This window comes from Ylistrum balloti, unplaced genomic scaffold (assembly GCF_031769215.1).
Source record: "Ylistrum balloti isolate Yb309-2 unplaced genomic scaffold, AGI_CSIRO_Ybal_v1 Utg369802, whole genome shotgun sequence".
In the NCBI taxonomy this organism is placed as follows: domain Eukaryota; kingdom Metazoa; phylum Mollusca; class Bivalvia; order Pectinida; family Pectinidae; genus Ylistrum; species Ylistrum balloti.
Genome location: NW_026781979.1, coordinates 1,976,874 through 2,077,977, shown reverse-complemented (window position 1 = coordinate 2,077,977; position 101,104 = coordinate 1,976,874). Strand labels below are relative to the sequence as shown.

At 34.8% G+C, this 101,104-nt stretch overlaps 2 protein-coding genes across 3 annotated transcripts; one reads left to right on the top strand and one right to left on the bottom strand.

Moving 5' to 3' along the window:
- Window positions 1–10,650: 10,650 nt before the first annotated feature.
- On the top strand, window positions 10,651–65,885 carry LOC132544548 (pro-neuregulin-2, membrane-bound isoform-like). 2 transcript variants are annotated; one of them, XM_060208157.1, is made up of 8 exons: window positions 10,651–10,750; window positions 23,548–23,640; window positions 48,957–49,057; window positions 59,128–59,314; window positions 59,755–59,816; window positions 60,295–60,397; window positions 60,650–60,731; window positions 64,759–65,885. In XM_060208157.1, the coding sequence occupies exons 3-8, from the start codon at window positions 49,000–49,002 to the stop codon at window positions 64,864–64,866; spliced, it is 600 nt and encodes a 199-aa protein (XP_060064140.1). In that variant the 5' UTR covers window positions 10,651–10,750; window positions 23,548–23,640; window positions 48,957–48,999; the 3' UTR covers window positions 64,867–65,885. The 2 variants fall into 2 exon arrangements, with proteins under 2 accessions (XP_060064140.1, XP_060064141.1); XM_060208158.1 differs by lacking the exons at window positions 10,651–10,750; window positions 23,548–23,640 and adding an exon at window positions 31,914–31,979.
- A 6,165-nt stretch (window positions 65,886–72,050) lies between these two features.
- LOC132544599 (transient receptor potential cation channel subfamily A member 1-like) lies at window positions 72,051–97,876 on the bottom strand. The gene is made up of 30 exons (XM_060208215.1): window positions 97,853–97,876; window positions 95,988–96,413; window positions 94,980–95,136; window positions 92,297–92,472; window positions 90,571–90,684; window positions 89,871–89,979; window positions 89,427–89,530; window positions 89,165–89,212; window positions 86,218–86,342; window positions 85,677–85,725; window positions 85,189–85,383; window positions 84,798–84,881; window positions 84,492–84,574; window positions 83,474–83,635; window positions 83,087–83,198; window positions 82,071–82,240; window positions 81,650–81,734; window positions 81,394–81,453; window positions 80,735–80,812; window positions 80,553–80,623; window positions 80,070–80,259; window positions 79,860–79,976; window positions 79,367–79,533; window positions 78,234–78,294; window positions 77,553–77,621; window positions 76,147–76,320; window positions 74,996–75,064; window positions 72,894–73,007; window positions 72,367–72,485; window positions 72,051–72,198 (listed from the first exon to the last, which is right to left on the bottom strand). The coding sequence occupies exons 1-30, from the start codon at window positions 97,874–97,876 to the stop codon at window positions 72,051–72,053; spliced, it is 3,660 nt and encodes a 1,219-aa protein (XP_060064198.1).
- Between the last annotated feature and the right edge of the window lie 3,228 nt (window positions 97,877–101,104).

The following is a 101,104-nucleotide window of genomic DNA, read 5'->3' as shown; positions in this document are numbered from 1 at the left end:
CACAAATGATGTTACAGACCACAGTTTGAACCACTGCTGCTCCACAAATGAAGTTACAGACCACAGTTTGAACCACTGCTGCTCCACAAATGAAGTTACAAACCACAGTTTGAACCACTGCTGCTCCACAAATGATGTTACAAACCACAGTTTGAACCACTGCTGCTCCACAAATGATGTTACAGACCACAGTTTGAACCAGTGATGCCCTATTGTTGACTACCAATGATGATATAGACCACAGTCGGAACCAGTGATGCCCTATCCTTGACTACCAATGATAATATTTACCAGTATTTGAACCAATGATGCTCCAACATTGACAATGTAGACCAATTTTTGAACCAATGATTTTCCACAAATGAATTTGTCCAGACCAGAGTTTATAACTGTGATACTCTTAAAAATATGATCCATACCAGAGTTTGTACCTGTGGTTCCACCATGATGGTCACAGGTCCAAATCAGAGTTTGAACTAATTGATGGTTAAGGGTATTACATATCGGCGTTTTAAGCAATAATAGTTTTAGTTTAGCAATACTTCAGCTTAATGAAGAAAATAATAAATTTTCCAGTGTAATTGAATAGAGGTACATCAGCATTCAACACTATCCACTATTGATGCCCTTGGATCGAAAGATCGGGGGTTATTATTTTTGTGTTTTCTGTTTGTCCGTTGTCAACTTTACCCTTGCCCATAACTATTGCAGCGTAAGAGGTTGGGCTTTCATATTTGGCATGTGTCTTCCTTGTGACAAGATCTTTCTGGTGGTACCAAAAGTATTGACCATGTGACCTTAACCAGACATTTGACCTACATTTGAAAGTAAAAAAGATTATTACCACAATGAAGACAAATGTGTTTCACAAAGTGTGCATGCAATTAGCACATGCGTTACACAGTACAGTTTTAATTTCCCATTTCAGAATTTTGTTGCAGTCGGGAGCATACTGTTTCATAAACACATCTTGTTTCTTTCTTTTATATATTTGTTACAGAGTAGTGCTATATTTCTCTTTACCTCGGCTATTTAAGCAGATATATATATATGATTTTCTATCAAATGACTTGCTATTAGTATTCTAAGAGATAAAGAACTTTACTTCAGTTATTCAATAGTGACTGTATCAGCATGAATACCAGGCATTAATGCTGAATCGACGTTCCCATTGTAGTGTATGCCAGTCACTACACCCATATAGAAACACTAAAGTAAAGCTATTGATACATTCAGGAAGGGCCCTAGCTCTGCTATAAAACAGTTGTGTTTAAGGATGAGCAAAATGAATTCAATAGTGGGGTGTAAGATAACATTTCATTCATGGAAATAGACATCAGGAAACACTTAATGAATTAACACATATTGCTTCAATGATATGCTAGGAGTTTTGTAGAACATGACCAGATCATAAGGTTAGTAATCTGAGTAGAAGCATGAATCACGGACAATTTCATTCATGTTTATAATATATTCCTCACAGAAAAAAATAAGTAGGAACATCCAAATGAAATGAATAGAAAAACCATGACGCATCCCCAGGAACCTGGTGTAAACACGGCAGTATTTCAAGCTCAAATGATCATTCTAGAACCCACTGGTGCAGATATGTAACATTGCTTGTGACTCTGTAGTTTCTCAAGAGGTGGAATTATGACACTAAGTCTTTAGATTTTTCCCATGAATTAAAGTTGGAGTATCTGTTACACTTCAAGGTTGGGATAACCTTTCACTCGTTACCTTCTTACAATTTAAATGTAGGGTGTCCTGTAGTTTCCTTGTTTGATGGCATATTGTTAGAATGGGGTCAGGATCTCAAGCTTCTAACAATGTATGGTCACTTTGACCCTAGTTTCTGACCATCTAATGTGTCTATTGTGTCCTAAAATATTGAGATGGTGACAGGTCAGTCAGTTAGCACATGGATCGGTTATTATGGTAAATTTATGTTTATCTTCATATTATATAAGGTTGAAATACACCAAATGGTAACATTATAGAATGAGCTTACCCCTTGTACTAGCTCCTTCTTACTCCTTCATTATTGCCCTTGCCCAACCCCAACCTCATGCGGACAAGCTCAGATTGTTTAGTCAACAATTTACCCCTTTTGCCCCTTTGATGCCCTCCACCCTCATTGGTTAGTCCACATCTTTCCACTTATTGTCTTCCCTCCCCCCAACCCTTAATGGTCGGTCCACAGCATAACTATTTATTTCTACTCGACTATATCCAAACCTTATTAGTTAGTCCTAAACTTACCCCTTTTTTTCTACCCCTAACCATATTGATTAGTCTACAACTTAACCTGTATTGCCCTTACCCTTCCACCCACCCGTATTGCCTAGTCCACAATTACCACTAATAATATGACCTTTGCTCCAACCTTATAAGTTAGTCCACAACTTACACCTTATTGCCCCTATGTCTACCTAACTGCACCCATTGTAAGCTATACATGTAGCTCCCCTCAGTTAGTATGCCTTACCCTGTTTTGGTTGTGCCCTACCCAACACTACAGACAAGATTGTATTGATTAGAGTGTGCTTACCCCTTATGGCTTCTACTCTACTCCCACAATTTTCTACTAATTCCTGTTGGTTAGTGTGCAACATGCCCCTTACTTAGGCATTCGTCAATACAACCAACCACACTTCCATTGGACAATGAGCTGTCATAATGAATATTAGCAGTCCCAACAGCAGACAACACTGATACATTATGTAACCCACCCCAGTAAACTATCGGTGTTAACAGACATTGTAGTTCCTCTTAGCACCTCCTGTTCAATAGGATCCGTCTAGATGGCCTATAGATCTAATTTGTGGGAGAGAGCTTCTTTTAAAAGTCACATATATTGCGATCCTTAGGGAGGTGGCTATTTACCCCACTGGGGAGATGACTGCTGCACAGAATTTTGAATCATCAATGTAGGTGTTTTAAAATATATGTAAAATAAACGTATAAACAAAGCAATCCTTCTTTTGCCTGATTTTTCCGGAAAGTTGGTCTCGGTGGAGTATAAACAGTTAGACATGCATCAATGTAGGAGTGAATCATCTTGAATAATGTGAAGGGTAGAATTGACTTATCCGTGATTTGATGTTGATGTATGTTGTTCCATACTAATATCTGTCAGAGTTCCATGGATAAAGTCACTAGTGTCCCAGAGATCTCATGAAAGCAGTAACTTTGGTAAGTACTTTTTTACACTATATACTTGTATAACCTGTGTATAATAATGAAAGCAGACCTGTGTAATATGAAGTAATACTGTAAAGAGTAACCTCTATAATCTAGACATGTTTTAGTTATTAAGAAGAAACTCTGTGCAGAGACCTGTTATGAGATTGAAGGAATCAATGGAAACCTATCTATATCCTCAAGATCTGTGTAGTCTAGAAACTTTTGTAAGCAGAATAAAAATTACAAAGAAAAATGTCTTAAGAATCTCTGTCAATCCCCACCTGCCCCCTACTATCTCTTTCTCTCTCTCTCTCTCTCTCTCTCTCTCTCTCTCTCTCTCTCTCTCTCTCTCTCTCTCTCTCTCTCAGTATGACACTTAAATTACCTCTGCATCAAAAAAAATCTCATAGATCCTAAGATAGAGTCAATGCAGTGCTTTTTAAGAAAAGTTCATTCAGTTCCTTATATCCCTTGCTTGGATACCTACCAGTATGCAGGGTGATTAGTGTAAAGGGGCCAGCTAAGAAATAAAGAGCAATCGCAACAAGCCTGGGATATGTGTTTCATCTTATTCATTCATCGACCGCTTTCACACGAACTTTGGGCTTCATCAGGACAACAAAATAGTGAAAGTTTAGACCTAAAGTACTAAAATTCTGGGCACCTATTAATTGTTGATACTTATAATAGACAGTATGGTCACGTGATCAATTTATCATGTGATTTCACTATTAGTCGTTCCCATAACGGTTTCTGAATTTCATAGCAAATTCCATCTCCGTTATGTTATCAACTTTAATTAAATGACTGTTCTTTGGTAATATTATCCTAATTTCTCTTACATACTAAAACTTACTGCTTAACAATGTTCCTTCTCATCGAGGCATATTGTGGATGTAGATTTGAGTAGATAACCCAGTGCTCTGTAGTCGACATTCCCTCTCTCTGAGTTAGATGCTGAGGTAGTGTCATCACTATCGGATAAAACTAGGTCTACTTGTAGAGTTTCCAATGCCAGATCCAATACTGGCTTGAGTTTCAAACTAGGAAATCCCATTGTGTTGATCTTCTCTGATGGTTTTATTCTAAATTTCGCCCGTTCTAACTCCTTGAAGGTAAGTGCTATAAAAGGCCTGCAATTCCCTGGTTTTTTCGCTTGTGCCCTTGTCTGGTCTTCAATAATTTCTGGTTTGACCTGGTATCCTGGATGTTTCTCTCTTAGATGACTAGTGTACGTTGCTTTTCTGCCATACCAGCATTTGCAAATTTTGCACTTGTACCATGTTTTAGTACATCCATGTATGGTATCCACATGTCTTCGTAGATTTCTGATATGGCCAAGAGTTTTACCACATAAAATTCATGGAATTCTCATTTACTCGCTGGTGATTGTCGTGGCTTATCCCTCACTTTGTGATCTCCTAGTACCTTGTGTGGTGTTTTCTCATCAACATAAGAAACCACTGTGCAGACTGGTAAGGTTTCTCAAATGTTTCTAATTACATTAAACTGGTTTGATAATGGAAAAGTTTATTATGATGAAAAATAATCGTTAACTTTTGGCTTGTTTTCTTCATAGACTTTTGGCTTTTTCAAAAACAAAATGCAACCATAACCTGTGATATATATTATATAGTCAATGTTCAATTCCAAAAGTGATGGTAAAATCTTGTTTTTAATTTTCAATTACAATTCTTTTTCTTCTGAGTATATGACTAGTTTAAAGCTATGCTAGATAAAAAATATGCATTTTACACAGGTAAATATTTAAGGTAAGAAAAAAATTTGAATTTAATGTAATTTAGAAAGAAGATATTAATGGTGCTTAGAGTTTTATTTGAAGAACTTTTCTTTCAGTTATTAAGTCCCCCAAAATAAAACAATTCACACATGATATAGTTTCTTAGTAGACATAGAGTCTATGAGAACAGATGCGGCATGTCACCCCTTAAGTGATCAGCCTTATTTTACAGAGTACAGAGCTGAAGCTTGGGTGAGATCTTTGGTGCAGAGACAAAAGCATTCTGTAGTGCCAAAGCAATTCAAACACAATGAGGACCAAAGCCAGTTACTTTTCAAAACAAGGGCTTACAGGAATTGAAACTTACAAGAAAGATGTTTTGATTTTATCACATCTAATAGTGAACCAGAAACTTCAATAGGAATCCATTGATTTAATGTATAAGCAATACTGAAACCTTTGAAGTTAAAAGGAAACCAATTGTTTGACTGCTTGTTACAGTACCATAACTTTTTCACAAGATGCAAGGTTAGATAATTATACTTTGTTGAATCACAACAGGATAGAAAACCATTATATTATATAGAATATAAAACAGCAAGAAGATACCAACACGTCAACTTAATTATTATCCAAACTCAAATTCAATAAAACAAGGACAAAATAGGAACAAAAGAGGGATTTACATGGAGACTTCTGAAAAAATATATGGTATTCCAGAAGAATAAGTGTTTTCTGCTTCATCAACAACACCTGCCATGTAAATCTTGGTCAATCCCATAAGTAATGTCACATTCTCAAATAAGAACAAGGCATACAACAATGGAACAGACAGATAAGGTAACTGACATCAAACACATCGCACAAAGAAATAGAGTATTTCTCAATTAAATCACTTTAACAACCCAAAACTTCCCATAATTATTATAGATCAAATGTCGAAGCACATCAACAACTTGGTACTGAACCACAATACATTAATATTCTTATGTCTGAACCTGGTCTTTGATCTAATGATGATCATGTTGATGACGATGATGATGATGATGATGATGATGATGATGATGATGATGATGATGATGATGATGATGATGATGATGATGATGATGATGATGATGATGATGATGATGATGATGATGATGATGATGATGATGATGATGATGACGATGATGATGATGATGATGGACATTATATAGTTGTTGTAGTTTATCATCTACATTACACCTGATTTGGGAAAGTGTTTAAGATTTTATTGACACTGATGCACTGTTGTAAAGGTTTTTTGTACTTGAGCTACAGTCGTTAAGTCAGAGCTTAGAGCCCTCAAATTGAAGTTTTTAGATGTCTGACTTGAGGTTTAGGTACCAGGTAATTGGCACGCAACTCTTGAAATCTACACTGATATTGATGGCTTGGTACTAGATCGTAGGCTGTGCAGTTAAGGTGTTTGGGAAGGTTGGCTGATTCTATAATGGCCAATGATTTAAGAGTCTGTCTTATAATGAATAAGATTAAAACCAATCATGTCTGACTTGACCAGGCTCACTTTTACATCTATTACTGGAGTTTGATAAAGATTCTAGGAGCTTCATGTTATAGTTATGTGCCTTGGCTATTCTAAAGCATTAGTAATATGTTTTACAACCTTTCTTGAAATGTGTACTGGTACCAGCACATATCAAATTCAGTAGGACACCAACACACAACTTCATTTCATTTAGGGTTAAGTGCATGTCACACCAATTTTCCAGGGCAAGTTTGAGGTTTATACAAAAAGCAATGGTAATTATAAGATAAAATGTAATACAGTGTAAAAAGTTTTTATAAACAAGATTAAGGAATTTAATTAGCTAGGAACCAACCATACTGGTCAACTTTCAAATTTGAAATAGGAGAGAAAATGTGTGGAAAAGATTATATATATATATATATAAGGGTGTATTTACATAACAAAATCATGATTATTGGAGAGAATAGGCTTAAGAATTGTACAATACATGAATTTATCAATTTGAATTAAAAATACATTGAACCATCATTGACAGTAAAAAAAAATTCTGAAGTCATAACCTAAGTTCAAAGGTTAGATTCCATGTTACACTGAAATATCAGTTGCAAGCAATTTGCAGTAGAAATCTATATCTGACTTTAAATACAGTGTGTTCTCTTCCAGATTTTGCTTTAATTACAGCAAACACTGCCACAAGAATTGGCAACTGATCTCATATTCATTAGGGAACATGATACAGAATATAAGCCAAGTATGATTCCTAATCTTAACATTTTCTTATTTGTTTGGTATTTGACTGTGTAGAGTTAATTTGGTTACCGAGCATAAAATGATGGTGTTATAATGCAATTCCCTTTCTACAACAAGAATATGCTTATAACTTATGGACAAAGATATGTCTTAACGAAGTGCATGGAGATACATACACATTTTTAAATATGTAATGAATGGTTAAAAAAACAGTCATGAATTTATATTTGATAATGAACAGAGTTTGTGTGATTGGCTTAAGTTACAATTGAAAATCAAGGACATAATTTATTTGGTGACAGATGAGATGGAACAAGGTAACAATGGTACTTTTTGTTCATGGTGTCCTGACAACAGTCAGACAACTGTTAGGGAAAACATCAAACACAAATATTTACTAGTATCAGAATTGAAAAATATAAAAAACAAAATAAACTATCTGTTGTAAAATCTTAAATATGTAGTTTATGTAGGACTGTTGAAAGCCCTTTTTCAACTTTAAAAGTATCTGTTCCATCTACAGACTTTTTCTGTCAGATGTTAAGAGCATTTTGATCGTTATGTTGGTGAATGATTTTGGCATGTCTGAGAATTCCTCCATGTAATGCTTCGATATGTCAACCTGGACTTCAAACGAAAAATTACGTAAAATCAATGAGGGCTTGTCAGTGTTTAGATGGACGGGAGGTAGATTAACCTGGCCGGTGTCATATCTAGGGGTATCCAGATCAAGTAGATATGTCAGTGACGCTGTTTCCTGACATCACCATAGATGTTCCGCACTGTACTTTCAGTCTCCAATGATGCAGAGCATGACCTGAGTAAGGGTACAAGTTTAAAAGGTTTATACAGACTCCATGATACAGTGTCTATTCTAACTAAGGAGATATCATGTATGTCCAGTGTCCAGTTATAGAGGACATGGCTAAGGGTTCATGTCTACATATTATGTCCAGCCTTTAATGACACATGCTCTAGCTAAGTGTACAAGTCTACCATGTATGTCCAATCTTCAGTGATATAGATCCTAGCTAAGTGTACAGTGTATATGTCCAGTCTCCAATGATACAGGCCCTTAGACTACATGTACAAGCCTACAGTGTATATGTTCAATCTCCAGTGATACATGCCCTTAGACTACGGGTACAAGCCTACAGTGTATATGTCCAGTCTCCAATAATATAGGCCCTTAGACTACATTTACAAGCCTACAGTGTATATCTCCAATGATACAGGCCCTTAGACTAAGGGTACAAGCCTACAGTGTATATGTCCAATGATACAGGCCCTTAGACTAAAGGTACAAGCCTACAGTGTGTTATCCAGTCTCCAATAATACAGGCCCTTAGACTAAGGGTACAAGCCTACAGTGTGTATGTCTAGTCTCCAATGATACAGGCCCTTAGACTAAGGGTACAAGCCTACAGTGTATATCTCCAATGATACAGACCCTTAGACTAAGGGTACAAGCCTACAGTGTATATCTCCAATGATACAGACCCTTAGACTAAGGGTACAAGCCTACAGTGTATATCTCCAATGATACAGGCCCTTAGACTAAGGGCACAAGCCTACAGTGTGTATGGCCAGTCTCCAATGATACAGGCCCTTAGACTAAGGGTACAAGTCTACAGTGTGTATGTCCAGTCTCCAGTGATACAGACCCTTAGACTAAGGGTACAAGCCTACGTTGTATATATCCTGTCTCCAATGATACAGGCCCTTAGACTAAGGGTACAAGCCTACAGTTTGTATGTCCAGTCTCCAGTGATACAGACCCTTAGACTAAGGGCACAAGCCTACAGTGTGTATGTCCAGTCTCCAATGATACAGGCCCTTAGACTAAGGGTACAAGCCTACAGTGTGTATGTCCAGTCTCCAATGGTACAGACCCATAGACTAAGGGTACAAGCCTACAGTGTGTATGGCCAATCTCCAATGATACAGGCCCTTAGACTAAGGGTACAAGCCTACAGTGTGTATGTCCAGTCTCCAGTGATACAGACTCTTAGACTAAGGGTACAAGCCTACAGTGTATATGTCCTGTCTCCAATGATACAGGCCCTTAGACTAAGGGTACAAGCCTACAGTTTGTATGTCCAGTCTCCAGTGATACAGACCCTTAGACTAAGGGTACAAGCCTACTTGGTGTATGTCCAGTCTCCAATGATACAGGCCCTTAGAATACGGATACAATATATGATGGCCAGTCTTTTGTGATACAGTGCCTGGTGAAGGGTACAAGCCTACAGGTAGCAGTACACAGTTTCTCGGTGTGGCCATGGGTGATTTTTTTTGCTCATTAGATTACCCCATTACAAAGGTTTTAATTAAAAATGAAAAAAAAAAATCCTTGCTAAAATTTTGTCCTGTCATGTTTAAGTGGACAATGTGGGGTTTCATTTTTTTCAGGATAATATTTTAGCTTTGTGTTGGAGATTACTATTTGGGCAGTCTCTAATCTGTGTCTAGGCACCAAAACTAGCTTTACAGGAAGTGAAATTTTCATAGTGTTTACATGTGGTCATGTTATGAAGAATTTCCGAGTTGGAATTTGCTGAAATGTAAGTACTTTTTTACCATGACAGTGTTGTTGATTGTAAGATAGGTGTTTAGAATTAAATTTCTTCTAGAAAGTTGTAGTGTTAGGGTGGAATAAGCAGTATTTTTGCATTTTTAGCTTTTTTTCAGTAGGTAACCATGACAATCAAATGTCAGAAATCAGAGGAATTTTTTTTTTTACACAAATTTCTTCTCTCTCTTCTGTTAATGTAATTGTTATGTAGTTTATAAATACATATACATGTAATGATGTATTTTTCATAACCAATCTGCTATACCTGTGTCTCTCAAACATGACAAATAATTTCAGGAAAAATGCAAATTAACTGTTTCCTGCTACCTGCAGTGTATGTCCAGTCTCCAGTGATTAACTGAGCCTAAGTAAGTGTACTAGTACACCATGATTGTCCAGTTTCAAATTATACAGGAATTAGACTAAAGCCTGTCATGTATGTTCAGTCTCTTATGATACAGGGGCTGACTAAGGATTAAGTCTACCATGTACATCCTGTCTCTTAGGATACAAAGCCTGACTAAGGGTACAAAACTCTTATGTTTGTAGAAAATTTGATGTAAATTTTCTTTTTTGTACTCATTCAGGTGATATGCAATTAAGAAGAATTACACATTATACCTTTATCTCAGATATTGCAGTTGATCAGAATTTGGGTTGAAAGGTTCGTTTGTATTTTTTTTATAGATGTCATGTGAATAAGGCTCTGTACATTATATATTTCCTCAGGTCACTTACCACTAGAGGGTCAACTAGATTAGGGGAGATAACCGTGATAGATCTTGGGCATAGTATAGGTAGGACTTGGATAGTTGTAGTATAGACACAGCAGCTGAAAGACCTATACACAGGCCAGTCCTGCTCTCTGTTCACTCTTCACAGTCTCCACTAGGTGTTGTGTTCTGAGCTGGAGGTGTTAGCAGCTATGCACACGTAGTGCTTATAATTCTGTGACTTACAAGTGGAAGTATCATACCCCAGTGAACAGGTAAGTAATCAAAGTTTACACCTGTAGGTTTTCCTCACTTATCTTTTTCCCACACACATACATGGGATAGCCAATGGTTGTGACTCGGTGTTTACAGGTAAACTACCACAATATTTCACATTAGATCACTATCATTCATAAATATTCATTTCCGATCATACTCTATCTTGATAATAATTGAGCAAAATTCCACACATTCTTGCAGGTACATGTATTGTGTGGGGGTGTCACCTGTCTGTAGGACAAATTTATGATTTTGAAGTATCTTTTTTAAGTCAGAATGCTGCCTGACAAAACTTTTGTAGGTCGTACTTAACCAATCATAGTGGAAGGGTGTGGGACAGCTAACATTTGGCCTATATTGGTGACAGGCTGACACAAATATTTATACCTAAGATTACCTGGGTAAATACAATAATGAAGATGTGAACATAACTAATGATCAAGTTGAATGTGATGATATAATTTGGATTATTTGAAGAAGACACTACTTGTTGGTGGTGCCATGATAACAGTGGACTGGCACTTGTAACAACATATATACTATATAGTGAGCAAGTCTAAAAGTAGGTCAGCTGTGTTTAGGCCTGACTCACCTGTATAATCACCTGTGATCGCGGTTCTGCAGACAGATTATAGGTTAGTCTTATAAGTACTCTTAAATAGTGGATCAAGAATTACTGTATAGATGGCCAGTATGTTTATTGTAATGTGAAGGTCATTGACATGTGTAAACCACCATGTGTATGGGTCAGACAGATCGTATTTACAAAAACCTACTGTCGTCTTGTTATGGCTGTGATTTAACTATAACATGACAGCCTTAAGTCTGTTACAAAACTTATTCCAGCAAATCTTCAGAATTGACACTGATCACGTTCAAAGATTGGGAAATATATAATGCTACAAACATTCCGGTCATATTTGACCAAAAATAGCATGCCTGAATAAGTATATGTGGAAATTTGACAGTGTAGCAGGCATGTTTTAACTTAAAAAAAAGATTTTTCATTCAACAGTTACTTTCTATTGACTTTGGAGAACACAGTCAACATGAGCAGAAATTTTGAATTTGCTGTGCACAGTTAATGTATGGAGTTAACGAGAATATTTATTAATTGTTGGATAACATGAAATATTAATCATATATTATTTAATAGCACTTAAGTGGTAAGTCTGTCCCTGATTGGTATAAATATCTTTCAGTGTTAGTGTGACCGTGCTTTATTTATGTAATGAATGCCTGTAATATTGTTCCCAAGTGGTAGTGTACTGAAGCACTGTGAATATTCAATAGTACCACACATTTTCTACTTTACATAATTTTACAATGAAAAGATAAAATCATTGTTCATCCTTTTAGACAAAAAGTTGTGAGTTTTTAGTAACATCACATGTATACTTTCTAAAATTGTTCAAAGAAAAATCAAACTCGTGTACAACAATGGCGAAACAAAACAATTTTCTCCAGCCTGTTGGCTTGGATGGAAGTGTGAAAACGTTCTTCCTATGGTAGGAAACCGGAGTAACTGGGGGAAAACCCACCTGGTTGGGCAAGTGACCCCTTACTCTTTTCACAGCCATTGGGAATCAAACTCAGGTCACCAAGATAAAAGGAAAGTGTTTTACCACTGTACTAACCAGCCACGTTAAAAATTATCATGTTTCTTCCTCACTAGATACTGAAAGCATTTTTCATTAGTTCATTTGGTATGAAATTGTTATAGAAAGTGATGGTCAATTTTCAGCATTGTCATTAACTGACCATTTAAACAATCATGATTACACTATCTGTAATAGTATCATTGTTATATTACACTATCTCTGATAGTATCATTGTTATATTACACTATCTCTAATAGTATCATTGGTATATTACACTATCTCTGATCGTATCATTGTTATATTACACTATCTCTGATAGTATCATTGTTATATTACACTATCTCTGATCGTATCATTGGTATATTACACTATCTCTGATAGTATTAATGTTATATTACACTATCTCTGTCGTATATTGTTATATTACACTATCTGTAATAGTATCATTGTTATATTACACTATCTCTGAATCGTATACTAACTCATTGTTATATTACACTATCTCACACTCTCTTTGATCGTATCATTGGTATATTACACTATCTCTGATCGTATCATTGTTATATTACACTATCTCTGATCGTATCATTGTTATATTACACTATCTCTGATCGTATCATTGTTATATTACACTATCTGTAATAGTATCATTGTTATATTACACTATCTCTGATCGTATCATTGTTATATTACACTATCTCTGATCGTATCATTGTTATACTACACTATCTCTGATCGTATCATTGTTATATTACACACTATATTACACTATCTCTGTAATTGTTATATTACACTTGTTATATTATTACACTATCTCTAATAGTATCATTGTTATATCACACTCTCTTTGATCGTATCATTGTTATATTACACTATCTCTGATCGTATCATTGTTATATTACACTGTCTCTGATAGTATCATTGTTCTATTACACTATCTCTGATCGTATCATTATATATTACACTATCTCTAATAGTATCATTGTTATATTACACTATCTCTGATAGTATCATTGTTATATTACACTATCTCTGATCGTATCATTGTTATATTACACTATCTCTAATAGTATCATTGTTATATTACACTATCTCCTGTTATATTACACTATCTCTGTAGTATCATTGTTATATTACACTATTTCTGTCGTATATTGTTATATTACACTATCTCTGATATATTATTACACTGTCTCTGATAGTATCATTGTTCTATTACACTATCTGTTATATCTCTTTGATCGTACACTATCTCTGATTGTATCATTGGTATATTTACACTATCTCTGATAGTATCATTGTTATATTACACTATATGTAATAGTATCATTGTTATATCACACTCTCTTTGATCGTATCATTGTTATATTACACTATCTCATTGTTATATTACACTGTCTCTGATAGTATCATTGTTATATTACACTATCTCTGATCGTATCATTGTTATATTACACTATCTCTGATAGTATCATTGTTATATTACACTATCTCTAATAGTATCATTGTTATATCACACTCTCTTTGATCGTATCATTGTTATATTACACTATCTCTGATCGTATCATTGTTATATTACACTATCTCTAATAGTATCATTGTTATATTACACTATCTCTGATCGTTTCATTGGTATATTACATTTTCTCTGATAGTATCATTGTTATATTACACTATCTCTGATAGTATCATTGTTATATTACACTATCTCTGATCGTATCATTGTTATATTACACTTTCTCTGATAGTATCATTTGTAACACAATAGGCATAAACACACATACTTGTTGGTAATAGCCATGTTTATTACATGTTGAATAATGATAATGTTACATGTACAAAAGCAACATCTCATCAACATACATAGTTCATATACTCATATTAGTACTTCACATTATGTCTCTTATCAGAACTGTCCATAGGGGTCTGAGCTATCTCCCCGTCTGTCCATAGGGCTAGCTATAGGGCTTTATCCATAGGGCTCTGACTGCTCTCCTTCTGCTCTCTCTATAGGGCTCTCCCAAGGCCGTCCCTCTAACCTAAAGATCACCCCATTTTATCTTACTCTGGACCAAGCTTGTCTGGCCATCCCCTGATATGGACTTCACTTATTGCTAGATGATATGATTATTGAAGTATAGCACTTGTACTGGAGGTGCAAGGTTGAGATTCCCTCTGCTAATTTGTTACTTGAAATAGACCCTTATAATTACTCTACTACTAGGTGACCACTGTCCCAACGGAAAATTGCATAAGTTTGATTTTCAAGGAAGTGGGGATAGTCTCAAATTAATTAACTGGCCGAAGCTGTACATCCACTGATAAGATTCTCAGTCCCAGACTACACCAGCCTAAGTGTATATATGAAAGTAATTATCAACACCCATGTGAACTACCTATATGTGTTATATTGATATACTATTGAACATTAAACAAATTATTGTTTAAGCTAACTTATTTCAACCAATCCCATATGAAAATCCAGCTGTGTTACGCTAAACCCTATTTGGTTACACATTGGTGTGATTCTCATCTGATTAACAAGATAATGATGAATTTAAGACTTAAGTGAAAATCACAATTCAGCTCAAAATTTGGAGTTATATAAAATAAAGCCATTTAATTAATGAAACTGATATGTACCATACAGCAGTTAACTTTCAATCCTAGGTTGTTAGGGTATTAGCCATCTGGATTTGTTTCATCAAATGTTGTATATGAAATCATAATGGTTGTTTAATTCTTCTTTATGTAAATGTGAGAAGATCAAATTTATTTACTAGGGGGAGAGGGGTTACTTTCATTTCATTCACTCTTCATTTTTTAGATGTTGATTCAGTGATGGAATTAGAACTTTAGGCCTACCGATGTCTGAATGCAGTCAACACCTGTCCTTTGCATACTGATTGAAAAAGTTAGAATTACATCCTAGTATTAATGAGATTCTGAAATTGAGACACCCCCATGATTGGGTTAAGCATTACCACTTCATGGAACTATTTGTATAAGACATCCTTTTTTGTCATTTCCATTTGTGCATGATTAGCCAAACGAAGTTAGTTTTTGATGAAATCCTACAAAGGCATATACACCCCTTGGTAGCGAACAAATAGAAATTACTTTTCTTTCTTTATAAAGGCAATCATGTTTCACAGCTAAATACACTGACAGAAATATTGTCTGGGTCTATATCTGCTTAATCCTAGTGGCAAGGCGCTTTAGATTATTGGATGTTCATTCAAAGGTAATGACTGAACAAGGCAAATCTGATATCTTACTATACAGAGAACCTATCTTCTAACAGGCAAAACACAGGACAAATCTGATACCTTACAATACAGAGAACCTATCTGCTAACAAGCAAAACACGGGACAAATCTGATTGATACCTTAATATACAGAGAACCTATCTGCTAACAGGCAAAACACAGAACAAATCTGAAACCTTACTATACAGAGAGCGTGTCTGCTAACAGGCAAAACACAGGACAAATCTGATACCTTGAAATACAGGGAACCTGTCTGCTAACAGGCAAAACACAGGACAAATCTGATACCTTAAAATACAGGGAACCTGTCTGCTAACAGGCAAAACACAGGACAAATCTGATACCTTAAAATACAGGGAATCTGTCTGCTAACAGGCAAAACACAGGACAAATCTGATACCTTAATATACAGGGAACCTGTCTGCTAACAGGAAAAACACGGGACAAATCTGATACCTTAATATACAGAGAACCTATCTGCTAACAAGCAAAACACGGGACAAATCTGATACCTTAATATACAGAGAACCTATCTGCTAACAGGCAAAACACAGGACAAATCTGATACCTTACTGTACAGAGAGCGTGTCTGCTAACAGGCAAAACACAGGACAAATCTGATACCTTAAAATACAGGGAACCTGTCTGCTAACAGGCAAAACACGGGACAAATCTGATACCTTAATATACAGAGAACCTATCTGCTAACAGGCAAAACACGGGACAAATCTGATACCTTAATATACAGGGAACCTGTCTGCTAACAGGCAAAACACGGGACAAATCTGATACCTTAATATACAGAGAACCTATCTGCTAACAGGCAAAACACAGGACAAATCTGATACCTTAAAATACAGGGAACCTGTCTGCTAACAGGCAAAACACAGGACAAATCTGATACCTTAATATACAGGGAACCTGTCTGCTAACAGGCAAAACACAGGACAAATCTGATACCTTAATATACAGGGAACCTGTCTGCTAACAGGCAAAACACGGGACAAATCTGATACCTTAATATACAGAGAACCTATCTGCTAACAGGCAAAACACAGGACAAATCTGATACCTTAAAATACAGGGAACCTGTCTGCTAACAGGCAAAACACAGGACAAATCTGATACCTTACTGTACAGAGAACCTATATGCTAACAGGCAAAACACAGGACAAATTTGCTAATGGCTAAACATAGGACAAACTCGCATATGGCCTAAATATAGGATAAACCTAATGGCTAAACTCAAGACAAATCTTCTAGATGGCTAAACACTAGATAGCAGAAACAGAGAGCAACTCATCTAACTGGGTTTACAGAGAACCAAACTGCTTATTGGCAAAACACAGGACAAATCTGTGAATGGCTAAACACAGGATAATCCCCAATAATGGCTAATTGAAGACAATACCACTACCTGATTAAAGTAAGGATAAACCCAATAATGTTTTGTTGAACACTAACTTTAACAAACGTAAACATTGGGAAAATATGCTAACTTGCTGAATTGTCACCTGCTAAATGCCTGAACAACAAGGCAAACCCCTCCAGAGGTATTTTGGTACAAACGATTGCAAGGGTTTTGAATTCTGGATTGACTCACATTTCAATGCCAAAATAAATCCCATATTATGATTTACAATAGCTTAACAAAGGAAAAATTCACTAATTCGCTTCTTGCAGAACTTACCCAATAACTGGATAAACACAAGACAATCCATGAACAAAATTATTAAACACAAGATAAATTCACTTACTCACAAATCTCCGAACAAACCTGTTAACTGGCTAAACATGATGAATACACTAACTTCAAAAGCATAGAATGGTAATTAAAACTGTTAACTAAGTGAACACAAAACAACTCCACATGATAAACAAGCTAGTTGGTCATACTGATTTATATATAAAAATTACATGTACTTAATAAACATTAGACAAATTTGCTTGTTGCACAAACTCCTGCCTTTCAACTAATCAGATGACAAATTATAATTACAAAAGACAAATTGTGCCAAAACTCTTCAAGAAACCTATTTGTCAAACATTGAACAAATAGTTTAGTTTCAAACTCCTGGGATTGGCTTGCATCACCTAAGATAGAAGCACATAGATGTTTTATTGGATAAGTAATGTTAAGTCACATGTCAGTTAAAGAAAACTTGATTGTTTCAAAACAATTGTGAAATAGCAATTTAAAGTAATTTCCTAGCAGGATAGGACATGGCAAAACATTGACTTCTCTAATTTTGTCTCTTCAATGTCAGTAGTTATAGGGACAATAATGGAGATGTGTACAGACACAATTTAGCCTACTATAATTTAACACTTTTGTACATTCATCTGTTCAGAAGACCTTTGGATATCTGGATGATACAAGCCTTTCCAGACTGTGTTCTTTTGTTCATTTGGGTATAATAATGTTGATGTGCTGTTCCCCCTGTTCTGCTATACAATAATTTGGTAATATAAACTTTTCAGTCTCTCTGAATATTTAAGTATAACTACCTTTTCGTACTATTGGGTATTTTAAAAGGATTTAAACTTTTAAAAAGATTTTATGTATTTGAAGTGATCGTGTCAGTTCAGATAACCAAGGTTACTGTGTTAAGATACAATCAAGACTACACTGTAATGATGTTTCATGGTATGGAGAGCTTTGTTAGGGCTGAGATTTGCTGACTTTTACTCATTGTACAAGTTGTGAATTTTGAGGGGATTAATTTCCTTGAAGAAGATCAGGTGATTGTAATAATAAATGAATGTGAAGGAAATAATCATAGCATTGTCAAACCAAGACAGTTTTGTGGTGGAATGGTTTCAATGATTGGTCATCTGTGGTGGACGTCTTTCACTGTTGATCAAAGTTGTTTCAGGAGAAGGGAAACACACCATTATCAGCTTTCTAGTTGGTGTTCCATTATTTCCTTGTTTGTTTGTTGGATTTATCACCTGTAGTCAGCCTTAGGGTCATTTAGAGATAGGGTCTCCTTGCAGTAGCTGGTGGATACTTCACTGAAGGTCATGCATGAGGCTTGTCCATTTCCATCCACAGCGTTATCTACTGGTACATGTCTTCCCCATGGATACATTCAAAGCCTCACAGGATGGCCTCTGATATCATATTTCTGAGAAATATAACCACTCCTGAGGTACAGATGAAACCATGTACATTATGGCTCTTCAGCTGAGGCTGAGAAGTCAGGTGATCTACCTTTCATATGCAGAATCATATTTAAGGAGATTTATATGAACCCTTCACCATTATACAGGCGTCACAAGCAGGAACCACATACACAAATACTTAAATGCATTGGTCAGCACAAAACTGTTCCTTTGTGATTGTTTACCTATCAAATGTTCTGAAAGTTATTAATTTCCTGCTTAATATGTCCTGAATACCTGTGTATGATATCTATACTACAAACAAAATGTGCTTGTCTGGTAACAATGATATCATAGTCTAGTTGGAGAATGATTAGGGAAGATATCCAATATCTTAACAGATAATAACGAAAAGAGAAAAATTTCAATTTACCATACCAAATTTACAACATATTTTGAAGATGTTAAATTTCTAGAAATAAATAACATTTTATTTCCCTGATTTAATTATTTTTTAATTGTGACATTTTTGGTGAAAAATTATAAAAATTAATGTGATTAGATATCACTCCTTTTATAGTAGATGTAACTATAGGTACGTTAAAAATGCAGATACCGTAGTTCACCATGGCAACACTAAATAGAGGTGACATTGAAATAGGAGAACATCTGTACATTGTATATTTTACATAAAATGATACAATTTCACACAGCTGAGTACAAAATAAAATTGCACACATGGTTCATCATTACCAGTCCTGCTAGATGTGTGTTTAAGTGAAGGTAGACATGATATTGAGAATACCCTAGCCTCCACAGAGAAAGAGGGTATTGGACTGTCGGTATTATATACAATAAAGAATTTCAGTACTTTAGGTAGTTCTGTATAGAACACATTCAATCTGGAGGATCCATGGGAAGTATTTTATATGTCTTGGCTAAATATTGAGACATCAGGATGTTTTTTTTTTTCATAAGGAAGATGTTGACATCTTGAAAAATGTTTTGTATGGTAAGTTGTTGCATCCACACCTTGTTGAGGGCAAGATGTTATGTTCATACCTTGATGAGGTTAAGATGTCATGTCCACATCTTGGTGATGATATGATGTTTTATCCTTAGCTTGGTGAAGGAAAGAGAAAGTTTTGGTCAAAGCTTGGTTAGCTGGGTAAATGTTGTGTACAGTCTACATCTAGATGAGGGCAAGATGTTTTATCCACACTTTAAAGGGGACATGATGTTTTACATGTTGTTGAGGGTAAGACCTGGTGTCTACAACATATTGATAGTAAGATGTTGTGTTATGTTCCTACCTCAGTCAAGGGTAAAATGTGTACCCACCTTGATTAGGATAATCAAGCAAAGAATATCAGTCACAAAAGCATCGGAGTATATCTTTATGTCTTCATCAGCGTGATAATCTTAAACTTTTATACCCAAAAGTACATAAAAAGTGGCACCCTATTCTATAAATAATCTACAATAGTATTATGATGTATTGTTACAAGCGTGATAACTCATATATAACCAATTACTCTCGTATCATTATATCTCTGTAACCCATATGTATACTATGGTTCACTATATCTCTCCCTCATGGTTTTAAAGTTCATAATATAGCTAAATTAAATACCATAACATAATGCCAAGCTCCATAATTATTATAGTCAATCAAGACATATTGTGGACATAAATCCTTGATTAAGATAAGATGTTGTGTCTACACCTTGGTAAGGGAAAGATATTGTGTTCACAGTTTTGTACGGGTATAAGATTTCCTTTTCAATTTAAGCCTTGGTGTGGGTAAGTTATTGTGTCCACACCTTGGTGAGGATAAAATGATGTGTCCAGACCTTGGTGAGGGTAAGATGTTGTGTCCACACCTTGGTGAGGGTAAGATGTTGTGTTCACATGTTGGTGTAGGTTGGATGATTTTAATTTTTGGCACACCTGTCTGTCCAGCTTCGACTTTTCATGTTCCCTGAGGGGAGAGCATATAGTCACTGCTTCTTCCATCCATCCATCCATCCGTCCGTCTGACCCTGACCCATATTTAAGGTCTCAGTGGTCAAAACTTGTTAGAACCTCAAAATAACTCACCTTACTTGGTGAGGGTAAGATGTTTTGTCTATGTCTGAAAGAAGAAAGGATATGTCCATCATCAGATGTTCTACTTACATTACACCTTACAGACAGACATATCCTTGCTAGGGACTTGAAACTACATTCCCACATACAGTATTGATGAGATGTTTGTTTGCAGCAATCTGGTTGAGATGTGAAGGACAAATCAATTTCTTATATAATTATTTCTAGAAAATCAGATCTAAGATCTTAGAACATAAGAATATTATTGTCTGTATAACCTGTGTTTGTAATCTATCATCTGACATTTAATACCATGAATACAAAGCAATTATGCTGAGACAGAGAGTAACTTTACATTGTTATGGTTCATTGATCTTCGTTTTGTGATTTTGTTGTGCAATATTTCAGGGACATTTTCAATCTCTTAGCATCTTGTTATCAAGTGGTTTATGGCCTCCAGTGACTACTTTATTGCCTCAGTGTTGTGTAGATTTGATTGGGGCCAATGTTAGCTCACCTAGAAGGCATTGTAACCAATCTCCAGCTGTAAACAATCTTTTCTCAGTAACATATGTTTAGGTCATTCTGTACTAATTATCTGGTCAGTCTGACCACTACACTATCTACATCAGTATACAGGTAATTACTGAGCTAATTGTAGTATTTGTAATATGGCCCTGTCACTGACCAGCTACACTGACCTACAGTAGGTATAATATGTATGTGTGGTACATCTCTATGCTGTCTAGTCAAACTTTAAAAGGCTTTTTATCTTCTTAATCAGAAAATCAATGGAAGAGACATTCTATGATCCCAGGACACATTTATTTCTTACTATTAACACCTTTTCGATCTGTCATGTCTGTAATCCCTGTTATATGCTATCCTAACATATCTTAACTGCCAAGTATCATCACTATAGTTATACCATCTACCCAATATAACTGCCAGTTTTGGCTACAGTTTAAGAGTTAATGGAGTTCTTACATAACTGCCAGGTTTGGCCACAGTAGTAGCTTTAATGTAATGGAATCCTTACCACAATTTAACTGCCAAGTTTGGTCACAGTTTCAGTTTTAATGGAGTCCTTGTGTAATTTAACTATCAGGTTTGGTCACAGTTTCAGTTTTAATTGAGTCTTTGTGTAATTTAACCACCAGGTTTGGTCACAGTTTCAGTTTTGATTGTGTCTTTATGTAATTTAACCGCCAGGTTTGGTCACAGTTTCAGTTTTAATTGAGTCTTTATGTAATTTAACCGCCAGGTTTGGTCACAGTTTCAGTTTTAATTGAGTCTTTATGTAATTTAACCGCCAGGTTTGGTCACGGTTTCAGTTTTAATTGTGTCTTTATGTAATTTAACCGCCAGGTTTGGTCACAGTTTCAGTTTTAATTGAGTCTTTATGTAATTTAACCGCCAGGTTTGGTCACAGTTTCAGTTTTAATTGTGTCTTTATGTAATTTAACCACCAGGTTTGGTCACAGTTTCAGTTTTAATTGAGTCTTTATGTAATTTAACCGCCAGGTTTGGTCACAGTTTCAGTTTTAATTGTAGTCCTTGTGTAATTTAATAGGTTTGGCTACATTTGTTTGTTTTAATGGAGTCTTTACCAAATTTAACTGTCATTAGTGTGGTCACAGCTGTAGCTGTAATGGTGCCCTTACCATATTCAACAGCTAGGAGTTGTTACCCAATTTAGCTGTAGCTTAAATAAAGTCCTTACACAATTTAATTACTGACAATTTTGGTGATTTTTATATTGGAGCCCTTACCCAATTTAACAGTCAAGTTTTGTCTCAGGAGTTATAATGGCACCTGTCAAATTGAGCTGTAGCTTCAATAGACCTTGTACCTATTTCAAATTTTGGTTTTGTGATATGATCCTATTTATATCACCTGCATGTTTTGTCATGTAGTGATACCTGTGATACATAATGCTTGTAATGGTATTGTGTAATGTTGGTGTGATTTTAGGTATGTCAATATCTACAGATAACAACCATGATTATATCTGTATGTCAGTATTATACAGGAATCAGAATTCAAAGTATATCCTACATCATATTAATTCATTACAGTATGGATATAAAAACAGATTTTGTTGCACTTTAATATTGATATAAATTCTAGAATTACAAATCCATATAGAAGCATGTAAATATTGTATACATGTTTATATATAGCATCGACTGTTACAATCATTCATTGTCATGTGATTAGTAACAGCAGTTGTGTATCATTCTATCTTGACATTTTACTAATCACAAGGCATGCCTAAAACTACAATTTCTAATGTTTATGTAATATGTATATCAAAGCACCATGTGATGTCTTCCAGACCTCTATCTGTAGCAGGCATTAAAGTTGTACTGGTGAAACATGCATCAGAGGTCAGAGTTGTCATGCTTTATAGACTTAAAATTATCAAAATGTTTCTTAATATTAAAATAAAAGTTCTATGGATGGGAATCCCCAGCAGTAGAGAAGTTCTTGTGCTTATATATAGATAGGTGTGTAGATTGCCTGTACACAGTGATCAGGTCCATCTTTTACTTTACCTTAATCACTTGGTATAAGTCTGTGCTTACATAGCCACATGAACTTTAATTGCTACCAAGCATGATTTAGTTGTTTTTTGTGGGGTTTTTTTAACGTTTTTTATGTTTTCAGGTCAAGAATTTGTAAGTCTGTTTAGGTGTTTTAGATTTTTTCTACCTTTGCTATTTTCAGATAAAGAATTTACGTGGCTGTTCAGAAGAATAGTGGCCTGTTTTAGTGATGTGGGCTACATAAGACTGCAAAAAAAACCAATAAAAACACCAAGTAAGTAACACTACTTACTTCTGGGTAACCTAGGCCATTTTCTCTAAGATTATTTCTACAACATATATGTGTTACAGTGTTTTACTTATCAGTGCATGCAAGAAAAAAGGTAAACTAAGCAGTGCAGACATACCAAGATGTCAGATATAGATTATCATTTACATGCACCAATGGTTTGAATTCAAACTTGTAAACATATTCACTGACACATGTTTGTTTACAGTAGAATAATTTTTGAGATGATCTACAAATGCTTGGCAGGCAGTGTATATTGAAAGAAACAATTTGTTCACAACAACATGTACAGGTACCAGCATTATCTATTTGGATGATATGGTATTGTCAAGTGTGATTAATGGAAGAAAAACATTTACTGGTGATAAAATTAGATATGACTTTATATGTATGTGTGTATGTATATATAGCTATTGTTGAAGGTCAAGTAAGAGTCCTGGAGTGGATTTAGGTTAGTACCTTGAGGTACTACAGAGTAGTGTATTATAATATACAAGGAGGATGTTCAGTCAGACTGGACATTTAGATAAAAAAAACTTACAGACAACAAAGTGACAGTCTAGACTATTAGCATAACTGAAGTGGAAACATTCACCTCCACACAACAATCTGTACATGTTTATTGAGGAATGACTATTTAGAAATGTTTATTTGTGTATCATGTCCGTGAAGTAGAGAGAGAAGTTATAGGTTTATTTTTAGCTGATCATGTTCAAAAATCATGTTAAGATTTATTAATGTAATTTAATTTCTGAACTCTAAAATCTCCCTATTTGTTGTAAAGTCTTTATGTATTTATCCAAATTAATAAACATGTTTATATGTATTATGTGATAAAAAGATAAAAATGTGTAAATAAAGAAGATTAGATGTCAATATAAAAAGATTGTATTTTTATGTAAGTAGATTAAAACCAGGTGTAGGGTTAGTTGGTTCATCAAACTGTGTAGAGATTTATCACATCTATCTTCTACACAGGAAGTCTTGCACAGCACCACATAAAACTGATCTCAGGAGAATGCAAGGGTCAGACTAAGGTCCTCGTGTATCAGACAGACTTCTATAGCTGGATTCCATACTCTAACATAACAGATGAATTTTTTAGTTTTACCAGGATCCCCAGGAAAATCATTTTTATGAAAATATAGTATCGATAAAAAATATGCCATTCCTTCATTCAAATCATAAACTTTTGTCATATGTCTGAATACCTTGTGGTAATATTGGGAAAAAATACATTGCCAATAAAGCCAGCTTCTGAATATGGAAGACACTTTCCTGTTGTGGTGTTAAATATTGACACACACGGGACATGGCTAGTCTCAGGATTAATACTTTCTGTCTACCAGCTAACCAAATCAGGGATGGCATCGCTGATTTATGAAATATACATCTGAAAAAATGTGAATGTTCCTGGAGATAGTTTACTAAGTCATGGATCTTGTGTTATTAATTCATCACACTTCTATATTGAAAACCAATATATTTCTCTTCAGATATTAGCTAGCGGTCCTCTTAGAGACTGTCCCCATACTGGCCTTTCTAGTAACCAATTACACCCAGAGGCAAACCTGTCACTGTACACATTCAGATTTATTCAAACAATAGGATAATATGAAATGATGGCATATACCAAATTGAAGACTTGACTGACAGAAAATGGTTGCTTGTGTATTTCTTGTAGAAGTGTTACATAAAAATGAAGTTGGTAACAATGTTTTGTTGCTTGGGAATAATTGATAGGATCTCACTGGTAATCATATGCTTTCAGAAGGTAACATTATTTTGTTACCATAGAGTCTTGATTGATAAGATGTTAATGGCAACCATAAAGTTGAAAGCTTTTCCTGGAAAGGTTCTCTTTGGGAACAAAGGTTGGTTACTAATGCAGGGAGATTGCTGTGCAGTGTTCGTAATAATTTTAGAGAAAAGGATATTCAAAAGGAGGTTCATGTGCATCACTTTGTAATCTTTTAAAATGTGCCAAAGACAGTATCTTTGTATCAGTTCTACTGAGTATGTGTTCTTCTGAAATATTATATCACCTTATTCTACTTAATTTTAATTTATTCTACTTGACATTTTTGTCTATACACAAACAAGATAAACGATGCAAAAGATACAAATAAAGTGAGATGTTGTGGATGTGTAATTCCCTGTAGACAAATCTCCATGAATTATTCATCAATATACCAGAGATCAGATCCAATTATTTGTCTGTCCTGCTAATTTTCGTGACCCTTGTCCTTGGTGAGGTCAGACCATTATGAATTCATTCATCATTGTCCTCTGGTATTGCTTTTCAGTTGGGAGGTTCAAAATGAGTAAATAGTTAATGATATTTTACCTTATATATTCTGCCATAAGTACAGGAGGTCATCACATTACTTCTCTAACTTAATGTTAGGGATGGGCTTATTACTGAGCAATGAATTAACAGATCAGTTAGGTAAGAGTTATTGACAGCAAGCTGTTTAGATGATAAGCACATGTTTAGCTTCTAGAGTTGGCATCCACATCTCTGTCCAAGTTGATTTTAATGTTTTTTATTTGCCTTGATAAGAGAGAAAAAGGCTTGGGCACAAGTTCTTATAACTTATTAAGCCAGTCTCCAAACATATATATACATATCTACTGTAAAGTGCTTATATCTACATTATAGATCTTATATCTACTGTCTACTGTATAGTTCTTATATCTACTGTATAGTTCTTACGTCTACTGTATAGTTCTTACGTCTACTGTATAGTTCTTATGTCTACTGTGTAGTTCTTATATCTAATGTATAGTGCTTATATATCCTGTATAGTGCTTATATCTACTGTATAATGCTTATATATCCTGTATAGTGCTTATATCTACTGTATAGTGCTTATATCTACTGTATACTTCTTATATCTACTGTATAGTTCTTATATCTACTGTATAGTGCTATATCTACTGTATAATGCTTATGTCTACTGTATAGTTCTTATATCTACTGTGTATACTTATATATACTCTATAGTGCTATATCTACTGTATAATACTTATATCTACTCCATAGTGCTTATATCTACTGTATAGTTCTTATATCTACTCTATAGTTCTTATATCTACTGTATAGTGCTATATCTACTGTATAGTTCTTATATCTACTCTATAGTGCTATATCTACTGTATAGTTCTTATATCTACTTTATAGTGCTATATCTACTGTATAATGCTTATGTCTACTGTATAGTTCTTATATCTACTGTATAGTTCTTATATCTACTGTATATACTTATATATACTCTATAGTGCTATATCTACTGTATAATACTTATATCTGCTCTATAGTGCTTATATCTACTGTATAGTTCTTATATCTACTGTATATACTTATATATACTCTATAGTGCTATATCTACTGTATAATACTTATATCTGCTCTATAGTGCTTATATCAACTGTATAGTTCTTATATCTACTGTATATACTTATATATACTCTATAGTGCTATATCTACTGTATAATACTTATATCTGCTCTATAGTGCTTATATCTACTCTATAGTTCTTATATCTACTCTATAGTGCTATATCTACTGTATAGTTCTTATATCTACTTTATAGTGCTATATCTACTGTATAGTTCTTATATCTACTGTATATACTTATATATACTCTATAGTGCTATATCTACTGTATAATACTTATATCTGCTCTATATGCTTATATCAACTGTATAGTTCTTATATCTACTGTATATACTTATATATACTCTATAGTGCTATATCTATTGTATAATACTTATATCTGCTCTATAGTGCTTATATCTACTCTATATTCTTATATCTACTCTATAGTGCTATATCTACTGTATAGTTCTTATATCTACTTTATAGTGCTATATCTACTGTATAGTTCTTATATCTACTTTATAGTGCTATATCTACTGTATAGTGCTATATCTACTGTATAATACTTATATCTACTTTATAGTTCTTATATATACTCTATAGTACTATATCTACTGTATAATACTTATATCTACTTTATAGTGCTATATCTACTGTATAGTACTACTATATATATATCTACTTTATAGTGCTATATCTACTGTATAGTGCTATATCAACTGTATAATACTTATATCTACTTTATAGTGCTATATCTACTGTATAATACTTATATCTACTTTATAGTGCTATATCTACTGTATAATGCTTATGTCTACTATATTCTTATATTGTATAGTATATCTACTGTATATACTTATATATACTCTATAGTGCTATATCTACTGTATAATACTTATATCTGCTCTATAGTGCTTATATCTACTGTATAGTTCTTATATCTACTGTATATACTTATATATACTCTATAGTGCTATATCTACTGTATAATACTTATATCTGCTCTATAGTGCTTATATCTACTGTATAGTTCTTATATCTACTGTATATACTTATATATACTCTTTATGCTATATCTACTGTATAGTTCTTATATCTACTGTATATACTTATATATACGCTATAGTGCTATATCTACTGTATAATACTTATATCTACTTTATAGTGCTATATCTACTGTATAATGCTTATGTCTTATATATCTACTGTATAGTTCTTATATCTACTGTATATACTTATATATACTCTATAGTGCTATATCTACTGTATAATACTTATATCTGCTCTATAGTGCTTATATCTACTGTATATACTGTATATACTTATATATACTCTATAGTGCTATATCTACTGTATAATACTTACATCTGCTCTATAGTGCTTATATCTACTGTATAGTTCTTATATCTACTGTATATACTTATATATACTCTATAGTGCTATATCTACTGTATAATACTTATGTCTGCTCTATAGTGCTTATATCTACTCTATAGTTCTTATATGTATAATGCTTATGTCTACTGTATAGTTCTTATATCTACTGTATATACTTATATATACTCTATAGTGCTATATCTACTGTATAATGCTTATATCTACTCGATAGTGCTTATATCTACTGTATAGCTCTTATATCTACTCTATAGTTCTTATATCTACTCTATAGTGCTATATCTACTGTATAATACTTATGTCTACTCTATAGTTCTTATATCTACTGTATAGTTCTTATATCTACTGTATAATGCTTATATCTACTGTATAGTTCTTATATCTACTGTATAGTTCTGATATCTACTGTATAGTTCTTCTATATACTGTATAGTGCTAATATCTTTAGTGTTGTTCTCATATCTATATTACCATTCTTATATCTGTAGTATACTGCTTATATCTCCTGTACAGTGTTTACATCTGCTGTATCATGCTTTATCTTCAGTACAGAACTTGATCTATCATAGAGGACTCAAACGTTATGATGCATTGTAGATTTCTAGAAGATCATGTAGGTTTAAAAGGTCAAAGGTCATATCTGAAAACTTTTGCAAAACCATTTTCTGGTTGGTTTTAAATCTTGTTATATTTCTGGTAGATTCTGTTAGTTCTGTTTGGTATATATCCTGGTACCTATGTCGTCATTAATCTTTGGTATGTTAGATCTCTGTTATTAAGTCATGCCCAATTTTCGGTATGTCATAGAAGAGTTCAGGTAGGTCACTCTGAAATTTTACTAGGTCATATATGATTTCTAATAGTAATTACTGTAATGTTTTAGGGTCAGGCGAAATTTCAAGCACATGGTACCTTCGATTTTATAAGATTTGAGTTATGATGCTAGATCCTGACATGGGAATCTATTACCAGGCGGAACCTGGTGTGAAGGAGATGTGTACTTTGCTATGATGTATGACTGGTATATCTGAGAAGGATCAGTATAAACTGACTTTATCATGGCCAACAATCACACCAATTGTGTAATCAATACATGTGAGGGGATGTTATGGATGTTGTTTCTGATGATAACAACAAATTTACATTGATTTATTGTTTTATGGTCATGTAGTTTGATTGCAGGAAGGATATGTGCCACTCTGTCACGAATGCCTCCCAAACAGTAATATTGTTATGTTTATTCAGATGTCTGTCATAGAAAAAAAAGGTTTGTAAAAGTGGACAGACTCGTATGATAATTTCGCTGGACAGACATTGTATCAAGTTTGTTAAGTGCTTGCAAGCTCATTTACATAGGACAGGATTTGTAAAAGGTTTGGAGCTGTTTGCAGGTGCTAGTTCATTGAAGACATTGGTTAGAGAAACCAAACATTAGGACTGACAAACATTTTACATTTGGATTTGCAGTCCAGACTGGCTAAAACCAGGACAGCAATCTGTGACTACCTTATAGACATTTCAAACATCCATATCATGACTTGCAAACACTTTCAGTCTATACACATGCTGATTACTTCTATTAAGGGAAAACATGTGTTATTGGATTTTTGTGACAATTTTTTATCACTTAAATGACTATGGTTCCATTTAATCACAATAAAGGTGCTGTAGGTAATGGTTCCACAGACATTTGTAACTTAGACATGCGATAGAAACAATAATATAGGCCGTCATAGGTAGTGCTAGGGGGAGAAACAATTAGTAAATGGGACATTAATGGGGAGGGTCATAGGCCAAATGGTTGCTCTGACTTCCTGCCTTTCTGTGAGAGTGTCCTGCTTTCTGGCCTTGTCTTGGCCTTGGTTCAGGGGTAATAATTATCATACAAAAAGCAATTGGACCTAACACCCTGTTACAAGAGTCTGTTATAGGGTGTTTTTATTATTTGATTTAACCTTACTTCCTGTCCCAAGGGGCTATGAGATATTTATAGCCTGGGCTAGCATACCTGTGGAGTATCCCCTATCACTACATCTCACCAACTACACTGACTTGTACACACACTCTGGTTTGCTGGAGGCTGATTGAGCTGGTCAGGAGATGCTATCAAAGCTCGTGATATTGATTCCTAAGATTAACAACTTAGAAAGATTGAGAATCACAGGGAGCATGATAAGTTCAGATCCATCTGTACAATTGGGAGATCTTAAGTTCTTCCTAGTCATGGGCTTTAACTTTATGCTTGATGTTTTATAAATCCTTTGTAATATAGCATCTAAACTTGCTGGATACACAACACTTGAGTTTTCTTTTTATTTTGGAGATCTTCAGTCCTGCAGAATCTTAACATATTCTTGTCACTTTGGAGATCTTCAGTCCTACAGAATCTTAACATATTCTTGTCATTTCGGAGATCTTAGGCTCAACAAATAGATCTGAGGTACAACAGAATCACAATGCCTTCTTGGAGATCTTATTTCCAATTCTGACTTTGTTGTCATTTTAGAGATTTTAGTTCCAACATTCTTAACATGTACTTTTTATTTTGAATCAAATAAGTTCAACAGAGCCTTTAACATACTTTTTTCATTATATGGATCTTTGGTTCAAAACAGTCATCAATGCAGACTTGTCATTTGAAGATCTTAGATTCAACCCTGTCTCAACCCACACTTTTCGTTTTGGAGATCTCAGGTCCACAGAGGTCTAACATGTTCTAATTTATACTAAGTCTAAATTTTTATATGATCTTTGGAGGTCTTAATTGTACTTATTAGAGTCACTGTACCTAGATATCAAGGTTATTTGTATGTTTCAAAAATGCATGTCTGGTTCAAGACTCTCTTTTCAAGAAAATTTGATAGTTTTAGGGTTTAAATGGTGGACGATATTTTCATAGTGTAAGAAGTCGTTGCATTTTGATAACTTTCTGTTTTTGGGAGAGGGTCACGCTCATGCGATTTTCTGGTAGAAAAAGATTCCTGTGGTCAGAATTATTGTGTCTTGACAGCTTCACCAGAACTATAATATTGAAGTTTGGTAATCCTAACTTTACCACATGTCGGTAAGACCTATGGTAACACATATATTCTTGCTCAATTTCTAATATTTATAGATAGAAAACATTTGAATGTATTAACAATTTTATTTATCATGGATGCTAAAAATAGAACAGTAGACCGGAAAGGAGAGAAAATATTGCCATACCATGTTCAAATAGAAAAGTCCCTACTTCTAAGGTCATTGTATGTTGTACATGGATTAGCCCAGGGGATGCTTTATATAAGTACAACTCCACCCTCATCCTGAATGCTTCAATCCCAGAGTGTGTGTCAGTTTCATAGCTGTTTTGTGTGATTTGTTGATATGTTCATTTCTTGGATTATATCCAAATTCTCTGTACATACCTAGACCAATAGTCATTGGAAGTTTTCATTGGTGGTATTAAAGACAGTGGATTGTATTTATTGTATTACAGCACCTTAGCACGGTAAGGAGAACAGTAGGTAAATCATGCACCTATAATAATAACAACGGATTGCCTCAGGTAAGTTGTTGTTCCACTGTTAGCCTAGGATTACCTGTTCGTGGGCTCAGGTGTAAAAATGAATGAAATACCTCAAGTACTATACATAATTCACGTTCTACGTACCAAACCACACATATTTCTCATTGAAGAAACCCAGTAGTACACACCCACCATCTGTTTCCTTCTCCTTATACAACTGCTCATGTTGATGCCATGTGTATTGGGAGTTAGGACCTGTGTACACACAACCTGTAATTGAAATCGGTAAGTAAAAATACATACAACTGTATTCTATGGTAATTTTAATTAATTTTTTTGTTTTAATTTCTTTTATTGGTGTCAGATTGGTGTACATATGTGTAGATTTGATGTCAGTCATTTACTTTTTAAAGGTGAGTTAAAGTACTGCAAATAGCTGTAGCATAATAATTAAGAATTTGAGAGAATGTGAAGATAAAAAAATCATATCTATCAGTCAAATCTAACTTGTAACTTTAGAGAAAAACATTGACACATGCGAGTCTTCCAGTTTTATGGACAAGATAGAGATTTTAGTGAAACAGAAGAAATAGATGTTCTAGGTTAATGTAAGGAATTTAATTTCTGTATAGCAGTTTGAATCACTAAGAATTTTGTAAATAAGAGAAAAAAATTCCCAGAAATAAAGCTCTGTTACAGAATGTTTTCTTATTTCGTATATAAAAAACAAACTGTGATTTTAGCTTGAAGTGAAAAGCAACCTCTTTAACCACGGTAAACAACTGTGCTATGGACATTACTACGTATTTACTTACAATGCAGTGTTTGACATGTGTGGTGAAGTGGAAGACTTAATCATATCGATAAAAATCAAAGGAGATCAAATTTCTATGAAATATCAACTTTCTTTGTCATTGAACAGGAATGTGTTTCAACAGTATTCAAGAACTTATTTAACTATTATTATTGTGAATGACTTGTAATTTTTCAGTATACAATAACAGCACTGTTAGAAAAAAAGGAAAATTTCTGTTTGGCATTCATTTTCTTTGATAAATATGTGGAGACCTTTGATTGACCCAATGATCACAGCTAGCTTTAATATGATGAATAGATATAATGGAAGTGAAACAATGTCCTCTGGGATATATTATACCATGGCCACCTTTATTTTTAACACCTAACTTATTTCAACAACTTTTTTTATATGACCTTGTGAACTATGAATGTGTTTTAGAAAAAAAAATATTGGTGTGCTTCATTCTAGACTAGTTTTCAAACACAAGACCTGAAAATAGATGGAAGGTCTAACCAGCTATTTACCAGTAATCACCTGGTCCTGACTTTATCTTATCTGTTTTCCATGTTAAGGACTACATATATAGATGTTTAGGACAACAGTCACTGATATCTGCATATCTACAGTATATTGTATACAAAATTTTGTTACCTGTTTTGGTAAAATGGAGGCAGGGAATATAGAAGATCACAGTTATTTTCCTGTTTCAATATTCTGTGGAATGTCAAATATTGCACAAGCAGTCATCTCTTCCAATTCTAATCTTTCAAAAGTTGGCAGTACAAATACAAAGGCATGCTGGTGTGAATTGATTTGATTACAACAGACATCTGAAAGAAAAAAAGTTTCCTTTCAAATGTTACATCAGATGAACATTTTGTAAAACAGAATAGAAAACATTGGTTTGACATTTTTCGGTAGATTGATTCAACATAATGTATACTTGTATTTTTTCACTACCATTTAGATAAGGTTTTCAGAATACGAAACAATTTCTCCCATGAACTTGACATACCATATCAAGTTTCATTTCGTAATTGATATTTCATAGTTTCGCAACTGAAAAAAAGAATCTTCAAATATTGAAATATTGATCTGATATTTTGTAAAAAAAGTTTGAACTGTTCAGTTTTCAAAGCAAACAATTCGCATGATGGTCTTAAGTAACTGTAAATGTAACATGGCGCAAACAAATTTTGGTGGAATGTTGGGCTTTTTTTGGTAAATTAATGCTGTGGTGAATCAGCACATCCACAAAAAACTGTTATATAATCAACATATGGAAACTGCCATTTTAGTGCAATACCTTCAGCGAGAAAAGCTCTAAAAACTTAACATTAAGATAAATACTTGAACAGCATCACAGTGTTACAGAACTGCCCCACTTCTTGTATTTGTCGGCTCAGTGCACTTTACATTGATACAATTTCCCTATAACATGATATTCAAGTAATAGAATTGTGGGGATGATAAACACATTTTTCTCCAAGAATAAAGGCCATTTGAAGACAACACTGGCTGTAAAGACTGATAAGAAAACTTTGGTATGTTGGCAAGTGATCTGTGTTGATGGTATGACCTTTTTGGGCTGTAGATGGTGCTTATCTTACCTTACAGAGGCTCAGTTTCAACAATGGATCTTAGAGGCCGGTTAGATTGTAACAAGCCAGGATATAACCACAGTTCTAAAAATGATTTGAAAACTTTATAAAATAGTTAAGATGATTAATTGAGTGAACAGTATAATAAAATATCACATTGATAATCAAGAGGAACAAATAGACAAGAAAAATCTTGTCTTCGGAATGGGGACAGAAAGATTTTAAATATTTTGAGGATTATAAATTTTTTACCTTGTGTTTGTCATAATGGCAACATCACTGAAATTATGACTGCTCAATGTTACCTATGTAGTCTCTTAACCAACTGGGAACGACTCACTAAAACACATATAAGATGCCAGTGTTAATAACCCTGATTTTCAGATATCTATGTATGCCTGAACAAGTCTACAAATGTTTTTTTTAAGTGTTCATTTGATCACATATATATTACCAGCTTGAGAGAGCATTATGGGTATATTTAAAACACCACCAGGTTGGAAGGTGAAACAAAACCTGTCATATAAATATGAAAATGTTTAAATTTTTTATTAAAACATCTGACCTGAAAGGGTCATGATGACCTAATGCCATGGTGCTTCGTCCCTCGTGTGCCATCCACCATGTATAAACTTTTGACATTTTAAACTTCTTCTCAAGTTCCACAAGTGGTATTGAGTTCCAACTTTCACCAAATGATCCTGAGATGGTCCTGACCAAGTGTTGTTATTTTTCAGGTAGGTCTGAAATCCTAGATGGCCACCATGGCTGCCATTTAAAAAAACATATATTAAACTTTTTCTTCAGTTCCACTAGTGTCATTGAGCTAAAACTTGGTGGGAATAAGGAAAGGTAACTGACAAAGTGTTGTTATTTTCCAGCCTTGTCAAATCTTTGCCAGGGAGGCCATTTTGTATGTATATACTTGTTACAGTTACCTACTGTTCACCAAAACTACCATCGGCATCGTGGAAAACAGCTTCTTAGTAAGATTTAATTCAAAGTGGAAACAATAACTGTTCTCCTTCCTAAAAAGTTTTATAGTCAGACGATCTTAAGATCTATATAGATATTGATCATTTGAAAATCTTTCAACATTCCACATTTTATATTCTGGACATTCGATTTAATTCAAATCTAGTTTTTCTTAGGAACTGCTTTTGTATGAATTAGAGCAATATCACCTTTCAGCTAAATTCAGATAATTTTTGTTAACAACACTGACATCAATAGTTAGGGATAGGAACCCTGACCATTTTCATATCAAAAAGTCAGAGGTGAAGGTTATAGTGAATTATTCACAATGCCATGAAATTCTCAATCAAGGAAATTTTGCCGAAGTTCAGGAATCCTTTCCTAAAGAAAAGGTTGTAATCTTAGAAATACTTGGATTTAGTTTAGATCACCAGTGAAGGGACAACATCACTGTAACATGTTTGTAGACGTGTTACAAAAACACATTCCAGACCTTGGTTTGATTGCCTTTTCAGTTATTCATATAATATTGGTGATCAAACTTCAAGGTTAGAAACATTTATATTGGTATTGCAATATACCTACTAGCCTTTTAATTTTCACATTTTTTCTTCTGAAGTTTTCCCAAGTGATATAAATGGCATGGGCTTGGTGAAGATCTATGCATTACCAAATATGTTACAGTTTTATGTTTAAACTCTCACAGAAGATCGACAGTAATATAACTCTTTTGTTAGAACTTTTATGCTAATGTCAGTATACTAAAAGAAACACCTGGGACCTAACATTTAAATTATCTTAAAGTCAACATTTACCTTGTTGTTGTCTTGTTTTTTAATTGGTGCGCCCATCACACATTTTTGTGTAGGAAACCATGTAACATTACCTATTGTGATGTGATTTACAGTGACAATGAAATAATAATCAAGATGGCATGAAGAATAAATTGTGAATTCTTTTTTTCAATAGTTGCTGTACTTTTTTCAGAATATGGTATAAATTTTGTTAAATTTACTGTTATTTTTAGATAAGATTATGAAACTGATCACAATTTTTTAATCTTAGCTTGTCTATCAAAGGCTAAAATGAATAATTCTTTGACACAGCTCATAAATCTGGTATGAAACGGAAACTTTTGTGGTGAGATCTTATAAGTCCCACTACAGGTGTAAAGGATTTAGGGAGAGAGTCTCTAGATTATAGATATCATGGAGTTGTTCCACTTAGATTACAGCAATTCTGTGTTGAATAGAAAATAATGTCTTTTTACCATCATTAGATTGACTATGAAGGCATATTCCAAACAGGCCACCATTGTGATACCTATCTCTATTATGGCCATTCAGTTGTTGGATACTTTTTGTCAGGAAGTCTCTGATACACTGAAATGCTATGTTATGTATCTTATTGGTGTATCAGTGGTGGATCTGTGGACTACCCTATCTGTAGGAGTTATTGGCAGTGTTAATGATCACTGATCAGGCAGATGATAGCATGTCGATCTATCATGGGACATTTGTGTGGGAAACATTCACTTTGAACTTTATTATCGTGTTCCCTGTGATGTGGACATTGTCAAAGCTGGCAAGTGTGGTTTTTAAACTCAAACAACCTCTGCAAGCTCAATGGAAATGAATTGAATCCATTGAAGAAATTAATTTATCACTGCTTTGTTTTATGCTTACGTTTGCAGTCTGGTTAGAGCACTCATAGTAGAGTGGTTGGGATGGTCGAGTAATCCTGTCTGTGGTGATTAAAACGTTTTACAGAGCTGAGGGAATCAGTAGTGTCTTTGATAGTCAGAGTTAATGTAGACCCTGGCTGTGAAATCTGTTGTTTCTGGTGACAATGAATCTTACCCAGTGACGTAGTTGGTTTCTCTGTGATAGTTCATCTTGGTGTATTTCATCCTCCTATGAGCTACCAGTAAATTTAGCCCAAAATCTTTCCTCAATCCTTAATTACATTTTCTAAAACTGCAGCCTTTTTTCTCTCGTTAGTTTTTTTTTATTTTTTTGGTTTTACTGAAATCTTGATCAAAAAGGATGTATTCTTCATGGAATTCATGCAATGGAATATTGTTCTGTATGTTAATATTATGTAAGGAATCTGTTTTTTGCAATTTTTCTGTATAGCCCTACAACAAAGTGTGGGGTATACTTCTTACTCATAACCTTGTCCCTCTGTACCTATGTCCATCCATCTGTCTATCTGTCTATGAGAACAACCTAATTTTAAAAGATAATACAAGAAACAATTTTTTAAGAAGTTATCTAGAATACAATGCATACTGCTAAAGAGATTACTTTTGTATCTAGAATTTGATTTTTAAAGAAGAATTGAGAATTCAGATGCTGGTTTCCTGATTCTTAAAGTTTCAAACTAAGGGAGAATAAGTTGTATTTGCTGAAAAGATAAGTTATATAAATTAAAACCTAAGGAACCGTTACCAGTCTACCTGTAATTGTCAATGAGGGTCTGTGTTGTTGGCGGAGTCTGTTTGTCTGTTGTGTTGCAGATAAATGTAAAGTTATCTGTACGATTGCTATGAAGTCATATGCACAAGGTCAATTGCTGTAAAGTTGTGTAGTAATATTAATGTGCTTCTTGTGACCGGTCATGAGGGTTATTTTTCTACAAGGACTCAAATATTAATGTAGCACTTGATGGCTTGTCTGAAGAAGGGACTTTATCGTAAAATGATTTTTTTTTACCAATTGTTTTTTTATTATTGCATACATATCAAGTGTATCACCTTTGGAAAAATGCCAGTTGGTTTTGCTGAAATATGTACATAAAAAGATTAAGTAATAATTATAAATCATAAATTCTTATATATAGATTGACAGCCTAGATATGTTAATTTTTGCATCAATTGTAATGATGTTTGTGCATAAAACACTGTTGCTTGTAAACAAAGATGGCTTCCCATCTGAATTGGTCAAGACAATGTTGGCGACTAATTTCACTTCATCATTCTAATTAACTTAGAGTTATCAAATAACATTTGCCACACTCACAACAAAAAGAGGTGTTGAAAAACAGGATTTTACTTACTGTGTCACTAATGTCACTGTCATTTCTGCCTGCTATCATGTGTTTGTTTACAAAATGAACTGTCTTGTTTTCCAAACTATTACATAACTTATCAGTGCTAAATTTTGGAGGGGTTTCATGAAACAAAGAAGTGGTCAAGCTGGACATTAGAAATAGATCATGAATATTGGGATAGCATAGACACATAAACGGAAATGTAAAAAAAACATGTGCGATCAATAACAAAAATTAATGTTTTTACTGTAATGTTCTTTTAACTTCCACTGTCACCTTTTTATGTTTGTTTGCAATGTAACAGCGTTTATAATCTAACCAAATGTTGGAAGCATTATGGTCTGTTGTTAACAGAGCACTCCTTATACTATTCTAGGCCAGGACTTCATAGCTTGATAAATGACACAGAAATGGTCCTATGTCATGGAAAAAGATGAACAAAAGTAAAAAGCATGAACACTAAAAATATTATATTTGCTTAAGGTTTATCAGACTTTTCTGATCTTCAACTTCGAAGCTCAAGCACCCACCTCAGCACCATGTGGTCACTAGACAGGTTAGCCTGCCATACAGCTGACTTGTGGGAATTGTCACATGACCAGGAAACCAAGTCTGGACCTTTGTTCATTTGTTTATTTTATTCAGCTAGCTGTAAAATGGTGTGGAAGGAAAGATATTGAATTTTAGTAAATCAATATGCATATCATTATATTCATTATTCACATTCCTAATAGGAAAGGGAATCAGCATATTGCTAACAAGATGTGAAGCAATGGTTAACATGAATTGGCACCGTTATAAAGAGAACAGCTTTATTCAGTGATGGTAACACATCACAGATCACTGGAGTCATATTTTGGGCTTTCGTGGCTGATGAAATTCTTTTTTTTTCTGTTGATATAGAATTTCAAATAATGATACGTGACAGGTCTTTATTAGAGCCCTGCACGAAAGTGTGGGTGCTCTCTAATAATCACAGTATCCTGAATGTCTGTCTGTTCGTTTGTCCGTCAGCACTTTTGCTTCCATGCAGTAACTTGAGTTCCCTCAGGCCAAACAAGCTCGAACTTCGTACAATGCACCCATATTTAAAGTGCTTGTATGGGATTGCTTTTCAGCATCAAAGTTCAAGGTCACTATTACTATATATATAGAAAATCAGTTTCCATGTGAAAACTAGAGTTTGCTTTTGCTAATCAACCTTAACTGAAAGTGTTTACTTAGGATTGCTCTACAGTTTTGATGGTCAAAGGTTAAAATTACTCAAAGCTAATACAATGTTTCTGGATTGCTTTTCAGCTTTGAAAGTCAAAGGTCAAGGTCACTCTTACTATAAATAGAAAAATCAGTTCCTCTACAATAACTCAAGTTTGCATTGGCCAATCAAACTCTAACCTCTTACAATGCTTTCTTACTGAAGTAGCTCCCAGTATCAATGGTACAGATTGCTGTTATTCTAATATAGAAAATTTGTTTCCGTTACATAACTTGGGTTTCCTTGGTCCAATCAAACTCAGACTTGATGCAATGCCTTATTACTGAAATGCTTGCTTGTGATGCCCAGAAGTCAAAGGTTGAGGTTCTTGTTGCTATAATAGAAAACCCATTTTGTGGAAAACACGAGTTTGCTGTAGCCAATCTAACTCAAACTGGACACAATACTTCTTAACCAAAAGTGTTTGTTTGAAATAGATAGCAATTCAGGTTCAAAGTAAAAGGTCAGTGTAAATTTAAGTTAAAATCAGTTTCTGTGTGATGACTTAAGTTTGTTTTACCCATCTAAATCAAACTTCATACAATGCTTCCTTATCTAAAGTGTTTGTTTGGGATATTACTTTTTATATCCCAAGTTCTTTGGTCAAGATCACTGAAATTGTAACTAAATAATCAGATGTTGAATGTATTTGATATTATGTTGTTTTTTCTTTTGTTTGTTTGTTTTTTTTCTCGTAACAGTCTTTCTTGACTTTTGTAGCAGAGTGTACTTCAGGTCTTGCCAATAATCTTTCAGTCTTGGGCATGTGTCTAAGGATGGGTTGATGGTGATGGGGGCCGGGGGGATTTCCAATCACTTAGCAGGCCCTTGCTGACATGTTAGAGTTCTAGTTTACAAATATTATTACACATACAGTTCCATAAACAGTCATATGAACATCTAATCAAAGCAAATTTTAAATCTCCATACAAACTAGTGAGGTCTTCACATATTATGCAATATATTTGGTGTTGTACAGGAATTTTAAAGATAGACTAGAAAGAAGGAAAAGCGGTTAGTGAAATGGCATAGTCAGGCACAGATTCAGAATTTGGTGTCAGAGGGGATACACATTTTTGTGAACTGAATCATAATGATTTAAGTATCAAGTCCAGTAACCCATTTTACTAAATCAATGATAAAATTACACACAGGTAATGTTAAATCTTTTGAGAAGATTTATCGGAGGCATAGCCCTGAAATATTTTGGGAATACTAACAAATGATGCACTCACTTCCAAGTGATTTGTTGTGCTATAGACATATATACATGTGTGATGAAGGAATTCTTGAAAATAATGGCAACTATGCAAATTTTAGAAGGGGCACCTCATCTAGATCTGCCTGCAGTAGCAACCATAAAAGTAAGATAGCAAGTGAAGTGAGAGGTGTTTGTGATATATTGAGGTTTTACTAAAAGATGGAAGACATTGACAGAACTCGCAGTTAATTCCTAATCCTGAATGTGACGTGAAACAGAGGTATAGTGAATAAATAGGCAAGAAAAAGTAAATTAGAGAAATGTGACATTGACCACACTATGAGAAAAAGCTACAACAAAAGTTTTCTAAAAATGCTGCTAAGTATACACTTGGTATTTTCAAACAGCCTTCCGTCTTGTCATCTCAATAAAACTTTTCTGGCTGTGACAGATTAGGCTGGATTACACAATATTTCAGCTTAGAATTGACCTTCGGAAGGTCATAAACTTCTTTCATTAATGAAATCAGTCATAAGGGACTGAAGAGAATCTGATTTTAAAGGAAGACGACTAAAGCAAGGCCTCTAGAGATGATATAAATTTCAACACCTCATTGAATGCATTCGACATTTATTACATTAAATGTTACCTGAGGTATTACTGGGTCGTTGGGTAGATTCGTTCTCCATCCTTTTAGTTTTTATGTAGGTAAGACTTTGTGTTATTATACCCTGAAGTGTATGTAACGGATGTATCTATACAGACAAGCTTATCCTATGGGTAATTGTATTTTTATAAAGTGATGGAGAACATGGAGTGATGTAGAGAGATATATAGAATTCCATGTAAACTTGAGAAAGAACTATCAAATCGACACTGACTATAGCCATTTATGTTATAAAAAAAATGAACATTTTGAAGGCGTACATTGCTCATAGAAATACCAGAATTACTGTTTTGTCGGATGAATTTGTTTTCCATTTTGGACTCCAATAAGATTTTGAAATTAAACTGCATGGGGAAGTCTCAATAAAACTAAATAGATTTAAAACCAATTGACATCTCTAGTCTTTTGATCTGTTTTACACCTGATCTTATTTTTGAAATGTAGAATAGAAAAAGCAACAAAATCGCAGAAATACATTTTTCTAATGTTAAATACCAGTACATGTTTATTATTTCTCACTTGTTAGTGAATGGGTTTATCAGCTGTTTGCCATGACAACTATAGATTAAGAAATATTTTTGATGAATAAAGTTGTAGAATGACCTATCTGAGATCGCTAGCTGTGAGCCATTGAATTACTGCAAAATCAGGTATTTTTTAGGGGCTCAATTTTCATGTTTTTCTGAAGATTGCTGTTTCGTTGGCACATGATTCCGTGGAAAGATATAGCTCCATTAATGTACTCATGCTTATTTTATCAATTAAATGAATTCATGGTATCATCAAAAATAAATCCTCCATAAAACAAATGAATTTACAGTGTACAACCTACCTTGTAGTTTTTATAAAGTAGAAGTAACCTTTGCATGTTAACCAGGACCAAGAAATTAAAACTGCAAGCCTGCTTGTGAACTTTGAGAAATGTCAAGACAGAAGTCATATCTTTTCAACAACTAGACTGGAGAAGTACCATTGTGAGCTTTACCTAGTCCATAAGGACCGGAAAAGCACAGCTGTGAGCCACCGTACTACCTTGGACCAGAAATTATGCCTGTGAGTTGACATCTTGTCCAATAGGACCAGAGGTTTTAGTCAACTAGAACCAAAGATATCAGCTGTGAGCCACCTTGTCAACTAGGACCATAGATTTCAGCTGTGAGCCACCTTGTCAACTAGGACTATAGATTTCAGCTGTGAGCCACCTTGTCAACTAGGACCATAGATGTCAGCTGTGAGCCACCTTGTCAACTAGGACCAGAGATTTCAGCAGTGAGCAGCCCACCTTGTCAACTCTGACTACAGAGTACAGTTGCCACCTTGTATGAACTAAACCAGAACCAGGGTATTATTACCGGATTGTAAACTGAGCATTGATGGAAATAGTTTCCATATACAATTCACACACAATCTCTGGAATATTTGGGTTGGATGGACCCTGTTTAGTATGATAACATGGCCTGCAGTACCCAACAAGTACAGCTATACGCCAGGTAACAACGTGATACAAAGTCGTGACTGAACAGTAGATGTTTAGTAAACAAATATGTCAGAGTCGAGTTCACCTAAGGTTTGTGCAGTCGACATCTGTGGTGGCTTGCCTTTGTACCTACAGCTATTACACAGGGTCCCTCCACCGCTGGACAGCATGCCTGAGGATTTACCCATTGTAGTATTTTTTGTTTACGTTGATACAGGTAAATAATTAATCAGCTGATCGAGAGCTGGCTGGCTCATTGCTCACTGAAGCAAAACTCAATTATAGTAGAAATTACAGCTGTGGTTTAACTACTGGTTTATAAAATATCATGGTAGTGTGTTGATGATATTATCATGTGATGTGAGAATGTGCATTGTGCTGAATAAACTTCCAGAATAGCCTGGTTTTAAGACACATCTATGAGTGGAAGGAAGTAATCTACCTGAAAAACAGGTAAATGATATTTTTATTGGACAACGCTGTGTGCGTGTGATATCTGTGTATATTTAGACATTCCTGGTAAGTTCTGATTATTAAGCTTTACATTGATTCAGAAACACCCATTTTTGAATCGTAAATCATAAAAGCAAATTTCCATCTTCTTGCTTTTGTTTAGATATTGCATATGTTTCTCTGTTATTGACAGTTACCTTCTAGCTTGTTTAAGTATGTTTAAGTATTCCTTTCCCCTATACTGTGGTATGTATGTACCTACCCTGTTTTAATGCTGTCTGTTTCTATAAGTAGTACCTTTACATCAACTACACTTTATAGCATATACATATGATATATATTTAAGATTTCTCATTAATACACTATTCAGTTCCTTGTCTCTTGTCACCATTTTGGGCCTAGTTTGAGAAATAGATAAGTAGAGTATCTAATTGGACAGGTAAGCTCTTTACCTGTCTTGTCTAATGATAACCACGTTCTTTGCCGATTATAACCCTGATTTAATGCCATGATAAACCAAACCTTGTCAACTGTCTGTAACCCTGATTGAATCCAGTGAATAACCTAACCTTGTCCATGATACCAGGTAACCCTATTTCAATACCATGACAAATATATGACTTGTCCATGATAACCCTTATTTAATCCCATCACAAACTTAGCCTTGTCCATGATAACCCTTATTTAATCCCATCATAAACCTAGCCTTGTCCATGATAACCCTTATTTAATCCCATCATAAAGCTAGCCTTGTCCATGATAACCCTTATTTAATCCCGTCATAAAGCTAGCCTTGTCCATGATAACCCTTATTTAATCCCATCATAAACCTAGCCTTGTCCATGATAACCCTTATTTAATCCCATCATAAACCTAGCCTTGTCCATGATAACCCTTATTTAATCCCATCATAAAGCTAGCCTTGTCCATGATAACCCTGATTTGAACCAATTACAAATATGTCCTTGATTTTGTTATGGTAGATTCATGTTAACCCACTCTTTTTGCAATGATTATCTTAACCTGGCTCCACAAAACAAATTATGTCTTATAATTATTGGATATTACCCTGATTGGAGTTGAAGGACAGACATCTCAAAGGCTTTTAATGTTATAAACTTCAGCTGGATCCTTGACAAATGACAGTTTTATGGGAAAGAATCTTCTCTTCACCTTGGCATCATTTAATAGTTTACACACTCTGGTCCTTTGTGAGCTTTTCCGAGACTGAGATACCCTGATCTCACTCAGTTACAGGTAATAGATTTCTTTTATCACACCTACTACTCTGAAAATTATTCAATATTGAATCAGAGTTTGGCATGTCCAGTTGCAGCCTCAAAATACCCACAAAGCCTCTTCACTTTTAAAACATGTTTGGATAGTGCCGCATACACAATATAGGCCGCACATACAAAAAAAACACATTTTACAGTGAAGATCTATTTTCTGTTTCATTTTTAATATGATTAATTAAATAGAATATCATTGAAATTTAACAACGACATAACCTACGTTTTTGATGAAATGCGTGGGTGTAGGTGCCACAAAAACGCACGTAAGGGTACAGGACAGATCGGGCAAGATAGAAAAATCCAGCATGCAGTATTATGTGGATATCCCTGTCTGAGGTGCAAGAAAACTATTTCTTTGTCTCATTTTTTTTTAATTTTTGTATCCCGTAATGACCCTATACCAATATGACCCTATACCAATATGTCCATATTCTTGTCCTGGCCATGGTCATGACAAATGTATCCTTGTTCAAAGACTTTGATTGAAAAATGAAAGCTTTTACAAGATTTTAGTTTTTTTTTTTTTTTGTTTTTTAAATTTCACTTTTTCATTAAATTAAGGACTTGAAAAAAAATTTCTACTGAAACAATTGCATGCACAGAATTTTATGGATCAGAGTTATGGGAACTTGATTATTTGCTATAAAAATTGTTAAATGAAGAAAAGATGGAAGGGATTTGTCTGTGTTGACAGCTTCAAAGAACCTTTAAGTCTAAGTTGTGACTTTCAATATAAAAGGAAATTATTTGCAGAACATTTCCTTGTTGAAATTTTCAATTATATCACAAAATAATACTCAAGTGTCCGTTTTAATAGAGAGAATGGAACTCCATCATTTCAGTCAGTGTACACATAATTGAATTCCGATTTGCACCTATCAACTCAAACTACAAATCAAATTACAAGCTTTATTTTACCGTCACAAAGATCACAGACTTTGTGTAATCACTTATGCTTCCTGTCAGTTGCTTTGCTTTTTTTTTTAAATGTTGATGGATCTTTCTTTGGAGTTTTTTTTTGTTTAACTGCAATGCCTGCTACTCCATACATCCTTCACCCAGTGGTAGCCTTAGAGTGCCACCTATGGGAAGTATGCAGTATTGATGAGTTGGATCACAAATCTCTTCTAAGCTATTCACATCACTCAATTAAAAGGAATAAACACATCACTTGTAAGTGTATAATTCCTTGTAATGATCTTTTCAGCTTATATTGTTTCTGACTTCGTCATGTGGAGAGTTTCAAATTTGTAGGAAATGTTTACACACATTCTGTATTTGATCAGTTGGTAATGGAATGTCTTAAAGTGTCAAAAAATATGATGCCTATCATGTCAGCAAACCAATATCAGATTTTCCCCTTCACTCCAGTACAAAGTACTGTGTATTTAAGGGTATTCTGTAGTCCTTTATATTATATGACAGTAAAACCCATTCTTTAAAGCCAATGGATATTTGCTGTGAGATCATATATTTTCATGAGGCTCTTGTTGTTTATTTGTTTTTTTTTTTTTTTTTACAAATCACTATTTTGTGGAAATTTGATTTTTCAGTTCATGAACATCTGAATTTGAGGATCCAAAGTATCCATGAAATCAACGAAAAGAAATCTGCCACAAAAATGAATGACAACAATTAGTTAATTAGTTGAGATTTTTCTTCCCTAAGTAACAAATTGTGTTCAGCATGTCTCATTGCTTATCATCAATAGCAATCATTTCTCTGAAGTTGAAGAGGGTTATAATACTTAGTTTTTTTCTGAAAATGACAATTATATGTTGGGTTAATGTGCTTCAAGATATGAATGATATGAATTAGTTCACCGATCATATAAAATATCAAAATGTAGAATTAATTTACTTGAAGTGTTTTTGATATAGAGAGAAATATCAGATTGTTGAAATGCACAGGTGTGTACTTGAAGATATATGTGTCTTTTTATATAGAGGTGAAATCAGTGTATTTATAATGTTTGTGTTGAATAACATCCTAGGGGGGAAGGAAGCTATGATTTAAATTGTGACCATGTTTTTGTATTTGAGCTTAGTGCTGTGGGTGTGATAACAGTGGGCGTGGTCAATTGCATGTAGGTGTGGATGTTCATTTGATAGTTATATGGGATTCATTTAAGCACTGGAATGAAAAAGTTTATTTATGTCTATATCAAGATCATATAGTTATTTATAGCTTTTAAAATGGCTTGCTGCGTCATTGAAAATAGGGAATATAGAGGAATGGTGTATTAGATATGTAACAAAGCACTAGGGTCAGTCATGATTGACAGGTTTTCAACAAGGATATAGTCTCCATCCTTATCACATCCAAGTCATGATGGTTATGCACTACAGGGTGTTGGTCCATCACCTCATCCTAGTCTCCCCCAATCTATCAAAGCTCCATCCTTTATGGGAAAGTACATCGCATGCATGATGTTGGTAGGGAAATACTTGTTTACAGATAAATGATATAAGTTTGATGGAAGACGATATATACACCCATGTATCATGTGATCCAGACTTCCACCATATCAGTTCTAGATGTCAGCATTTTCCAAAGGTCATTCAATCATACTTGAAATAAGTCTTGGGTTTAGTATTTTCTTGAAGTGTAACTGTAAACATGAAACAAGTCTTTTGGCTCAGGTTTAGTATTGTCATGAAGTGTATATGTATTGCTTGAAATATACAAGTTTACAGACTGTTTTGAGTTCAGTTTAATGACCACGGTAGTTATAGGCAGTTAAATCACCAAGTCTCTTGTCAACTAGAATATACAGTGAAATAAGACTTGTCCTTACGTTTAAGACCTAACCTATATAAAGAAGAAATGAGACTGAACATTTTTACCTAGTTCTGGAAATTGATGCGATATGTCAGTTTTAAATGAAGGGGAGATAATTTTGACAAACAATGTGAAATTGTGGGTTTTGTGGATAGGCGTTGTGGAAGGTCTTTTTGTGCTTTAGGTAAAACAGGTAGGTGTGGTTTGATAATCATTGTTTGTATCCGTGAATAACCAGGTAATGTAGAAGGCCATTATTTGCTATCCATTTTTTTTAACAAGACATTAATTTATACTTAGAAATGATTTTTGCACATTGCAAAAAATGTAGAAGTTGGTTAAACTGTAATTATCCAGCAGTCACAGCTATCTTACCATATGCTGCCATCTGTATGATACTGAGGCTGAATTGTTACCCTACCCAGGGGCAAATCAAAATTTCTATCAGCAATAGGGAAACATGGTTCACTTTTCTATGCAGAAATGGAATTGTAATTATCTACATCTGGTTTATAATTTTGTAAAAGCACAATTGATTCCTAATATATTACCTACAGTAAATCTGCATTTTTGAAATCATAGATAAATGGCAGCCCTTAAATGATATACCTCTGGCATACAGAGAATGGCTAGCGACAGAATATAAAAGCATTGCTCACTGTCAGATAAATAAGACATTAATGGAGATGGTAAGACTGCCTGACATAGTGGTATTGGAGTAATTGGTAATTGTTTCACAATCTTTCATTTGAATGATTCTGATTATAAAACACATTGTCCTCAAACATTTCTAGATTGATTTCATCCTGTCCTACTGACAATATTTGACATCCAAATTAATTTATCTTTAATTTGCTCTTAAAAAGTCATATTTAAAGGTTTCATATGTTTTTAACATTTTATTTGGAGAAGGGGAGGGCTAAGTAGATCAAACCTGTTTGAGACTGGATTACTTGTCAGCTGGTTTGTAAAATGTCTTTGAATACAAGACTACAACTTTACCTTCTACTTGTCAGGTGGATATAGCAAGGGGATTGCTTCAAGGTCTTACAACTAAGATCTGATATTCTGCTTCAGTGCTTTTGATTGTTTCTAAGATTAATGTGACGCTACTTCAGGTGAATTAGTGCCACGGTAATGATTCCTTGTTCCGGGTACAGATGGTAATTGTGTTCACCAATTACTATCCACGTGAATAAGGTCCTGCTTGATGTAATCATTAAATAAACTAGTTATTTAATGTTTCGATATTATAATTAGTTCTCTTTAATAGAAGCCCACTCCCTACAGGGATGTCTGCTCAGATATTCTGAATCTACATGTGTTTCATTCTATCAATTTCCTGTACGTGTTGCGTGTGTGATATTGTTGCTGAGATGTGCAGTAAAGCATACACTGGGAGTTGTGGGCGTATAACAGAATGATGGTCAATGATTGATGAGACTATTTTTACTGCTTCAGGTAGCCTGACTGAATGTCATCAAAGTGATTAGAGGGACAAAGTATGCTAAGGACTCCTGCCCTGCTTCTGCTGCTGGCACCCCTACTACTTCAGCTTGCAGGTGAGCTTAAAATTTTTGTTTTAAGTGCCCACGCAGGAGACCATGTGATGGTTGTTGGATGGATTTATGATGATAGGAGTAGTAGGTCATGTGGTCCGTTAGGAATTTTTCCGATAATGCTACCATATGCAATTATTATTGTTTGATGGCAGTAATGATTGAATTATGGGTACGAAACATGCAAATGTTTATTGAACTGGATCATCAAGTACTACAAGGATAAACAGCAATATTTTTGTTGCAAGAATGATAGATCACACTTTTGGCTGAACTGTATCATCTGTAGAATTCTTCACAGACAATAATAATTACCAATAATCTTGTTAATTCTGTTTAACATGCATACATGACATGATATTTATGTTCAAGAACATTGTAAATCAGACCTAATACAGATATAACCTGTGTGAAAAAATTAAGTGTGGTCAATTTAAACTATCAATACATTTAGTTGATTTCCACTTAGTATGTGCAGTTCTGTTCGACCATTTTGACACAAAGGTCATAAGCTGCTTCTTCACACTTACAGTTGAACCCTAGCTTAATCACTCTTTGTCAGCCATTTCATCATCACTTGTTACATACATTGGCTTCAACATTGATGCATTACATACTTTTGTTTCAACGTTGGTTGCATACATTGATTGCAAAGCTAGGGTTGGTTAACAATGTTCTATCAACTTTTTCCAGATTAAGATGTACTTGATTTACCTAATGGTAAACATCCTCATCCATGACAGTTTTGTCATGCCATGGCCATGTCATGGTGTCAGTGTACAATTAAAAAAATTCTACCTTCAAAGCATTGCAACAATATTGTATATATAAATCAGCCTACTAACCCTTGATGGAGGATTCCTTAGTTGCTAAATACCGTATTTTACTGCAAATAAGCCCCCACACCCAGTTAAAAAAAGACTGTCAAAAGAGGGGAGGGGGCTTATTTGCAGGCAACCTCCCTGTTCACGAGATGTACGTACGTCCGCCATCTTGGATTTTTCGTCATTAGGAACGATAACTTGGCCTAACTGTCATCAAAAATAACCCAAACACAAAAATAGGATCAATAATTTTATCAACAATATAACAAAATATACTTAATAGCTAATCCTCCGGCCCGAATCCTCCGAATAGGAATTTCTCGTCATCGGACTCGTCTGAATCAAATCAGATGCTGTGGGCCCGTGTCGCATCAAGTTCCTGCTTGGTACTTGGCAAGCTTTATAGATGTCAATGTTGACCGACCCCATAAGGTTGATGTCCCATGTCACTCTCAAGGGGTTATGAAATATTCTGTTAAAGACCACTGTGTTTGTCTTGTGATATTTGAGGAGATCTCAGGATACTGTACCTTTTTTTATGCACCCTGAGCGTATAGTCGCCAATGCGCCCTTCCAACTGTCCATCCTTTCATGTCCGGACCATAACATTGCCCACAGTTAAACAAAGGTCATGGAATTTAGTGTATTCATTGGCCATACTAAGGTGATTGACAGTGTAACAAATTCATGGCCCTCGGCCCTCAGTTGCCAAGTTATTATACCCCCCGCAACGAAGTTAGGGGGGATATACTGGAATCAGGTTGTCCGTCTGTCTAGGCGTCCGTCCGTCTGTAGACACATTTTGTCCGGCAAACTCCTCCTAAACCTGTGAACCGATTTTGATGAAACTTTACAGGAATATTAAGGATCATGTGTAGATATGCATGCCCCTTTCTTTTTTTCGAAAATTTTGGTTGCCATGGTAACTGGTCACTATAAACAAGTTTTCTAATAAATGTCCATAACTCCTCAGTTATTTGACCGAATGTATTCAAACTTACTTAAAAGATGTAATTCAGTAAGGCCAATAATTGGACATATTAGACGTTTCCCAAACTAATACCGCGGAAACACAATCCTGGCCTCTGATTGGTCAAAATTTAGATATTGTCCAATTTTGACTAAATTTGGTATATAGGGTTATTAGTGGATGCCAAACATTATAAAATAGGTTTCGTTGCCATGACAAACATGAGTGTTTAGTGTAAATCAAGAACGTAACGGCAGACATTTTTTTGTCTCTGTGGCCCTTCAGTGGAAAATATTACTTCAATAAAGATGTAAGTATTGCAAGACTCTCTTGATCATGAACAACATGTATTCCACCCCTTCTGATTTCCAGAAATGCAGGCACATGCAGAATATGTCAATTACTCTCAGAATAACACTTTAACTTATCCATTGACTCGTTGTAGTGTGCGGGGGGGTATTGGTCAGCCATCTAGGCGACAATTCTAGTTTCCCCTTGTTCAAACCTCTTGCCAGCAGTATAACTTTGCTTATATTAAAGTGAATATTGAATCATGTTGGATTCATTGATCATACTAAGATGATGAGCAGTGTACAAAATTCAGAGTCTTCAACCCTTAATTACAGAGTTATTGCCATTTGTTAAAATTTTGTGTGAAGAGAACAACTTCAAATTGCTTTCATTTAAACTCATATAACTTGGTGTATATATTGGTCATACTGAGAGGATGTACAATGTATTTAATTTCAGTGCCTGAAACTACTTAATTACAGAGTTCATGCCCTTTGTTAAATTTTTGTTTCCAGTTACTCTGTAAGTCCTTTTCAGGGGGCATTCATCAGTTTCACTGATACTCTTGTTTTTTATGAGGACATTTGACGCACGATGATTGTGCAGTCAAGGTCTTGGTTGATTGGTGATAGACTGGCATTCTGGAATAAAATGATAAAATCAAATCTCTGTACATCAAACCCAAATACTGTGAAATGTCAGTGTGTGTAGTACAGTTGTAACTGTTCAGCTTAGAAACAACAAAAAACTAGGTCACACAATGATGACCCATTATTGTGCAACTACCGTTTTAATCCACTGTTTTGCAAAATATTCAGAATTAACTTCTATTAAAACTTTTACTGTACAAACGTATATTTGAGGAGAACTACTATATCAGGTACCTATATCACTTTCCTAAAACCTCCACGTGTGTGCAAATTCATGCATATTAGTCTTATTGTGCTTCCTGTGTCATTTTTTTATCATGGTTATACTTTGTGTGATACTACAGAGCATAGGACACATACAGCAGGTTCCAGTCAAGACCAACATATATCTTAAAAATCCATTTTACTAAAGCTTTAGGGGTTGAACCGTTAGTGCTTAATGTTAACCACTTGAACTTTGCTTATAAAGAGTAAATTGGATAGCTATATACCATATGCAAGCATTATTTACCAAGTCAGGGAACACTTACACAACAGAAAATTCATGTATAACGTTTTACTGAATGTACATGGACAGCCAGGAACCAGATACAATGAAAATTGTTGCTGTCTTAAGCAATAGGTGATGCAGTCTGTCAAAGTCACTACATTTCATATAGTGATGAGAAATCCTGTGGTGATATGTTGGTTTGATGCTCATGCTGTGTTTTAGCTTCATCTCATCAGCAAAACCACTGTACAAACATGATAAAAAATTGTGTATTTTCTTTCTTTTTTGGAGCTTAACGTCCTTGCTCCGGTTATAGCGGACCCTAGGCAACAAAAACAAAAAAAAAATAGTGAACACACACCTGTCCATTTCATATATCAAGGTAGACAACTCTGTTGTTGTGGAACTTTTGATGTATGTGGTTAACATGTCTTTAATGAAAGACATAACATACCCACCTATTTTGTCATATACTCTCTAATGAGGCGACAATAGATCTAGTACATGTTTGTATGACCATATACATCTTGAATGCCTAGCATAACTGTGGCTTGTCTTTCTTCCCAGCATTGTCTTACCGCCCCTTAGTCAACATTTCATTGTGTTAACATATTGTAGTGTAGAACAATAACAGACAGAAATAAATAGAACCAAATGGCTTAAACATGAAGAAAGCATATACATTTACATGATAGGTATTCTGAAAGTATTAATTGCAGTTTTCATGAGAGGAGTGGTATGTGGGACAAACTGGGTGAGTTACTTGGGGCACAATTTGACACCTAGTATTTCTTCTTGTTGTTTTCACAATGTGATGATCTTGATCCACTTCCTCTGATCTTTACATTCATGACAGTCACCTTTACATCACTGAACTCCCTGATAGTATCATCCTACGTCAGTATCATCCCACGTCATTCAGTGACAGTCAAGTTTTGTACAGGATATCATTGGTTAAGAGGATGGTTTTAACCAGCCCACAAAGTTAACGAGCTACGAAAGCTTTATAGTCTTCTCATAATATTGTGATTATAATTCACATATTGATATCAGGAAACAGTTTTGCCGTAAGCTACTCCATTTCAAAAGCTTGTACATTAAGTAAATATTTTACATTTTTGACAAATTTTGTAAGTCAATTGATAGGTGTATTTCCCCTTATAGCTGGGGCATGATGAATTATACATAAATACAGATAGTTTGACATTCATTACTGAGAGCATACGTGGAAACCTGTGTTGATCATTAGAGGACACCTGCAAAATCATTACCTGAGGCAACTTTACACAACATTTTGGGGATATCAGGATTGATGCTGACAAACAAGTCTCCTGAGCTGAGGTGCCTGGTGGTTGAGTAGTTAAGACATCTGACCATCCTTATTTCACTAGCACCGCTGTGTTTGTGGCCTACCTGGGGCAGTGGCCAAACCTGGCATATCCTTAAATGACCCTGGCTGTTTATAGGGCATTAAGTAACAATAGACTTAACTCCTGAGAAGACTGTGCTGGATGTTCATCCATGTTGGACCATTTTATTATTTATTAGTGGAGTAAACAAAAGAAGTAAATCAATAAAACTTTTAAGTTTAGTGTTTTATGGTCAATGAAAACTTTGGATTATGGATGGACAGAAGATGATGTTCCTTATTACTATGTTAGTTGTCCTGTTTACGGGATGTGAGTTCAGAGGTCTGTCAATAGACTGTGGGATGGACACAGGAAGTAGGTACACTTTACAAGTATATCAGCCTTACTTTCTGTTACTTATTTACATGTCATTTCAATATACATCTGTAAATCTTCATTTCAGTTTCTCACCAGTAGATCAGATGCATCTTTTGTAGTCTTATAGATAAACAGATAGTTGATCCCATGTTAGTTTTATTTTATGAGTTGGAGGTCATTTTGAACTAACTATGTACCATTTGTTGTCAATCTATCAGTCCAAATTCAATACTTTTCAAACTTTTAGGGTTTAATGAAGTATAATAGAAGAGGAACAATTAAACATACTGTAATAAAGGGCAGTACAGCGTAAGTTTGTTCAGATGAATGATCTTGATAAAGCCATTTTCCAAGTCAAGGATAGAATATTTAGTATGTTTCATCCAAATGTCATGAAATTTGGCATTAGGAAAGACAAATTCATAGTATGTGAATATACTTCAAAGACCAACGTCAAAGTCACATTGGTAAAATAAACAAATTTGATTACAACAATCAAAATATTCAGTTTACTTAGGAATGAGATCTCATGACAGATAGTCATATCATACATATGTGTAAATATGATTTACTCAGAATAATGATATTGCTATTTTGATGAATTAGACTCAGTGACCCAGTTTAAAGTTTGCATAACTGAAGTGAATAGATACTGGTCCATAGGGCTTCATATTGGTGTTACCAGAGATAATAACATAGAGAAATAGGCTGTACCGAAAGATTCTCAATGTTGGAATATATTTCAGTATGCTGAGCTCTGATATGAGTTCTAATTTAGCTGTATTGAAGTAATTATAATTGTGTTGTATTTTAGCTTACAGCATAGTTTACATTGTTATCATGGTGCTTACATATTATACCCTCTCTGTCATAATGAGTTTTATTAGCGGGACAATGCTTTGAATAGTTCCTACTCTTAATTACCATGAATGTGATCGTTAACTTGTGTTTTGAAATACAAAACAATATTCTCCATAGATTTGATATATTTCTGTTGACTGCATGGGATGTGTAATAATTATGTTAAGTGAATATGTGGGGTGTGGAGGTTACATCTGTCCTGTAACACCTGGTGATGAGACCTATAGCAACACACTTCCGATATAATGCTGGCACTCAGGTGCTCTTTTGGTGCCCAACATTATTTTTGGGCTGTATCTGCAGCAAGAATCTGGTATTTTAATAAGAAAGTATTGAATTTGTTGCAGCTTGGAATCTAATTACATAATAGGTAGTGAGTGAGTGAGTGAGTGCTTGTTCATGTTTGACAGTGTGTTTGGATCATCCCTTTTGGAGAACAGTACTGGTAAAACACATGTTAATTTAACTGAAAATCACCTGGTATGATGGTACCTTTAGGTACACAGTAAAATTTATTACAGCTTTTGTGGATCTTGAATGAAGACACTTAAATTGTCTCCTATATGGAAAAGTATTTGAGTTCTTCTGAATTGCTTTCTTAATTGGATTTTTTCCCCTTGAAACCAAATTAAAGTAGTCAACTTTGCAGTGTGCATGTACCAAAACTGACTACTACCTTGTAGGTCAGTGCTCATTGTTTCCACCTGCATTTTGTTGCTTTATATGATTTACAATTTACATGGATTAGAACTTAATTGAGTTTCCTATAATTTTTGTACCCACATAAAGTGAATGTTTGATTGAGGTGAGTTTAAATATTTGGTGTGAAGTCCGGCTGAGACCAACAAAATAAAAGACGCCTTTGAGTTATAAATATATGAGTTTGAAATAACAAGATTCACTGTATATATCTATCTGAAAGTTCCTACATATCTGTATATATCTACCAGTACCTGAGAGTTCCAACAAAAGGGCTTTCTACATCCACATTTTGGTTGTACATGAGGCATAGTAGTAATTTATATTCATTTCAGTAATTATTACCAAAACAGTACCTGCACCCATCTTTGTAGCCCAAAAACAAAAGATTAAAAACTCCCACCCTCCCTATAGTCCTATGTTTTATTCTTTTGTGATTATCTGCTACGTTTGGGCACCTGCTCCTTCACAGGGAGGTACTTTCCACTTTTATTTCAGTTTTTGGCTCTATGTTGGGGGTTCCCTGAACCTTTTCCTGCCTACCTAGAGCTGTCTCTAGGTTGTGCCATTCTGTCGTGGGCCGCCTGGCATCAAAGTCTCCACTATGTTAAGACAAATACGTATACTAAAGTTATGGTAGTTATCACTCAAATGAAATTGGAGTTTTTTTCACATAAAACCAATTTTCATGATCTGAACTTACCATAACTTTGTGGAGTCCCACCCTTTCCTCCTCTTTCCTTCTTTGCCAGGCTGCCATTTTTGACAACATAAAGGTATTTGAGGACAGGTGATCACTCTTTGTCTCAGTCATAACAGCTCATGGTACCATAGGGACAGCAAGAATTTTTATTCTTTTGGATACTGTATTTGCATATCGAAGGTATGGAAAATCGTGAAAATTGGTTTTACTTGAAAAAAAAATCAATTTGTACACATTATAACCATTCATAGAAGAAAGAATCTGTGATCAAATTGTTGTAATTGACTGTAGCTGTATTTAGTGACATTGTTTGTAAAGGCAACATTCAGAGACACCAGCATCAACTGTAGTGTCAGTTAAGACACCTGCTTGTAGTCAAATGGTAGCTGTGAATGGCCTGTTTCACCTCCATGCTGGTTAGTACTGCCTCAGACATGTAGCTTGTGATAGGTTCCCTTTCATGTCTGCACACATTAAATGCTTCACTTCACTAATAAATAAAGCATTCAGTACATTCTAGAATGATAGAATGGAGCTTCCTATTGTTAGATCACACAGCCATTATTGCCTGTCCTGACATCCCCACCTCATTGTCCATTTTCTAGTGGTCAATTGGACATGCATAACATTTCAGTCTCTTTCGGTCAGTGAGTGAGACCCGGAATCAAAGACACAATTGTCACTGGTCAGATAAGCCTCTGGTCAACAAGACTTTTCCTGTGGCTGGATAAATTAATTAATTGTTAGAAGGTCAAACCTAGTAACACTTTTTCCTGCATGAAAGGGAGGAGGTTTGGCATGCACACTAAGAGATTGAGATGTAAAGGCTAAGGAATAAATTGATTCATTTGAAGGTCAGATTGGTTGACCCTTTCCTTTATAAAGACCGAGGAGAATGGTGGTTAAGTTAGGCACAAAGAAGCATGACATGCTGATGAAATTATCAAGGTTATTGGAGATTGCTGTCATGTCTGTGGAGGAGAAATAGGGATTTCTTCCCATGGACTGATGGGATATATACTATAATTAACAACACTAAAAAAGAAATTAAAAGAAAATATATATATAAGAAAGTGATTTTAGGAAAGTACCTATTGTATATGATCTGTTTTTAAAGAAAACAAAATATCTACATGAAATATTTACCAGGTATTTAAATGTAAATAGCAACAGAGCCTAAGATTCAGGTTTCATCCAGACTACAGCCATTTCCTAAAACTTATTTGTATAGGTTTTTGGCAGCAGATAGAAGTGTTTGAAGGTTTAGTAAGTAAATTCAGACAAGGACAAGGAGGGCATATTAAGGCAACAGATTCACAGTTGAGTAGGAGGGCAGATTTTGTAAACTGATGAGAGGGCAAAGTTAGTAAAAAATTGAGTAGAAAGACATAATTTGTATACAGATGAGTAGGAGGGCAGATTTTGTAAACTGATGAGAGGGCAAAGTTAGTAAAAACTTTAGTAGAAAGACATAATTTGTATACAGATGAGTAGGAGAGAGATTTTGTAAATTGATGAGGGGGCAAAGTTTGTAAAAATTGGGTAGGAAGACATAATTTGTAGACAGATGAGTAGGTGGGTATAGTTTGTAGATGAGGATTGCAAAATTTGTAGACTGATATGGACAAAGTTTATAAAAGATGAGATAGGCAAAGTTTGTCAACAGATGAGTAGAAAAGCATATTTTGTAGACTGATAAGGAGGACAAAATTTGTAGACTGATACAGGAAAGTTTATAGATAAATTAGGTGGGCAAAGTTTGTAGACAGATCAGTTAAAAGGAGACCATAGTTTGCAGAATGACTGATAAGGAAGACAAAGATTGCACACAGATGAGTTGGCTTAGTTAATAGGCAAATGAGTAGGAGGGCATGAATCATAGACTGTTGTGATGAGGAGGGCAAAATTTGTAGACAAATGAATAGGATGGCAGAGGTTATAGACTGATAAGGAACGCATAGTTTACAAACTGATAAGGAGGGTAACATTTATGTACAGATGAGGAGGGCACAGTTTGTAAACTGATAAGGAGTGTAACATTTATGTACAGATGAGGAGGGCATAGTTTGTAAACTGATAAGGAGGGTAACGTTTATGTACAGATGAGGAGGGCATAGTTTATGTACTGATAAGAAAGACAAAGCTTGTAGAATGAGGGGACATAGGGTATAGTCTTATAATGAGGGCATAGTTTGTAGACAAAATAGAAGGTAGACTGATTACTTTGTGTTTGTAGACTGATAAAGAAACATGAGATGATGAAGTGGACAGATCATTATCTATTTGTCTTGAGTTTATGTAAAATCAGTTAAATTTATGTGAATTTAACATAATTTAGATGAAAGAGTGTGCTGTACTGAAGTGGGGACCTTATTAGATCTCACCATATGCAGAGTTGCTGCCCTTTAATTAAACAGAATTTGGAAACCAAAATAACATGTTGGAGTAACAGCAGACATTTTTTTATGTGAAATCATTTTAAATGAAGTTATTCAGATTCTGATTAAGCATTCCCTCATGCCTTTTGATGCTGTGGGAACAATGTATTTTTATAGGAGATTGCTTGAAAGGTAGGGGCACAAATCTTGATCTTCATCAATTTAGGGGGGATTTACCCTAATTCGAGGGTAATGGAGAACACTTTGATGTCACTTACAATTTCATCCTTTCAGGTGAGAAGTAACATGACTAAGTCAGGTTTACCTCTTTGTCTGACATGATAAGTTCATCTTTTCAACTCTTCTAAAATATAGATAGTCAAGATGACTGATTTTGTTTAATATATATCACAAATGAAACACAGGTATATATATCTCAATAGATCACAATTTTTCATCACTGTACATTTTTGTTTGTAGAGGGGTGTGGCAGAACTCCCGTGACCAAGCCCCAGGGAGAAGAAGACGTGACTGTTGTAACCCCGACAGAGGACACTGAGTTACATAGAGACAACTGTACAGACCAGGAAGTCAACACCCAAGGATGCCTACAAGGGGGAACCTGCTTCGCTGTTGTCATTGATTCTATAAGGGTACTAAATTGCCAGTAAGTTTACACAGCTAAACCAGTTTTTCTTGCATCACATACCTTATTTTCAATTTTGATATCAGAATAACGATGTATACATAGAGATTACCTTTTGTGAATGAAAATGCTATTTTCATTAATAGGGGTGGTAGTGAAAGTTAGTGTCTACTTTTTTCAATATGTATCTATATGTACTACAAATTCAGTATAGTCACTGAATTTTTTTCAATTTAGTTGGTATTTCACATTCATCCTCTATGTTCATATCTCTTTTTTTAAGATTTTACATATTTGCCAAATCAGATTAAGTTGGTGCTGAGTAATCTATTACATTGTCTAAAAGTGAGACTGAGAGAAAAAAAAAAGTGTGAAATTGGCTCACTGACTCTTCCACACGAGAGTGTATGTAAAGGGAGACAACCTCAAAGTAATCCAACATTAATGTTCTTTTGCTAAAGGTGTCCAGACAATTACATTGGGACAAGATGTGAACTATTTGATTTCCATCCTGATTCTCAAGGTAGGAATTAGATAGTTTAGTGATGCATAGAATTATTACTGTTTTGTTTTTTTTTCATTTCCCTCTCTCTTAATAGAATATTTTAAATAATTGTTGCAAAAACCTGTACCATTCTCTAATTCCTTCCATATTGAAAAATTATGAAATGTATTGAATTATGGTGCTTCTGATTTCTTTGGAACTTTTTTGGGTTTCCTCAGTTGCTGTTTCAGTATATGATAAAATGTAATTTTGTTTTTAGCTCTACTATACCTAAATTGTATCAGAGGATGCTAATACATGGCGTGTCTTTTGTTGAACCAAATAATGTATATTGTATATGTCACCAAATCTAAAACTGTATGTCACACACATTCCAAAACCACATGCATTACTTCTGTCCTCTACAATGTCTCCTAAATTGCCTTAAAATTTCGTTAGAATACTAGGTTTGAGTTATGCAGTAATTGTCAGTAATTGAACTCCTGTTGTATTTCAGGAGAGAATAAAGACAGAATAGCTACTGCTGGAGTAGCAGTCTTGACTGTGGCTGGAGTGCTGTTTGTCACAGTTCTCATCTTCATTGGAGTATGGAGGAAAAGGTAAAGTCCATATTTATAGCGTTAGACAATTATTGCCATTTAAAATACAATAACTTGTATATGACAAAGTGTGAAATAAAAAACACAGCTGTGAAGGAATTGTCTGTTGTTATTGTAACCATATACGCATCCTTGAACTGAGAAAGATCTGCAGATTTAAGTACCATTAACATAACAAATATTTCTTGTGATTTGCGTCAGCGAACATTTGAAGTAATGGGAACTCTAATCAATTCATTTTAACATAAACAGGTACCTGAGAAAGAAAAGGAGCGAAAATGAAAAAGACAAAGAAAAATTACAGGACCCACTGAAATCCAATGGATCTCCATCAGTAAGTATACCAGATTAGATATAAGGATTGTGTAGCATTACACTTCATAAAGAGAGTTCTATAAGATTCTGTTCTCAATTTCTGCAAAAAAAAGCAGATGTCATTTACCTGAAATAACCTTTATTAATTACCCTTAGAACTTTCCATATAGAAGTAAATTGACACTTTTAACTAAACAAGACAGGCACACATGTAAGGTAAGGTGTGCAACCATGACAACTAGGATATAACCATTAATGTATCCAAGGTAACTAGGATATGATGGCAGCACCATGAATTTAGTTATTAATGTCGTCATGACAACTAGAATATTACCGTGACAACCAGGTACCATACCACAACTAGCTAAGCAGCTATGTTCCATACTATCAGTATTTTCTCTAGGCACATGGAGAAGGTCGGCCATCAGCGCCTCATCATAGCCAATTGCAAGAGAATATTCCATTAACAACTATGGTGAATGAGAACTCCAGCTGACCAATCTGAAGGTTCTGAATGATTGTTCCTAAAATCTTGGTATATGCAGTTTGGTGTGGGAATATAGCATAGTAACTGATAGCTAAGCCTACCCTCTGACTAAACTAGTATCATTCTCTAACGCTCTATATTAGTCCAATATTATTCTCTAACTCGCTAGTTAGACCAGTATCATTCTTTAACTCGCTAACTAGACCAGCATCATTATCTAACCCTATGACTAGACCAGTATCATTATCTAACCCTATGACTAGACCAGCATCATTATCCTACCCTATGACTAGACCAGCATCATTATCCTACCCTATGACTAGACCAGCATCATTATCTAACCCTATGACTAGACCAGTATCATTATCCTACCCTATGACTAGACCAGCATCATTATCCTACCCTATGACTAGACCAGCATCATTATCCTACCCTATGACTAGACCAGCATCATTATCCTACCCTATGACTAGACCAGCATCATTATCTAACCCTATGACTAGACCAGCATCATTATCCTACCCTATGACTAGACCAGTATCATTATCCTACCCTATGACTAGACCAGCATCATTATCTAACCCTATGACTAGACCAGTATCATTATCTAACCCTATGACTAGACCAGCATCATTATCTAACCCTATGACTAGACCAGCATCATTATCCCCTATGACTAGACCAGCATCATTATCCTACCCTATGACTAGACCAGCATCATTATCTAACCCTATGACTAGACCAGCATCATTATCCTACCCTATGACTAGACCAGCATCATTATCCTACCCTATGACTAGTCCAGTATCATTATCTAACTCTATGGCTAGTCCAGTATCATTATCTAACTCTATGGCTAGTCCAGTATCATTATCTAACTCTATGGCTAGTCCAGTATCATTATCTAACCCTATGACTAGACCAGCATCATTATCTAACTCTATGGCTAGTCCAGTATCATTATCCTACCCTATGACTAGTCCAGTATCATTATCTAACTCTATGGCTAGTCCAGTATCATTATCTAACCCTATGACTAGTCCAGTATCATTATCTAACCCTATGACTAGACCAGCATCATTATCTAACTCTATGACTAGTCCAGTATCATTATCTAACTCTATGGCTAGTCCAGTATCATTATCTAACTCTATGGCTAGTCCAGTATCATTATCCTACCCTATGACTAGTCCAGTATCATTATCTAGCCCTATGACTAGTCCAGTATCATTACCTAACTCTATGGCTAGTCCAGTATCATTATCTAAATCTATGGCTAGTCCAGTATCATTATCTAACTCTATGACTAGACCAGCATCATTATCCTACCCTATGACTAGACCAGCATCATTATCCTACCCTATGACTAGTCCAGTATCATTATCTAACCCTATGGCTAGTCCAGTATCATTATCTAACCCTATGACTAGACCAGCATCATTATCCTACCCTATGACTACACCAGTATCATTATCTAACCCTATGGCTAGTCCAGTATCATTATCTAACCCTTTGGCTAGTCCAGTATCATTATCTAACCCTTTGGCTAGTCCAGTATCATTATCTAACACTATGGCTAGTCCAGTATCATTATCTAACCCTATGGCTAGTCCAGTATCATTATCTAGCCCTATGACTAGTCCAGTATCATTATCTAACACTATGGCTAGTCCAGTATCATTATCTAACCCTATGGCTACTCCAGTATCATTATCTAGCCCTATGACTAGTCCAGTATCATTAACCTTATGGCTAATCCAGTATCATCTGACACTATGGCTACATGTACAGTGCAACTTCCCCAAATACTGAACCGATTTTGTGTCTTAAATGTGAAATATACTGAAAATTACTTCTAAAAACAAGACCAAAGTTCCAGCCAGCAAACCATAAAATCAACACCTGTGGTGACAGTTGTAAGCTTTGCACCTCTGGTGCATACCTGTCACAAGTAGGCTTTGTACATAATACCTTTTATATTATGGGATTGTAATAATATATATATAGTTATCTGTAATGTTGTTTTGGAAAAAGGTAATAGCTTTTACTGATCAACAAAACCACCTACCTGGTACACACAATATATTGTGTGAAAACACTTTCAGTCAAGCTGACCATCCAACATGAGCTAGGTCTGGCTGTATGTAATGTGTTGGTTCTGAGATTGCTGGATAATGCACGTAGATTTGTTTTCAAGTAAAGTCACATATTGTAAACAAGTATCACATTTGTCACCTTCACTTACTATTTTTACTCTATATAATATTTTTCTGTATTCAGTTGGACATGTATAGAGTAAATGCTGAAAGCAAGCAGAATAGCTAATGAAATGTACAGAAACAGAATCGGTTCAGTCATATCTGAGTCAGACCAGTCAGTTTGGTTCAATTCTACAAACTGAACCTTCCCTAAACTGGCCAATTGTTTTATTCATGTCTCATGTATGATTGGTTTGCTACCACTGTATCATATGACAGCACTTGACTGCCAGTCACATAGTCTGGATCTAAACTTATCTGTAGTCACAGATCTAAACTTATCTGTAGTCACATATCTAAACTTATCTCTAGTCACAATGTCATCACCTCAACCATTATTGCTAGTCACATAGTCACAACATTTGGCTGCACAGTAATTCAATGTCTTTGAAAGAATTATTTATTTATCTCCTGTGTCAGGTTTTGATGAATCTGTTTGTAAACATAAGTTGTGATTAGGTTTTCTTTACCACTATTTTTAGCCCATAATCATCAGATGGTGGGCTCTTCAAATCGCCCGTGTTCGTGGTCCATCCCTATGTAAACAATTTTGTTATCACTATCTCTTGAGAAGTACTGGATAGATCTCTCTCAAATATGTATGTTCCTCTTGGTACCCAGTTGTGCCTGTTTGATTTTGGGACTGATCAGAAAAACATAACGGTGTATAGGCAGCCATCTTGGATTTTGCTAAGTAAAGTTTGTTATCAGTATTTCTTAAGAAGTACTTAAATGATCTCTCTTAAATTTCATATGTAGGTTCCCCCTTGTCCCTTGTTTTGCCCATTTAGAAAAACATAATAGCTGACAGGCATCCATCTTGGATTTTGACTTTAAAAGTTTGTTATCACTATTTCTTGAGAAGTACTGGATGGGTCTTTCTCAAATTTCATTTGTAGGTTCCTCTTGATTCCATGTTGTGCTCATTACATATTGAGACTGATCAGGAAAACAAAGTAACTTTCAGGCAGCCATCTTTGATTTGGCAATTAGAGATTATTATCACTATTTCTGCCAAGGAATGTTAAAATTTCTTATCATTAAGAGTAAAAACAAAAAAGAGAAGGGTAAAGAAGGCAAAAAATCCAACTTCCTAAGAACAAATTAAGATCAAACAATGATTGGTGCTAAGATCCCTCTCAGATCTCTTGTTGTGTTACAAAAGTGAAGGCAATATTTGTGATATTGGAGGAAGATGTGCAGTGATATGGCAATGAACTTTATAGTGTAATTTTTGTGAAATGTGTTGCGACGATGAGGTATTTATCTTTATCTTAATTTTTAATTCATTTTTGTCTCAGGAATCTGAGAGTTCATCATCATCTCCAAGGAAGAATGGTTCCCTCAACAACGAACAGCTTGAGCCATTCCAGGGCACAATAGGCAAGGTCAAGGGTGTACCAGTATAGGGCACAAGTCAAGGTCATTTTGGGACCTTGAACTCACCAAAAGTATCTAGGTTCATTACAAAGAGTGACCTGTGCTACTCTGGACATTACTGAACTAAACCAGACCGGCAGATGGGCCAGTTCTTTGACTAGTGATTAATCAAAAGTGTGCGAAGATCATTTGTAGATCTGGAATGATGGATAATTTGTTCTCAGTAATATATTCAACATCACCAGAAACTGTCAAACCAGGGAAAGAATGTTTGTGGTGCTAACATATCTTTTGGAACTCAATTGTCATATGTCAACTGATCCATGTGGATGTTAAATTACCTAATGACATAAAGAATGATATCACTAGTCGCAAGACCAGACCAAGCATTAGGCTCTCTTCTGTGGCAGCTTACGCAGAGGTCATGTGAAGGAATGACTTCATCCATTGCATGCTAAGTAAAGCTTACAGTCTATATCAGGAAGTTTTCACTGTTTTAAATCAAATTTTGGAATAAAAAATAAGAAAATAGTCTATTTAGTATGTACACACATATAGAATATATATCACCACTGTGAAGGTAAAATATCAGTTACTTGTGATACAAGTTGAAGCTTACATGTTAACTGGTTTTAGTTCTTCCCACATTGTGCTGTAAACCATTAGAACTATTTGGATCATTATCATCTAAGGTTGTGCTGTAAAAACATTAAAACTATTGGATCATTACCATATATGGTTGTAAGTTAGGATGTCGGTGTAAGATTCAGGTCACAACACTGTCTAGTCAGCTGTTCCTAGGTAAACCATGCAGATACAAGGACTGTATATAAAAATGTAAATCTTGTCTATTTCTGTTATTTTATTTGTTACCTGTGTAATAAATGGAATAAAGTAAGATTATTTAATTTGCATTCATTTACACTATAGAAATATTTGATGCTGTGATTCTCTATTTATGAAAACAGAAAAAAAATCTTCTGTTAAATCAATGTTTTTGTTCATTTCTTCTGCTTCTCAAAATACTGCATAATCATAGATCCTTTTATACGAAGTTATGACTATTATTAATTTAACTATTCAGAAACATTAGAACACTACCTGTATATATGATAATATACTTACTTTGAAGGGGAGGTAATCAATTAACTACATATGTATTGGTTACATATTTTAAGGGGAGATAACTCTAAAGTTTTGATCAGATGTATTGAAATCTTTTATGTAAGAAAAATCATTGGTGACATCATATATATTTCTGTGTTGATATGGGGGAAAACATGAAATGGACATTAATGAAATGAAACTAATGAAAAAAAAAAGCTTTACTTTATTAAAAATGCTTTATAACAACATTTTGCCTAGTGCTCTTTGTGAAATCCAGCTCATGCAGTTGCTTCTAAAAGACAATTAACAAACCAGTTGAAAAGACAATAATAAGCACATTTTATGAAGATGCAATCTTGATATAAGTCTCGATATACATACAGCATGCAATGTCATAAATGATAATACGTTGCTGTAGATTTGCTGTGTTCAGTGAACAAAATGAAGATGATATTGACTTCAAAGTTTTGAAATAGACAAAATTATTATTATACATTTCAGATCAAATTGAAATTTCTAACAAAGTCAAATTTAAATCTTTACATTTTGGTTTTGAATGATATAAAGGCTACAGTGAATTAAGCTGCAGTATTTAAGTGTGAAGATATTATTTAGTAGAGTGCCTGAATTATGGAGCGTATGTGTATCATTTAAGGCACAAATTGTATGTATAGTATTATGATGTAGATACTGTATATACTGTGGAATCCTTGTGTACATTGTATATATGTATATGAATTGAGTGTATGTTTTTTGGCAATCCATTTTGTGCTGAGAATAAGTTGTTATATGGGAGAAAGCCTAATATGGTTTTGTATGAAGCATGTATGTGTAATTGTAGTGTACTGTGCTATAGAGTATATGAATGTTTTATTTGAATGTATGTGTTCTTCTTCTACAATCTACAAGCAATGTGATATTCTTACAGTATCTCATCCTCTATATTTGTGCCATTTGTTTCTTACCAGTCAAACCTTTAAATGATATTTGTGTGTAGGTGATGTCATTTACTTTGTCTGTTATGAAGTAATTATCTTAATATTGTTTACTTTGTGTTTTATGAAGTAATAATCATTTGATACGGGAAAAAAATCTTAACAATTTAAAATGATACACATTTACTGGCTAATACAGCAAAGATGTGTTTATATCAGAAGCAATTTATTGTTTGTTAGAAATTTTTGCAGGCGATTTAATTCCACTTAATGTAGTCATTCAAAAGAGCTAAAAATTAACTACACAACAAACATATTACAGTGAATCAAAATCTTCAGTGTTAGATGACTGTTTACAGGGGAACCAGGTGATAAAATTCCCTGTAAAATGCAGGACAAATACAAAATATTAGCCCTGTGAGATGAATAGCTGTTAAGTGATAGATTGTGTTTAATCCTTGCCTAATATGTTCACACTACTGGCAGTGATAAAAGCCAGTCTGGTTGTCGTGCTTCACAAAGTGCACTAGGAGCATGTAAAATTATAAATACTAAGAATGTATTTAAAGTATAGCCTTAGGCCAGTGTGTTTTAAATGGCATTTAGTTATATCTTCATTGTGAGAATCTGCATTTATTTGTGATGGAGGATACTTGTCAACTGCTTAGTTCAATATCATGTACCAACAACACTTGTCTGTACAATGACAGAATTGGTACATTAAAGCAATTCTGTAGCAGAGTGACAAGTCAATATTTTAACATATTTGAATTTAATGGTACATTATTTTCAATATTTATGCTAAAACATCAGATTTGGAAATATAGAAAAATAAACCCAAAAATGAAGTCCAAAATTGGACCCAAAGTTAAATTTCACAAAAGATGAATTGATAAAAATGTTTACCACATTCACAAATTTTTCCGGATTTCTAACCAGAATTTTTGGGCAAAATGTTAAGTACATTGTATATCATATAATAACATATAAAGATTACTTTATCATCTACATATAGTTAAAAATGATCACAACATTGGCTTTATATTAACTGTGAATTAAAACACGATATTCTTTCGTTGAAACAAGACAAAATCTTGCATGCCCTTTTTCTTTTGCCAAACGATACCAGAAAATGAAATTAGTTATCAGAACAAAATGGAAACTTTATGAAGTTACAAACTAAAAATGCAAAGGACCATCACTGGTCAGTTACCGTTACCCTCTAACTTCACTAAATGTATTTCTGTTAAACTGTTATTGTATATGTAGTGTATGATTTGTGTTATCATTCCATGAACCTATTTATTTATGATGTGTATTCTCTGATTGTACATCATTTGTCTTTTATTGATTATATAACAACATAAGCCTACATGTCTTACACTTACAGATCTGTGTATAGTTCTATTTGTTTTATCCAGTGACTCCTAGTAGTACTGACAGTATAACAGGTCCTGTATCCAGTGACTCCTGGTAGTATTGACAGTATAACAGGTCCTGTATCCAGTGACTCCTGGTAGTATTGACAGTATAACAGGTCCTGTATCCAGTGACTCCTGGTAGTATTGACAGTATAACAGGTCCTGTATCCAGTGACTCCTGGCAGTATTGACAGTATAACAGGTCCTGTATCCAGCAATTCTTATTAATACTTGAAGTCACTTGATAAATCATATATCAACTAGTGTCTTAGAATACAAGTTTGTATTGGTTTAACGTGTCAGTAGACATCAGAAGATAAAAGCTGAGAGGTTTCCATCTACTAAGCTGAATTAAAACTGTATTTTAGGAAAATGAGAGAGAATCATCCTTGTACACCGAAATATTTATCAATAAACAGTATGTTTTGTTAACATGTGTCTTTGTTTCTCCTTGAAAAAAATGAGAGAGAGAAAATAAATTCTCATATAATTAAACTTCTTTCTGAATGAATTTTATTGATGGTAGTATTCTGGCTAATGATATATATCTGACTGTTTTCCAGAAGTTGATGTAGATAGGATTAATTGGTAAATATTTCTATAGTGTAACATTAATTGATACAACTTCGGTATTAACCATTCCTTGTGGCTTTGTTCTGTTATTCATTTTTTAAACTTGAGTCAGGGACAAGTAGATTAAATAGACTGAATTTCATTACTCTAAATGTTGATAGTTCTTGACATTACATTAAAAATAACTCTTTCCTAAATTATGAGGACATTTTTGGAGGATGGTATTTACGTCAAGAGTGTTGTTGTCCATCTGTCACTCTCTACATTCTGTTACTTACAATTTCTTGTTATCACTGTTTCACTGAAGGTACTGTTTGGATGTTTGCCATTTAGGAATATGCTCCATCTGTTTATCAACAACTGCTGAAGGTTATTTCTTAGAACTTAAGGGACATATCAGTGATTGTCCTTCACATAGTGCAAATCACTTATAAACTTCATTTATCTTACAAAAATTGCGAAACAAGCTTATATTAATCATTCTTGTTTACCTGAATGGAAGCACATGAGGGGTCTTACAATGGGAAGAAAGGGAATATCTAAGAAAAACCCACCTGATTGGGAAGGCGATTCCCTATGTTTCCACATCCGCTTCGGGAATCGAACCCCAGAGAGCTAGGTGAAAGGTGTCTTACAACAAATTACTTATTTTGGCATGGCTACCGCAGCAGCCACCTTTGGGCATTTTGTCTTAAGAAGAGATATCATGAAGTTTGTGATCACTATGTTTCGAAAAAAAACTGAATATAAACATATATGAATACATGATAATAAGGTAGTATTAATGTTAGTCACCTGGCCCCACTTGTATAAAACATCTCAACTTGAGATTTCCTCAAGTCGAGATTTTCCTCTGCTGATATCTCCTCAAAAACGGCTTGTATAAAATTTTCTCAAGGAACAGGAGGAAGTCATCGGCTAGGATGTCCTGAAATTCCTTGAGGAATTTTCATACAAGATATTTTCAAGGAGATATTAGTTGAGGAAAATCTGGGCTTGAGGAAATCTAAAATTGAGATATTTTATACAAGTGGGGCCTGGTAAACACATCCACACACTGTTTGTAAGGAATCCTATATCACATTGCTGTTATAAATATTATCCCAGACATACCGAAATCTACAAATGTTGGAGCTTGGTAATTAAGTCTATTTCCTTTGAAGGACAGAAGACAAGCTCATTGTGACATAAGTGAGTGAATTTATTTCTAATAGAAATATAACAAAAAATAATGTAGATGATCTAATATCTGCACTTGTTGTATCACAAACTGAGATCTACATTGTATATCTAGGTCTGTAGTTGCATCAATCATTGCACTTTGAGAAGAAACAATATTTATTTCAAGTGATTTAAAAATAATCATTAGATAATTAAATTCAAATTACACTTATCAATTGTAATTGACTTGATGGCATCTCTCAATGATACCAGTGTTGAAACTTCTGAATGCCTGTTAACTGTATTTAAATGTGAAAGTAGATTGATGTCTTTGATGTGCTTTCCTTCTAAATAATGATACAGTGTTACAGGTGTGATGCCAAACAGGAAAGTTTTATTTTGTACTTCTGGCTGCAGAAATTCATATTCTGTACAGTATTATGTTTACTTTCACAGAGTTATAATTTCACTTTTCAGGGGAAAAAATCTGGAAAAGCTTGAGAAGGTATTACCAGTACAATATGTATATATAGGTACTGTTACTTTTACTTGACATAAAAGTATACTAGATGTGGCATTTTAATATTATAAAAAAAAAATTGTATTTCAGCTGTTGACAAAACCATCCTTGATGCTATTTCCACTGAGCTGATTTAGTAAAAAAAACTGTAAAAATAGATAAAGCAATGATCAGTTCTATAACATGTGAATTAAGTCAATACATGATTTATTAACCCTCGCAGGTCAGTGATTTAACCTACAAATGTATTTAAATGTCCAATTTCCACGAGCTAGGTTTGCAAAAAATCAACAAGTTATGATCACGTAATAATAAACTAGTTATTATAATAACAATATCAGTAATAAATGATAGCATAGACATAGGAAATACTACAGTAAATCCTACAAGGGAGACAACTCAGGTGCAGTGACCTGTGCATACTGTAAAAACAAATTACAGACTTAATTTTTTCAGTGTTACTTTTAATAACAGAACAAGACCTGGCCATCACAGGTCCATCTCATACCTCTCCCTTTATGCAATACAACCAGGTTTCAGTGAGTCTCACTCTCTACTATAATAATTCAGTTTTTAGTGTTTTACAGAAATAAGTATAGGATTTCTAAAAGCATTTGAGATTCTGTATCATTCTTGACATATATTTATACATATTTTTTATTTGACACTGATGTAAATTTAATGGATTCCTGACATTACTATGATCTTTGTATTGTGGCACATCATATGAACACATAGTAATGTCATGCTGATGTTCTGTAAAACAAATGTTAAGACTGTTACTACAGAACAATTTTGTATTATATTAAATACAAATCACCCACATAGTTTACATGCACTAGTTTATGTATGTCATGTAGAATACAGAACACATATTGGAATTCAAATACTTCATCAACTAGTTAACACTGTCAGAGGTCAATATAATGGTGCAGATTTTACCTACCTGTATACTGGCCCCTATACACTAGAACTCCTGTGTAAAATGTACAGGGAAAGCACTATTTAAACTTAGTATGTCAGTACAGCATATTTGAATTAAATAAGACATCTCAGTAGGTAATCACTTATGTCATTACCGTGGATTTCTTTGATCATGTTACCACAGAATATTCACAACCCCCAATTTGTAAATTAGCTTAAAATAAATTGTAAATTATGAATTTGAAGCAAGCACAAGCTTGAGTGATTTAGGTAAGTCTTTTACATGTAAAGATGAGGTGTGATTAAGTCTGCATAAAATACAATCTAAAATTTCAGAGTTTATAATACCAAAGCCATTTTCCTGTTTCCATAGAAACCAAACTTATCCAAAAAGAATGGTGTTGTGTACATTTAGGCAAAAGTGATCTACCCTTCAGTTTCTGAGAAAATCTGAACAGAAATGAAAGTGCTGGCAGACATTGTGATAACTACAGGACACCAACATTTCATGTAAGGTCCTTTACACTGTTCATTCACAATGAAGTTTTATGTGCATTTCTTTGTACATATTGTTATGTGATGTCCATTCTACTGAGCATATCTGAGCGGACGGAATCAACAGGTGAAAGGCGACTTAGTGATACATTGACATCTAAATGACTACAAATCTGCCGCATCATCTCCTGTTGTTGTTTTTGTGCTGCCTGCATCTGTAGCAACCTAACAACAGATCATGTCATAATAAAGCAACCTGCTAACAGACTATGTCATTATATAGTAACATGGCAACAGACAATATCATTATATAGTAATGTAATGTGTTGATTGCTGGTGGAACCTTATATATTATTTAATTTTAAACAAGACAAACTGCTTTCCAGAACTTACATGGCCTTTTGCTTCCTCATGTCATGTTTAATTTGGTTCAACATATCTGTTGTAGGATCGCCTCCATCTTCCTCTAGATAGGTGTCATTGTTTTCCACCTTTAAGATTCTCTTCTTGAACTATAATGATACATCCACATCAATTATATATAATATGTCTTCCACTAGAGCATGCAGCAATTCCTTTAAGAACAGTATAAAGCATGTGTAGAAAATTCATGATGATCCATCACAAATCATAACCTTTCAGTTAATGTAATCTAAAATCCACATTATTATAGTAATCCTTCACAATTCTACATCATTACATCACAACTTTAAAAATATGTAAATATAATCCACATCACAACCTCATGACCTTGGTAATCCTTCAAAATTATGATAATATGTCACTCTTAAGCCTATAATCCATTATTTATCCACCCTCTCATCTCACAGGTATGTTCACTAGATTCACTTGAGCTCTACATACAGGTCTTTTTATAAGCTACTTGAGACAGCGCAATTTCACTTTAAACAGAAACTTACCTGATTCCAACATGACAAGCTTTCCATGTTTGGCTTCAGCTCGAATCTGCGTTTATATAACTTTCTCTGAAGGATTCTTGGGAATGTAGCCTCATAGGAGCAAAGCATTTGTATCTATTAAAACAAAACAATAGTTAAGCATTATGTATGGTTCATACTTGTGTAAAACACACTTCTGACAGACAAGTATTGAAACATTAAGACATTAGCTCATCCGTCCCTTATTAGGGTTGTTTATATATATAAGTGTCAATTATTACATTAAAATTTTTGCCTCGTGCCTACAGGCTAATATGCAGTTTAGCCAGTGTTACCTATTAATTATCTAATTAAGCTAACCTGAAGTTAGTGTCCGTCTGAACTCATTAGTGTAAACCTCTAGTTATAGGTGTTAGTTTACCTGTGGTAATGGAGGTGTTAGTTTACCTGTGGTTATGGAGGTGTAAGTTTACCTGTGGTGATGGTTGTTTTAGTTTACCTGTGATGATAGATGTGTTAGTTTACCTGTGGTGATGGTTGTTTTAGTTTACCTGTGATGATAGATGTGTTGGTTTACCTGTGGTGATGGAGGTGTTGATTTACCTGTGGTGATGGATGTGTTAGTTTACCTGTGGTGATGGATGTGTTAGTTTACCTGTGGTGATGGATGTGTTAGTTTACCTGTGGTGATGGATGTGTTAGTTTACCTGTGGTGATGTAAGTTTATGTGTTATGTGTTAGTTTACCTGTGGTGATGGATGTGTTAGTTTACCTGTGGTGATGGAGGTGTTAATTTACCTGTGGTGATGGATGTGTTAGTTTACCTATGGTGATTGATGTGTTAGTTTACTTGTGGTTATGGATGTGTTAGTTTACCTGTGGTTATGGAGGTGTTAGTTTACCTGTGGTTATGGAGTTTACCTGTGGTTATGGAGGTGTTAGTTTACCTGTGGTTATGGAGGTGTTAGTTTACCTGTGGTTATGGAGGTGTTAGTTTACCTGTGGTGATTGATGTGTTAGTTTACCTGTGGTTATGGAGGTGTAAGTTTACCTGTGGTGATGGAGATGTTAGTTTACCTGTGGTTATGGAGGTGTTAGTTTACCTGTGGTGATGGATGTGTTAGTTTACCTGTGGTTATAGAAGAATTTTTTTAGCCAATTTGATGGAGATGTTAGTTTACCTGTGGTTATGGAGGTGTTAGTTTACCTGTGGTGATGGATGTGTTAGTTTACCAGTGGTTATAGAAGTATTTGTTTAGCCAAGGTGATAGAGATGTTAGTTTACCTGTGGTGATGGAGATGTTAGTTTACCTGTGGTTATGGAGGTGTTAGTTTACCTGTGATGATGGATGTGTTAGCTTACCTGTGGTTATGGAGGTGTTAGTTTACCTGTGGTGATTGATGTGTTAGTTTACTTGTGGTTATGGATGTGTTAGTTTACCTGTGGTTATGGAGGTGTTAGTTTACCTGTGGTTATGGAGGTGTTAGTTTACCTGTGGTTATGGAGGTGTTAGTTTACCTGTGGTGATGGATGTGTTAGTTTACCTGTGGTTAAAGAAGAATTTTTTTAGCCAATTTGATGGAGATGTTAGTTTACCTGTGGTTATGGAGGTGTTAGTTTACCTGTGGTTATGGAGGTGTTAGTTTACCTGTGGTGATTGATGTGTTAGTTTACCTGTGGTGATGGATGTGTTAGTTTACCTGTGGTTATGGAGATGTTAGTTTACCTGTGGTGATGGAGATGTTAGTTTACCTGTGGTGATTGATGTGTTAGTTTACCTGTGGTTATGGAGGTGTTAGTTTACCTGTGGTGATGGATGTGTTAGTTTACCTGTGGTGATTGATGTGTTAGTTTACCTGTGGTGATGGATGTGTTAGTTTACCTGTGGTGATGGAGATGTTAGTTTACCTGTGGTGATTGATGTGTTAGTTTACCAGCGGTTATAGAAGTATTTGTTTAGCCAAGGTGATGGAAGTGTTTGTTACCTGTGGTCATTTAGGTGTTTGTTTATTTGGGTCATGAAGGTGTCCAAATTGCATATGGTTATATAGGGACAGTTAATTAACCTGTACTTATGGAGGAAGTTTGTATTTTTTAAAATTTAAGGGAGGATATATTTTACCTGTAGTGATAGACGAGTTAGATAAGCCTCTTTCTGTATCTTGTCTATGTCACCCACAGCAATTCCAACCTGTTGACAATGAATACCGGAGAGGTTGAAAACATCAACAATAATATATGGTCTGATGTTGGATATTGTAGCAAATACATACACAAGTAAATGACTAGTACATATATCAAGGTATGTTGAAGTCATCTGGCTATAAAAGTATATACATGATACAGGCTCAATGGGCCTGAATTGTTCATTTGCTCAACAGCTGAAAGGGAAGTTTGTCTGTTGATAAAGTCAATACCTGTAAAACTGAAATCTTATTCTCAAGCATGCTACTACAGAACTACCATGCTCCAGGACCTATTGCTTGCTGGAAGAACAAATTTAACACATTTAAACAAACATGGTAGCACTTTACCCCAGCATACTACATACAGGCCCAATATCAACAACCTAGGCCTTTTGTTTATTAAGAAGAAGTCATGTGAATATCTTGACACATTTGACCCCTGTGACCTTGACAGTGGGTCAAGGTCATCCATTTGAACAAACCTGTAACCACTTTATTTCAGCATGTTACAGGCCCACTTTTCTAAAAACTTAATCCATTTGATCATTGTGACCTTACAAGAAATTTTGAATGAAAATTTTATGCAAGGTGCACTATGAGAGACAAAACATGATGGCTATCAGTCATCCTGACCCTTTAGGTCAGATACCCTAATGAGAGCTAATCTGTACACAACATACCAGCAGGTTAATGAGAGCTAACCTATAGACAACTTACCAGCAGGTTAATGAGACCTAACCTGTACACAACATACCAGCAGGATAATGTGACCTAACCTATAGACAACTTACCAGCAGGTTTATGAGACCTAACCTGTACACAACTTACCAGCAGGTTAATGAGAGCTAACCTGTACACAACTTACCAGCAGGTTTATGAGACCTAACCTGTACACAGCTTACCAGCAGGTTAATGAGAGCTAACCTGTACACAACTTACCAGCAGGTTAATGAGAGCTAACCTGTACACAACTTACCAGCAGGTTTATGAGACCTAACCTGTACACAACTTACCAGCAGGTTTATGAGACCTAACCTGTACACAACTTACCAGCAGGTTTATGAGACCTAACCTGTACACAACTTACCAGTAAGTTCATTAAACCAATTGGCATGACAATCATGAACATGCCCATTAGAAACATGTTGTCTATTGTGTAAGGTGTGTTGAGGGTACTGGAGTAGTTATCCACAAAGTTGATTTCACCAAGGGTCATGGATAGAACAGTCATTGGGTACCAACTATCAGGTGTGAGACCGGGCTGAAGTGACAATGTATGGAACATTAATAAAAGTTTACAAAACACATACAAAGCACATTTCAATATGTATATCATAATACACAGTCTTCTGATAGATGGTGAGATGATTTGTGCTTTGCAGCACATCAACACTACTGAAATCTAAACATTACTACCACGGCTATTGGTTTGATACACCAGTTTATCTAACAAGTAAATGGTAGGTCATTCACACACAATCTTGAATGAAAAGTTATATATATATTAATAAGCTAGTGAATTGTTTTTATGTGCTTACAATTCTTTCATATCACAAATCTGTAACAGTGTAAGAACGACAGACATGTAAAGGTCATTTATTTATATAGTGATTTCCAATTTGTCCAGTCTGTGGTTCTTAATGAAGACTTGGCTACAAATCTACATCACAACTCACTGAACAAAATATATTATGTAGAATAACTGTGACGATATGAGAAATAAATGCAGACATAATGTAAATGATGTACATGTATGTGTACAACTATAGTTGACCTCATTGGTCCATATCAAACTACCAAAAGTGTCCACTCAATGTCCCACCATAGGAAATAAAGATGGTAAAACAAAGGTTTATAAAGTAACAGGATGTACCTCCATTTGGGATCGAACCCATGACTCCTCGCTTTTTGACCTGTCACTCTAATGATGAAGTTAAAGAGAAAACCCTATAGCATGAAGCTAGAAGGCGAATGTATCTATGTATATCAAAACTTAACACACTTAAACAAACCTATCCGTTAGCATTGACAACAACTACAACTTAACTTCCTACAAAATCTAAATACCACTTAATACTGTCTAGGGTCCAATTCCCTCAACCAACATGAAAAGGTAAGAGGTCACCTGCCCGACCACATGGGTTTCCCTCCCCCCCAAGTACCCAGGTTTTCTCCCACAATAAGGCCCCTCATGAGCTTACATCTAGGGCCAACAAGAGTGATTAGTATAAGTTGAAATAACATGTTTCGCAATGGTTGTAATAAAGTTTATATTAAGGTAAACCTAAGTATAAAATACTAGTAAATCTGAGGCTCTGAAAAGTAAAACCTGAAAGGGTTTCCCAAACAGAATATCCTGGATAGAAGTATGGTGTAGATATTCTAATGGAATAATGTTTTAGACAAAGTAAATCATGACATATACATAAGTTATATTGATTTCTATTTTTTCCATGTAGTGATTATACCTGCCGTATACTAAGATCCACTTACTGTTTGAGCCATTGTTATAGCAAAGGCACTGGCAAAAGACATAAGGAACAACACCAGGACTGTCATCACCTGTCAAAAAAAAGGGAGGCATTCAGCAAAACTGTTATCACTACTCAGAAGTTGAGAACCACAACTTTGTTTTGTGGTCTACAGAACATAACTCCCTAGCACCAAGTATAAATATTGCAATGTTTGGTTAATTGTTGCTTTACAGCCTATAAACAGGGTCAGGATCATTTAAGGACATGCCTGGATGGTGAAGGAAAACTGGAGTTCTGTGAGAAAAACCATTGACCTGTGGCCAGTACCTGGCAACTGCCTCATGTAGGCCTCAAACCAGCGACCCAGAGGTGAGAGGCTAGTGAACAAGATAAACAAACGCCTTAACCACTCTGCCATCGTGGCTCTACATTTACTGTAATTTAGTTTAAAATACATCCTGAAAATGACCTAGAAAATGTATAAATAAGGAGACATGACTTACTCTATTTCTTTGCAGTGATCAGATATAGAATTTTATATAATGATACTATGAGCTCACAAGATATGACAATGATTCTGAGCAGGACAGGATGCTATGGGACAAAACACAGTTGGACAGACACAGACAAAATAAGCATTTTTACTTGGAATTTTATTGTTATATTTGCAGTTGAAATTCTGGGGTTTTCATAGTCTTACCTTGAACAGCGATTGCATCACCTCTGTGAACATCACAAAGTATATTCCTATAGAATCTAGCCTGAAAACAGTCAAACATCATTATTATATAATTACAAATGCTGCCATTTTTGTATCAACAATGAAAAGTGTGAGGAACGTTGTTTATTTCTCAAGAACCTGACTGTAGAATACAACCAAGTTAACCAGCTCTTTTTTTTTGGCACATCACTTTTAACCAACCATGACCATTACTTTCATATAAGTATAGATTGACTTACTCCATTAACTGCTAATACAATTAAATAAATATGATATTAAGTTAAATATCAATATTTTATGTGATTATGATTAAAATGCAGAAACTTTTTTCTACTGTTATCACAGAGAAAATGGTTGGGGTTAGCCATCAGTCAATGGCTTTTATGAATGGGTGTTTCACACTGAACATAGAATACACCAGATAAATACTAGTACTGTAGATCACTCCTTCAGTTGTATTATTCTAAAAAAAAAGATATTTTAGATGTAAGTGTTGTCTTTTTATTTTATGGAATTACAAATAAAATTGAGCACTTCATAAACACTTTGCATTTACACAGTTTACCCCATGCTTCATTAGATTCATGATCTCACAAACTAAACAAAATGAAAGGTTAATCTTTAAATAACACAGGCAAAGTCAGAGGTCATCGTCATATACCACACATACAAGGTCAGATGTTACAAGGTCAAACATCATCATTACATAACACAGACAAGGTCAGAGGTCATCATCAAATACCACACAGACAAGGTCAGAGGTTACAAGGTCAAACATCCTCATTACATAACACAGACAAGGTCTGAGGTCATCATCATATACCACACAGACAATGTCAGAGGTCATCATCATATACCACACAGACAAGGTCAGAGGTTACAAGGTCAAAGGTCATCATTACATAGCACAGACAAGGTCAGAGGTCATTAGCATATACCACTCAGACAAAGTCACCTCTATGATGGATGTTGACATAGACAAAATCACAGGAGTGATATCTTTTTATACGGTATTTATCTAACCTACTACAGACATCATTTCTCACATTTAATATCTTTGCTTGTTTCTGTCATTATTTAAATATGACAATGAACTAGTTATTTAGAATTACCCAGACAGGTTATGCATGAAGAGAATACATGATGAGAGGGCAGCAATCCATCCAGCTCTCCACTCAGCCTCACAAGGGAGATAACCACTTGGTATAAGGAAAAACAAGGTCGATACCAGCATTGTTATGATCAAGTAGTTGTTTATATTCTTGAAATAGTGCACCCTCTGTCAAGGAAAAATTACAAGACTTTCATAGCTTTTAGAGGTGATTAAGTACAGTGTATTGAGTTTATTGTAACCACACAGTTAACAGAAATGTTATATACATTACATATATAACCTAGAACTATATAGTAACCTGGTAATAAGATATAACTATATAGTAACCTGGTTATTTTATGTAGTAAACTGGTTATCCTATATAACTCCTTGTAACACTATTATTCTATATAACTGCACCATTATAATGAATTTATTTATAGCTACACTGAACTAAATGTTATTGTATTTACTTTCTAAGTAAAACCTTGTTATATTAGTATACAGCTTACCATTACTAGGATGCTGATGATTTCTCTGATACAGTAAAAGTTTGTGATGCCAATCAGTATGTTGTTAAATGCTAATGCCACAGGATTTGTAACTTTCCTGTAAGAATAACTTCCCTCCTATAAAAGAAACAACAAAAACTTGGTATTGGATCAAAAACTGAACAAAAGCAGACAATCAAAGGTTCAGACCTAACAGCTGATGTAACTTACCGCCTTCAGACTGGCCAGAAGTATAGGGTCTTCTGCCTCTGTGGCATTGACTATGACTGGACAAGACCGCACATCGTCCAATATACCAGTGGTAATCTTTGGTACTAGAGCCATGTAAGTGAGGAGGATGATCAAGAACAAAAAGTAACTGGCTAAGTTAAGGTAGAACAAGACACGCCCAAAGTTCCTCCTGTCAGACAGATTAGACATTCAGATTTACTTTGTACAGCAGGTGTTTACAACACAGGTTAATTTGCAGTTAGCATACAGATTAGGAGATACTTTACAGGTAAAACACAGGTAAAACACAGGTAAATCATCTATTAATTGACAGTATCCTTTACATCTTCCTGGTAAAACATACATTGTACACATACAGCAAAACCTGTTAATACAGGTGATAAGACAGGGTTCATTTTGATTAGAAACAAAAACAGGTATTAAGACTTTTTACCACTTCGTTTATGATTAATGATGACTTACCACTTCATGAGGAGAAGACTTTGAACAAGAGGGTGGCCCAGAAGGTCGTCACGCTTCTTCTCCACCATTGTCTGTCAATTATGATAGTGTTGCTGACAGTATTAGATACATGTAGATAAAAACTTGTCAACTTTAATTATTAAAACTGACCAATGTCACTGTAAACAACCGTTTGTACTTACATGTACAGCGAAGTATCTAATCTGTTGACAGCATGGGTCACTTGGTCCAGGGTCTATAAACTTGAAGTCATGCTTTGCCTATTAAAAAAGTGATGGCAGAATGGAATTGGAATTTTTCATTCAACAAAAATATCATTTTAACACATATTTGTTTGTATCATGACATATCATTGTATGTTTATCTGCCTGTGTATTTCTAGGTGAAATTGATTAAATGTTTAGTCCCATAGTTCATCCTTGTCTGTTAGGAATTATGGTGTGTGTTGTGGGAATAATGAAAACTAAATGTTAAGATATTGGTGATTGTTTGTAGTTTATTTTAGCTGGTAACATGTTTTTTTCTGTAAACATGACTGCTAAAAATGTAATAAATCTGGTTATTGAAATTCATAAATCATGTCTGATTTTAGGTAGGTGTGATATGTACTACAATAATTGGAGCCACCATATCAGGTTTCAGAAAAATTAAAAATGCCATATAAACTATATATATTTCATAGATATATTCTTTTATTTATTTACTCAAATATATTCATTGAACAACACTAACTAGGTACTAGTTAATTACTATTAATTAGGAACTAATTGATACTAATTACTATTAATTAGGCACTAATCGATACTAATTACATTGAAGTTACTAATGATTGCTGACTTACTGTGTATTGTAGATCATCCTTCCTGTGGTCTGAGTATTCCATACAGTTATCCATCACCACCTGGTACACAAAACAGTAAAACTAAGTGAAATAATATTAAAAAGTCTAACACTCTCTATCATGGACATGCTACAACAAACAATATTTTGTCCGGGAAATGAATCCCTTGAAATATAACGTTCAAAACTCAGAAATATGATTCACTGAATCAGAATAAGGAAGATGACACAAAGTTATGAGTACAAAACAGGCTCACCAAGGCAGCCTCTGGAACTTTCTCTATAAGACGCTTCATAGGTGTAAATCCATCTTCATCCCTCATCTCCATACTGTCCCGCCAGCTGTAACAATGAGACACACAATAGTTACTTCTTCAATGTTAAAGTTTAATATATTGGTATAGGTTTGTCTGCAAAGATGTGTCATTTATATCGACTGTAAATGCGTAATCAAGGCAGTTTCAATTTAAATCTACTTAAAAGCAAGTCTTGATAGCAGTTTTAAACATATGAATATTGACAATGCGGCAAAAGAATCAAGTTTTAAAAACATTTATCACACAAGCATTTCTTTGTAATTGGAAATTCACCAATTTGAACTACATGTAATATTAATTTTGATATTGACACAGATACATCAATATATATATAAACCAGGTTTACATTAAACATACTGACCTTGTGTGCTTTAGCATCTCTATCACAACGTCTGTGTGCTTGTTTTCAATTGCAGCATCAATCGCTGTCTTTCCGTAGCTGTTCCTACTTGTGACTTTGGCATTGCGACACAACAACAGTTTGGCAGTGTCAGAATGCCCATGATAAGCAGCTATATGTAGTGGCGTGTTCTGTGTGGATAAAAGGATGTTTTTCTTAGAGAATTCAAATTAACCAACAATAGACTATAACTCCAGCCTGATATCATAACAATCCCCATTTACTTTACAAGAACAGATAAACAGGTGTTTAACCTTGACTTCACTTCCGATTTTAACTTAAACTTGTCAACATTTTGTTACTTGATATTTGAATTCTCCTTAATCTTGTCCTCGCTTAACCTTAACCTTGTCACTGATTTTTGTTGATCTTGTCACTTACCTCTTGGATTTTATGCCATTGTTTCACATATCACTGATTTACCTTGACCTTGTCATTGATATACCTTAACTTATAACTGATTTACCTTGATTTTACCACTGATTTACCTTGATTTTATCACTGAATTACCTTGATTTTATCACTGTTTTACCTTGACCTTGTCACTGATTTACTTTGACCTTGTCACTGATTTACCTTGATTTTATCACTGATTTACCTTGATTTTATCACTGATTTACCTTGATTTTATCACTGATTTACCTTGACCTTGTCACTGATTTACCTTGACCTTGTCACTGATTTACTTTGTCTTTGTCACAGATTTACCTTGATTTATCTGATTTACAATGTACCTTGATTTTATCTCTGATTTACCTTGATTTTATCACTGATTTACCTTGACCTTATCACTGATTTACCTTGATTTTATCACTGATTTACCTTGACTTTGTCACTGATTTTACCTTGACCTTGTCACTGATTTACCTTGACCTTGTCACTGATTTACCTTGACCTTGTCACTGATTTACCTTGATTTTATCACTGATTTACCTTGATTTTATCACTGATTTACCTTGACCTTGTCACTGATTTACCTTGACCTTGTCACTGATATTAATTTCTGCATAATTATTCAGCAGCAGTTTGACCAGCTTTGTGTGTCCAGCACCCGTAGCCAGCATGGTAGCTGTCCTATATTCTTCATCCCTGCAAACAGATATGATTTTTAACATAGTTTTAACAAACCAGCAATTTTGTCTCTAGCTTTTACACACAATCTTAACTAACACTCTCTTAATGTTAAACAAATAAGACTGATAATTTACCATTTCCTTTTCAACTATATAACCATTAAATGGCCCCATCTTTACACTAATTTCTCATCGTTATAGTTTTTCCATAGAGTTTTACCTTGAGCATTTTTAACGAGGTTTGCAATCATCCATAGAGATGGGTCTTTCCAAGTACCAGTATTAACCTACCTCATAGAGAGGTCTGCTCCATGGTACAACAATGCCTGGGCTGTGTTATAGTTTCCCATCTCTGCTGCTACCATGATTGGAGTTTTACCATCACTGTCTGGATCATTGAGTTCTGTTTGACTGGCCTGCATCAGGATATCTATTACTTTGGCATTACTGTACCTAGAACAGAAAAATACCACCAAACAATGACTTTTGTGTTTCTGTATCTAGTCAGTATCAATGACCTTTGTGTTACTGTATCAAGTCAGTATCAATTACCTTCATGTCACTGTATCCAGTCACCATCAGTGACCTTTGCCCTACTGTAACTAGTCACTATCGATGACCTTTGTGTTACTGTATCAAGCAAGTATCAATTACCTTCATGTCACTGTATCCAGTCACCATCAGTGACTTTGTCTTACTGTAACTAGTCTATCGATGACCTTTGTGTTACTGTGTCTAGTCACTATCGATGACCTTTGTGTTACTGTGTCTAGTCACTATCGATGACCTTTGTGTTTCTGTATCTAGTCACTATTGATGACCTTTGTGTTTCTGTATCTAGTCACAAGTACTATTGATGTCCTCTCTGTTACTGTATATGGCCAGTATCAATTACCTTCATTTAGTTACCATTAATAACTTAACCTATGTGTTACTGTGACTAGTCAGCAGCAAACAATGACTGTTGTGTTTCTATATCTAGTCATCATCTGTGACCTTTCTGTTACTGTATATAGTCAATATTGATTACCTTCGTCTTACAGTACAGCAATATTTTAGTTACTGTATCCAGTCACTATCAGCAATATTTGTGTTACTGTATCTAGTCACTATCAGCAATATTTGTGATACTGTATCTAGTCACCATCAGCAATATTAGTGTTACTGTATCTTGTCACTATCAGCAATATTTGTGATATTGTATCGAGTCACCATCATGACCCTTGTGCTTCTTTGTACTAATTATTTAGGCAATACATCTTTAGTAAATTTTCCAACAGTACCCATCCCACTCATACTTCACACTTACTCAGCAGCGACATGCAGTGGTGTTTTGCCATCCTGGTCTCTAGCATCCAACCTAGACTTGTGCTTCAGAAGTGCACATAATATCTGTTTGAAGAAAAGTCAGCACATTAATTTCACTTTTCTGCCTCAAGGTATTTAGATATTGGCTTTACATAAATGGAGAAATCTCTTTAACATTTTTAGATACCACATTCGTTTATCTTTGCATCACTGCTTTTTAAAAGAAGCTTTTCATACATGTTTGTCTGACTCTGTGCCTGCTCTGATTGGAGCCTGTTGTAAACATCTCCCACCAACAGCTACTTACATTCATGTCCCCAAGTTTGGCAGCATAATGAAGTGCTGTTTGGTCTGTCTGGTCCAAACATTCCATCACAGAAGAACAGCCATGCTGTGAAATAAAGTTATAACATTCTTATACTTTCTTGTCTTTTCGTTCCTGAGAAGAACATATCTCATGGCACAGAAAGCTAACAATGAACCAAAACATAGCTCACTGGATCCCCAGGCAAGACAGATAAAAATGTCTGCAAAACTATTTCCATAGCGAAAGGTGCATCTCATAGCAAAAACAGAAGTGATACCAGTAACAAGAACAAAATATTGTATTGTCAAGTTTGTAGAATCAAGTTTGTAGAATGAAGGTGACGGTCTTTGTTGTAAGATGAACAACCTTAATTGCTGATAACAATGCTTACTTGCAGTAGCTGGGTGATGACCTCAGGGTGACTGTTCTGAACAGCTAAATGGAGGGCAGTTCTGCAGGTCTGATCGGCCTGATCAATCTGGGCTCCATTTTTCAGCAGGAAGTTTGTTGTCTGTACGTGACCTTTCCAGCATGACATCATCAAGGGACTCATCTGATCCTCACTCTTTACATTCACATCTCCACCCTTAATGTTAATGATGAAAGTTTACTTCATATCACTTACCCAAATGTCCTGTTATCAACCAATAATAAACCCCGTACATGTGTCTTTTACATTAATCACTTTGTCCTGAACATCAATGTCAGACAAGGTCTGCAAGTGTTTGTGCTAATGTTCTCTCGGAATTGGCAAAGTTTGAATAATTATAGCATCAGAACAGGTGAAACTAAAAACAACATTTTTGTCTGGTAGTTATGAGATTTGATCACTTCTTGGTAAAATAGTCAAATGACTGACAAATTTACTCGTATCCTTACCTTATTCAACAAGATCTCGATAATCTGATACCTGTTGAACATTGCAGCTCTAAAACAATAAAAAGTAACATCAATAGTGCTTTCCTCTTCATGATCAGCAAGCACAAAAAGAATAAAGGATTTGGATCTCAAGTGTTTCTATGTTATCATCCAGAACTATTATCTCTATACAAAGCAACTGTATATATAGATATATGTGGGTGATTTTAATTTGTCACCCATTGACTAAGTCCTGATTGCAAAGTTGATTGGAGGTCACGTAGCATAAGTATAGTGCTTCCTCAATATCTAGCAATTGTATAAATCACAACAGGTTTAGGATCTCAACTATTTTCTTTTGTAAACCTTACATTGGGGTGTAAAACATGTTTCTGAAGGGACCTATTCCAGAGTCTATGGTAAGATCCTGAGAGCAATTACTGAAGACTTTAAATGGTATTGAAAACTATCTATATAATTTTTACCTGTACATGGGAACAGTTGTCCTGGTGAATATTAGACAGGCCATTTCTACAATTCAACACTAAAATCTAGACAGTACCTGTGAATGGCAGTCATATGTTCTTTGTCCCTCCTGTCTATGATGGCCTTGTAGGATAGAAGCAGTTCCGTGATTGGTACATTGCCATTGACAGCAGCCATATGCAATGGAGCTGAATGGGAGCCCTGTGTAGATATAACAGACAGTATTATATATGTAAAACTTGATTTATAAATAGAGAGGAGATAGACAATCCCACTATGGACCACACAACCAACATTAGTATTAGGTAAGATTTCCATCCTTTATGTGTCACAAAAGTAATGCAATTGATTCAATATTTTCATGAATGCACAATTAAAGTTAAAGAGAAAATCTGCTGTCAGAGTCAGTATGTAAAAAGCACTGAACAGAAAACTTTTCAATTTTCACTTGATCACATCTTTGGGAAGTGAAGGTGTGAACACGACATTTCATTGACAGAGGTTTGTATATCTCATGGGGTGGAGTCACAGTCTAGGACACAAATCACATCCCATGGTATACAAAACAGATCAATATCAAACACATCATACACAATAACTCTGGTTACTGTTAACATACATATTTCAGTGGTAATCATATCTGAGCACTTTTCATGCTGAACACACTGTGCTAAAATATGCTTGCACTAATTGAAGTCTATGTATTTTAAATGTGGATGTGCTGATTTATCACTGTGCTAATTTGTTAAACAATGATATTATGCTAAAATTTAATTAAGCCATATTAAGAATGTTTATTGTATGGTATTGACTGGTATAATATCTGTATTTAAGTGTACTGAAATAGGAATGATAGAAAGAATGTTCATTACTCATTGGTTTTATTCTATGCTAGAAAGTGGTAGAAAATAAAATTTCTTAAACATAACAAATTTTATATTATGGAGATCCTGGTCTTCTTGCTTATTGAAAAGTCAATTCACAAGTACTAAGGTTAAACAAATGTGAGTTCAATGACGTATCAATATGTTTATTTGTTTATTTATTTGTCGCCTGAACTGCAATTGATTCTAGTTCGTTTACTCTTTTTCATAGAACTAATATCAGGCCAATGGTAGGATGAACCATGATGATAGGTATTGTGTAGATAGGTAAAAACACAAATAAGCAAGCGAAAAAATGTTGTAAAAGCGTAAGTATTGAACAATGAGCATATCTTAAGAATTTAAGCCTTCGGATAACTCAATCAAAACAAGCTTACAGTTAGTGTTGCATGCAACACTCATCCCCTGCCATTTATTAAATATTCTAAGCAACATAGACCTTGATAACAATGAACAGATGTCTCATTTTAACAATTGACTGTATTCCCTCCAAAAACCAGTGTCTTGACAGGAAAACAAACTAAAACATTGACATGTCAGAAAGGACCTAGCTTTGTGTGTGACCATTAAGGGTAAATTTAACCATTCTAGTTACATTGTCAGTAAACACCTGAAGAGATGTAAAATTTGACTTTTACTTTTTGACATAGAGACTTTAAACATTGGTAGGTTGACTACAGGTGTTATTCTGACAAACTTTGCTTCCCACATCTTTGATGCGGGGCAATAAAAATGGTGATAAATGTCTGTTGTAGTAAATGACCTTCACAGCCTTTACAGATGACCTTTTGACCCCTAACTCAATGCCACCTTACATATTTTCTAATAATATTAGATTGTATTAAGTTTCAATACAATTGGTCAATCCTATCACAAGTTACCATCTGAAAGCCAAAATATGACAATAAAAGTCAATTTTTCGTAACAGGGACCTTTGTAGCTGATCTTTTGACCCCCAAACGCAATCCCACTATTTAGAACATCTTAAGCTAACTCTGTATGAAGTTTCAACTAAATCCATCAATCTTTGCTGGAGGTACCATCTGGAAACCAAAATTTGGACAAAAATATCTATTTTTAGTAACAGTGAACATCGTAGCCGTCCTATCAACCCCAAACTCCATCCTACTCTGTATTACCTCATAATATAATATTGAATGAAGTTTCAACAAAATCCATGAATCCTTTCTGAAGTAATCATCTAGAAATCAAAATTTGACAAACCATCTTTTTTTAGCAGCAGTGACCTTTGTAGTTGACCCTTCAACCCCAAATTTGTTTCCACACCGTATTATCTCACAATCTAACATAAAATGAAGCTCCCTTGAAATCCATTTTTTCTCAATTTATTTTCTGGAAACCAACATCCTGAAAGATAGACTCTTGGATGAACAGATGGACAGATAGACACATTGATGAAGACAAACATTAAAGTTCCCTCTGGTTTCACCGGCAGAGGACTGATGAAATGGCTGTTATGTAAGCAGTGAGCAGTACAACACGTTACAACAAAATCATGCTTCAGGCTTACCTCACACTGTACAATGTAATGATAAAGTTATATATTATATGTACAGATACATACAAGGTTTACTTTAAGTGATCAATTGATGAACATCCATTTCACAAATGATGTATTATTATCATCACTTCTAAGAAAATTACAAGAGTATCCCACTAAGTACAAGTTATCTCCCCTTTATGATTGCTTTAGTCATAACAATGTGAGGAACTTATGGTGGTAAACTTGACCAAGATTCATTGGAGTGAAATTTGAAGACCGGTGAAAGACTTGATGTCTATAATATTCTTTAAATTTCTAAAGAGCAATCACACATGTACAAGTTTATAAAGACGTTAAAGGACAATGAAAAACAAACCAAGGAAGATTACTCTCGACACACAAATGTCAATATGGGATATGTTTCTTATACACAAACATGTACATACCTAACCACTGAAAAACATGGCATCATCTAGACACATTCTACAGCTGTAATTAACCAATCAGTGTGACATTATGTACCAATAAGATGGATACAAAGACAAAAGGAAGAAATTAATATCCTAGCTGAACAACTCACATTTTTTTGATAATGATTTAAGACTGAGGACAGCATATTCTAAAATTATACTTACATTTCTTGAATTCACTGATGCACCCTTCCTTAGTAAGTATTCAGATGCCTAGAATAAGATAGATCAATCACAATGGAAAATGTCTGTGGAAGTTAAGATGGATATCAATGTATTAAAGAAACTAAAATATTGCACAAAAAATTTGTTAAGTCTATGGGAAGGAATTCACAGTAAAAAAAGATTACAAAAAAACATATACCAAACATACTCTGAAAAATCATCAAGATACACCTACCTCCAAATACCCCTGTATTTTACATACCTTGAGTTTGTTGTTGAGGATGGCCATGTGGAGGGCAGTGTTTCCCTCATTATCTCTGTGTGTTATCAGTCGGTCCTTACCAGCCAAACCATACAGATTTTCACCTGTCATCAAACATAATTACATATGTAAAGAAAAAACTTTGATACAATAAACTCCTAACTGGGTGTTATACTAATTAATATTCCCAATAAAATTTCTTGTTAAGGGAGAAATGTTCAAAGAGAGCCAAGAGATTACAATAACATTCCCATGAATGTATAAAAAATATTCCCAACAATGTCAAAATAAAATTCCCACATTGTCAAAAAATTCACAACTTTGTCAAAAATTAAAATGCCACAGGTAAAAAGTTTTCCCATGTGTTGGCATAATGTTAAAAACCATTCTTAATGTGTAACTTAACACAAACACTTCTCACCTGTTGTCCTGATTAATCATTACCTGTTGCCATAAATAGCTCCAACAAATCAATCAGTTCCTCAGCAGAAGCAAAGTGAAAGGCCAGTGTTTCATTAATGTCTTCAGCGTATATATTAGCTCCTTTCTCTATCTAAAGTAATTCAGTGATTGATACATTACAGATTGGTTAATACCTTCATTATACTATTGTATACTATATATGGAGAACACACTGAACTTTGCTAGCACCACTCTTTAGCTGAAAGAGCAAAAATAAAAGATGGACTGAAGTTGCATGTTTTGGCTGAAAGGTATGAATTTATGCATGATAGGATTTAAAAAAAAATTACTTTTGTATTTTACAACAATTGTGAACCAAAATTTTTCAACATATATCAATCAGTCTTGTTGGCATGGATGGGTCTTACTGTAAAAGGAAAACCTAGAGTACCTAGGAAAACCCATATGGTAGGGCAGGTGACTCCATACCTTTTCATGTTCATTTAGGGAATCAAACCCAGGACACCTGAATGAAAGTCGAGGGCAGAACCACAGTGCAACCTGACCATGCACCTTCTACAGGTAGTGTACACTGTAGTCTGAGTTTATACCGAGTGAAAATGAATTTTTTGATGTGATGGTAAATATTCCTGTGTATACAGTTAGAAAATATGTACACTACTGATGATGTTACTGTTACCATCTTACTGTTGTATTGTCGACAGACTCCACTGATACTCACAAGTAGTATGGCCATTTTTGTTTGTCGGTGCATCACAGCATCAAATAAAGGGGTGAGTTCATCTTCATCCACAGCATTTACGGCAACATGGCCTCCCACTCCTGTCAGCAAGGTCTGTTAACAAAAAATTTTATAATTAAGTTAATTAAACTCTGAATCAATAAAGGGCACCTCAATGACCAAACATGCAGTAAATTCCATAATAACTCATATTTTGAGTTAATTGATAAAAAGCAAAACCTGATTATTAAATTGTCTTCATTTGAAGAATACAGTGTAAAATATAAAGTGTCCATGCCCTTGCCATTTTAGAGGTGGGGGAGAGGGAGAAGGGTGGGGGCAGTATAATAATATTACATATGTCCGTCCCATCCCATCCTATTCCAAGCCAATGTCATATCTCTAAAAAGATTTAGTTGGTATCTAAACATACAGGTAACAGATTTTAATATCATGTATGTTTTAACACACATGCCAACAGGCACAAATTTGGGAATATGCAGATAAAGTTTGTATAATAACATATCAATTCCTGTACAACACAAAATATGTTTTCAATACATCAATATTTTGGTATGTTACCAGTAGTATATAGCTGACATTTTACCAGATGTATGATGTGTACAATAACACTGACTTTCCACTTAATGTAGTACTAGAAATATACATTACAATTACCTTGGGGAGAGAATGAGGATATGAAGATAACAAAAAAGGAAACACAACAATTAACACATTTAGTGATTCTACTGGCATACCGTCCTCACTGGACACTGGAGACTTCCATACATCAAGCATGTTGTCACTTCAATTATGGCATCAAATAACACACCAATATCACACAGATCAATACAATTATCAACTGATTTTCTGTGTTCAGATATTGATTGTTTTTCAATTGTTTGCAGTGAAACATGAAATCATTGTTTGGATGGTTCTGATACAAAGATGTTTATCAACAAAATCATTAATGGAAAATGTTATTTATTCAAAATAAATTGAATTCAGATTCATGCATGACTGTTATATTAGATGTTGTATGCAATAGCTAAGCATGACAACAAAATTCTAATGAAATTTAAACATTTCTATTGGTTGTCTGTAGTCAAGAAGTACTTTCTCCCACTTCTGCAAAACAGCAGCTAAAGTTTGAATTTACAGCCGTGACATTAAACAGTAAGTTAAAGACTTATATCTATTATGCAAAAATAACCCAGAGCGAATATTTCCTAAAGACAGTTTGTAAAATATGTTTTTGGAATAATCATCATCTAAATCCTCAACAGGTGCATTCCTTGACCTTTGACTTATGACATCACAATCACATGACAATGTTATCTGATGACAAAATAATTTGAATCCCATTACCATCAATGTTTCAACATTAATGATAATCATGCTATTGGCAAATGACACCATTTAATGAGTAACAAAACATTAAATTACACGATGAGATTCAGGCATGAAAATATGTTTACTGTGCCTTCATTTAATTTTAAGGTAAACCTTTGTTCTACCACATTTTCCCTATTTTTCCTTTCATAGTATTAATAAATTTGTGTATCATCTAAAACTTGATCTACATTATCGATTTCATTTGCATTGATATGTTTAGGTGTTAAGGTGTTAAGTGGTGAGAGAAAAATTTAATTATCAATATATATATATGGGATATAAAAATTCTACCTGATATGCTGTAAACTTCGGGTCAGGATCCAAGACTTACCCTTGCCATCTGTAGATGACCATGTCTGGCTGCCAGGTGTAGGGGAGTCTTCATTTTAGCATCCTGACACATTAGGTTGGCCCGTGATTGTATCAACACTTGTGCTGCCTCGCAGTTATTGTGTCTGGCTGCAGTATGTAAGGGGCAGTATCTGTATGGTCCTTCCTTATTCACATCTGTAACATAGGCACCACAGTCTTTGTCACATAGACTTCACAGCATGATATGGTGATGTACTTAGACAAGATAATCAAAATATGGGGCTGTACACTAGAAAAGCATCTCTAGGGTAGCCCTCTTTCATGACTTCTGGACGCCTTGTGATGTATATGATTCAAAACACTATACTGATGTTATCAGAAAATGTGTGTGTTGTGGAGATATTATGGGAATAAGACATAATCATGATCATGTGAAAGGAAATTGATACAGATTTGGTTTCTGTCTAATTAAATATTTCTTGTAAAATTTTCAAATCAAATGTTAAATATTTCATCAAAAAATAAAGGTCTTGTATATACTATACTTGAACTAAACACTTAATTTCCGATTCTTAAATCTTTAAATGAGAATGGGCTCAATGTTGATAATCATCCTTTGGTTGGTTATATTGAAAAGAAAAGAAAGAAAAAAAATGGTTGATGTCAAACAATTCTATGTATGGGTAAGAAGAAAGCTCTGATACAAGTGTGATTTCATAATCAAATCCATGTCTATACATAATCTTTACACTGAACAAGAAAGTGCAAATCAGTGTGATCCCGCAGCAGATGTCATTTACGTTGATATGAAGCCAGTGGTGTTTTAGGGTAACAATGATTTATGTGACAGTGTATGCATGCCTGCACCCTAACTCAACAAATTATCTCTAATTCATAAAAGACATTAAACAACGTGTGATTCTCTTGTTTACATTTATAATGGAGATTGACGAGACAGCAATCAATGCTGGGGACAAATAGTACACGAATGCACATGTATCATTGGTCAATACCACATACTCATTATCCAACCAAGAACATCAATATGGTGGAATATGAAATTGTCTAAGTTATGTCATTGTTGATTTTAACCACATTTCAACCTGTTTGCCTTGTTTTTTGTATGTTTTCCATTATACATTTACCAAACAATTTTCAAGGCACACTGTTATGGTACATATTGTTATTAGGTTATCTTATTTACTTTGCCAAAATCATTAAAGAGCTTATCAATTTTAAGTCACAATTAGTAGAGGTTACAATGTGAAGGAATCGAGAGTACCAAGAAAATCTATATAACACCTCTCTATGTTGGGTCATGGAATCTTGATGATAAATGACGTGTTATCCTGTGCACCACCGCACACATTTTATTGACCTTTTTTGATCTACAAGATTGATGGGTTTACCGTGATAATCTGACAATAAATCCAAGCCATCTCTTTTGTCTATTACAGTTTCAGTGTTTATACATAGTCATTTCATCCCCTTCTTTGAGTTGGAAGGTTTGGAGTTGGCTTTCTGGTCTTATTACAGAACAAATATCACCAGACCACCTTTCCAAGACTATCTTTCCCTGTGCTGCTTCCCTTGACCACATTCCCCAAAGCACCATCCCTAGATCCCCAGCCCCACCTTCCCCAAACCACCTTCCATTGAGTAACTTTCCCAGAGCACCTTCCCCTGTTCACCTTCTCCAGACTACCTTCCCCAGTCTACCTTCCTCAGAGCACCTTCCCCTGTTCACCTTCCTCAGACTATGTTCCCCAGACTACCTTCCTCAGAGCACCTTCCCCTGTTCACCTTCCTCAGACTATGTTCCCCAGACTACCTTCCCCTGAACAACTTCCATAAACTACCTTCCCCAGACTACCTTCCCCAGAGCACCTTCCCCAGACTACCTTCCCCAGAGCACCTTTCCCAGACTACCTTCCCCAGACTACCTTACCGAGAGTACCTTCCCCGGACTACCTTCCCCAGACTACCTTCCCCAGAGCACCTTCCCCAGCTTCCCCACTTCCCTTCCCCAGACTACCTACCTTCCCCTGAACACCTTCCCCAGACTACCTTCCCCTGAACACCTTTCCCAGACACCTTTCCCAGACTACCTTCCCCAGACTACCTTCCCCTGAACACCTTTCCCAGACTACCTTCCCCAGACTACCTTCCCCTGAACACCTTCCCCAGACTACCTTCCTCAGAGCACCTTTCCCAGACTACCTTCCCCAGACTACCTTCCCCTGAACACCTTCCCCAGACTACCTTCCCCAGACTACCTTCCCCTGAACACCTTCCCCAGACTACCTTCCCCAGACTACCTTCCCCAGAACACCTTCCCCAGACAACCTTCCCCAGAGCACCCTTCCCCAACACCTTCCCCAGACTACCTTCCTCAGAGCACCTTTCCCAAACTACCTTCCCCAGACTACCTTCCCCAGAGCACCTTCCCCAGACTACCTTCCCCAGACTACCTTCCCCAGACTACCTTCCCCAGACTACCTTCCCCAGACTACCTTCCCCAGACTACCTTCCCCTGAACACCTTCCCCAGACTACCTTCCCCAGACTACCTTCCCCTGAACACCTTCCCCAGACTACCTTCCCCAGACTACCTTCCCCTGAACACCTTCCCCAGACTACCTTCCCCAGAACACCTTCCCCAGACTACCTTCCCAACTGCACATATTGACTGTACTGTTTTACCAGCATTGTGCCTGATCAGAACTGACATGACTGCTACAGCATTGTGTTTGGCCGCTAGATGTAAAGGAGAGTTTCCTAAGTTGTCCACCTCATCGACAAGATCGGGTGAGTTAGCCAATAGGTCGGTGACACTTCTGCTATCATTCTCTCTAACAGCCTGTTAAACCAAACACAAGCAGATTAATGAAATGTTCCAGAAAAAAGGTCTTAATAACTGAACATCATCAAATGCTTATCACAACAAACAACAAAAATAATTAATACAGAGATGATGAGTTTATCTTATCACAAATTGTAAAGTGGTTTGATCAATTACCTACATGGTGTGTAGGGTAGACGTTGCGGATAATAGATCTACACATTACTGAAGAGTTAGAAAGGTTTGCATTTTTGAGATCCATACACCAGACAACTGGATGCAACAACAAAATAATCATCTATCAAACGTTACAACCTGAAATTGTACAACTACAAAAAACAAAAGAATTTTAAAATTTTCACTCTATTTGAAGACAATCTGATGTATGATGGGTATACTGTAGCAGGACATTAGCACATTTGGCAAGTTCTCTAAATCATTTCAGGATACAGCAGGTAAACATCAATGTATAAAAATTTTTACCACGTAATTTGAAATTGTTTTGATTTATGACAACACTTATTTTTGTGGTTTTTGTAAAATTTATACTAAAAGAGGTGACATCTATGTTTAAAGTTTTATTTCAATGCCACTGCAATAATCAATGTTTAGTCTGTATTTTCAAGGATGGCATCAAATTATAAAAACTAGATAAATGAAAATAAAAACAGATAAGAAATTCATAGTGCCTATACCGTGCTATGCATTTTGTATCAACCTTTTGGAAAAATTTAAAAAGACATGAGAAAAATCTCCAGTAGAAATTCTTGAAGAACCAACGTCCTGCTCCTCTTCTATCATCTTTCACTTTTGGTTGAAATTGTAAAACAATTTAAAATGTTTTAAGGGAGACAACTTTGAGTACTTACATGCCATAAAGAGTATGAAACTGGTACACTATTGTCCTCTATATCCTCCTCCTCCTCTGCATACAAGGAATGTACTTTTTGTGTGTCCTTTATCCCAAACAAAAAGTTAACCAGCCCCCTGCTATTGTTCTTCTTGGACCTTTTAGCAGTAGGAAGCTGAGCCTTAGGAACAGAAAGTAATCCTGGAGATTCATCACTTTTTGTAAAACCTTTCCTCACCAAAGCTCGGAAGCTGGTGCTTTTCCTTAACCCACCATCTTTATGGTGTAAGTCTTGTTGTTTCAGAGTGTACTTATCACCATCCACAGGTTCTACAATAATCTCAGGTGAAGAGTCCTGTTCCTCTTTGGAGGTTGCCATAATTGACTCCTCTAAATCCTCCAGGGAGTTGGTGGTATTAACAGGGGCAGACTTGCCCTCACCCACCTGTAAATGTAGACAGTATACAGTCACTGTGAAGCATAATGTTCACTCTCCACTAATACACATTATATACAGCTACCTGTATAGGACCGGTCTACTGTATTAATTCAAGTAAACATTTTGTGAATTGACTTTTATCCTTGACTTACAAGAGGGCATCTAAAAGGGTGCAAAATGTCAGTCCAGGACATTAACTTTCAACTTCAAGTGCAATGCACATCCTTAAGAATATTAAATTCGGCTGATAAAGAAACCTATTACAATTGAAAGACCTACCAAGAACTAGATTTTTATAGATACTACAAGGAACTACAGAAATCCTTTACAATTATAGAATCTGCCTCGAACTATGGGCAATAACCTTTAAAGATTTAAGAACCACATGGAACTACAGAACCCATGTAGATAAAGGACCCCTACCTCCAGCTTTGGACATCCTTTAGGGTTTTAGAGACAACAGATGAAACAACAGAATTCCTACACAGTTGTAGAGTTTTACATATACCTGTATAGTTGGATCTAAGTGAAGGTATAAGCACTAGGATTGTGTTTTTAATTCTTGATCCAACAGTGGTATAGTCACTACAACACACAAATCTATAGTAATAATATTGTATTAAGTGTATAAGTAGAACACAAAATCTAAATTTTAATTGGTCCTTTAACCCCTTTTATTTGGTTTTACTTTGGTTTGGTCATTGAAAGCTCTAAATATTGACCTCCTCTATGAAGTAAGTATAGGCTGTCATCCACTACCTCTGATTTTTATATATTAACGGTTGATGTTGTAATTTGGCTGTCATCCACTACCTCTGATTTTTATATATTAACGGTTGATGTTGTAATTTGGCTGTCATCCACTACCTCTGATTTTTATATATTAACGGTTGGGACATATGACCGAGACTTATTTAAATTTGCTTTTAAAGGAATAATAATGGTGAATAGTTTCTATAAATTACACATATGATTGCACACTTTTTAACATGGCACACAATTTGGACATGACCCTAGTCGTCTAACCCGTCAGAGAAATAAAGACTTATACTAATCTTAAAATGCCTTATAAATCACCAAATGTATTCATGGACCTTTCTATATGGTTTCACGGTCACTGCATCAATTTATTTTTTTATTGAAATATGCTCAGTTATCCAGTTTAAATAAGTTTTCTTCAAAGCGATTTAACATAAAGACAATTTGTGCAGTTATATTGTGCAACAGAGGATTATTCATTTTTCTTAATTTTTCAGACCCAGTACAATGGTAGAACCATTTGCAGTGGCACTCTCTGTATGGTTGTAACATCAGCTAGTCACACACTTTGTACAGTTAAAGTACTGTACAGAACTAATACCATCTTGTAACATTCAACCTACAGTTAAAAACTTACCTGTTATGAAAAAAAATGTATATCCAGTGCAATCTCTCATAGGCCTTACCTGATAATTCTCATCTACTGACATTGGCAAGAGCTGGTGCTATGTACATGTTTAGTTTGATGATTAAATGTTGTCCTTAGCACAACACCATACAGCTCAAGATCGGCTGTCACGACCCTAACAGACATTTTACATTGAATCAAACAATCACAGAACAATAGATACAAATTACTTACCTGCTTTGCACAGCTGAGTGATCACATTGTGTTACTAAACACCTGTAATCTGTATATAATAAATGTCTTAAAGGGTCAAAGATTAAATCCCAAATTAATCTTAATACCAAACATTTATTTGTCTGTCATGACTTAAAATATATACATCAGTACCATTAAACACACAAAATATGGCATCAACTCCGTCATACAAAATATGACATCAACTCAGTCATACAAAATATGGTATCTACTCTGTCATACAAAATATGGCATCAACTCAGCCATACAAAATATGGTATCTACTCTGTCATACAAAATATGGCATCAACTCAATCATACAATAAAACTCTGTCATACAAAATATGGCATCAACTCTGTCATACAAAATATAGCATCAACTCAATCATACAATAAAACTCTGTCATACAAAATATGGTATCTACTCTGTCATACAAAATATGACATCAACTCTGTCATACAAAATATGGCATCAACTCTGTCATACAAAATATGGTATCTACTCTGTCATACAAAATAAGGCATCAACTCTGTCATACAAAATATGGCATCAACTCTGTCATACAATAAAACTCTGTCATACAAAATATGGCATCAACTCTGTCATACAAAATATGGCATCAACTCTGTCATACAAAATATGGTATCTACTCTGTCATACAAAATAAGGCATCAACTCTGTCATACAAAATATGGCATCAACTCTGTCATACAAAATATGGCATCAACTCATGGCATCAACTCTGTCATACAAAATATGACATCAACTCTGTCATACAAAATATGGCATCAACTCTGTCATACAAAATATGGTATCTACTCTGTCATACAAAATATGGCATCATACAAAATATGGTATGTCATACAAAATATACAAAATATGGCATCAACTCTGTCATACAAAATATGGCATCAACTCAATCATACAATAAAACTCTGTCATACAAAATATGACATCAACTCAGTCATACAAAATATGGCATCAACTCTGTCATACAAAATATGGCTGTCATACAAAATATGGCATCTACTCTGTCATACAAAATATGGCATCAACTCATGTCATACAAAATATGGCATCAACTCTGTCATTATAAAATATGGCATCAACTCTGTCATACAAAATATGGCATCAACTCATCAACTGTCATACAAAATATGGCATCAACTCAATCAACTCAAAATATCATACAAAGTATGGCATCAACTCATTCATACAAAATATGGTGTCTATTCTGTCATACAAAATATGGTATATACTCTGTTATACAAAATATGGCATCAACTCATTCATACAAAATATGACATCAACTCTGTCATACAAAATATGGCATCAACTCTGTCATACAAAATATGGCATCAACTCAGTCATACAAAATAAGGCATCAACTCAATCATACAATAAAACTCTGTCATACAAAATATGGTATCTACTCTGTCATACAAAATATGACATCAACTCTGTCATACAAAATATGACATCAACTCATTCATACAAAGTATGGCATCAACTCAATCATACAAAGTATGGCATCAACTCATTCATACAAAATATGGTATCTACTCTGTCATACAAAATATGGTATCTACTGTCATACAAAATAAGGCATCAACTCTGTCTTATAAAATAAGGCATCAACTCATTCATACAAAATATGGCATCAACTCTGTCATACAAAATATGGCATCAACTCATTCATACAAAGTATGGCATCAACTCAATCATACAAAGTATGGCATCAACTCATTCATACAAAGTATGGTATCTACTCTGTCATACAAAATATGGTATCTACTCTGTCATACAAAATATGGTATATACTCTGTCATACAAAATATGGCATCAACTCATTCATACAAAATATGACATCAACTCTGTCATACAAAATATGGCATCAACTCTGTCATACAAAATATGGCATCAACTCTGTCATACAAAATATGGCATCAACTCAGTCATTCAAAATAAGGCATCAACTCAATCATACAATAAAACTCTGTCATACAAAATATGGTATCTACTCTGTCATACAAAATATGACATCAACTCTGTCATACAAAATATGACATCAACTCTGTCATACAAAATATGGCATCAACTCTGTCATACAAAATAAGGCATCAACTCATTCATACAAAGTATGGCATCAACTCATTCATACAAAATATGGTGTCTATTCTGTCATACAAAATATGGTATCTACTCTGTCATACAAAATAAGGCATCAACTCATTCATACAAAATATGGCATCAACTCTGTCATACAAAATAAGGCATCAACTCATTCATACAAAATATGGCATCAACTCTGTCATACAAAATAAGGCATCAACTCTGTCATACAAAATATGGTATCTACTCTGTCATACAAAATATGGCATCAACTCATTCATACAAAATATGGCATCAACTCAATCATTCTTACATTGTCTTTGTTACATTACTAAGGTGATATATGTAACAAAGTCATAAGTAATTGTGATACTGAAGACAGAAACTAAAAACATGAAAATCAAGAAGAGGTATGATATAAGTGTTTGAACTTTTTTATTTCTAAGAAATCTCATGGCCAAACTAAGGTTATCTTGTAACCTATTCCTTGTCTTTAAATGTTTACATAATTTCACAAATAAATTCCGGTGATTCCTATTTCCTTTTTATGTCTGTTTTTAAGAACTCCAAGCGACTTGGATACAGTATGACTTTTACTTCAGTGTATGATGATTACACAATGAAGTATTTAATTGAAGTGGTTAGAAAGAGAATGTTAGTAATATGGAAACGGTCATATAATATCATGATAAATATTTCATTGGGCATTGTCTGACATTAGCGACTAGAGTAGGAATCTTGACAACAAGAATGTGTTTCATTACTTAGCACTAGCTAGTGTATTGGTATAGAAATGTTATGCAGGCAATAAAGTTTCACTGTCTGAGAGTGAAAACTAATGACAAAGTGGTCGGTGAAAAAAAAAGATTGTATGATCCGTCCTTATTGTTTTTCTTAATAGTTGGAATCAAATTAAAATCACAACAACAGCATATCTCATGTCAGAATTAAGCTTGATCATTT

Bases quoted from the DNA above. Each gene is read 5' to 3' on its own strand.
- LOC132544548 (XM_060208157.1), top strand. From the start codon at position 49,000: ATGCTAAGGACTCCTGCCCTGCTTCTGCTGCTGGCACCCCTACTACTT. The intron at 49,058-59,127 runs GTGAGCTTAAAA...TTTTGTTTGTAG, and splicing joins CCTACTACTTCAGCTTGCAG to AGGGGTGTGGCAGAACTCCC. The intron at 59,315-59,754 runs GTAAGTTTACAC...CTTTTGCTAAAG, and splicing joins ATAAGGGTACTAAATTGCCA to GTGTCCAGACAATTACATTG.
- LOC132544599 (XM_060208215.1), bottom strand. From the start codon at position 97,876: ATGTCAGTAGATGAGAATTATCAG. The intron at 84,575-84,797 runs GTAAGTAGCTGT...TTCTTCAAACAG, and splicing joins CCAAACTTGGGGACATGAAT to ATATTATGTGCACTTCTGAA. The intron at 76,321-77,552 runs GTAAGTGGATCT...TTGTCACTTCAG, and splicing joins CTATAACAATGGCTCAAACA to CCCGGTCTCACACCTGATAG.